At 42.4% G+C, this 144,179-nt stretch overlaps 1 protein-coding gene across 3 annotated transcripts; it reads left to right on the top strand.

Annotated features, from left to right (window-relative positions):
- Nucleotides 1–32,339: 32,339 nt before the first annotated feature.
- On the top strand, nt 32,340–117,514 carry LOC148037466 (thylakoid lumenal 15.0 kDa protein 2, chloroplastic-like). Of its 3 annotated transcripts, none has more exons than XM_087677306.1 (8): nt 32,513–32,651; nt 33,393–33,517; nt 33,753–33,896; nt 46,927–47,033; nt 88,579–88,669; nt 88,747–88,818; nt 116,718–116,827; nt 117,016–117,514. In XM_087677306.1, exons 2-8 carry the CDS (start codon nt 33,463–33,465, stop codon nt 117,106–117,108), a joined length of 672 nt encoding a protein of 223 aa, XP_087533432.1. In that variant the 5' UTR covers nt 32,513–32,651; nt 33,393–33,462; the 3' UTR covers nt 117,109–117,514. The 3 variants fall into 3 exon arrangements, with proteins under 3 accessions (XP_087533430.1, XP_087533432.1, XP_087533431.1); XM_087677305.1 differs by having other exon boundaries at nt 32,517–32,651; nt 33,342–33,517; XM_087677304.1 differs by lacking the exons at nt 33,393–33,517; nt 33,753–33,896 and having other exon boundaries at nt 32,340–32,651; nt 117,016–117,508.
- Nucleotides 117,515–144,179: the final 26,665 nt, after the last annotated feature.

Here is a 144,179-nt window from a genome sequence, read left to right as displayed (position 1 = left end):
AAATCATGACATTTTTTATGTCTGGAGGGAGATAAAGCATTTTAAAATCATCCCCATGCCACCATCCAACAGATAGGTAATCAAAAAGCATTTTTTATAAAGCTTGCTTAGCTCTTGACAAGTAGCCAAAAGAATGAGTCAACTGCATGCTTCCCCTCATGGCTATAAATACACCCCCTCTCCTTCACAAAGAAAGCAAGAAGGAAGACCTCCTGATGATGGAAATTTTTCTCAACTTCTCTTTTCCATTCTAGCTTGAGTCTTGAAGGAGGAAAATACCCCTCTTCTACCTCATTTCCATTTTCTCTAACCCATGTTTACGCCTTCCTCCCATACAGTCATATTGCTAAGCAAAACACCAATGAAATTGTTCTGGATGACCACCAACTCTCCCTGAACTACCACGTTAATTTCGCCTGACACCCATGGCTCCACAAGGTCGCAAAAATTCAAGAAGCCCCTTTGAAACAAGAGAAGCAAGAAACACGGCTGATAGAGAAAATGACACTATAGGAATTGGCAAAACCCCCATTATAACAAACCTGAGAGAGGTAACATCTTGTCAGTTTGAAAAAAAATAATGTTTTATAAGCTTATTGCTATATTTGGCTTTAAATGATTATGAATACATTTTAAAGAAAATGCATATGAACTACCGCTTAGGAAAATAGCTTAAGTAATATAATAATTAACTATTTAGTGAAAATTCTCTTTCACTTGGAAAAGGATTATATGCATGTCGTTAAGAAAATATCTTAATTATGGTTTATTTTGTGATATTTATTGTTACACATGTAATCATGATAACAGAAAAAAAGTAGACGATGTTAGGGAATGGAATATTTTATCATTTTTCCCTAAAAGTGACTATCTCTATTTTATTTTGCTAATAATAAACAAACACATATGAGTTTTATAATAATTTATAGAAAATCATTTAGATAATATCATGAAATAATCAATGCATTAAATCAACAGAAAATTGCGTAGGAAAATATATACTAGATGTGCATAAATTAGGTGTGTGGAAATTTAATTCGATGTATGAAAGATGTAAGAAAAATTGCACTTATGATTTTTGCATTGCTTAGAGTAAAGTTTTTAGAAAAACAATTAGCATTGCACTTAGGACATAGCTAAATGAAAATTGATCTTTCTAGATAACGCTGAAAGTTCAACGAATGGTCAAACATCGTTGATTAAACCATAGAATATGAGTAGAATAAAATAAAAATTATTTTCTTGCTAAAAACTCACGTAATGTTAATATTAATGATTACATTAGTGAGAATGTTAATATCATGAGTTGACCCACATATGAGTCAGCGAGATAACCTAACCTAAAATATCAAGAATGTTGAAGCAAAAACAACTATGAAATACTCAACAACCCTGAAACTATCAGTATGGGGAAATTAAATAAATATTAAAAGTATGTAGGACTTGTTGGACATTAAGAAGAATTTGTCGATACAAATTCTAAAGTCTAAACAAACTTGGAAAAGCATTTGAAATCCTACTAAGCATCGGCTAGGGCAAGGGGCAGTGCATGAATTGCATGCCATAGATATAAATGCCCATATTATCTTTTAGGGTAGAAATACCAATTTTTTCATAAGGATAAAATAGAATTCAAATTCGCAAAATGTCTGATCCCCAAAAAGAGTTGCAAGTAGGAAGCGAAACCCTAATAATAAGGTGGGACCTTAAAAGAGAAACCCTAGATTTGGATGAAGCTGCTTCCTATGCTAAAAACGCTTGTTATTGTTTCTTTTTTTTACTTGTGCATGCATTGATGGTTGCACAAGAAATATTGATTGTGCTTGCAATAGTTAGATCTTATTGTAGATATATAATCATGATAATAAGATGAAAGATCACGTTATGCCTCCCCCACGGCTAAACGCGGAACCCTGCTCCAAGGGGGATTTTTTTGTACCATCACGAGGAGCTTTGGACCGGCCCCGATGGCGAGAGGTCGCTCGATGAGGAATTCGTTAGGCAAGAGGAGGCGGGTGTGCCAAGGGGACTCTGGCCATAAATCTCTTGATTACTCCTAGGAACTACCTGACCCTCACTCGAATCAAGATGGAATCCTGGAGTCCCCAGTACTAATAAAGGGACGAAAATCTTAGAGGGTTTGTTTTCTTCTACACAAATAGAAGGGAATTTCTACTAAACAAAGGTTTATCTTCTGCGTAGGCAGAAGGGAAAAAGCATTGTATATAACTTTGCAAAATATGTTTTGCCAAAAGACTGTTTTCTTTGTCTTTGTGTTATGTCATAAAATTACACAAAGGAACCTGTGATAAGGGGTTAATTAACAAAGTTGCTTTCATATGTCACAACTTAATGTAATAGGTAATTAGAAAACTAAAGAAAACCATTTGTGGGAAGCAGATGGGCGAGGTCCCTAATGGATCCATGGGTGGTCTTGGTAAGCTGGGAGCTTCTCTTAAGAGATTGAATGAAATGTCAATTAGCAAAAATTAGGTAGAGTTGAGAATTGACTTACCTAGGGTCAGGTCTTAAAACCTTGATTGGTAATTATCTTAGGGGAAAGGTGCGGCGACTGTGTCAGAACTCCATTAAGGTTCCCTAAATCCTAACCAGTTGCTAGAAAAAAGTGTTGCACTCCATGAACCAAGGGTAACTATGATCACTCCAATCAGACAAGAAGCCCTTATGGGACACCTTCGATGGAGCTAGTTGATGCATCGAGACCTCAATTGTCAAATTAGGACCTTGAGCTTGTAGGTTGATCCTCGTGGGGATGGCCGGTACCTTCCATTACGGGGTGGACTTTGGGAAAACCTAGACAATAGACATTGTGCATTCTCGCGAGTGCCGAGAGAAGCTGTCTAGGATAGTTCCTCAATGGACCACTAAAACATGCTGCCAATAGATAAGCATGTGACACTTATCTACCACTTAATTCTCTAGTGAGTACCTTGAATGACTAATCAAGGCTTAAGTTATGCCACTCACTGCATGACTTGTAAAGTGCTTCCTAAGGCCATAAGATAAGTCAATCTTCTAGTAGACCATCATTACTTGGTGAAACAGATAATAGCTCTACTATTATTACCTCCAGTTAAGTGTCCATTTTCACATTGTATACTAAAACTCCTTTGATAGCATGTAACGTTCGAGCTACATCAATATTCTTCATGTTTACTTATTATGTGAGTACAAACAATCTCTGCATCATTGTATTTAAAACCATTCTCAAGAGGATTAATACTCATAGTGATATAAAATTTATCGTGTGGCTCTAGTAGTGTAACAAGCAAAAACAAAGACTTTATGTTATCCTCAAACTTGATGCCCTGTGAGATAATCTAGCTAAAAATGGAGTGGAACTCATTCAATGAGTAGACATTGTTGGGGGTAAAGGTGCCTTTACCTAGCCACCCGTATATTACTACACTGTGACAATACCCGCCATTGCACATGGCAAGTGGTGGGGACCTATCACCGTCACTTTATTCTTTATTATTTTAGTGAAGGTTTGAATAAAGGAAGGCCCAGTCACACATTGTGACTATTGGAGTTTCCATTTGGTCTCTCTCTCTTTCTTGTTCTTGCTCTCCTGCCATAGCTCTTCCAAGCAAGCTCTGATACTAGTTGAAAGGTGAGAAGGATCGAAGCTTTCCTTCCTTTATTCAAACTGTCACTAAAAGAATAAAGTGACGATGATGGCCGCCCTCCACCACTTGCCATGTGCAGTGGCGGGTACTATTAGTGTAGTAATACACGGGCAGCTAGGTGGAAGGGCCTTTACCCCCAACAACCTCCCACTTAAAGGCCAATTTGCCTTAGTGAGGAGTAAAAAGAAAAAGAAAAGACTGTACAATGTACACATGTACAATAGGATGAGGAAAACATCATCTCATCCAACACCCGGGACATCCAAGAGATGCACCTTCAGCATAGGTGAATACATAGCCAGAAGTGGACTTCCTACTGTCTACATATCCTACATAATCGGAGTTTGTGTATCCCACAATGCTTGTATCCTAGCTACCATAGCAAATACACATATCTGTTATACCCTTCAAGTATCTCATGATACCCTTCACGGCATTCAAATGTTTCTTGCCAGGTGTAGCCATATAGCATGCCACAACACCAACTGCAAAGGAAATATCTGGACAAGTGGCTATCATGGCATACATCAAACTGCCCACGGCTGATGCATAAGGGATCTTGGCCATCTCGGTCCTCTGCTCATCTGTCTATGGACAATCAGCTTGTGAAACCTTCACATAAGAAGGCAATGAACAGCCAATAGGCTTCATGTCCTACATGCGGAAACGCTCAATGACTTAATGAATGTACTCCCTCTGTGAGAGGTAGAGTAGTCCCTAATGTCAGTCGCGCTTAATGTGCATACCAAGAATGTGAGAGGCCTGTCACAAATCCTTCATCTCAAAGCTCTTCTTTAGCTGAGATTTGAGAGCATCCAACTCATCATGAGCTTTCCCTGCTATCAGTATATTATCCACGTAAAGTACCAAAATAAGCAATGAGCCATCACAGGCTTTCTTTTGTAAAGACACAGATCCATAGCACTCCTGTTGTAGCCTTGTGACTGCATAAAGGCATCAAACTTATGATACCACTCCCTAGGTGTCTGCTTCAAGCTATAAAGACTTTTCTTCAACTTGCACACTAGGTGCTTCCTGTCAGGTTCTGCAAAGCTCCATGTAAATCTCATCATGCAAATCCCCATGTGAGAGTGCAATCGTGACATCTGATACATGTCCAAGTCAAGGTATGCAACTAAGGCCAAAACCAAGCCTAGAGTAGTTATCTTCACCACAGGAGAAAAGAATTCATCAAAGTCAACTCCATGCTCCTGTTTAAAACCCTTAGCAATAAGTCTTGCCTTATAAGCTAGCTTGGGGTGCCCAGGGGTACTTTTCAGCTTGTACCAACTGCTACTGCAAGCTGTACAACTGGCTGTGCAGGCTATACTAGAGCACGGGGCTCCTCCTGGAATATAACCATTCGTATCTCTGCCGCCTTCTCAAGCTGTCAATGCATCTTTTCTTCATGGAAGACTACATCATGGCTGCATATGACTTTCTGCACTTGCGATCCCAGAGGTGGTAACCCATCTCTCCTGCATCTCCATAGCCAAGGAAAATGCATTTGACACTCTTAGGATCCTGCTTAGTATGCTTGTCCTTGGGCACATGGCAGAATGCCTCACATCCAAAGACACGTAGATGTGCATAAGACGGAGGTTTTCCAATCCATATCTCTACAACCTGAAAATCCAAACCACCAGAAGGTGATCTATTTATGATATGTACAATTGTACTAATTGCCTTAGCTCAAAAGCTCTGTGGTAGGCCTATATGGCTAAGCATACTACATACACGCTCCTAGATGGTTCTATTCATTTTCTCAGTCAAACCATTCTAGGGCTTTGCAACCTAGAAATCCAAACCACTAGAAGGTGATCTATTGATGACATGCACAGTTGTACTGACTGCCTCAGCCCAAAAGCTGTGTTGTAGGCTTACATGGCTAAGCAAACTGCGTACACGCTCTTGGATGGTTCTATTCATCCGAGCATTCGAATTCTATGAGTGCTATTGAGCTAGCCAAGAATCTGGCCTTCCATGTGAAGATGAAACACATTGAGGTGAGGTATCACTTCATATGTGGGGTCATGGAGGACAAGTCTGTTGACCCTGTCAAGATCTCCACTGATGAAAATCCTGCAGATCTGCTCACAAAAAGCCTCACTACTGAGCACTTTGCCTTCCTCAGGAGATTGACGGGTGTTGGATGAGATGACGTTTTTCCTCATCCTGTTCTACATGAGATGACGTTTTTCCTCATCCTATTATACATGTGTACATTGTACTATCTTTCTTTTTCTTTTCACTCCTCACTGGGGGGCAGATTCTCCTTTAAGTGGGAGGTTGTTGGGGGTAAAGGCACCTCTGCCTAGCCACCCATATATTACTACACTGATAGTACCCGCCACTGCACATAGCATGTGGCAAGCGCCCGTCACCATCACTTTATTCTTTATTCTTTTAGTGACAATTTGAATAATGAAGGCCCGGTCACACATTGTGACTATTGGAGTTCCCATTTGATCTCTCTCTCTTTCTTGATCTTGCTCTCCCGTCATAGCTCTTCCAAGCAAGCTTAGATCCTTCAGACATAAGGGTGTCCTCCTTCATATTAAAGTCTACAAGTTTCTTCAACTAATACAATTGAGATGTAGGAATTGCTTGTCATAAAGAATGCATCTCTTCTTTCATAATAATATGCACCATCAATAGTAGAGATAACATTGAAATACTTCTACTTAGACAAAGAAAGTATGATAATAGACTTGCATAAGTCATCTATTTCATCCTAATCTTCTCTATTCCAAATTTTTGGCTTTATACGTCTTACTTTCAATAGTCCAATCTACTTCTTCTACACCAATATCTACCATATTTGCATCTTCCAATATTGGAAGTTGTTACTGTCAATCTTTTCAATGTTGAAAATAACATATCATGACTGATGCATTAGGAGTACATGCCATTATGTCTACAAATGATTACACAAAGTACAAGAGTATTTGCTGCTATAAATAGAACAAAATAGCTCCAAAACTAAGCAAAAAGAATAGGCAAGAGGTGGAAAACAAAAGTGTATAGCTATCCATAAACAATAGGCAATAAATGCTCAAATAAGGCATCTGCACTCATAGAAACTACTCATCAACAATATTTAACATTTTTGTCCATAAACTTGTAGCAAATGACCATACATCAATAGACAAATGACCAACAGGGTAGGTTCTCATGCTAGGAATATCTGGGTTAGCAATCCAGGATATATATAGAATTCAACTAGTAGTATAATAACCAAGTACCAAAAACTATCAAAGCATAGGGTGTCATATACATAGATGCATACAACCAATGTGTATTAAGCATGCACCACTAACAGCCCACTGACAATGATAGGTACAACGTATCCAAATTCTCAAAAGCAAATCATCCCACAAGAGTTAATATCTACAAGAACATTGTATGCATATATTAACTGAGCATGTCCATAGGCAAGAGACTCCCACTATCTCTAAAGAACCAAGCTCTACCAAAAAAAATAAAATACAAGTTTCTCCCACTAAAAGTGAATTTGGGATGTCCAAAAGCCAAGCAAAGCTCATACATAATATTCATAACATCTAGGCAACCAAGATACATGATACATACATTTGAGAGTACATATATCCAATATATCTTCAACCCACAAGTGAGAAATCACTCAAGCAAATGTCCAAGGCCCAAATACATCCAAAAAAGCTTAGATGTGAAGCTCAAAGTGCATTATAATCATATCTAGGTGCATACATTAATGCCAAGCATCCATATACGCACATAGAATACCTAAAGCACTTATAGGCATTCAAAGCATAAAGCTTCACTATTGTATGCTTCCTATCCAAACTATTATCACATCAATAAACCCTTCTAAATTTGATCTAAATGAGCCAATTCAATCAAAATACCATCTCAAATCATCACCATAACATTTGGGCATCAAAATAGCATTATTGAAGAATTATATAAGCCGTATGGAACTCACTGTTTGTAGTTCACGTTGTATATAATAGGACTGTACCAAACTATGAGTGTGTTACTAATTAGGAACTCCTTAAAGAGTGCTCATTGGGCAAGCCAAGCAATGAGAACATGAATGGAAAGTGGTAGGGGAAGCACCAAAAGCTAAGAGTGATTGAAATACGAGCTACAAATTAGGGAACATGGATTGGAAAAATTAGCACAAATTGCATTGTTTGCTCTTGTGCCCTTTACTAATGATTCTCATCTCAATGACCAATGAACAATGTTTAGTGGGTCCCTTTGAAGCCCTAGAAAATTTTTTGAAAGACCTGGAGCAAGCTGATGTTGGGAAATAACAAATGATGTATGCTCTAGGAAGAGATGTCCTAAATCCCATATGCACAATGAGGGGAGTGGAGAAACTGAAAAGCTATAAAAGCATGTACTTGGTTCATTTTTCAATACAATATATTATGATGCTTGTACTTTCACTTAGTATCTTTTCTGTGTCAATTCATTACACAAGATTGTCTTTATGAGTCCAAGTTAATCTACCTTGGAACCTAATTCACTTATGTAACAGCCGGTCTCACTTGGTCTATGACAACATGAATATAGCCTTCATTTTCCAACCTCCATAGCTGCCATGCTCTAGATCTGTGGTCTTTAACATGGTATAAGCCCAGTCGGGCATGGCTTAGCTCATCTCCATCTCCTCTCAGCTCAGGTTGAGTTTTGGATCTCATCTCCAACTTCATTTACATTTCTATCTTCATTAAAGCTTCCATGGCAACCATAACCAATAGTGCCTCTTAGCTTGAAGCTTCTATATCTATCTCCATAGGCCAAATTCCTCTAGACTTCCTTTTGGAGAAGTGTTTATTTGCTTCTAGAGCTCCTCTCTTGCACCTCAATTAGTGACATTGGGTAGTTATACTGAAGGGAGCTACAAGCTCAACCCCCAAGACCTACGGACCGCTTATTGGTCAAGCATTTCAAGCCGAGCGGCCATGGCTACCTCTCACATAGCCGACGCGCCCTCCCTGCCTATGGGGTGTAGTGAGCTTACCTTGATGCCCGATCGAGTACCTCCTCTCCTGTGCACGCCGGTAGCTCCAGATCCTTGAGGCAAGCTTAAGCAACCTCAATCTCTCTCCAACAAGCTCCATCCTCCATAGCCGCGCGAGACAAGAGAAGAGTAGAGAAGAGAAGAAGATGAAGAGAGGAGATGAGGAGCTTCTTCTCCTCAATCCCTCGCTCTCACACACTCACTCCCCCACACTCACTCATTCCCTCTCTCAAGCACAAGCAAGAAGACAAGAAGAAGAGAAGAAAAAGAAGAAGAAGCTTTTTTCCACACACAAGAATGAGCTTCTCATTCACTTTTCAAGTTTATATACATGTCATACTTCCCACAGGCAGTCATCCTCAATTTTTGCATGGCCGGCCATGGCCTAGGCCCTTTTTCTCCATTCTTTCACTTCCTAGCTAGTCCTACCGCCCTTCTAAGTTTACAATTTGCACAGGAGGGAGCGTGGTGCTCTTTTACAAGGATTTGAGAGTGCCTTTGCATTTAAAGGTGTGCTTTCTTGCTTTTAACTCCTCCAAACTTTGGCGGCTGCGTCTTGGACTTTTGGCGGTTGTTCCCATGCTTTTGGATTTTTTTTGACTTATTATTCTTATGGACGCCTTCTCCATGCCTGCCCTATGCCTTTTCCTACTTCTCAGATTTTTCTATTTTCTCACTTTTTTCCTGTTGTTGGTGTTGCAGTAAACATATACCCTCAGCATTGCATGTTTTCAAAGTTGCTGCCATATCTGTATCTGTGGACAGCAACACCTATCTTACCTGGAGGAGGTGGATCTCCACATATAGGCTAGATCTTCCCAAGCTCCCTTCTAAACAAACATCCCTCAACTCCCTACACTCCTACCTGGTATATCAAAGTGTGACATTGGTACCTATGGAGCCTGGCATTTCGAAAAATTGATGTCGCTGCCCGGAACTACACCATTTTCAGATCATACAGAGATTCGACTCCTACGCTGCGCGATGTACTCTGCAAACATAGGGCAATTGAAGCTTACTATGTGGGCCATTTCTCCATCAAATCTTTCGTCATTTGATTGCATGTGTGTGCTGCTACAAATGAAAAACCAATCAAGTTGAGGACCCTAATCATAGTCCACCATAGCCGAAAAGAGACTAAGCTGCATTTCTCACCTTATTTGGACCCGTTGCAATGCTCATCTACTCAATACAACTTATTAATCAACAAGGAGGACAAGTACTTGAGGATTTTTGAAGATTTGGAAGAATTAAATCAACAATCAAGCTCATCATAACTAGTAACTATTGATAATCAAATAGTGCTTCTTGGCACTTAAAGTTTTTCTTTGGCTTACTCAAGAGTAATTCATCTTCAACTGCTTCAAAGCTTACTCTCAGTTGTAATGTTTTGAAATTTTTATTGATCCAATTCCTTGTAAGTCTCAATCTCATTGTTAAAGGACAAACACTGCCCGAGTGTTCTCATGGCAAGTCCTCCTTCTAAGATGACTGAAGTGGAATAGATAGCAAAGTTTAATGGTGAAGGCTTTCACACCTGGAAGGAGAAAACTATGTACCATCTCATGAGGAAAGACCAGCCTAAAGAGGAAGATGATGCAGATGACAATGCTAAAGAGGAAGATGTTGCAGAAGACCAGCCTAAAACAAAGACATGGAAGAATATGAATAACAAAGCTCTAGGTAGTATTGCTTGGGGTCTATCCGATGATGTATTACATCATATTTTCGGCATCAGCGATGCAAAGAAGGCATGGGAAGAACTTGACAAAATCTTTGGTAGACAAGTAAAGAACTCAAAGGTAAAATTACTTATGCAGTTTTATAAGTTGGATGTAAAAGATAGTTCACATCTATGACTATACACATCAATAAGTTCAAGAGCCTTAAAACTCAGCTAGCAACTCTTAAAATGAACATTGATGAGGATGAGGCAATAGCAGCCCTGCTTGCCAATGTTAATCATGAACCATATGAGAACCTTGTTTCAACACTAAGTAATGTTCCTAGTCTCTCACTCAAAGACATTGAGCACTCACTGCTTGATGGAGAAAGCAAATTTAAAAGCAAAGTTGTAAAAGAGACTAGCTCAAGGGAAAATCTTTTATACACCAAAGGAGCTGTTGGACCCAAAGGAAGAGTTCGAGGATTCAACACCGAAAACAAAAGTTGGATGACATGTCATTATTGTGGTAAGACTTGCCATATAGCCAGTGAATGTTTTCACAAGAAAAGAGCAAATCAGATGTAGAATGACCACCACCATAACCAATTCATGAATGAAGAAGAAGAAGAAGCAGATGCTTCTACTACCATCAACACCTCTAACAAATTGTTCTAAGGAATTTGTTTCCATTAGTGAAGTTTTTTTGTAAAGACTCCTGTCAAAGATGTAAAGTTTCAAGCTTTAACTTAAGTAGGCTGCCCATGAGCTTGTCTCCCAAGCCATGTCATCATGTAGGGGGGAAAAGCCAGCAAGTGTAAAAATTCATCATTTGAGGGGGGATGTTGAGAAATAAAAAATGGTGTATGCTCTAGGAAGAGATATCCTGAATCCCATATGCATAGTGAGGGGAGTGGAGAAACCAAAAAACTATAAAAGCATGTACTTGGTTCATCTTTCAATACAATATATTATGGTGCTTTGTACTTTCACTTAGTATCTTATATGTGTCAATTCATTACACAAGATTGTCTTTATGAGTCCAAGTTAATCTATCTTGGAATTTAATTCACTTGTGTAACAGCCAGTCTCTCTTGGTCTATGACAACATGAACATAGTCTTCATTTTCGAACCTCCATAGCTGCCATGCTCTAGATTTGTGGTCTTTAACAGCTAAGGCTCAATGCATACCTTGGATGTGGGCAATCATGTGAAAGCTCAAAGTGAAGCCTTTTTTCTCAGGCTAAAATAAGTGATGATGACAAGGCTCCTTGAATATTTACTTTGATACCAGTTGAAAGGTGGAGCAAAAGTGGAAGTAGAAGCAAGAATGTAGCAAGATCTATTAAGATTTAAGCAAGAAGAGAGAGACTTGTGTGTGGAAACTCCAACAATCACGATGTATGACCTACCTTCCCTTACTCTATTGCCATTAAAAAATAAAGAATAAAGAATAAAGTGACAATGATAAGCACCCACCACATGTAGTGTACATGTATGTAAGTACTATATACAAGTAAAATATAGGTGGCTAGGCACATGCAACCTCTAACCCCCAACAAAACTTTCTACCAAGTATGGGAGGGGGGTCAAGGTTGATTCATGAGACTAGGAGTGATGAGCCGGAGAATCAATAATATGATCTTAAATCTAATTAGAGAAGTTAAGCTACTCAAACTAGCATGCTAGAAGCCTTTGTCTCTGGTCTTGGAGATTAGCTTATTGGCAAGACAAACCTGATCATGCAATTTCCCATTCTTCCCTTATATTGCTACCAAATACTACTACCACACCATGTCGAGGACTTGCAACATTGTAGCTTGGTGTCCAAGGCCTTGGAGATATAAGATAAGCATTACTAAGCATATTGTAGGTTAGACTCCTCCAAAAAGGTAACATACATGCTAGGAGTAGAAGCCAATCAAACAACAAAGATATTGTTGCACCAAAGAAAGTGTTGCCACAATAGGGACTTCAGAAGTGGATGGGGACCCATCCATACTGTGTTTGATACCCCAGTTGGAGCTCTTCGATAGGGTTGGATGGTCCTTAAAATCCATTTTGTAGGTATCAAAACTAGTTGGAGAGCTAGATATGTAGGGTTGGTCTTCTTAGTGGATTGCCAAGTTAAAAGAGCAGGATCCTGGTCCAAAAGTTGCTCTTCAACTCCAAAAGCATCCTGAGCTAGAATAACAATCTCTATCTAGGCCATCATTTGTACCCTACTTGCACTATTGTGATGGTCAAAATGTTGGAGACATCTTAAATTTGTTGCTTTCTAGCAGTAGTTGGCCTTGGCGTTGGAACCTAGTGGTTCACCGCAAAAGAAGTTCCCTAACCATTAGGAATAGGTGTTGCCAAAGCATTCTACGACTCTTTTGCATCAAGAGAAGGAAACAAAAAAATCATATACTGACTAAACTTATTGTGCACATTTGTGGTTAAAGGGAGTGAGCCCTAAGTGGAAGCCTACGAGCAAAAGCAAAAGCTATGGTGGAAGGAGTAAGAGAGCAAGAGCAAGAGATACAAGATATGGGAACTCCAATAGTCACCATGCATGATCAGCCTTCCCTTATTCAAATATCACTGGAAGAATAAAGAATGAGGTGACAGTGATGAGCGCTTGCCACTTGCAGTACTGTATAGGTGTGTGAATACTGTCAATGTAACTAATACATGAGTGGCTAGACATAAGTGCCTTTACCCCTAACAACCTCCCACTTAAAGGCTAATGTGTCCATGATGAGGAGAGAACAAGAAAAAGGTGACAAAGTAGAAATGTACATAAAGTACAATAGGATGAGGAAAAGATGCAATCTCATCCTATGCCCATCATCTTCCTAAGGCAAAATGCTCCATTGAGATACTTTTAGTGAGCAAATCTACACGATTCTCATCATCCTGACAAGATGAACAAACTTGTCCTCTACCACCTCCGTGATGAAGTGATAGCCCATTTCAATGTGCTTTGCCTTTGTATGGAAGACCGCATTCTTGGCCAATTGAATAGCTCTCATAGAATCTGAATGCATGTAGAGATCACATCAATCACACCAAGGTCTCTAATGGCCTAACCATAGAGCCTCCTTACAAGCCTCAAAGGCTACAACATACTCAATCTCAATAGCAAGGAGAATCATGCATTTATGTACCCTAGACATCCAAGAAATAGTATCTTCAACAAAGGTGAATACATAGCCAATGGTGGATTTCTATTGTATACATGTCCTATATAATCAAAGTCCGTGTACTCCATGACTCCTATATCTTGGCCACCATAATATATGCACATATCGGATGTGCCCTTTAGGTACCTCATGATATCCTTCACATCATCCTAATGCCTCCTACCATGTGTAGCCATATAGCGTGCCACAACTTCCACTACAAATGCTATGTCATGATGAGTGGCTATCATGACATACATCAATTTTCCCACTATGGATGTATAAGGGATCTTAGCCATCTCGACCATCTTCTCATCTGACTACGGACAATCAACTTGACTAACCTTCACATGAGAAGGCAGAGGATAGCCAATTGGCTTACCATCCTACATATGAAACCGCTCAAGTACTTTTTGGATAAACTCCTTCTATGATAGATAAAGGAGCCCCTTAGAGTGATCACATGCAATGCACATCCCAAGAATATACGAGGCCTATCCCATGTCCTTCATTGCAAAGCTCTTCTTGAGCTAAGTTTTCAAGGCATCCAACTCATCATGAACTCTCCCAATAATAAGCATATCATCCACATAGAGTACCAAAATCATAAGGTTGCCATCACGAGCTTTCTTCATGTATAAACACAAATCCATAGCACTATAGTTATATTCTTATGAATGCATAAAAGCATCAAACTTGTGGTATTATTTCCTAGGTACCTGCTTAAGTCCATAAAGGCTCTTTCTTAACTTGCACACTAGGTGTTCTTGCCTTGTTCCTCAAAGTCCTTAGGCTGCTGCATATAAATCTCATCATGCAAGTCCCCATGTAGAAAAGCTATCTTTACATCTATCTAATAAAGGTCTAGATCTAGCTAAGCAACCAATGCTAGTACCAAGCATAAGGTCATCATCTTGACTATAAGAGAAAAGACTTCATCGAAGTCAACACCATGTTCTTGCTTCAAACCCTTAGCTACCAATCTAGCCTTTTAAGCAAGCTTGGGGCATACATGGAGACTTTTTAACTTGTACATTCACTTGCATGGCAATGCCCTCTTGCCACTAGGTAAAGAAACCAAATCCTACATATGGTTTTTATTTATGAAGAGTCAAACTCTGACTTCATAGCCCTATCCCATGAGCGACTATCATCTCTATATATGGCCTCATCATAAGAGAGAGGCTCACGTACATATGTCACCATGATATAATCCATGGAGAGTGTAAAGCACTCATTCTAGCTCTAGTAGAGCATCTCAAAGCAAGATGATCCTACACGATTGGTGGATCCTGGGCCACCAGAACATCAACTATTGCACACTATCTAGCTGGCAGTATGGGAGCATGAGGCTCCTCCTAAAAGATCACCCTACATACCTCAACTATGTACTCAGGCTATTGATGCATCTTTTTCTCATGGAAAACTACATCATGGCTACAGATAATGTTGCAAGCTTATGGATCCCATAGGCAATATCCCGTCTCACTTGTATCCCCATAACCAAGAAAGATGCATTTCATGGACTTAGGATCTAACTCATTACGCTTGTCCTTGGAAACATGGCAGAATGCCTCACAACCAAAGATGCACAAATGAGCATATAATGGAGGTTTCTCAATCCATATCTCCTCTGCAACCTAGCAATCAATAGCAGTGCAAGGGTACGTGTTAATCAAGTGTACAAAAGTAGTAAGTGCCTCATCCCAATAGTGATGCAATAATCCTACTTGGTTAAGCATACTGCAAACTCTCTCCTGAATCTTCTAGTTCATGTGTTCTCGGCAATACCATTCTAAGGAAGGGTGTAAGGGGTGGTCAAATAACATTTAATACCTTGATCATCGCAAAATTGCCCAAAATATTTTGAGACATACTCACCCCCATTAGCTGACCTTAGGCATTTCAGCTTATACCCAAACTAGTTCTCAGCAAGAGCAGACCAATGTTGAAAGGTAGACAAGACATTCGATTTCTGCTTAATAGAGTAAGCTTAGAACCTACGCAAGTAATCATAAAGAAAGGTGATAAAGTACTTCACACAACCTTGCAATTAAAAAGGCATGGAACCACATACATCCAAATGAACAAGAGTCAAAGGCTCATCTATACACTTTATGCCAAACTTCATATGCATACTACATATCTGCTTGCCGTATAAACAATAATCACAAGACTCAAAACAATTATATCTAGGGACAGAAGATATTGTAATGTGGTAAGCATTTTCATTCCTTTCAAAGACATGTGTCCAAGGAGACAATGCCAAAGAGATACATGTGGAATTGAAATCCACTACCAAAACATGGTCAATTGACCCAGATATAAGCAAGGGATAGAGGGTACTAGACTTTGTACCACATGTGATAACAAGATTTCCATAGGTAATCTTTCATGAGAAATCACCAAAAGAGACAAAATAATCTGCATCATCCAAGATGCTAGCAAAGATAAGGCTCTTTATGAGAGCCAATACATGATGTACATCATGAAGAGTGAGCATGTTGCCTGAACCAAACTACAACTAGACATCACCCATACCAACTATCTCCAATGCCATGTCATTACCCAAATAGACATATCTAGTCATAATGCAATATGAGTGAAATGACTCTCTATGAGGGGTCACATGAAAGAAAGCCTCTGAATCTATCAACCAACACTAAGTATATCTTGACAAAGCATCACTTAGCTCTGAAGCATCCAAGAAAGAGGCCGCTAATATGAGATCATCAAACACATCAGGCTACACCACATTAGTCTCCTCAATCTTAATGCTAGACTTGCTAGACACAATACAACGTCATGATTCTTCTCCTGCACTTTCTCTTTACCCTTTTCCTTGTGCTTGTCTTAATGCATTTTATGGCATTGTGGCCAAATATGACCTGCTTTTCCACAATAATGACAAGTAAGACTGGACTTATGACCAAGGGACTTACCGCGAGATTGTCCACGTATCCTAAACTGAACCTTTTAAGAGTCTCTACCATAGCCATTTCTGTATTGTTAGTCTCTCACAATTAATGCATGTGACATACATAAAGCATCCACATTCTTTCTATTCACCTCTTATGTCTCAATAGAGGGCACTCTCAACACCTTGCAATTTTGGCCTATCGTTTGAGGTGTTAGCACATAGAGCCATATGGAAAGCGTCCTATGACTCAGGTAGAGTACCAAGCAAAAATAAAGAATACAAAGTATCCTTGAACTCAATCTCTTGTGAAGCTAGATGGCTAAAGATGGAGTGAAACCCATTCAAATGTGCAGACATAGAAGTCCCTTCCTTCATGCGAAGGTCCATCAACTGTTTCAGCTAATACATTTAAGATGTAGGACTCTACTTGTCATAAAGATTATTAATCTGTGTCCAAAGCTAAAAGATATTCTGATTTCCATTCATCACAACATTGTAGTGAACGTGCTTAGAGAGTGATAAAATGATTGTGGACCTACATAGCTCATCCAGCTCACCAATTCTTAGCATCAATGTTTCTAGGTTTAGCACTCTCATTTTTTAGTAGTCTAACCTATAATTTATCCACTAAAACTTGGCATATCTATGGCTTCCCATAGTTGTAGTTGGTACCATCCAATTTTTCAATATTGAAGATAACGCTATCATGAGAACAACTAGCTATAATGAGACCAAGCAAGTGCATAGAAGGGAAAAATAGGCTACTATAATTTTTTGCAAATCAACCCCAAAACCACTACCAAATCAAGTTGTAAACAAAAAATACTACCAAGCTAATGAATTGTCCACAAGTTGCAATCAAGAAACTATCAAGTATGAGTGATTGCCCTCTTAAAAATGCATAGATCATAAATGACAAGCTTTTGTAATAAATTGTAGCAATAGGTCAATAACCCATTGTGAGCAATCAAGATGAAAATCCTAGAACAATCGATATTGAATATTGTCACAACTGTAGTGTGTCAATAACTATACATGTCATTGGCATAGACATCATGTACAAGGTAGATCTCAAGGGTAAATGAAGAGAACTGCCGGATGCATAACCCAACAAAGGTCAATATATAACCCAGAAGCATATAAATACTAGTGACAACACCCTAACAGACATAAGTACCAAGTCCAAGCCAAGAGATCGAATCAGCCCACAATAGAGTAACTCTATCCAATACATATCAAGAGAGCATGTACATGGTGCAATGAGTCCCATTGTCTCACAATAAGACACTCAAGCTCAATTGCAAATATCAAGTGCTCTATGTAACATCCAGGTGTCAAGTAGCAACTCCCACTAGAACAAAAGGCGAATGCCAAATGAGCAATGCAAGCTCAATACATTAAGTACATGACATCTGAGTATCCAAGGTACATGAAGCATAACCCGAAGGTATTAAACCCAATGTATTCTTAAAACCTATATAAACCACTAAAGTAGTAAATGCATGTATCCACAGCCAAGATAAATGTCACCAAGCTCAAAATCGAAGCTCAAAATCTTTCAATAGTATATTCAAGGGAGTAGACCAATGTTGAGCATCAATGCATTGATATGAAGCACCTGAATGACATCCAAGAATAGGCATGTAGTGTTCCCTAATAAAAGCTTGGTATTCACTATTTTTTAGTGGTAAAATATTTGCTAAAAATGAGCCAATGCAAGATCAAATACAACCATTTGCATCTCAAGACATTTTCCAAACATCCCATCATCAAGGCATATGCATATATGCATCAATAGGCACATATACAAGCTCCAAGCACTAAACCAAACCCTCTCAAACTTGTATGACAGTAGGTCTTCTGTTATATACAATGAGTATACAACAAATAGCAGAGTTTTTATGGCTATATTGCTAGGCTACGATGACTCAATTTTATTTTGTCTTCAATGGTCAAGCCTTTTAGCTATCTCTTCTTCATTAGGCATTAACTATGGATGTTAGCAATTGTTCTTGCTTAGTTGCCAAATCTGGGCTTTATCTTGTCCGATTGTGTGGCTTATTCATGGGAATCTCAATCAACATTACATGCCTTAGTTGTTCCTTTTCAAGCTTTGTTCTATGTTCGGGTTTGTTTTTCTTCCATTGAGGAGGCACTTGTTGAAAGGTGAGAAGGATCAAAGCTTGCTTGGAAGAGCTATGGTGGGAAAGCAATAGCAAGAAAGAGAGAGACACCAAATGGGAACTCCAACAGTCACAATGTGCGATCGAACCTTCCTTTATTCAAACTGTCACTAAAAGAATAAAGAATAAAGTGACAGTGATGGCACCTGCCACTTGCAATGTGCAATGGTAGATATTGTCAGTGTAGTAATACACAAGCGGCTAGGCAGAGGCACCTTTACCCCCAACAACCTCCCACTTAAAGGCGAATCTACCCCAGTGAAGAGTGAAAAGAAAAAGAAAAGACAGTACAATGTGCACATATACAACAGGATGAGGAAAACATCATCTCATCCAACACCCATCAATCTCCTAAGGAAGGCAAAGCACTCAGTAGTGAGGCTTTTCATGAGCAAATCTGCAGGATTTTAGTTAGTGGAGATCTTGACAAGGTCAACAGACTTGTCCTCCATGACCCCATGTATGAAGTGATACCTCATCTCAATGTGTTTTTTCTTCATATGGAAGACTGGATTCTTGGCTAGCTGAATAGCACTCATAGAATCTGAATGCAGCATAGGTATAGAATCAATCCCAAGGTCATGAACCAAACAACCCAACCATATGGCCTCCTTGCAAGCCTCGGTGGCCGCAATATACTCGGTCTCAGTGTGGTAGAGAGAGTCATATACTTTTGAGCGCTTGACATCCAAGAGACAACACCTCCAACATAGGTGAATACATAGCTAGAAGCAGACTTCCTACTATTTGCATGTCCTGCATAATCGGAAGTCTGTGTACCCCACAACTCTTGTATCCTAGCTGCCATAGCAAATACACAGATCTAATGTGCCTTTCAGGTATCTCATGATACCCTTCACAGCATCCCAAAGTTTCTTGCCAGGTGTAGCCATATAGCATGCCACAACACCAACTGCAAAGGCAATATCTGGACGAGTGGCTATCATGGCATACATCAAACTGTGATGCATAAGGGATCTTGGCCATCTTAGCCTTCTGCTCATCTATCTATGGACAATCAGCCTGTGAAACCTTCACATAAGAAGATAATGGACAACCAATAGGCTTCACGTCTTGCATGCAAAAATGCTCAAGGACTTTATAAATGTACTCCCTCTATGAGAGGTAGAGTAGTCCCCGATGCCTGTCACTCTTAATGCGCACACCAAGAATGTGAGAGGCCTGTCCCAAATCCTTCATCTCAAAGCTCTTTTTCAACTGAGATTTAAGGGCATCCAACTCATCATGAGCTTTCCCTGCTAGCAACATATCATCCACATAAAGTACCAAAATAAGTAATAAGCCATCACGGGCGGCAGTCTTCGTGTAAAGACATGAATCCATAGCACTCATGCTATAGCCTTGTGACTGTATAAAGGCATCAAACTTATGATATCACTCCCTAGGTGCCTGCTTCAAGCCATAAATACTTTTCTTCAACTTGCACACTAGGTGCTCCCTGCCAGGTTCTACAAAGCCCTTGGGCTACTCCATGTAAATCTCATCATGCAAATCCCCATGCAAGAATGCAGTCTTGACATCCATCTGATCCATGTTTAAGTCAAGCTGCGCAACTAAGGCCAAAACCAAGTATAGGATGGTCATCTTGACCACTGGAGAAAAGACTTCATTAAAGTCAACTCCATGCTCTTATTTAAAACCCTTAGCAACAAGTCTTGCCTTATAAGTCGGCTTGGGTTTTTCACGGGCACTTTTCAGCTTGTACACCTATTTGCACGGCAAAGCCTTCTTACCCTAAGGCAATGCAACCAAATCCCAAGTCATATTCTTATGTAGGGAGTCCATCTCAGACTGCATAGCCCTCTTCCAGGAGTGACTATCACCCATGCGCATAGCCTCATCATAGGGGAGAGACTATCACCCATGCGCATAGCATCATCATAGGGGAGAGACTCTCCTGCATCTGTAACCAAGACATAATGCATCAAGGGCTCAAATCGATCAGGTGGACGTCTAGATCTAGTAGACCATCTCACTGGAGGCTCTTCTACATGTCTAGCATCCTGTCCAACACCCTGGCCATGTGCACCAACTGCTGCTGCAGGCTGTCCAACTAGTTGTGCAGGGGCACGTGGCTCCTCCTGGAATATAACCTTGCATATCTCTACCACCTTCTCAGGCTGCCTATGCTTTTGTCTTCATGGAAGACTTCATCATGGCTGCAGATGACATTCCACGCCTGCTGATCCTAGAGGCAATAACCCATCTCGCCTACATCTCCAAAGCCAAGGAAAATGCATTTGACACTCTTAGAATCTAGCTTACTAGGCTTGTCCTTGGGCACATGGCTGTATGCATCACATCCAAAGACACATAGATGCACATAAGACGCAGGTTTCCCAGTCCATACCTCCTCTGCAACCTAGGAATCCAAACCACTAGAAGGTGATCTATTTATGATATGCATAGGTGTACTGACTGCCTCAGCCCAAAAGCTCTGTGGTAGGCCTACATGACTAAGCATATTGCATACATGCTCCTGGATGGTTATATTCATCCACTCAACCAAACCATTCTGGGGTGGGGTATAGGGGGCGGTCATCTAACACTTAATACCCCTTTTGTCACATAGCTGCTCAAAGGCACGTGACACATATTCTACCCCATTGTCAATCCTAAGGCATTTCAGTCTATGCCCAGTCTAGTTTTCAACCAATGCAAGCCATCTCTGAAACACAGCCAAGACATTTGACTTAAGCTCTGACTTAAGCTTAATGGGGTAAGCTCAGACTTTATGCAAAAAATTGTCAATGAATGTCACAAAATACTTTGCACCACCCATAGACTCATAGGGCATGGGCCCACAGAAATTTGACCATACGAATGCTAGGGGCTTACTCATGCGTGTCCTACCAGACTTCTTATGCATATTCCTAGTCTATTTGCCATAAAGACAATGCTCACATAAATCAAAACATGCATAGTCAAGGGAGGTAAGTACTGCAAACCAAAAAGCATTTTCATTCCCTTCAAGGACATATGGCCCAAATGGGCATGCCAAAGAGATACATGTGGGATGGAACAGACTTGACAAAACATGGTCAACATAGGACCCATCAACTACAAGAGGATAGAGGCTACCAGTCTTGGCACCTCTAGCAAGCACAAGTCTATCACGGGTGATCTTCCAAGCAGAATCCCCAAATGAAACATGAAATCCAACATTATCAAGTTGCCCTACAAACATAAGACTGTGTGTAAGCATAGGTACATGACGTACATCTTGTAACAAAAAAGTGCTGCTAGTAGAGAGCTGCAGTCGTACATGCCCAATGCCAACAATAGCAAGTGACCTGCCATCACCCAAGCGAATTGAACCAAAGACAATGCAGTAGGAGTGAAACCATTCACGTCATGGTGTAACATGAAATGAAGCACGAGAATCCAAAAGCCAACACTGCACATACATAGAGTGAACCTTGGTCAACGGTGTAGCATCACAAGAACTAGCTACAAGTATGTACTCCCCATCAAAGTCATCAGTCTACATGACATTGATTTCCTCTATTTTCACACTGGATTTTGCAGGTACCATGCTGCAATCAGAGGACTTTTCTTGTACTTTGTCTTTCCCCTTCTCTTTGCGCTTCTCATTGCGCAACTCATGACACTGTGGGTATATGTGACCCTTCTTACCACAATGATGACATGTCACATTAGCATTTCTTCCACAAGACTTGTTGTGCAACTTACCATGTGACTTAGACTTAGACTTATGCGAGTGTCTACCACAGCCATTCCCACGGGCATTCTTGACATTACCATCTCTGCCCCTAATAGTCAAAGCATGCGACACACGAGGGGCATCCAAGTTCTTACGGTTGATCTCTTCCTGTAGAAGAGCACTCTCTACATCAGGCAAGTTCAAAATAATAGCAAGAGCACATAAGGCAATGCAGAATACATCTCATGACTTACTCAGAGTCCCAAGCAAAAACAATGGAGTAAAACTCATAATTAAAGGTAATGCCCTACGAAGTCAAGTTCTTGAGAATAGCATGCGGCTGGCTCAAATGAGCAAACATCGTCATATTCTCCTTCGTGCACATGTCCATAAGTTGCTTCAGCCAATACATCTGATTTGCCAAACTTTTCTTGTCATAGAGGTTCTTGATCTTATCCCAAAGCTACCAAGCACTCTATGCTTCCTCAACCACATTGTAATGTACATGTTCAATGAGAAACAAGATGAGGGTGGACTTGCATAACTCATCAAGCTCATCCCATTCATCTTTCAAGCTACTCGCCATGCATCCTTAGTGGCTTTATCTGCAGTTTCTGCACCAATACCTACCAAACTTGGCTCTTCCACTAGTTTTAATTCGTACCATCAAGCTTAGTGATATTGAAGATAGCACTATCAGTGGAAGAAGATGCCATACTGCAATCCAAGACGATGTAGACAGTTCAAAAACTACTTGTTGTTTTCTGTAGTAAACAACCAAAATACCACCAAAACCAAGGCAAAATGACCACAAACTAATAGCTAATGATGCCCACCAAGTACCATTAAAAGTACATAAAATTCGGATGATTCAGCATGAAAATTCCACATCAGTCGATGCATAACTGCTTGCTAAATTATAGCCAGGTACAATGAGAGCAAACTATAGGCAAAATGAATGCACCAAGTCAACCACTAATTGTCAAAGCATAACCGGCATCAAGCGGGCATAAATCAGCATGTGACAGTCATACAAACATTAACAAACACCCAAGCATGTCAAATGAATCCGTTAGGTAAGCCAGCACACCCCATGTGTAATAGGGCAAAGTGTACACAACATTGACAAGACCTGACACAAAGAGGTGTATGCTCAGGGAGTGCAAAGCCCAAATCAGCCCGACTACATTTGTGAGGACCACGGCATATCAATCATGCAACATCCAAGTGAAGATCCCAGTCTCAAGTATCTGAATGCTCAAGTAGCATAAACTGCCTACTCAATGTCTATCAAGCATATAATCTTTAGCATAAATTGCTTGCTCAATGTCTATCAAGCATATCAAGATGCTCCCACTGGCACAAAAGCCATAAATATCAAGCAAAGAAGCTCAACAAGGGCATATGATAGCACCAGTGCCAGATCAAGCATTAATAAGACCTCATGAGCATATAGGCCGTGTAGCATCTGTACATAGCATCCATATACATCAAGTACATCCAAATTGTAACTCTAACAAGCCGAGAAATAGCCAAAGTAAGCTCTGGGCAATCAAATGTCAAGCCAAAGCAAGGCTTAGTAGCATCCAACTCCAAACAATGTAACGGGCATGTAGTAGTGGCATAGGCCAAGCATGTCAAGACCAGTCAAACATAAGCAAAGTACATGCCATAAGTATAGCAGAGATGAAGATCCAAATGCTATGCAAAGCAAGCTCAAGCTCAACCAATGATTTGAGAGAAAATCCAAGCTCTATGTCGATCCGTAAGAGTCACTACATTGATGTATACATCCAAGACATAGCCCAAAATGCAATAGGCATATCCAAACATAAGCAAAAGAGCTTCAGCCCTGAATATTCCAATAGCAAATAAATGTCCAAAACTAAGCAAACAGTGGCTTGATCCAGGATCAAAACCATAGACAAACCATAGGCATACTTTCCCATATGTATAGGCACCAACTAGGCATAATCGGGCATCAAATGACCATATCACATGTACATGTAAAGATCAATGATAGGGAAAATGAGCTTTAGCCCTGAATATTATAGTAGCAAATAACCTCTATAAACCAAGAAAATTAGTGCTCAAACCAAGCTCAAATCGGTAGGCAAACCATAGGCATACATTCCCTGACATATAGGCATCATCCCGAGATAATCGAGCATCAAATGACCGTCACATGTACTTGTAATGATCAATGACACAGTGCTGCCCTATTTATGACACTCCTGGGATTGTTCAAACAATCCATGGCTGAGCTAAATCAGCTCCAAGCTCAATGCCAACCATAAATATCAATGCCCAAACTCAAAGCCAAGTGTTAGGAGGCTTCAACAAGCCATAACCAAGTGCTAGATAAATTAAATGAGCTGGGGATTGATGTAAATATTTGGGACAGGTTGAAATCAGGCTTGTTGTTGTTTATACAATTAAGAGGAGCTCAAGATCAAAGCCTCAAGTCATGTGGAAGTGCCCAAGCTCAATACCAACTGCCAAGGGGTCTCAATAGACCATAAACAAATGCCAAGTGGGTGAGGAGCTGTTGTAGATCTCTATCATGCTGGAAAAAACGTTTGTCAACATGGCATGATTGTGCCAGTTATAGATATGGGGTTGGGGGTTTCTATAAAGGTTGCAAGTGGTGGGGGGATCCCCAAGGGGCCAAGGAAGGCCACAAATCAAGCTAAGTAAGCAACCAAGCTCTCCAATGGCTACCACAAGCTTAAACCCTGCTGTGAACTTGTGAGCTAAAAACTGAGTGAGAGAAGAACTCCCATACCTCATGTTGATGCTGGGAAGCACTCGCGAAGGACTAGCTCTGATACCAATTGGAAGGTGAGAAGGATCAAAGCTTGCTTGGAAGAGCTATGGGAGGAGAGCAAGAGCAAGAAAGAGAGACACACCAAATGGGAACTCCAATAGTCACAATGTGTGACTAGGCCTTCCTTTATTCAAACTGTCACTAAAAGAATAAAGAATAAAGTGACAATGGGGGGTGCCCGCCACCTGTAGTGTGTAGTGGTGGCGGGTACTATCAGTATAGTAATACACGGGCGGCTAGGCAGAGGCACCTTTACCCCAACACTTGTGTGTGGTGTAATGGAGAACAAACATGAGGGATTATGGAACCCATTGTGATGTGCTAGCACTCCATCAATGTCTTTTCTTATGCGATTTGGGTCTTTTTTGTGGGCTTCTATGATTTTTGTAAGTCTATCTTGTATCCTTGGCATCACTCCTCAAATTTTTCGTTTGAAGATGGTCATGTTGACAAGTTTCTTTTCTTCTTTGTGAAGTCAAAGTAAATCCTCAAGCATTTTTTTGCTTCTCTCACTAGTTAGTAACTCTTGAGTTTGAGATTTGCTCCTTGCCTTTTCCTTGAAGATTGGCTAGATTACCCTTGCTAAAAGTTTTAATTATCCTCACATTCAAGAGCGTTAGATATATCCATTGCATTATATAATTAATCTTGTATTTTGTTGCTCATTTGAAAGCTCCACTAAGAAGTATATCCTTTCCCACGTCCTCACGACTTGAAAGCACATGGAATAAGATGAGCTGGCTTTTGATCTCAAGAATTGTGAGGATTCTACATTTTCCTAGGAGAGAATATGGTTTTCCCCCATAGAAATTGAGGATTGCATTGGCTAGTATAAGATCTAGTTGGCCTATTTCACTTTATGCTTCATAGGTGAGAATATTGAAGTCTGCTCCTTCATCCATAAGAGTAAGGATATTGAAGTCCACTCCTTCATCCATAAGAGCATCAACATTATACGCAAAATGGTGTTGCCTATACGTGCTCTAAGGCCAATACATTTGTGCACGTACAAGTGATTAATTCTTATCTTGCTATTTGGGTATGCTTCAAGCTAAGTTTCTCCTTATTGGGCCTTATAGTCCATTACATCTTGAAGTAATTTTCTTTTAATGCCTTAGGTTTGAGCCTCAAATTTGTGGATTTTGGATATACAATTAGGATTTATTGGTCAAGACTTCAAGATCCAATACACAAGGAAAGGTACAATCATCTAAAAATTTTGTGAGTCTTGCAAAGATCAATTAGGCTTTTATGAAGAACTAAGCTTAAACCTCTCAACTCTCAATACCTAGACCCTATATTTTGAGTGTAATATTTGTGCAAGAGCCTAGAAGGTCACTATAGTCAACTACCATCAACACCATGTGTGCCTATCCGCACTACCTTGTGAGTTAGAGTGCTGGCTCTAGCACATTGTGAGTATTCATTATTCGATTGTTTTGACTCTATGAGATCTTGCTCTCAATTGTATAATCTACACCCATATCAATCTAGATCCATAGCTGCAATCCTCTTTGTATACCATTACATTCTTTGAGTTGGATCTCTTACTTACCTTTCCTTGAGGCCTAAACCAAGAAAGCATAGACCATTGCCTTGTAGAGCCTAAAGGACTTTCCTTAGTACTAGAGTACCTTTGACTGAGTACATTGAGACATGGAAACTACTAAGGAACAACCAAGTACACCAACCCAAAGAATTTCTAATCATGTCAAGGGAACATCAAGATTAGGATCCCAAGTTGAATAGGTCACATGTGACCCTTCAAGGCATACACTTAGGGTTTTGACTATAGTAGTAATGATAAGGAGGGCTTGGTATCCTAGCATTAGACCCATCCTCCTTAACTTGATATGGACCCTACAAGTAGTGTACAATGAATCAAATGACCATTAGCAAGACATTAGAAAGTGAGCTTGACACTAGGAAAGTAGAAGGGATACTTCAGACCTTGCAAGTTTCCAATGAGTTAACTACAAACCTAAAGACCTTAGTGACATTGAGTACATGACTAGTAGTCTTGACCAAGAGGACTAGTAGCCACTCAATCCAATAAGCTAGGGAGAAGCTTCAACCCTATATTACCAAGCTTAAGAGGCATTATAGACCAAGCAAACCTAATTGACCAAATAGTTGACTTATAACATGGAGTCCAAGCCCCAATATTATGTCTCCTCTTTGGAATCAACCACCACCTATAACTAACTTTGGAGAAAATAGCTGTTAGGAACTTGAACTTTTGGAAAGAACATAAAAGGCATGTTAAGTTAATTAGGGCTAAAAGGCACGTGTTCTAACATTGAAGAATCATCTTGACCTCGACACACTAAGGACTAACCAAGGAGAGTTTGCGACAATTGTGGGTGGTATGACCATGATGTAGTTGAATGTCGAGCCTTGAGAAGACTATCCTATCTGAACCCTTATGTGAAAAGTCCTTATCTAGCCAATTAAGGGCTATCATACAGAAGAGGAGTCCTTTTGCCCTGTAGATACTTAATGATCATTGACATCTCTCACTTAGGGGTGATATAAATCCATAAAAAATACCAAGACTACCTGACATGATCATCATGCATCTTCCAAGAGATGTTCCAACCCACTATGTGGAGGAAACATCAGTAACAAGACTTATACAAACCCTTACATTGCTTGTGATGGGAAGGGAGAAATGCAATCCTGATGGACTACTCATTTTAGTGATGGTATTTGGGTGAGGGAAAAATTGTAAATTAATCCAACCAAGAGTGTCACACCCGGAAAGGGAAAGTGGTCTTATCAAATCTCTACTTAAGGAAAAACCATCAAAAGCTATCATTCCCTTGAGAACATGTCTTAGCATCAACCGAAAACCATCTAAGGCCATTAAACCCTTGACAACACAAGAGAGAACTATTTACAACCACCACTCTCCTAGAATAATAATGCCTCCTAGTAACACATGTATATGCCTACATGAGTGCATATTCACATGCACGCACACGCGCGCACACACACACACACAGTGTGCATGTGTAGAGAGAGAGAGAGAGAGAGAGAGAGAGAGAGAGAGAGAGAGAGAGAGAGAGAGAGAGAGAGAGAGAGAGAGAGAACATGTTTCTAGGGTGGAATTCAATACTTGGATATTTTCCCACATGCCTAGTAGAATAATCACTTGGAATTGTGTGCATATAGCATATATCTTATTTGAGTTATGGTTAAGTCTTTCATCAACATGATCTCATGCTTAAAGTCTCCATTTGAAAACCATCAGGGTGTGTGTGTGTGCATGTGCGCACCTATGCACAAGCATGTGTATGTGAGCGAGTGAAATTAAAAATAAAGAAACACAACTCTAAACATTGGTAATCAATTAACACAATACCAAATCAAATGGCACCTACAATCAAAACTTCTATGGACAGAGACTAAATCTTTGAAATGGAGACATTTGTATGTGTGTCTATCTTACTCAAGTTCGGTACAACATGAATGACCTTTTGGCCCATTTGAATGATTCTAATACAAATTTTAAGGGTACATTAAAGTCTAATGTCATTGAAATTAGCATTTAAAGACCAAAATTTACAAAGAGTAAGGGTCATTGGACCATTTCACTTCCTTTGCCATGGGCATGTACAATTTGTTTTGTACTCTTTCACCAATGGTCTACATAGTTCCAGTAGATGGTAGTTTGGGTGAGCTAATGCACTACAAATGTTCACAGCACTTACACTTTCCAAATTTGATGAAAGACCACCTCTAAAATGAACACCATAGAATAGATTACATTTAGAATGTAAAGGATGCCCTACACTTTGAGGAGCTTAGCATGCAATTCACTATCATAATTGCCAAGACAAAGGAAAGATGGTGAGACCTTAGTGGAGAAGGCACTTAAATGGAATTTTAGTATATTTTCTTTCTTCTTTCCTTCATTCTTTCTTCACATTAATTCTAGAACACATTAAAGGAGCTCTAAAATGCCATTGTACATACATTAGTGTATAAACTTGCCCTACTCATGATGCATTTAAAGGTTTTCAATTATAGGCTTTACTTTTGCACATTTGCATATGGTTCACACGATATATATAAAGGGTACTAAATAAATGCCTTACATGCTTATATCTAGCATGATAATGTTACGTGCAATATGGTTTCTTATGTGTGCATGTGTATCATGATACCTAAATTAAAAAAATTAATTGCATCTTATGATCCTCAAGTTTGTGACCTCAAACTTGATGATGTGACCTACATTTACATCACATGTAGTGCATTAACATTCATATGCATGCAAAACTATGCCTCTCTCCACTCACCTACATAATTGACAAATATAGAGAATTACATATGATTCTTAAGATCATACATTGCTATATAACACCACCATTTTCTTTAATGTAGAGGAATGGTTTGAATATCTTATTTGCCCTACATATGTATCATGTATACTATGCATCTCCCCCCCCCCCCCCCCCTTTCCATGCCCTCACTTGCTCATATTAGTAATCACATAAACCATGATAATAGATGTAAAAGGCCCAACTAGCCAAATCAATGATCTACTCTTACATATCTATCTCATAAACCAAAAACTCTAAAAAATATTAAAACGTGATTATTAGATGTTAAAAGAATTGAATGCTAGATCAATGATCTATTCCTCCATATTTATCACTAATACATGATAATATAGGTTTGAAAATTTGAGTGGCCAATCAAAGGTCTAGATAGAAGACATCGTGGAGCCTTTGCATATCAAAAGGCATGCACTAATCTTGCCCACAAATTCTTAGTTTTCTATTGGGTTATTGGCATATAATATGCTCTCAAGTAGCCAATAAATGTGACCACAATTGGCCACATGTTTGACACATGTTCTCCAACCTTGATCATTGGAAGCAATGCAACACTTCCTTGCAAAACATGTTTAACACATAGCTGAAAATCAGTGCATTCTAGGAGACTACATCTCAAATAGAGTTGGCAAAATACATGTAAATCAATATATTGTAGAAGACTACATTCTAGGTAGAGTTCTCGTTAAGATATTGCTAAGCTCCTTGATTGAATCACGAATATAGTCTTAGTCAACCTCTTTTAATGTCTCTCATGTAGACGTGAGCATTCAAGTTGGAGTAATTGTATCATTAGTAGAGATTCATGCACCATCTAGTCCCAACCACTGGAAATAGGGTAAAGCCTCTTGAGCAAGCCAATGTTTAGCATAATTTGCAATTAATGCATTTTGGTATAGGTGATAAAAAGTCATGTAGGTGGCATAGATGGGTGGGCATGGGCAGGCAGGTACAAACTAGGATTCAATGGCTAGTATTGGCTACAAAAATGAAGAAGAAGAAGAAGAAGAAGAAGAAGAAGAAGAAGAAGAAGAAGAAGAAGAAGAAGAAGAAGAAGAAGAAGCAGAGTTTACAAAAACTTCTAATGTATAATCCCCATGCAATAATGGGAAGAAACAATCCTTCAAAGCTACTAAAATCTCTTAAACGATTCAATGTAAGGAGGGGAGGTATATCTTAGGAGTGAAACATGTTTTTTTAAAGCAAGTCCACACTAGGGTGCATTGTGCGTGCGTGCATGCACGTGCGCGCGCGTGTGTGTGTGCCTTGAAGCTTGAAAAATGTTGCCCATGGGTGGCATGAGAATGCTCCAACATTGTGTTTTTTTTCCATAATTTGTTCAATTCTATAAATGCACCCAACTCCACGAAAGCTTTGTACAATACATGTTTCATCTCTACTCTAGCTAGCCACAACTTTAAAGAACAAAAAGTGAAAAAAAATTTGAGTGTGGACTTTTGTCATGAGTGTTCAAAAGTAAAAGAATGTACATACATGAGCCCATGCGATTGCATTCCAAGTTTTCATGTATAGCTTGGAGTTTATTTAGTTCAATGTAAGTTCACTTTTTTACTAAACTTTCTCTTTCTTTGTAAGAATGGAAAGCTATGAATATGTGTGGACTTTCGAAAGTTGAACTCCAAGACCAAGAAGGATAATTTCCCTATTTCTTTCATAGACCAATTGTTGGACATAGTGGTGGCATTCCATTAGCTCTATTCTCTCTTGGATGGATTTAACAGATATAATCAAGTCCAGATTGCAGAACAAGATCGATCCAAAACAACCTTCACAATAGAATGGGGAACTTATGCTTATAGAGTGCTACCGTTCGGGCTTTGTAATGCTCCTGCTGCATTCCAACGAGTGATGATGGTCGCATTCCAGAACCATCTGCATGACTTCATTGAGGTGTACCTAGATGAGTTTTTTGTCTATATAAATCTTCTTTGATTTTGGAGTGTCTTTCTCCAATCTTATTGGTGTTGTGACATTGTTGTGAACATTTATTACTTTTTTGCCAACACTCCAATTGTTCACTTGTTTGAAGACTTGATCAAGTATAGACATTATATCTTCAAGTTCTTTGAAGCACTTAGTCAAAGGTAGGTTTTGCTTTTGAGCCATCTCTTTTGACATTTTCATAAGAGATTGCTTTATCATCTTAGGCTTCAAGCTTACAAGAGATGATGTGTCATGGACTTTTGGAGTCAATGCATTGGTTGTGCTCTTTATCTTGGAGTTCGCTTCCAATTTTGTTGAAGTGCTAAAGGCTTGTTCCTTAGCTAAGTGGGTGGATGTAATAGTGGGTCACTTAACTCAAGTTAACTAGGGGCAAGTTTTAAAAGAAGAATCAACTTGTCAATGTACTAGTGTAATAGCATATGGCATTACAAAGCAATGCTAGTAAAAATAATGTGATGTGTTGAGGCGCCCCTTATGTGTAAGGCAAATTAAGCTTGGCCCATACTTGGGATTAAACTTAGGAGTTTAACACCTTTTGCATTGGGCAAAGCAAAGCATAATGCAAAGAGCGTGACACAAGTAAATTTGTGCATGTACACCTTCTAGGCTATCATGGCCAAGAAGCTGAATTGGAGATAATGGGTGTGGGCACTTGGAGTTCAAACCTCAAGTATACCTCGGAGGCATCTTTCAAATTTAAAAGCCCTCAAACCAAACAAAAAATGAAAAAACAACAACTAATGTTCACCAATGAGAAAATAACATATTTGGCAATAAATTCAAAAACCTTCAATTTAAAATGTAAAAGTCTTAAATAAAGAAATAACATGTATTTATCGTTTACGTAACTAAAATTTTTGTAAAGTTTAAGGATTCAAACCTTCTTCTTTAAAATTGAATTCTTTTTCTTCTTGCAATTTATTCTACATTAAACCGCTGTTCTTGGTGAACAACAGCAATCGACAATGGCGCTGTCTTCGTCATCACCATTCAGCGTCGTTCACGCGGGCCACTCGATCGAAATCCCAGCATGCCGACTTGGCGCTGCTCGCCGAGTCCCTTCTCAATCAAGGGGATTATGGACCACCATTGCTCAAGCTACAGCAGAAGGACAAGGAAGAGGAGGAGGACGAGGAGCAGGAGCTGAATCAGGACTACATGCTGGCTCATCAAACGTCCAACCGTTCGTCAATGCGGCCTTGGTTGCAGCTCTCGGCTTCACTCTCGCCTTCACCGGTAAATCCTTTTCAACTTGTTTTGTCCTTCTTTAAGTCTATTATTTGATGCAAGTTGCTCGGTATGGCATTCGGGTGATGCTTACGGATAGGCTTCTTCGGTGATGCTGACGATTGGGGTTTGGGGAGCTGCCACTCTGAGGCTGTGGCAGACCATCGTTGGAAGCCGGGAAGATATTGCCCGGATAAGCATCATTTATTTGTCCTCTTTAATCTAGATGTTAGCATTATCATCAAGTCTTCTCCATTAGAGGCACATTGCTTAGCTGTCTACAATCACCAGGCGGCCAGTTTCAGCACCCATAGCTGCTGTGTTCTCATTATCAGACTTGCTGTCAGCTGTCCAGGACCACTCAGTAGCTCGTCACCATCAGAGAGCTGTGTTTGCTGTTGTTCTAGAGTCTAGACCGTGCAGCACTTGGTGACATTCCTATAGCAGTCGCCTATCAGCTGTGACCTGCATTTTGCTTCCGGAGGTTGATTTCCACCATCTGCACTCTTCATTTTGATTAGTCATTCATTCATTCATTCATTGCATCGAGTTCTCTTCGTCTTGAACTCTGTTACTTTCAATGTGTTTGCTGTATGCTTTGAGTTCTTTATCTCTTTTAAAGGTTTTCTTTTTATGGTATCAAAGTTGGGTACACTCAGAGATGCCTCAACTTTGATATAAAAGCTTGACATTGAATAGATGTGAGAATGCAAAGGAGGGAAGATGACTCATCCACCCTCACTAAAGCAGTCTCCCAAAGTGTCGGCGCCGATGATGCCTCAACCTTGATGTGGAAGCTTGACATTGAAGAGATACAAGAATGCAAAAGAGGGAAGATGTCTCATTCAACATCATCAAAGCAGTCTCCTCAAGAGGTACCTTCTTCAGTATTGACACCTATCTTGATGGAGGTTGTGAGAGACTGGCAACCAGCTTTTCAAACCAAAGTTCCTCCATGCTCTATTTCTTATTCAACTACAAAGATGTATTCAATCACTCTTGATGAATACATTGAAGTCTTATAGGGGAGGCAAGAGAGACACCATCAAGACACGAACATGCCTCAAAGCTCATTTATTCCTACTTCTTATCCTTTGGTTTACCATCCAGATGATCTTATCTTCAACTTCGAGGGAGATGCACAACAGCTTGAGTATGATATTGATGAGGATCTAAAACTTCCAACCCAAGGAGGACACACTAACATGGGATGCATACTGTATTTCAATTTGAACCCATCACAATCGGTGAAAGGTAAGCAAGTTGTATTTTCTAGTCCTCCTTACTTTAGTTGATGTGCAAGCTATGGGAACAAGTATTCATGATAACCTTGACATATACTAGTATGTGGACAATGGAAATTAATAGAGGTTGCTCCAGAAGTAAAAGATTATGTAAAATCTCTTGTTTATTTGCCCTAGGAGATGTTGCTTTTGGCTCATCATAGTATACTCAAATCCCACAATTTTCCACCCACTTCATACACTCACATTACATTCATACTATCCTCTTATTCCATTATGCACACATCTATGTATCTATCTTTGACACAATTCACTACATTGGGGGAAACATGGTCCTTAGACACACATTCCTTAGGAGCTTATGCCTATCCACAACTAGGTGGTGGAGATATACTCTCCAAATACCCACTTCAGGGATTTATTTGTAAGGGTTATCGATCCATGTATATCAATCCTAATTTGCCCAAATGGTACCACAATTTGCACTTATGTCATTATCTAGTGGGCCCTTAGACTATCCTCATGTACCATAGTCGGGCAAGGGCTATGAGTCACCATGCCTATTCCTACCGTGACATGTAGTGCCAGACTCTATTCTTGTCTTCCCAATTCGCCCTAAATATGTGACACCTCCAACTTTTCATCACACTGCTATATTTATCAAGAATGCATTCGTTGATAAGACCGATTTTAATGGATCTAACTACACCACTTGGTCTAACTTGGTGTTGTATGTATTATACTCTTTGAACTTTTGGGACCTTGTTTAGGTAGTTAGAACTCTAGTTAGAGACTGTATTCGCTCTGAGAAAAGCTGTAATGCCTCATACATAGTTGGGTTGATTCAAGGTCTAGCTCTTGAATTCCACTTTGAATTACAACACTTAGGCCTAGCATCTGATTAGTGGGACTATTGGATCTATTGTTATGTGGCTCGAGATAAGATCCATTGTATCAACCTTGACTATGAGCACCAAGAGTTCAAAATAGCTGATTGGGATTACCTTAAGGCCAAGCTAGCTGAGTATCGGCGGTTACTCGTTGAGTTTACCACTATTGGACCTCCCAAGGACCAAGTTCAATGATGACCGGGTCACCTTGTTTCTTACCAAGTTGCTTCCCATATATTTCAATTTTGTGCAACAAGTGATCTCACAATCCACCTTGTCCACTTTCTATGAGTTTATAAGTGCAAGTTGTTGCGTTACATACAATTGCTTGATCAAGTTGTCCTAGTTTCCACTTCTCATAAGGGGAAACAAGGAAAAGGCAGAAACAAGACCAAGGACAAAAATCAAGATAAAAAAACTAGTTAGGACTTGGAATAAAAATTGGGATGGTAGAATGTACCGAAGAAAAATACGCTTTGCTAACATTGGCCATTTTGATGAGGAGTGTCGCTCAAAGGCCACATATACAAAAACAAATACACCTCCACATAGATCCTAGCCCCATTGCAAAGGGTAATCCCCCTTAGTGGAGGCAAGGTGGAGGCCATTCAAATACACATGGTTAGTGGAGACCTCAAGGTCATGACACTACTAGTTAGTGCCAACCTCTAATAGTCCTTCTCTCACTTGCATGGGCAAGTTTTGCAAAGTGGCAGCCTTTTAAATGCATTTTTAGCAAATTTCAGCCCAATTAAATGAATTTTTAAAATATTATATCTAAAAATTAATTTAAATATTAATTCTTGCACAACAAATTGATTGTACCAACCAACAATAAAATTGGCTAGGCCAATTGTGACTCCCAAGTGGTCTCGTGCATGAATTGACCCTTGAACTAGTAGTAATTTATTAATTAATAACTAGTTCCTAGTGTCACCATTGACACTTATCGGTAAAAAAAATGCCCTAGGCCAAAACTAACACTAGGCACCACCTATAACATGTGTAGTTTAACTTATTACAACTTTTGCCTTTGACACCAATGGAAATCGGGGTCCTTGGTCCATCTTTGTGAATTAATTGTCTTGTACAACACGTGCACCTGACATTTGCACATTTGATTAAGAACTAAATCAAATGCTAAGCTAAGCATAAAAAAATTCACATCCTTGTGACACACAATTTTGTTCGAACTCTAAGATGACCAATCCTGGTCACTTGTGTTAAGCTAAATAAGGTGCACTAGACATTAAACCTTAATTAGCTCATTTAACCAACCCCAAAATTCAAACTTTATGCTAAACATATTTGTGTCTCCCATAAACCATCTTCCCAAACTTTGGTTGGTTACTCATCTATGAATAGTTGGTGTGCATAGTCATTTGCATTCTTTTCCATCCTGCCCCACTAAGTCTACCTCATCATGCAGCTACCAGCACTATCGGGTGCTGCTGTCGCCCCTTTCCAGCTCCTGTCTTGGTGATCTACAGCTGCTGCCCAGCCCTTCTAGAGGCTTCTACTGGCCGTGTTTCATCCCAGCTGTTGGCCACTGCTTCTTCCACTTCTTCCACTGTTCCCCAACTTTCTAGGCTGCTGCATTTCCTGGTTTTAGACCTTGCCTATGTGTTAGTCACCGTATTCTGCATGATGAACAGCTTCCTTGATTGCCACAAACACTTGACAGACCGATCCCAGCTGCCACCCTGTTCAGCTCCAATTGGTGGTTTTAGCACTCGAGATCCATCTCCGATGGATGCCACACTTTGACAGCTTTTCAGTCCGCTCCCATGAGAATGATTGGCTGTTGGACAGCTATGCCTTTGAGCAATATGTACATACATTCATTTATGTTCAATATTCATTCAATGTCATTAGATTATCTTCTACTATATTTTGCATTTTGGCGTTCTTGTCCAAGTCGTGTTTTAGTTGTGTTCATACATTTTGTGTTTTCTCAACATATCTTCACATGGTATTAGAGTCGATGCTCTATTGAAGAGTATCTTGTGGCTATGATGGAGGCTTGGTTTGTGCAAGATATACGAGTGACACGTAATCAACTCACAATGATTGAGATACCTTACTCTTGGGAAGCTTTGGTGTCTTCTTAGGTTTCTCCTTCACTGGAGGTGTTGAGATGGCATTATGGTCTCAACTAGGAGGACAAAGCACCCAAATTGAGGTTGTTGACCTCACATACTTGTTCAAGTTGCTTGACGAAGTTGTGGGATCATCCCTCACTCTATACTTTTCTAATTGCTTGGCTATTAAGGGAATATTTGCTTGCTCCTTGGTTCCATGTGTGATGCCATGCTTCATAAGCAACATGTTGGCCACATTAGCCTCTACCTCTACAAGTTATCGGATTTGTGTTGAGTAACTTCCTTTGGATAAGGTCAATAGCCAAGTCGTTCGTATTAAACGTTCTTATGCGATTCATTTCTTATCGCATAATTTCCCTCTCTTACTAGACTACACCCCTCTATCTTCGATTCGCTCTTAGTAAGAAGATACTTATGAATCGGAGTTGATAAGGCGAGGTTGGCTACATCTCCACTTAGGGAGGACATACCACATTTGATGATTGGTAAACCTTTGTCTTTATCACAACAAGGTTTGGTGTCTTCTTTGGTTCTCCTTTTGTTGTGTAGGATTTGGATGTAAGTCCCTTTGGAGACTAAAACTAGCATCAATATCTTAATGTCCATAGAGGAGGCTCTAGAGGCAAATATACGACTTTAGGTACCTATTACAGTACCTTTTTTCATTTGAGCATGTTGTTGATGCTAATCTATCACAATTCCCTCGCATCCCTCCCCTTCTCATGATAATTTATTCTCTTTCTTTTGCTTTTAATAGCTTAGGATTAGATTATACATATGTATCATCCACATTAGGTTCACTTCATTCAATGCCAAGCACAATAGCATTAGGATCTTCAGGTTTTGTTCCTAGTACATTTTCATGGGCCTTTAGATATTCCATGGCTCAAAACACATGGATTTCTCTCCTTTGCTTATCATGCGCCTATCCACCCTTGTGCTACCCATACAGTTACTTCACCTATCCTAGTCAGTGTGTGCGCACGCACACACACATGGATTCATTATGCACACACCTTTGATGCATGGTGGCCATTTTGGGGTAAATCCCAAGTGTACTTTAATCCCCCACCCTACCCACCCTACCTAGGGTCTTTGGGACTTAGTAGTTTCTCTAGAGGCTATGCTTGACCTTGGACGCGATCATATTGTGTTACTTCCTGAGTTTCACTTACAATTACCCCAATTTTCCTTGGCATTTGATCGTTGGAGTCATCTCATTGATTGCTATGCAGTGAGATGTCAAACTCCACATATCAATCTTGATCATGAGTTGTAGGAGATTTCCATTAAGGAGGGGTATTGTTGTGTTGACCACCAATCTTTTATAAGTTTGAATGCCAGCTCTTGCATTATGCAAGGATGCTGACCAAGTCCACAAAAAGACCTCCCCTGCATTGTCCACTTTAGAGGGGGTTCTAGTATCCTTGATGGGGAAATTTAGAGGTGGCAAGCACTCTCAAGATAGAAATGCAACTCCTAACAAGGGTGATAGCCATTCTTCCAACAAAAACAAAGAATCTAGGCCTATTTGGATTTTGGCAGCACCCCCCTAAAAATAATAGGTTTTGGATTCACTCCAAGCACTCGGGTAATGTAGACAAGGAGTGTTGTAACAAGGCCCAAGGTCTTCTACCTAAATCCACTCCACAAGAGACTGCAATTGCATCCATAAGTGGTATTGCCCTTGTAGAGATACACTAGGGTTTGCAAAAGAAAACACAGTTTACAGGCACAATTGAAACACAATGAACTCAAACACTAATGCAAAAATGTGAAAAAGGAAAAATGGAGATAATTAATAATGAATGAATAAATGAATGAAAAAGCACAAAATGCTGAAGGAGAGAGTTGTTGAACAATTGATGGCTCTTGTGGGAGCGGGCTGAGGAAGGTATGAACGTGTGTTGTCCATTGGAGACGGATCTTGAGTGCAGTCGGAGTAGAGGACGATGAAGTTAAGTGTTGAAAACGCAAAAACCACTTTGTAGATGCAAATGCAAATCAGACCAATGCTGAAAATGCTCTAGACGACGAACGACAGTACGACAGTCTATAGGGATGAAAACACAATGGTCCACCAAGTTTTAATGATTAAGATAGTAGCTGGGAACACTTGAACATGGGTGGTAGCAGTCGAATAGAGGGGTGGAGTGATGGTGACAGTAGTTGGAACCAAACATAGGGTTGGGCAGCCTTTTAATGATCATGGAAAGAATTGGAGATGATAAGGGATGAGTGGGTAGCAGTAGAAGCAGGAGTTGGCAGCCACACAATGATGAGTTGGGGTTAACCTACAAAACAAGGGATGGAGCAAGTGGCTATTCATCCTCCTATTTATATACACATCCTCCCAAAGTTTGGGCATTTACTTACGGGTCACAAAAACTTTTTGAATTTTGGGGCTGTTTTAATAAGCCAATTAAGGTTTAATGGCAAATGCTCTTTTTTAAGCTCAATATCCCTTCTTAACCCCTATATGGAACTAGAAAGGGATACCAAGCATAGCTATTCCCACCCCAAAGTAGCAAGGGCATCAGTTAATGGGTGAACGTCAACTGCTAAAGCCCTACTAAACAAGAGGTGATGGTTAGCTTATTTTGGGAGTCGGAAGGGCCACCCTAGAGAGGCCAAGGCATTGGACAAAGGGTGCTTGCAAGCTCCCTAGTGGCCTATCTAGACTTGCAAAGGTGATGTTAAACCGCTTTTTTTTTTTTTTTTTGGGTGGAGTTATTGTGCCCATGGGGGGAATAAAAGGAATAACCAAATCCAACAACACAAAAAAGAAGATTGTTCCAACTACCCATCAAACGTGTTGTTGAGGAAGGAATGAAAAAGGAAGGATATGGAGATATGGTGGTAACAAAACCGTTCGTGGAAACAACTCAGAATCTGATGTGAACAAGGTGCTTAAGGATGCTTTGCCAAATGAGATGTAAAGAGTAATGCTACGTGATCAGAACACACATGGAGCAGCAAGGTGCCACCTGGACAATGTCTCTTATGGGGGGAATTGGTCACTTGCCCAAGCACCCTTTTACAAGGATGATAATTATGCAATGCAAAGGGTAGATATAACAGGGAAGGGAGGTGGATGTCGAAGACAATGTTGAAACTTGTAAATACCAATGAAGGGTAGAACCCCCCTCTCAACCATGGATATTGATGCTAGAGGAGGAAGAGGATGAAGGTAGTCTAATATGAAGGTGGACATGACATCCCTTACCTAAAAGAGCCAAAGACAGTCTTTGTGTGGTGCTGAGAACTAAGACTAGGTAGTTTGATGATGAAGGTGGACATGACATTCCTTACCTAAAAGAGCCAAAGGAGAATCAACCATTTGGTATATGGGACATGTCCATTCTTGATCTTGGGAGAGGGCTTTAGTGCTAAGTGTTCGGTGCTAACCAAGTGGGGTAGACAAGCTCGAAACTCAATTTCAGGAGAGGGCTCCAATGCTAGTTGAGAATCTCCAAGATAGCAGCCCACCATGCAAATGGATTTAATGGATGTAGAAGGAAGACTTAGGCACTCTCCAATTGGAAGAGTGGGGGAAGAGTCAATTGCCAAGGTAGTGAGGATGGGCCTATACACAATCTGGGGGGATGGTTCCAATGTTGACCAAGTATCATAGGCACAACTACCAAAGTAGCAGTTCATCTAACATGAAAAATAAATAATTAGTGGAGTGATTTAATGATAAAAGCGCCTCATTTGAAAGGAAAGAAAGACAGATGACAAGAAATGAAAAAAAAAAATGCACAAGTTCCAATTTCGGGAAAGAAGATACTATCTCCATCTTCATGTTGATAGAGGCAATACTTACCAAAGCAAGAACCAAAAAAACAAAATTTCAGCCCAATTAGGATCGGCAAATACTTGCAATGTTAGTCCTAAATTGAAATGCAAACCCATCATGAAAGGATCAGAAATGAAACCTGCATATTTGATGTCAAATGAATCATGATGCTTTGGAGACTTTGCTGAAGGGAAAAATAAAGTTAAGTGAGTGTAGATGTAGTGTAAAAGTATGTAGTCTAAAGAAAATAAAGTTCTTAGGACTCCTAAGAAACTAGCCTAATGGAAGATAATGACTGAACTAGTTAGAGATGCCATGATGCATTGATTAAGTGGGAGAGCCATGATCCACTACACTAGTAGTGGCCAACCACTGAGAAGCACGAATACCAAGGGTGGAGAAATTGCGCTACCTCCTTGGGGAAGACCCTCTGTCAACCACCTTGGAGTGGCAACTAGGGAAGGTGGTATAGTGTGTAGGAGGGGGATTCCCCACACAACAGAGGAATCAGAGGATAGAGAGTGATGCACTTGCAAATATGGGGAGGGTGCATAGTGTGTGGGTGGCATTCCCAGCAACAAAGCACTAGGGTTTAAAGTGGTATACCTTTGAGTGTTTAATGATGGCCTAAGACCTAAATGCGCATCAAAGACAATGTGAGCTAAGATTTGATAACCTATGTTAGGTCTAAAGTAGAGTTCTAGATGGAATGTAGAGGATTCTAAATGTGAAGTGATAGTGGGAAGGGCGGGAAATGCAAAGGTGAATGCACCAAACTCATAGTCAAATGAAATAGAACAAAAAGGATTACCTTGCAAAACATCTCTAATCATAGGGTTTTCTTCTAATTCGTATTGATACCAATCTAGATCTCCATGGTGATTTATAGTCGGTTTGTGCATAGCTGAAGGAGCCATTTAGACATAATGAATTTTCGATTGCACCTTGAGTGTATAGTCTTTCCTCAACTGAGAGGTGATTAGTCTTGTCAACTAAGTGCTCCAACTAAGATGCACCTTGTGAAGGAATACAAGACAAAGAAGAGATGGGCCTTCATGAATGATTCCTAGAAGAAAGGCTAGTAGATGAAGCATTGTCCTCCAAATCAAGACCATAATGTCTCAATAGAGTCTCCATTGAAGGAATGACCTGAGAGAATATAAAAGCATTCCAAGATGGAGTGGTCCGAGCCATCGTGAATCAATACATGATGTATAGTGCAATCAAGAAAGCACAAACCAAGCAATCCATGATAGCCCAAGGTAACTCTTGCACTCGCCTTGATACATGTAGAGATATGCTAGGATTTGCAAAGAAAACACAAGTGTGTATGACTTTGATTGAAACACAATGAACTCAAACACTAATGCAAATAGGCAAAAGTGCAAAAATGCAAAATGAAGATAACTAAATAATGAATGAATAAGTGAATGAAAATGTACAGAATGCTCAAGGCGAGAGCTATCCAACAACTAATGGCTCTGATGGGAGTGGATTTAGGGAGGTCATGTGTCGTCCAATGGAGATGGATCTTGAGTATAGTAACCACTAGTAGGAGTGAAGGATGATGAAGAAAGAGCTGAAAATGCAAAAACCACATGTGGCAGATGCAAATGTAGATCAAGTCGATGCTAAAAAGTGCTCCAAACGATGAAGAACAGCAAGGCAGTCTATAGGGATGAAGATGGAGTAGTCTACTAGGTCCTAATGATCAGGGCAGCAGCTAGGAACACTCGAACAAGAGCTACAATAGTTGAATAAAGGACTAGAGTGATGGTGATAGCAATTGGAACCAAATGTAAACGTGGGCAGCCTTCGAATGATAACAATAGTTGGAGGTGATGAGGAATGAGTGGGAAGTAGCAGCAGGAGCTGGCAACCATGTGTTGATGAATTGGGGTTAACTTGCAAAACAAGGGATAGAGCAAGTGGTTGGGCGGCCTCCTATTTATAGATGTGGATCCTCCCAAAGTTTGGGTATTTGCTTATGGACCTAGAGACTTGTAATTTTTGAGTTTTGGGGCTGTTTTAATGAGCTAATTAAGGTTTAATGAGAAATGATTTTTAAAAGCTTAATACCCCTAGACAAATGAGAGGCCTCAAGCAATTGCACCTACTACTCTTGTTTCTCTTGAAACCCCCTCTACTTGTCCCCTTTAGGACCCCTAAAGATTTGGGTGATTGATCTACCACACCTGCCCCATTAGACTTCACACCATATGTTCTTCTAGCTATTTTTTTGAGGGCTAATGATGCAGCCCTACTTAGATCCATTTCTTCCCCCTCACCATGAGTTCCCTTGGCAAAAACTTGTTGATGGACGTGCATGATGGTGGTGACACCCTTGGGCTAGAAACTTCTAGGTCCCTTAAAGTACACTAGGTTAGTACATCCTTAGACTAGTCTAGTATTCGCTTTTCCTCTTAGTTCATTAGGCTAAGGAGTCAAGTCCATAGGCTAATCCATCCTTTAGGCTACTTAGTTTCCATTGCACACATTCAATTAGTATATTGCTCATTGATTTTTACTCTTATTGTTCCATTTGCTTTGCATTACTTTTTCTTTGCTTAGCACTGTAGCATCTCAATATGAAGCACTGGTATGTAGGTTCTAATCTTTCTTGATTTATATGGTGGTTTTTGTATTTTAGTTAAGGACTAACATTGTAGATTTTGCATTGGTTCTTATTGGGCTGAAGACATGGGTTGCTAGTTGTTCCTTTGTGGTTTCATCTTCCTTTGAGTCTCGTTTTTCTATTGGCATGGAGGCTTCATCTCTCGAGGTGGATCTATAGGTATCTCTTAATGCTATCACGATGGCTACTTCTCCCTAGCTATTTTGGTTGGGATGCTTCTTCATTCTTCTTCATATGGTTCTTGGCATCACACAAAGACTGACATCGGCTCCTTCTCCTTCGGCATCAACATCCTGTTGAGAAACCACTTCTCCAATTCACACATTTCATTTTAGGGTTTCACAATGATAGCCCCAAAAGGGTTGGTGTTCACATTTTGGCCACTTTTTCAATGGGCACCCACACAGTGGTGCACCACCCTAGACAACTTATGCGCATACATAGGCAGTCACTTCATTCATTCTTTACCACTCTCTCTTTAGTCATTCTTCTTCACCTTCTTCGGTCACCACCACCACTTCCCTTCTCTCACGAGTCCCTTCCACTGCCTTCACACCCCTTTAGGAGGACATTGTGGTTCGTGGCTCATGGTTGCCTTCACCCTTTCTCTTCGGCTTCAGGCGCCTTGTTTCATAATCAAGCCTTGCGTTTGGAGCATCTTCCACCTAGCATCACCATCCTTTGCTTGGCATCAACACCCTTCTGAGTTCTTCAAGCTCCACCTTCACCTGCATTTTGTAGTCTGGAGGCCTTCTTCTTGCGTGGCGTCATCATCTCCAGCTTGGTGTCATCATCCTAGCCTCTGGCAATAGTCTCCATTATTGAGCGTTAGTGATTTCATCACTCATCCATCACAGGGGTTGTTAGAACTTCGTTTTTGCAACGTGGCTTCTTCTCCATCAGCTGGTGTCACTTGTTTGTTAAAGAGGCTGCTGGGACTTGCGTTTTTGCAGCCCAACTCATCTTTTGACAACTCCGACACTCTGGGATTTGCATTTTTCTGCCCAAGTCACTCCTTGGCATTAGAGGGCTGCGGTTCGCTCCCTCAACAACCATCTTTCCCCTTCTAGTGATTACTTCGATATCCCATTGCTTGGAGGATTGCATTTTGCTCTCTTCATTGTGGAGATTTTCCACAGGTGTTGCCACCTGATTCAAATAGGACAGTGTAGTTATCGTTTGAGCTTCGACTTCATTGCATCAACTTTTCTTCTAATAGCACAATTCACTGCATCATCATTGTGTTCTTGTGTTTTTGAGTTTCTCCTCTCTCTCAGTTCATTTCAAGAGGATACCCTAGACAGCTTATGTCTATAAATAGGCAGTCACTTCATTCATTCTTTACTACTCTCTCTTCAGTCATTCTTCACCACCTTCTTTGGTCACCACCACTGCATTCCTTTTTTCACTAGCCCTTTCCACTATCCTCACACCCCTTCAAAAGGACATTATGGTTTGTGGCTCGTGGTTGCCTTCACCCTTCCTCTTTTGCTTCAGGTGCCTTGTTTCAGCATCAGGCCTTTTGTTTGGAGTATCTTCCACCTAGCGTCACCATCCTTTGCTTGGTGTCAGCACCCTTCTCCTTCAGGCTCCACCTTCACTCGTGTTTTTTTAGTCTAGAGGCCTTCTCCTTGCATGATGTCATCATCTCCAGCTTGCTGTCAGCATTCTAGCCTTTGGTAATAGTCTTCATCACCGAGCGTTAGTGATTTCATCACTCATCCATCACAAGGGCTGCTGGGACCTACACGTTTTTGCAGCTTGGCTTCTTCTCCATCACCTGGCATCACTCGTTTGTCACAAAGGCTGTTGGGACCTGCGTTTTTGCAGCCCAGCTCATCTTCCATCATCTGACGTCATCATTATCCACTTGGCATTAGCATTTGGGCTGCTCTCTTTATGTTTGACAGGTTCGACATTCTTTGCTTGTTGTACTTACCCTTTGTATTGCATGATCATTGTCTTTGTAAAAGGGCGCTTGGGCAATTGAAGAATTTCCCCACGAGGGACATTGTCCAAGTGGCACCTTGCAGCATGAGCATTCTCATTTGCATTGTATAGCATTCTTTTATGCATCTCATTGTATAGAGCATCCATGAGGATCTTTCTCACTTTGAGCAGTCTCGGGTGGCTATTCATTGTTATTTGTTTCGTGATGTGTGAGCCAACCGTCCCTTTCCCCTGAGGGGCATAGTTTTATCAAAACAAAAAGGAAAAAGAAAAAAGAAAAAAGAGAAGAATAAGTTCAAAGTGGTTTTACATTGCCTTTGTAGGTCTTGGTAGGCCACTGGGTAGTTGATGAGCACCCTTTGTTCGATGCCTCGGTCTCTTTGGAGTGGCCCTTTGGGCTCCCAAGGGAAGATAACTATTGCCTTTGTAGTCGTGGTAGGTTCTTAGGCAGCCAATGTGCATCCATTGATTGATGCCCTAGCTGCTTTGGGATGGGACCTCTTGGGGTAAATAGGGGTGAGCTATTTTTGGTAGTTCCTCTTGGTTCTAGTCTTGGACCAAAGATGGGGTGTTAAGCTAAAAAAGGTGCATTACACATTAAACCTTAATTAGCATACTTAAACCAGCCCCAAAACCCAATCTTGTAAGGCATCTCCAAACTTTGGTTGGTTCCTTGTATATAAATGGATGGTGTGCGTAGTCACTTGCATTTTGTTCCATCATACCCAACTAGTCTACCTCATTATGTGACTACTAGCTCCATCCACTCCTTGTGAGCTCCTGCCACGATGTTCTACAGCCACTGCCCATCACTTCTGGAGGCTTCTACAGGTTGCATTTCATCCCAGCTGCTTGGGACTGCTTCTTCCATTGCTCCATAACCTTCCAGCAGCTGCATTTCCTGTTTTCTGACCTCGCCTATCAGCTGGTCACCATCTTCTACTTGACAGTCAGCTTCTTTGGCTCTCCCAGCTGCTGATAGACTGATCCTAGCTGCCGTGCTGTTCATCCAGCCATTCTGGACAGCTACGTTTTCAGTCTGATCAGCTGTCCTGCTGCTGTACAGCTGCAAGAGGTCACACATTGCTCTGGCACTCTTCACAGGCTGCATTTTTACTACCTGCCCACTTCTCCATCATCTCTGAGCATTGACTGGTGGCATCAGAACTCGGGATCCATCTTTGGTTGATGCCACGCTCTGAAACCTCTGGCGTGCTGGCAGATATGCCTGAACTGATGACTGTCGTCTCCACAATTCTTATTTTACAAAACGAAACCAGATGTTGATAGATAATGGAGATTGGTGTATTATTTGTGTACGTTTTTAGTCTTCTTTTTGCTTGTATCTATTGATGTATTGTTGCTGCAAGCTTTTAGATGACTCGATGAATGGTCCAAGGTGGTCAAGGGATATGGTTCCTCTCCAAATAGAGTACCTAAGAAGACCTTAGATTATCTGGATATAAATTTTGCTGGATTTTTTTTGCTTGAAATGATAACCTGAATTTGCAAGTAATTGGAAATTATAAATATTTCCTCAAATCATCTGGATCCATATGTGATCTTTTTGTTTTGGAGTATGAGTGCATGGAAAACACTTCACAGACAATTGTTGCTCTTATTTAGCTGTTTCTGAAATTTTAGAAGCATTTTGTTGTAAGCAGGTACTGGCACTGCACAAGCAAGGCCTGAGGGAGTGAATCGGCCAGATTTACTACCAGAAGTTTTCACCCCAGTTATTGATGCTGCAGGGTTTCTTTCACCAGGTCAGGTAACTGCCTTTCAGCTTTCTTATTTCCATCAGAAATTTATAACTAAATATGTAGTGCAAGGTTTTTTCACTGTATTGTAAGTTTCAAGTTTATACTGGTTCCAAGGTCAGGTCGGACAACCTTTTAGATTATCTTTGAATCACCTTTTAGTTGTGGTAAACTCAAGTTTTAAATTTTTGTAAACGTTTGGAGTTAGAGCAGATACATCACACTTTCCAAAAGTAAGGTTTATTAAACTATACCAGAAAGGGTGTTGTTGTTAACTTGCAGCAAATGAATATATACATGATTGTTGGATAAGTGCTTGTAAAATATAATGGTCATTACAGAATGCTGGTCGTCAATTTCCGAATTCAGACTCTATAGGTGGTGTGGATCTTATGCTTGTCCTTTTCATCCAAAACCAAGCACATGTCACATGAAATAGTAAGTAAACTGAAAATTGTAAATGCTGACCACCTGTGCATTGCTATGAGTCATAGAATATTTAGTGATCACAAGGGCAATTGTATATGCATTCTCACTGTGATCATGTTCCAAAAATGATAGGCAAAATCTGTAAGCAACACAGAACATGCAAATAATTAAGAGAAGAGCAACCCTCTCAATATCTTGTATTTACAAAGATGTGTTGAAGTAATAAAAAATGCATGAGACAATGCATATAGAGGTAGAAATGCCTTTAGTAGTTCAAATATGTCAAACCCCATGCATAATGGAGTCAGAAAAAGAGATCATGTGACAGCTGTCACATTATACATTATGATGTAATGTAATGAAGTAATAGTGATTTGAATAAGAGGCCAAATGAAGAAGATATTTGGTTGTGGTTAGAGTGGAAGTCTCAGAGTACTCCCAAAGAGAATTTATCATGACATTAACAGCTGTGAGTTGGGGAAAAAGTTGAGAGGCAAGAAATAAGAATGCATTATACTTGGTTGACACATACATTTTACATAGTTTTATCATTGTGGTGTAGGCTCATAAGTTGGGTATTACATCCAATCAATGGGAGCTAAAAGTCAGTTTTGATACTGCTTTTGAGGGGGTACAAATTGATGCAATGTCATTGTTAGTAGACAAGTTGAAGATCATATTCAAGGGCACATGATAATTGGTCATACCTTTGAAGACATGTACATGGTGCTGGCAATGCCTTGGCAGTATGATTTTGCACTCTCACTTTGATTATCAGTGTAAAAAAATAACTACCCTAAGCCTTTATAATCAAAGCGAATGTCCAAGGGGAGACTTATCCCACTCATATCTCATATTCAGGTCGAGAAGGAAATAACAAGTGCTACTTTTGCATATGTTGTCTATGTAAATGATAAAGCTGATAATGTGAATTTTGCTGAGTTGCCATGTGTGGTAAGACTTGTCATTGTAGAAAAGATCACCCTGTTAAGGATAAGGATACGAAGGAGAAGAAGAAGACTACAAATGGCTTAGAAGCAATGGCTGCTTCTTCATCAGCAGCCTTTCTACATTTGGAGGTTATTGAGCCTTCTACATAGGCTCCATCTAATGCAATGTTGATAACCCAACAATCTCAAGAGTGGATTGTGGACAGTGGTGCTTCTTGCCACACAACCCCTTCTCCACATGGTATTGCCCATATGCATTTGATGCATGGGTAGACTCAAAAGATACGCTTAATGCCCCACCCTCGTAAGGTGCCACCAATGATCCATGGCCTGATGGTAAAGGGAATATTGTGTGGAATATTCCTTGGTCGACTAGGGAAGATTCATAATATGGTCAGATAGGCTTACTAGACTATCTTCACGGGCTATAAAAGGAAGACCCCTCCAAAGCCATCGTCAATCTATCTTTCACCCAATCAGAGTTTTTTCAGCTAGCCTTAAGCTTTTTGCCTATCATCTGTTTGGATCGCCATCTAAGCTTCACAGTGGAAGCACACGGTGTTAGAGTGAAGCAATGTAGAAGCGATTGACCAAGACAAAGAGTGAACATAGAGAGAGAGAGAGAGAGAGAGAGAGAGAGAGAGAGAGAGAGAGAGTAAAACGTAGAAAATTTGCAGTGAAGAATGTTGTATAAGGATGTAGAAATATACACAGGTGCAGAGAGAATATCTGCGTATGTCTCCACCTCGAAGATCTCAGTCTCCATCAGCCCTGAGAGTAGTCTCTACGATTTACAGCTTGAAATTTGTGAAAACCAATTGAGGAAGACTGCTGAAATCAAGACTTATAAATAGGCCAGGAACAATGCGAAAAATAATGCAGGTCAGCTGCAATAAATGCAGTTGATTGGACAACAAGTCTGTCTGACCAGCTGTCTGACTACACTTTGCTCTTGCCTAACACGTGGCAGCTGCCACGTGGCACTCCACCAATTGTCGCCCGGGAAAAGTGTGCCTCCCACGGATGTAGGATACACAAGGCTATTGGCTCACCACAATATCCGACAAACCTCAAACAAGCTGTCCCTTGGATGCCTTCCAAAGGTAATCATAATTGAGGTAGCCAAACCGAGCATACCAAAGCTCGAGTTTGTGAGGTAAGAAGAAGAGAAGTCAAGGCAGAAGAAGACCGCAACTTGTAGACTCCATTCTCCTCATAACCTAAAGAAAGAACCTGTCTCGATCCACGATCAAGAATGTGATAAGAATCCTCATAAACTTGCAGAAGGAGTCATGTGTTGGGAGGCGCCAGTGTCAACAATCCACTCCCGAGTGTATGGGGTCCCATCAACGCAACATCTGAAGCCATCAAGGTCAAATTTTTAACCATCTCTAAGTGGAGAAACGCAGTTGATGAAGGAGTAGCCACTGCTCTGGAATCCTTTGAAGATTTCTCCTTCTTCTCCTTGTCGGGGCAATCCTTCTTTCAGTGACTAGTTTTGCTACGGATGTGACAAGTAGACTCCTTTTCTTTGTCCTTCTTAGATTTGTTCTCATTCTTCTTTTGGTCCTTCCCCTTCTTTTGAGAGGACTGACCAACCAAGGTCTTAGATATAGAAGCATTGGTTCCTTTCAATGGCTCCTCTTGGTCCAAGACCATAGGAACCAACTCTTTCCACAGAAGAGTCTTAGACCGCTTGGAAGCAATCAAGGCAGAATAAAAACCACTGAAGCGGGGCGGTAGCTGTGAAGGAAGAGTTATCGCCATGGCTCATAAGTGATCACCTTTCCTGTGTTTTGAACTTGCATCTGAAGCTACCTTAGCTTATTGATATGCTCCCGTATAGAAGATGACTTGTTGGCACTCATGGTTCACATCTGCACTTCCAAAGAAACTCACTTTATGACAATCATCCAATTGTACATCTGATTAAGCTCCAACCATATCTCCTAAGACATCGTCAAATGCTCAATATGAGAGAGAACAATTGTAGTACATGAGAGAAATAAAAATGAGCGAATGCGAGCATTGAGTTTATCCCAATGTGCCTGAGCCTTTGCTGCCAACCCCACCTCATCACATTGGAAGAGAGTATGGACTCGTCTTGCAAAGAAGGATGATGAATAGCCTCCGTAACAAGCTTTGCCAAATCATACGACTCTAGAATGGGAAGCATCATGACCCACCAGATGTGGTAATTCTCGCAATCGAGCTTTTGATTTGATGGAAGAGCCGGTAAGACAGGCACCTTCCGGTCCATGATTGCCTGAAACTCTGTCTCGGCCTCAGTAGACATCTTCATCTACAATGCCTATACAAAACACAAAAAGTGACTATAAAAATATAGCCTGCTAGGGCTTTTGGCCGGTTGTCCTTCTTTACCCACCGAAGGCGATAAAAAGGTAAAATCTAGACTTGAAGGCCCAAAACGCAGCCTTTTTCCTTCTCTAACGGCAAAAATCAGTAGCAACTTTAGCAAATCTTCTCCTTTCTCGCACGCCCACGCTCGCCTTAGCCTTGTTCTAATGCGCAACCCTCTTGCTCACACTTGAATGTTGAAAACGCAGCCTTGTGTCGCGTTGAAATCTCCTCTTCAAATTGGTCCTTCGATGCTGTGATATCATGTCAGAGTGAAGCAATGCGTGTTGGGAATAAAGGGCCATCGTGCCTTTTATATGTGCACGGGTGTGAACACACCCTTAGCACATTGTACTTTCATACATATATCTATCTAAAAACCTAAAGTAGTATACTCGTCATTGTACCGAAAAACGTGTTCACTCTCTACTTTGCTCACTTGCACTCTCTCTGTCTCTCTCACTGCACGTAATGACTGTCTGCCTCGATCTCCGTGCCTAATCGATTCCTACAAATTGGTACCAGAGCGTAAGGTGCTGCAGACGATCGTCAGGCTGAGGCAGAAGACCAGTGTGGTGACGAGAGCTCAAAGGCGAGCAGGAGAGTCACAGGTGTAAGCTGCAGGCAGTGACAGTCGTCTGTAGTAGGCGATTGCAGTAGGCGCGGACCAAGCGTGCGACGAGATGTGGCATTGACGAACGAGGAGGCTGCTGCTGCATAACCAGTCGAGTTGCGTGACAAGCGACAGCTACATGGTGACAGGCGACGGCTGCACGCGACGGGCAACAGCTGCACGTGACGGGCGACAGCTGCACGGCGACAACGGGCGTTGACGAGCGTGACCTGCCGGTGGGGTTCCAGGCTCACGGCGACGCTTGGTGGGTCAACGGACCCGTCAGAATTTAAAAAAATTTCAATCCTTTTTTGAAAATTCCTTATACCCATTGACGAGGTTTCGTGTGTGTAAGCACAAAATCTCAAATTTGTGCAATTTTGGCCCAAAAAGTTGGGGCTTTGCTAGACTGAGCATTGTTTGTGAAACATTGAGGCATCTGCATTGGAATTGCAGACATTGTGCGCATTTGAATTGGGGATTTTGCCAAAATTGTTAAAATTTGGCTCATTTGAGTGAAATTTCTCAACATTTGACCCACAAAATTTGGGGCTTTTCCCAAATTTGGAGAATGTGATGCAAGACAAGCAAATTTGTCTCAGAAATTGCAGGAATTTGTGAAATCTTGCCTCCGACATTTGGGGCTTTTAATGTACATGCACAAATTGGGCTGAAATTTACCCAATTTCTTGACATTAAGGCACATTGGACCCTGTGCAATTTGGGGCTTTTGCAGTTTGGGCAAAATTTGTGCAGCATTTGGTCATTTTATGTACATGCAGGTTGAATTCCGTGCAATTTGGACATCAACACTTGGTAAAATTTGGGGGTTTTGCTGAAATTGCTTTATTTTGGCAAAATTGGATAGTCCTATGCATGACAGAGGAAATGCAGATGTGTGTTTGATGCTTTGAGCACAAAATTTTGGGGCTTTTGATTGTTCGTGTCGAATTTTATGCCCATGGGTACATGTACAACAGAAATTGCAGCTGAAATTTTGGGATTTCTCATGTAATGTGATGCACATGTGCTTTGGAACAGGTGTAATCAGTTGGATAATGCTGTAGCACTTGGTTTGGTGCTTCTGAAAACTTAATTACAGATCTGAAATTTGTACTTTTGCATGGTCATTTATTGCTGATCGGTACTTGTTTGTACCTTGGTCACTTGGGTGACAGTTTGGGCCTGCATTTGCTGGTTTTTTGGTCACATTTGGGCTGAAAACCATGGCTGGTAGCAAGCAGTAATTTGATGCATATAAAAAAGCTTGAAGGCGCACATAATTTTGCAGTGTGACAAAAACAGTGCTACAATATCCTGTTACAAAAGAAGTAGGCAAAGCCTGCGGACATGGATCAGGATGATTGGGATGAGTTGAATGAGCTTGCACGCTCAACCATAGAGCTATCGATTTCTGATGACTTGCTCTTCAACACTGAAGATTTGGATTCTGCATATGCTATATGGACTAGACTGGAAGAACTGTATGCACAGAAGAGTGCTGCAAGCAAAGTGTATTGGCTGAAAAAGCTTATGGATTTGTGTATAAAAGAAGGTACAGCAATGTCTACTCACTTGAGTGAGTTTAACTCCATTTTCAGCCAGCTGGTTGTCTTGAAGTTCATGATTGATGATGAGTTTAAGGCTACTTTCTTGCTTTGCACTCTACCAGAGAGTTGGGATACATTCAGGACTGCTATGAGCAATTCTAATGTGATCCTTTTGTATGCTGATGTAGAGAGTGCTCTACTTATGGAAGAGATGAATCGGTAGAACAATGCATCCAGTAAGTCTTCCAGTGCTTTGCATACTAGGGGCAGATCACAATAAAAGGGCAAATATGATGGCAAGGGACGCAATAAATCACGTGGCAAAGATGTTGAATGCCATCATTGTGGCAAGAAGGGTCACTTTAAACGTGACTGCTATAAATGGAAGAAAGAGAAAGGAAAAGGCAAGAAGACATATGACTGTAAGGAAGAGAAGAAGGACAGTCAGCCTAAGAAAAGCAGTGTAAAAATTGAAGAGGTGAATGTAGTGACTCATGACAGTGACAGTGGGAGTGATGTACTCTTTGTCTCTTCACATTTTGGTACACATGCTCTACTTGTAGATACAGATGATGACATGTATACTTGGATTCTTGATTCAGGTGCTTCCTTTCATGTCACCCCTCATTGTGAGTGGTTTTCCGCATATACAGGGGATTGACATGGTGTTGTCCATCTTGGGGACAACTATGCATGTGAGATTGCAGGTATTGGCAGTGTGTAGTTACAGTTTCAGCATGGCTCTGTCTTTACACTTCAACATTTACGGCATGTACCTCAGTTGTAGAAGAGCTTGATTAGCACAGGGTAGCTAGATGATGATGGTTTTCATATCACCTTTGGTGATGGAAAATGGAAGATCTGTAAGGGATCTAGGGTTATTGCCAAAGGTTGCAAGAGTGATACGTTGTATCCACTTCATGTATCTAGTGTGTGTGACCATGTTGTTGCCGTGATCGAGCAGCCAAGTATTTCTTTGTGGCATGGCTGCTTGGGACACATGAGTCGAAAAGGAATGAAAGTGCTTTCTCGTTTGGGTTACTTGCCTTGTCTTCGTTATGCTGATTTTGAGCATTGTGATCATTGTATTTATGGCAAACATGTACAGACTTCTCACAAAAAGTCTCTTTCTTTGAAATCTTCTTCTCTAGAGTTAGTACATTCGGATGTATGTTAAATGCCAGGATTATCTTTAGGGGGAAAGAAGTATTTTGTCACATTTGTCGATGATGCTACACGGAAAGTATGGGTTTACTCTATTCGTAGCAAGGATGAAGTGCTTGACAAGTTTAAAAAACTCTTAGCATTGGCTGAAAATCAGATAGATAAGACACTTAAGTGTCTTCGCTTTGGCAATGGTGGGGAATATATGTCCAAAGCCTTTCAAGCATTTTGTGACAGCAAAGGGATAAAGAGGGAGCTCACTGCCCCTCATAATCCACCCCAAAATGGAGTTGCAAAGCGTATGAATCGGACCATACAGGATAAGGTCCGTACGATGCTGTCTCATGCTGCATTAGCCCATGGTTTTTGGGCAGAGGCTGTTATGACAGCCATTCACTTGATTAATCGGTCTCCAAACAGGTCTTTGGGGGGAGGGTGGAGTTCCCCAAGAAGCGTGGTCGGGCAAGCCACCTTCATATGCTCTTCTGAAAGTGTTTGGCTGCGAGGCTTTTGTGCACATTCGTAAAGAAAAACGCAGCAAACTTGAGCCAAAGTTTTGTAAATGCATTTTCCTAGGATATGGTGATGAGGGTGAAATGGGGCATAAATTGTGGGATCCCGGGAAAAGGAAAGTAGTACGTAGCAATGATATTATCTTCCGGGAAGATCGCATGCACAAACAACCCGAAAAGACTGAGGAGGTTCGTAGGGTTGTATTCCGAGAAGAAATACCCTTTGGATAGCAAAATGTGCCCACTGTACAGCAGTAAATACCTGCTGTAAATGAATGTGTAAATGCAAGAAATGTTGCTGGAAATGATCAGCTAGCTATTGCCCATGAAAATGAGCCATTACATGTGCAAGAACAGCCAAGACAGCAAGCTGTTAATGTTGATTTGCATGCTGAAATGCTAGGATAGCATGCTGAAAATGGAAATTTATAGGAATAGCTAGCAAACAATGACCATTGGGTTAGGAGATCGTCTAGGGCTACTAGACAACTTGACAGGTTTGTTCCTGGTGCAATTAATGTGGCTGATTATGTCATGTTGACAGATTGTGGTGAATCGTCTTGCTTCAAGGAAGCAATGGACAGACAGGACAGCAAGAAATGGTATAAAGCCATGCTGTCAAAGATGGAATCTCTTGAAAAAAATGGCACTTGGGACTTGGTGCAGTTGCCTAAAGGGCAGAAAACCCTTCCATGCAAATGGGTTTACAAGATGGTCACTTCTGGTTCCTTACCCAAGTATAAAGCAAGATTGGTTGCAAAGGGGTACAAGCAAGAGCATGGAATTGATTTTGATGAGATTTTCTCTCCTGTAGTCAAGATGACTACATTGAGAACCATTTTGAGCTTGGTTGCAGTTGAAGATATGGAACTTATACAAATGGATGTAAAGACTGCGTTTTTTACATGGTGATTTGCATGAAGACATATATATGTAGCAGCCTGAAGGGTTTGTTGAACAAGGGAAAGAAAAAAGGGTATGTAAACTCAAAAGGAGTTTGTATGTGCTGAAATAAGCACCAAGAGAATGGTATCATAAGTTTGATACATTCATGCAGTCCCAAGGCTTTTATAGAAGTCAAGTGGATCACTGCTTGTACACCAAGAAGGCAGCAGATGGCAGCCTGATTATCTTGGTTTTGTATGTAGATGACATGCTGATTGTTGGTAGGGATACTCATGCCTTGGATTCACTGAAGCAAAGTCTTCATGGCAGCTTTGACATGAAGAATCTTGGTGATGCAAATCATATTCTTGGTATGCGAATACTCAGAGATAGATCTAAAGGCTTACTCTATCTATCTCAGCAGGAGTATATCTCCAAAGTTTTGCAGTGTTTGAATATGGAGGGGGGAAAACAATTGGGGTTCCTCTGCCTCTATATGTGAAACTCAGTGCAGAGGACAGCCCTACATCTGATGATGAGAAGGCTGAAATGGCCAAGATACCATGTGCTTCAGCTGTTGGCAGTTTGATGTATGCTATGGTTGCTACATGTCTTCACATTGCTTTTGCAGTGGGAGTGGTTAGCAGATACATGGCAACCCCTGTCAAAAAGCATTGGGATGGAGTGAAAGGTATTATGAGATACCTCAAAGGCACAAAGGAGTTGTGTATCTGCTTTGGAAAGTAGAAGGCATCTGTTGTTGGCTTTACGGATGCAGACTATGCTGGTCATGCGGACTGGAGGAAGTCCACTTTTGGGTATGTGTTTCCTTTCACAGGAGGAGCAGTCTCTTGGATCTCTAGGCTACAAAAGTGTGTTGCATTGTCTACTATAGAGGCGGAGTATGTAGTTGCCACTGAGGCATGCAAGGAGGCTTTATGGCTTTCACGTCTGGTGGGAGAGCTTGATATCACAGAGTTACCTGTTCTCCATTGTGATAGTCAGAGTGCTATCATGCTAGCATGGAATCCTGTCTTTCATGCAAAGACAAAGCACATACAGGTGAAGTGCCACTTCATTAGAGATGTACTTGACAGCAAGAGCATTGAGCTTGTCAAAGTGCATACAGATGATAACTCTGCAGACCTTGTCATGAAAGGTCTTCCAGCAGAGCAGTTTTCTCATTGCCGACAGATGATGGGAGTTGGATAGATATATTTATTTCAGCTCTGTACGTACTTAGACTTAGCTGATTCTTTTCTCCTCTTAAGGTACATTGCCTTTAGGTGGGAGGTTGTTGGGAATAAGGGGCCATCGTGCCTTTTAAACGTGCACGGGTGTGAACACACCCTTAGCACATTGTACTTTCATACATATATCTATCTAAAAACCTAAAGTAGTACACTTGTCATTGTACTGAAAAACTTGTTTACTCTCTACTCTGCTCACTTGCACTCTCTTTGTCTCTGTCACTGCGCGTAATGACTGTCTGCCTCGATCTCCGTGTCTAATCGATTCCTACAATGCGGAAGCGAGTGACCAAGACAGAGTGAATAGAGAGAGAGAGAGAGACAGTGAAACGTAGAAAATCTGCAGTGAAGATTGTTGTATAAGGATGTAGAAATATACAGGTGCAGAGAAAATATTTGTTTATGTCTCCACCTTGAAGATCTCAATCTCCGTCAGCCTTGAGAGCAGTCTCCACGGTCTGCAACCTGAAATTTGTGAAAACCAATTGAGGAAGACTACTAAAATCAAGGCCTATAAATAGTCTAGGAAAAATGTGAAAAATAATGCAGGGCGACTGCATTAAATGCAGGAATGCAGCCGATTGGACAGCAAATCTATCCGACCAGCTGTCCGATTGCACTCTTGTGTCGCCTAACACGTGGCAGCTGCCACGTGGCACTCCTGCACCAATTGCTGCTTGGGAAGTCTTGTTGTACCTATTACCTATTCGGGGAATGACCAACCAACTAGCTCTAATACACGGGTGGACAAAGCCATCTTTGTATCAGTTCGTTTGAAATCAAAGCAGGTTTTGTTCTTCTCATACTTGCTCTGTATTCTCTACTTCTCACTTAGATTCTATCCACTGCATTGTGTAATTTCTACAGTGATAATTCTTCATTTTTGATACAAGGCAAGGGTGATATGCAGCTAATTTTAGATGGACACAGCAATGCCCACACATTGGGGGTTCTTTATGTTTTAGGCTTGAGCTATCATCTACTTTTGGTGAGCAAGATTTGTGGACCTGGCCTCACAGTTGAGATTGACAAGGATTCCTTTCAGGTTCTTGATGGAAAGACTAGACAAGTGCATTGCTAGGGGTATGAGGAAAATGGTGTCTACAAGATGCGGAGTTCTTCATCCCTCACTTCTCTTCTTCTCTCTTCCTAGTCTCAAATTGAGTTGTGGCATGCTCAATTCAGCCACCTCAACTACGAGTATCTTCAGAAGGTAGTGTGTGATAAACTAGTGTGTGGTTTGCCAGATGTTGGGTGATCTTAAGACATTGAGACTTGACAAGGGTGGAGAGTTTGTCTTCAATGAATTGGCTCAGTTTTGTGCGACCGAGGGATTCATTAAGAGTTTGCCAACACCGACACTTCTTAGGAGAATGGCATATTGGAGTGGAAGAACAAGTGTGATTGAGATGGCTGAGCATCGGCAGATACCTTAGTGTCTATGGGCAGATGTAGTGGCCACCACAATTCATATCCTAAATGGGTCACCCACATCCACCGTTGTTGGTATGACTCCTTTTGAGGCGTATTTTGGACTACAATCGGATGTTTCTTATTTTAGGGTATTTGGGTGTGCTTATGTTTACATCCCAAAGAAACAAGGAGATAAGTTCAAGCTGACTTCCAAAAGACAGGTGTTCGTTGGCTATAGATCTTAGTCATAAGGCATAGGATTTATGATCCCATCTCATGAGATGCCTATACGAGTTGAGATGTATTGTTCCTTGAGTTTCCAACTGCAGAGGGGGGTAAGGAGCACCCTATTCTTGGAGATCTAGATGATAGTTGGGCACCAGAGCCAGTGCCTATGGAGCCTATGGCTCTTGTGGCTCCACCTACTACAAATGAGGAGATTGCATCTTCATTGGATTCCCCATTGGTGGATGTTCTAGAGACTTCGGCAAAGGCAGAGTGGCAAGGGGAGTATTAGCCTTCCCCTTGTTGGGCTCGTGAAATACTCTGTGATGCAAGGATTGAGGGGCTTCTCAAGAAGTGGTAGCTATAGGATGGTCCATTGCGATCTCAGAAAAACCAAGCATACTTCATTGAGCTTATTGTATTAACTATAGTTTTATGACTCCTGCCATGCAGGATAGGGAGCTAACATTGGTAATAGAGGCATTATAGTGTGATCATTGGTGGAAGGCCATGGAGTAGGAGTTGTGAGTCCATTGAGTGGAATGGTGCTTGGTATCTTGTGCCTTAGCCCCCTCATTAAAAGGTGTTTGGAGTCAAGTGGGTCTTCAAGACGAAGTATCTAATTGTTGGTAGAAGGCATGGCTAGTTCGTTGCCAAAGGCTTTGCATAGCAGTCAGGTGTTGACTTTCATAATACTTTTGTCCCCACGGCTCGTATAGCCACTATTTGGACAGTACTTGCTCTTGTGAGCCACAAGAGATAGCCGATTTAGTAGTTGGATGTCAAGTCCATGTTCTTGAACGGTGACTTGGCTTTTCTACCTTAGATGGTAAGGCATACAGGTTAAAGAAGGCCCTCTATGGCCTCAAACAACTCTTCGTGCATGGAATGAGAAGATAGATTCATTCCTTGGAGATTGATTGGGGTATTGGAGCGATACCTCCGATCCAAATTTGTATGTCCACATCAGCTGAAGGGCATACAATCTTTGTGCTTTATGTGGATGATCTCATTTTGACAGGTGACCATGCCTAGATGACCAAGCAGACTAAGAAAGCACTTCATGCGAAGTTTGACATAATAGATATGGGGCTTCTTCATTTCTTTTTAGGTCATGAAATATGGTAGATTGAGATGGGGATCTTTCTCTCCCAACAATTGTATGTGCAAGAGCTCTTGGCCACCTTTGATGTGCAAGAGTGTCGACTTACATGGATCCGAATTGGGAGGCTACTGGTCATATAGATTCATTGGCCTTGGATGCTTCTTGCTATAGGCAGTTGATTGGGTTGTTGACTTGGATTCTAAAAACATGGAGTGATTTGTGTTTTCCATTTGGTTTTCTTGCAGGTTTTATGAGTGAACCTAAGCAGACTCATTGGCAGCCTGCTTTATGGACATTGCAGTTCCTGAGGGGGATTCTTGGCTTTATATCCCTTTTTCTCAAGGAAATATCCCATAAATATACATTTTTTCTGCTTTGGATCCAATTTACTATACAATTCATTAGAAATATGAATATGAGCGATACATTCAAATACTTTCAGATGGGACAAATTTGGCTTTTTACTAGTATACATATCCTCAAATGTCATGCCATGTGCAACAGCCATGGGTGTCCTATTCATAATATATACAATAGTAGCAAACACCTCAACATAATAGTAATGATGAAAGTCTCTTTTAGACATCAATGCCTATTTTTTTGCTTAGAAGGTCCATTTTATTGTAGAGTATACCTATATATAAACTACCTTTGAATATTATTTTTGTATAAAAAATCAAAAAACTCATTGGAGTTTTATTGCGTCCCTCCCTTTGACCTTAGGCATTAGGTACAATTGCAATTTCGTGGAGCAGGAAGAAGCAGCCTACAATTGCCCTTTCATCTATAGAGATTGAATACCGATTGGATTGTTCTACCACTTCTGAGACCATGTGGCTTTGGAGGTTGTTGCAGGAAACTTGGTTGTTCACAAAAGGAGCTGCTACACTTCCATCTGACAATGAGTTGCATAGCCTTGGCACGGAATCCCATATGTCATGCTCGAATGAAGCACATGGAGATTGAGTATCACTTTATCCATGAGAAGATCTTGGATGGGAGCACTGATGTGGAGTATTGCAAGATAGAGGACAAACTAGCAGATTTGTTCACTAAGGCACTTCCTTAGGCCATTTCTTCGTCAGCATTCCAGATCCCTTAGCCCTATGCCATGTCTAGGATTTGAGAGGGGGTTTTAGAGATTTGGTCACCGAGCATAGGCATGCATAGGGCAGATTAGGGAAGTTGTGTAGCATCGCATTGTATTGGAGCAGGTTTTACAGCAGTTTTGTGCAGTCGCTAGGTTTGGGCAGGTGGATCAGAGGCAGGCAGGTTGGGCAGATTTGCTAATAGGCATATATATATATATATATATATATAGTTGCCCTGTTTATTGCAGCAGTCAGTTAGTTTTGACTGGCAGACCTGATTAGATTATTGTATTATTTGTAGCCTATTTAGGCTAGCCTGCCCCCGAGTCACAATTACTTCAGTTTGCGTATAGATTGAGAGAGATCTCTGACTGGTTATACTCTCACAGCCCTTATACATATCTGCCTTTAGTATTCAGCATTCATTCTTTGCAGTCTTCAGCCTTCTACTCTCTCTCTCTCTCTCACACACACACACACACCACCCCCTTTCTTTTGATCCAGACATATGCTTCTGCATTCATTGCACTTTGGCAACATGAACATTGACACACTTAACAATAAGGAATGAACACAAGAACTCAAAGAGTGAATGATGAAAGGGCAATGGAATCCATAAATGAAAGCATGAGATGTACAATATAATACCAAATCAATAGCAGCACGTGTGAATGACCAGTGGAGTATATAGGCCTTTGGGGCGAGACGTGAGACAACAAGTCAACCATTAATGAGTCGCCCAATTGCCCACTTAAGCACCTTAGAACATGCAGATTATACATGCCTAAGGCTAATGGAATGCACACTACCAACAATAACGCCCTTGGGTCATGACCTAGTAATGTGAAAAATAGGCTATGATAATCCTAGGTGCGAAGGGTGAAGCTACCATGTCAAAAATAATAGGTATGCTCTGATACCATGCCAAAATAAGCGATAGTGCAGAGAGATGGTAGGGTTTGCGGGGAGTAACATAGAGTGTGTACAGTAAAAACACTGAGAGAGAAGAGAAACTTAGAAACACAAGAACAACATGGTGATGATGCACTGAACATGCTATGAGAAGAAAAACTGATATAGTAGAGCCGAAGCCCAAAGGATGACTGAACTGTCCTGTTTGAATCAGGCGGTGGCACCTACCGAAAATTTGCACAATGAAGGGAGCAAAACATAGTCCTCTAGGTTGTGGGCTATTGAAGCAATCATTGGAAGGTGAAAGACAACTGTTGAGGGAGCGAACCGCAGTTCTCTGATGCTGTCGGAGATGTGGAAGATGATCACCAGGTGTCGAAGGAGCGAATTGCAATCCTTTGATGCCGGGGAGTAACTTGGGCAGCAAAACACAAAACTTAGAGTGTTGGAATTGTCAAATGCAAGGAGAGCAGCATAGATGCTGACGCCATGTGGATAATGACGACGCTAGATGATAGAGGATGAGTCAGGTTGCAAAAACACAAGTCCCAACAACCTGTGTGACAGATAAGTGACGCCAGGTGTGTGATGGAGGAGAAGCCAGGCTACAAAAACGCAGGTCCTAGCAGCCCTTGTGATAGACGAGTGATGCCAGGTGATGGAGGAGAGCCGAGCTACAAAAACACATGTCCCAACAGCCCTTGTGATAGATGAGTGATGCCAAGTGATGGAGGAGAAGCTAGGTCGAAAAAATGCAAGTCCCAGCAACCCCTGTGATAGACAAGTGATGAAATCACTAACGCTCGGTGATGTAGACTATCGCCAGAGGCTAGGATGTTGACGCCAAGCTGGAGATGATGACGCTAGGCAAGGAGGTCTCCAAACTGAAAAATGCAGGTGAAGGTGGAGGATGAAGGAGAATGGTACTGATGCCAAGCAGATGATGGTGATTTGAGGTGGAAGATGCACCAAATGCAAGGCTTGATGTTGGAATAGGGTGCTTGAAGCAGAAGAGGAAGGGTGAAGGCAACCACAAGCGATGAACTACAATATCCTCCTAAAGGGGTGTGAGGGTAGTGGAAGGAGTTGGGGAGAGAAGTGAAGGGTGTCTGATAACGAAGAAAGAGGGGTGAAGAATGATTGAAGAGTGGTGGGGTGGTAAAGAATGAATGAAGTGTCTGCCTATTTATAGGCATAAGTTGTCTAGGGTGGGGCAACATTGTATGGGCGTCTACTGAAAAAGTGGCCAAAATGTGGATACCAGTCCTTTTTGTGGCTGTCAGTGTGAAACCCTTAATGAAGTGTGTGAACTGAAGGTGTGGTTTCTCAACACACCCTCTCAGGCCCAAAAAGGGATGAAGAAAGAGGAGCAAAGAGAGATATGATGAAGAAGAAGAGGATCCCGGAGATCCAAGATTTCCACATGAAAGGTAACTTGTAGTAAATAATAGTAGATGGGATGAACTGTAAACCCTAACTCTGCCTTGAGAGAGAAGCCACTAGCTCCATAACTCCATGTTGGAAGCAAGTCAAAGGCCTTATCACCGAGTCGTAGCTGAATGTCCAAGGTCCCGATCTAGGCGGTCTCTAAAGATCTTGGGTATTAGAAGGAGAAATGATTGCGCGAAGATAGCCATCCCAAAAAATAAACGGTAGGTGATGAACTTTCATGATGAGTAGATACCCCCGGTGGAGTTGCAAGGGCCCCTTCTAAAGTCGAAGAAGTAGAAGCTCCCCCTAAGGGCAAAGAGAGTACATCCCCCTTTGTGAGAGATAGGAATCTAAACACTCATGGATCACGGACTCCAAATCATTTGATGACGAAGGAAATGCTACCGATCGTGCCAAAGAAGATATCTGGGGTATTGAAGATATTGATGAACTCCTAGAGGTGGCCTCTTGAACTTGAGTAGTCGAGGGTGGGAAAAAGGAAGACTCAGATTGAGCCAAGGGTGGGCAACAATCATTGTCTCTTAGTGGAGTGGACTACGGAGCCAAAGTAATAGAAGGGGTTGAATAGCCACTGTCTTGCGAAGTAGCATACTATCAAGGGAACGATATCCAACCACCACTGTCTCTCGGTCCTCGGGGGAGCGAACTGTAAAATTGTGGGTTGTTGAGATGGCATTCTTTAAACCCTAGAAGAAGTAGAAGCAACCTCCATAGCACATTGCGGTGGTCGCGAGAGGGGGCTGTGGTACTAGTGAGTTCTCTTGTGGCTCGAAAGTGCTTAGTGCGCATTGGATGTGTGTCATTGCCTTGGGTATAAAAATCTGAAAGTTGGTGCAAAATAGACTCTTTGGCCTAGAAGGGAGAGGTGGCACAGCGAGTGCTTAGGGGTAGACGCATATATTCCAACGGGGTAGGGAGCAAAGGTCTATGTTGGTAAGCATTGGTGGGGGTTTCGGTGATGTTGGAAGAGGAGCACCCAGTAGTGTGTCCATCTGCCTGTGGAGAAGTCATAGCATTGGAGTGTCAACTGGTTAAAGTGTGGGTGGGTGGGAGAGGAAGAGAAGGGTATCTTTGTCTCTTGGTGATGCATCGGAAATGAAGGGGAAAATTAGTAGATGATGCCGAACCCACAATGTCTTTGCCTTCTCTGATGAACAGGGTCTTTAGCTCTCTGAGCTCCTGTGCTCTGATACCATGTCAAAAATAATAGGTATACTCCAATACCATGTCAAAATAGGCGACAATGTAGAAAGATAGTAGGGTTTGCGCCCATAAGCAAATACCCAAACTATGGGAGGATCCACATCTATATATAGGAGGCTGCCTAGCCACTCAGTTCATTCCTTGTTTTGCAAGGTACCCTTGTTCCTCCTAGCTCCATTCATCAAGTGTCTCATTTACCTTGTTGTTATGGTTATCTCTAGCTATTGCCCTTTGACGTGATGACTTCTACAGGTTGTGTTTTGCCTTAGCTTGCTAACGCCACCATCATCTACAACAAGTCGTTTTTGTGTTTTCAGTAGTTTTCTTCATCATCCTCTGCTCTGACTGGTGGATAGAACACTTGGGATCCACCTATGATGGACTACAACATCGACACCTCCCTCAGCCCGTTCTCAGGAGAGCCATTGGTTGTTGGAAAACTCTCCCCTTGAGCATTTGGTACACTCTTTCCTCCATTTACAACATTCATTCATTCACTTTCTCCTTCTTTATTTGTGTTTTTTGTGTCTTGCGTTGTGTTTTTGTATTTATGTTTGAGTTCTCTTTGTTTTAGGCATGGTCATACACTTCATGTTTCCTTTTGCAAACCCTAGTATATTTCCATATGGTATTAGAGCCATTGCTATTTTAGAGAGTTACCTGAGGCTATTGTGGATTGCACTATACTTCACGTGCTGATTCAGGATGGTTCAGATGACTCCATCTTTGATTTCTCTAATATTCTCTTAGGTTACTCCTTCAATGGAGTCGTTGTTGAGGCATTATCATCTTGATTTGGAGGGCAACGATCCATCTACTAACCTTTCTTTTAGGGATAATTCGCTAAGACCTAGCTCTTCTTTGTCTCATATTCCTTCACAAGGTGTATCTCAGTTGGAGCACTTTGTTGGCGAGATTGATCACCTCTTAGTTGAGGAAAGACTATCCACTCGCGACACAATTGAAAGTTCAAACTCTTCACAATCAAACCTAGTGGCAAGTTTGCACAATCCATTTTTGCGCTAGTTTGTTTGAGTCTGCAAGAAGATTATTTTGTTCCTTATGAGCAGAGGCTCATGTGCGGGAAGCCAAAGGAAGAGGGTCCTTGTGTCCTAAAGAGTATCTAGTAGTCAACAAGAGACTCTTTTAGGTTGCTTAATTTCTGCTTGTCTGCTTCAAGTGATCATGAATACGGGGCTGCTCATTGGATAAGTTATCATGATGTTGTTGTGGCTGTAAATCAGGCTGAATAGAATGCTATAATGTATTTGAAGGTGGTGGAAATGAAGGCTGAGAAGAAGGATCAGCCATGGAACCATTATGGAAAAGTGGTAGTAAGCTGTCAAAGATGTCTAAAGCATCAATAATAGGCTGTTTTTGACAGTCCAGCAAGGGGTGGTAAGCATTTTCAGCCAAGATAATATCTCGGTTGACAATAACCCTGCTTGTAGAGGCTTGATAAAGATGGTACCCTTTACTTTCAGCAGTATATCTAATAAATACACAACAAGCAGCCTTATCATCTACTTTATGCCTTTTTTGAGAAGGCACATGAGCATACACCAATGATCCAAAGATCCATACATGGGAGAGAGAAGGCTTGGAGCCAGTCCATGCCTCATAAGGAGTAATGTTGTGTAAAGCTCTTGTGGGACACTTGTTCAAAATATAAGTGGCACATAGATTAGCATTAAACAAAAAAGAATTAGGTAAATTCTCTCTCTTCAACATGCATCTTGCCATCTCCATGAGTGACCTATTCTTCCGTTCTGCTACTTCATTTTGTTGTGGGAAGTAAGGAATGGTGCATTGATGATGAATACCTCAAGATGCAAGATACTGTGAAAATTGTTTGGAAAGATATTCACTCCCCCATTGGTGTGAAGGGTCCGAATGTCAAAGCTACTTTGGTTTTCCACTATGGAAATAAAAGTCTTCAAGCAAGAGAAGACTTTTGACTTAGATTTCAGCCCATATACCCAAGTGAATTGAGAGTTGTCATCAATGAATGTGACAAAATATAGGAATCCACCAATGGATTTGGTCCGCATAGGACCACAAACATCACTATGAAGGAGATGCTAAATAGATGGTGAATGAACATGAGAATCCTTAGCTAAAGAGAAGTGATACATCTTACCAAGTAAACAACCTTCACAAATGTGATTCAATGGCAAGTGAAGTTTTGGATGATCTTTGACCATATCCTCAAAATGGAGCTTCATCAATGCTTGAAAGTTAATGTTTCCAAGTCTCTAATGCCATAAATGTGTACCATTAAAAGATTTCCTTGTTAATAAGGCATTGTCAATAGGATTTTGAGCAAGTTGCTACTCATAAGTATCAAGACGATAGAGACCTTTAGTGAGGGTACTTGTCAAGACAATGGAAGAAGAAACTTGATCATCATATACCACCCTTCGGGGACCATAAAAAATGACGCGAAACCTTGAAATTGCAATGGTTGAAATGGAAATAAAATTTTTCTTGATGTTGGGCAGATAGAGAACATCATGCAATGTCAAAGGATTGTCCAAGATGGAGACAACTTGCACATGTCCAATGCCTTCAATTGCACAAGAGGCATTGTTAGCACACATAACTATACCCCCCCTTAGGTACATTAGAGAGATAAAAATAATGCTCGACAAAAGGTGATGTGCTTAGATGCACCACTATTGAAATACCAAGTAGAAGCCACATTAGTAGTAGAAAACAAGCATCATGAATGGAAGGATTATATTGACACCAAGTGAAAAAAGTACAATCCTTAAATCGAGAATAGTTCGTGGTCTCGTGTGAAAGAAAGATTGGACTCCTTCTCCAATGCAATGTGCTTATGATATTCATTGATGTTTTGCTCAATCTTTCGGCAATAATTACCACCTCTTAGGTTTGTTTATAGTACCCTTGGAAGGATTGGAAGAGCATGGACTAGCATGGAAGGCTGCCTTCGATGGAAAAGGGGTGGAAGTAGAAGGATAATTAGCATGAAAGTTTGGTGATTTTTGAGTAGCAGTCTTGTTTTTTACCTTTGGTTTGGGTTTTCCATGATGATGGGTGGAAAAGGCTTGTTTGGTGGCCATGGTAGCATCACGGTTGTGTTGGCTTTATTCCTCCTATAACAAAGGAGATACAAGCTGATCGAAACTATAGGTAACTTGATTAGCCCATAGTTACCAATGGCAAGGTGGTATTAAAACATTGACATGACTCTAGTAGACCATTAAGAGTGATAGAAACAAGTTGATTATTTGGGACCTCTTATGATTATTTAATAGTTGTTCTTTAAGATCTTTGATGCCGGTGAGAAAGACATTCATATTACCTCCTCCTTCCATGTGAATATATTCTGGTTGCTTATGTAGGTAAGGAACATGCGCTTCATTGCCCACTTGATATAATGATACAAGCTTTTGCCATGCATCCTTGGTTGTCTTGCATGATCAGATGTATGCAATGATACTCTCTTCATGGATCAAGCAATTAGGGTATGCGCTTGGGCGTCATGGCTATGTGAAGAAATACCCTAACACAGAAACACAAATAACACTGTACGACAAAGCACAGACTGATAGAAGAACACAGTTAGGGTTAGGGTAACTCAGCAACAATGAACATAGAGAATGAATGAAATGATATAACTATTGAATATACAATGCTCATGCAGCAAACACACTGTAGTGAATGAACATTGTATCTCAAAACTCTTGTATCTCAAGGATTAGGGTAGGGGTAATGAGTTGGAGAGTGTACCGTACTCTGAACGGATCTCGAATTGCAGCAAGGCAGCCTCCGGATGTTGAATACCGGTAAACGCAGCCAAGGAAGGTTGGATCCGATGTAGACGGTAGTGTAGGAGAGAGAAATATTAAAAAACGTAGGTGAGGAGAGAGAAAGGCTAAAAATGCAGGCTGCGGGAGAGAGAAAGACTAAAAACGTAGGAAAAACCAGCAATAACAGTAAGCATGCTGAAATCAGCTCCGAATAGTGCGTGGTAGGCTGGAAACAAGCACCAGAGTGTTGTGAACAGCAATGGCCAGCTTGGATCGCGATGTCCTCCGTGTCTAGGGTGTGGGCAGTAAGCTGAAATACCTGAAATTTGTAAAAACGAGATTGAGGTTGCATGGGGGATAGCATACCTATTTATAGAAAGTTTGGACCCTTCTAAGTGGGTTTGTGCTTATGGGATACAGACACTCCCTAGGAACACATTTCCTTTTAAATAAACGAGGTTTCTGTGTTAATTAAGCATGTTTTGGGGGTGTTTAGTGAAGCTAATGCATTTTTAGCTCAACAAGCCATCCCATTGAATCTGATCTTGAGTGGGAGGCGTTGTGGAAGAGAAAGATGATTTGGAATCATGAGAGCCACCTTGCGATGTGGAAGTGGGAGGTTGTGCTGGTGTTGGAGAAGCTGGCCTTTGCTCGGTGTGCCTTTCGCAATATGCCATAGATTCTTCGCAACAAGAACATGTCACATCATGTAAGCCCACATTGTGTAATTGGTGCCGTCAAGCTTTTTGTTGGTGCCTAGCATGCCTAACAAATCATTATTATTATTATTGGCCATGAGTCGAAATCAGCAACAAAATACTATTTTCCAAGTGAAGAGAGAGAAAGTAGATGCCTTAAGGACATGCAGTCTCCCGTTTTTCCAGCCCCTCTTCCGCTTTGTTACTGCACTTGGTCGGCTCTTGGAAAGTGGTGCTCCAAAAGGCCCGTTGACACCCGGTAGGGGACCGCTTGCAGACTAACTCCTTTCAGCTGGAATTGTTGGCAGTATCGCAACTACTTTCATGGGAAGATAAACATCAGCTCAGACTGAGATTTAACCGCATGGCCCGTTTAGGTGTGACGTCGGTTGCGGATGCTACCCTTGCCACTCGCAATGTCCTTGTATCGTTTCGGACTGCTAGATGACTTTTCAAGATTCCGCGCGGATACCGTGATTTATGGGGAAAGCTTTCGTCGGAACTTCAGGGTAGGCAACCCTTTCCTGCCCTGGCCGTGGATCGCCCTTGGCAGGACTGGGACCTTGCAGGCCGGTTGTGTCTGGAAAAGGCCTCTACTAATCAGGTGTATCATCTTCTCATTCAGGATCACCAATGGCTGGGTGACAAAGCTAATACTGTTTGGGGACTGCGGAAATCGCTGACATGGTGGCAGACAACACTGATGGAGGGCTGGCTGAATAAGGCACCTTTCAAATGCAAGGTCTTTCTTTGGCGGGTAATGATTGGTGGTCTTCCTCTTGCCTCGGCCCTTGCCAAGCGTCGCATCTCGAATGGCACTTGTTTCTTCTGTACCACAACGGCGGAATCGGCCCGACATCGTTTTCTTTCTTGCCTGCTCGCCAAGAATATCTGGTCACTCTTGTCGCACATTTGGCGCACTGTGGTGGGGTCCTCACTAACTCCTTTCGACTGGGTTTTTGTGCGCCCGAAGTATCCCACACCGCCACAGTTGCATATGAAGATCTTATTTCACTTTTTCAGATTCTGGGGATGCTGGCACATTTGGACCACGCGCAATGCTTTTCTCTTTGATTCGGCCTCTAATGTACCGCGTCATATTGCCAGGCTTAAAGGCCTCTTGCATTGGCAGCTAGATCTCATCCGCCACTCAGACTTGCTCCCTTGGGAGGATTTGCTTCCTTGGCATATGGCAATTGCCTTTGGGTCGTTGCCATGATTGGTGTAACTTTTTAGTGCATTACTACGGGGATTTCCCACACGTTGGCCTAGGGCCCTCGTGCCTCTTGTAATCAGAAAGAGAGAGAGAGAGAGAGCGAGAGAACTTCTTCACCTGATGGCTTAGTGTCATCAACTATCTTGTAATCAAGTAATCTTGTATTTTTTCGTAATTAATACAATTACCTTTTACGAAAAAGAAAGAAAGAAAAAGAAAGTAGATGCCTAAATAATAATAAGCCGTCAATAGAAGAGATGCTGCCCGCCTCAATGAAGTTGAATAATATGAAGAATAATAATTTCTTCTTGTTGTTTTCTTGTAGAGGGGAGGAAAAATATGCAGAAGGTAAATATTTTCAGAAATAAAAGATTACCCGATCAAGGTGGTAATCAGCAATATGCTGAAATTAGAGAATAATGGCCGGAAGTGCTCCAATAATGAGAACAACAGCAGAATTTATGAGAATTTGCCCAATAAATGTGTCAAAATAATAAAATTTGTCTTCAATGTCGGGAAAAAACAGTGCCAACAGCCAAATAAGTTGATCTTTGAGCACCTTGAGGCCAAGGCATCTTGAAGGTGGAATTGGGCAAAAGCCCCAAATTTGACCCATAAATTATAGAGAAATTGGAAATTTGACCCAATTAATGTCGATTGCTGCACTTGAAGGTGGATCCAGTCTTGATATTGATGAAATTTGAGAAATTTTAGAGAATCCCCAAAGTTTTTGAAGAAATTAGGATGAAATTGAGCTCAAATGATAAAAAGGCCTTAATTTTATTAGAAAATTGAAGAGAAATTTGATGATTTTTGAGAAATTACTACTTGAATGATGCCAAATGTCATGCTTCTTGTTAAATTGAGCCTCAATGTCGATGAATAATGCCAAACTCTTGAAAAGGCCCAAAATTTTTGGCAAAATCTAGGCAAAATTTGGTCAACTTTTGTGAAAATCCCCAAATTTGTTGATGATCGATGACAAATTTCTTCAATTTAGTGAAAGATTTGGGAAAATTGACGGGAAGCCCCAAATTTTAGTAAAGATTGGGCACATATTGAGTGAAATTTGAGAAAGCCCCAAATTTGTGCTTAGGAGTGGGCTTGTGTAGAAATAGAGGCTTGTTGAGGGTTGAGAATTAAAAAAAGGTTAATAGATTCTTGTTTATATAAGATTTTTGAAGCCTTCAAATAGGACTTGATGTGTCGGGTTGAAAGGAGATAGGCGTGTTGATGTGGCAGTGGGATAGGCGGTGTTTGTTAGCTACAAGGCGAAAAGGCCATGTTAGGTCAGTAACTTCGAGGATTGTGCAGGTCACCATGTTTGTGTGGGCGAACAAGAAGAGGCAAGGCGGATTGGTGTGGCGATTGGTTGGCAGTGTGGCTTCAAGTGGCGTGAGGCTACTAGCTGGTTAGGTTGGTGACCTGACGACGGGCAACAGGTTTGGTCAAGGGACAAGAGTGCAGTTAAGTTAGTTGGGACAGGCGACAATGATGTGGCTGACCAATAGCTCTTGTTGGATGAAGGTGGTGACCAAATTGTAAGCTAACATAGGAGCTGTAGGGCAGAGCCTTGAGCAACGATTGACAAAGAGCATGTGAAGATGGTGGCACAGAGGGTAATTGCCAATGATAGAATTAGAGCCTATGTGAGGGCAATGGCTCAAGGGTAGCGAGTTGAGCGAGAAGAGCTCAATGGCAATGGCTGGTGGCGATGTGATCGTGAGCGATGGTGAGGGTGAAGAAGATAAGTGGCTCTGATACCATTGTTGGCCTAGGCATGGAGCAATTGTGCGATTAATTTAACAAAAAATAAATGGTAACAAAAGAATTAATTGATGTGCAACGATACTCGATCACAAATGAGAAGTAGTGCATTAATGAGTGAGAGATAGTACAATGCTCAATGCAATTATAATGAATAATGCCACACTTGTGTGCTAATGAGGCACAAAGTGTCTTCTTATAGTAAGAAGCGAAACACTTACGGCTTAACCGTCATAGGAAACCCTAAAATAAACACTAACCATAGTGTCACTTAGTGCCTCGGACACTAGGGGAAACAACTTCATGTAATGACAAAAAATGCCTAGGGAGCCTAGAACATTGATCAAAGGGCATTAATGTGTAGCCCATGAGATGGCCTACAGGAAAGTGAAAGAAGAAACAATCGGGCATGAATGTTGCTAAAAATTCTGCAAATGCGAAGGATGCAACCATACATTTGGCAAGCTTGGACGTTGGTTAGTCTTATGCGTTTGGTGTGCGTTGTTCGTATGATCCTCCTTCACATGAGCATGGTCTTTTAGTTGCTGAAAATTGCATTGCATGGTATGTGACATGGTGCTTCCAAGCATATAATGTCCTTTTATGACTTGTTTGTATCATATGCAAATGTACAAAAGGGGGGATCCATTGTATGTGCAAACAATGCTTCATATGCAAATGTAAGGCATTGGTCAGATTTCCATTATTGCAGTGGATGGGAAAACTAGCATGCTTGAAAGGATCTTGTATGTACCAGGCGTAAAGAAAAAATTGATTTCAATTTCAACCATTACATATGCTAGTTTTGTGGTTAAGTTCTACATGGATTGATATAGTGTCTATGACTATAGTGATGGGGATGCTCTCATTGTCGCCGATACATTGTACAATGGACTCTATTAGCTTGATTTATATGAGAGTAGAGCATCAAAGGATGCATTACATGTTGATGCCACCATTCTGGATGACACGGAGTTATGGCATGCTTGGTTTGGTCATCATAATTATGGTAGTTTGCTTCACCTAAAATGCAAAAAATATGGTGCTTGATCTCCCTTCGTTAAAAGCACCCACTCACAGTGTAAGTGAAAATTGTGTACTTCGCAAAATGCATCGTGCTTCATTTCCCAAAGGTGGATCTATGCGTGTTGATCAGACATTACAGCTTGTGCATAGTGATGTTTGTGGGTCCATGTGTGTCAAATCCATTGAAGGATACTTGTTCTTTGTTACCTTCATTGATGACATGACTCGTCATTGTTGGACATATGCTTTGAGGTGCAAATCGGAAGTGTTTGCATGCTTTAAAACCTTCTTGGCCTTTGCTGAAAATGGTAGTGGATGCAAGTTGATTACATTGTGTATTGATGGATGGCAGTTATGCAATTAGATATGAAATCTATTCATAGAAATGGCACATGTGAGTTATGTGACTTGCTTGTTGGTAAGCGTACTATAGGCACAAAGTGGGTTTGCAAATTAAAAAGCAAATCTAATGGTAGCATTGATTGCTACCACACACGTGTTGTTGCCTAAGGGTATGCCCAACATCATGGGATTGATTATGATGAGACATTTGCACCCACTTCATGTATGACCACCATTCACACTGTCATCTCTTTGGCTGCTCATTATGATTGGCATGTGTATGAGTTGGATGTGAAGACAACATTTTTGAATGGTGATCTTCATGAGGAGGTTCATGTCACTCAACCTCTTGGGCTTTGTTCAAAAAGGGTTAGAAAGCGAAGTGTGCCGTTTGCATAAGGCCCTCTATAGTGTAAAGTAGGCACCTAGGGCATGGTATGAAAAGATACATGTATACTTGATTGCTCTTGGCTTTAGTAATTCACACATTGAAAGCACACTTTATGTCCACAAAGATGGGGATAGCCTTTTGATTCTCATTCTTTATGTTTTTGATGCTTCTCTTTATCAGCAAGTTGTTAGTTGTTTATTGTACTTGTATAATACATGGTTGGATATTCAGTTTGGGATCTCTTAGTTGTCATGCTTTATGCACAATTGTTGTACTATACATTGGCAAGTAGTTAGATGTGTCTCCCGTTATCTTAAAGGCAGTCAGACATTGGACCTTTTTTATCCTAAAGGCACTACTCTTTACTTGCATGCATTCACAAATAGTGATTGGGCTGGTTGTTTTGACACAAGGGTGTCCACTAGTGGTAATTGTTTCATGCTTGGTGATTCATGCATTTCTTGGCTGAGCAAGTGGTCTATAATGGCCACATCTAGTTGTGAAGCCGAATATAGGGTAGCATTTACAGCTACATTGGAATGTGTATGACTCAGACGCCTTTTGGCCAATCTTAGTGTGGGATAATAGTCACCCACTTCTATCTATATTGATAGTCAAACTGCCATGGTAGTTGCAAGAAATCCAATTTTTCATGGTTGCGCTAAGCACGTTGAGATGCATTATCATTGTTAGAGAGAGGCTCCATGCAGGGGAGATTGACTTGGGTTATGTCCCTACATAGGACAACTTGATAGATGTGTTTCCAAAAACTCTCTCTAGAGAGAAGTTTGAAGCCTTTTGCAAGGCTGTAGGCTTGATACCATTTGGAGATTGATTTGCCTATTCCTTGTATATGCTCACATCATTGACTCGAGCGGGGTTTGTTACAATTATCGTGTTTCTCCTAAGTTTTAGTGTGAACTCTCCCTTATCCACAAGCACTTTTTACCTTCTAGTTGGAGAAGGGTTTTTCCCCCATGTGAACACTCGTTAGTGGATGTGGTACTCAGTATCTTAGGGATTGTACTTTCATATCATTCTTACATAGTGGATGTGACCTTCCAACACTCTCCTCTCTCTTGCTGCTCACTTGTTTAGTGCGAGTGTGCACATGTTGCTGAACCCTAACCTAACATATTTTTCATTTAGGACAATGTCCAAAGCATCTCAATCTAAAACATATGGTATGCATGTTTCTTTCTCGATCCTTTCATGTCAACTTTTATATTTTAGTTCAGGAGTAACATTGCAAGTATTTTATTGGTCTTAACTAGGCCAAAGGTCTTAGTTTTTCTGTTCTTGCTTGGTGATCATTGCCTCATCAGCACGGAGACAAAGATATTATCTTGGGTATTCATCTTCCTTTCTTTTAGCAAAGACCCAAACTTTGGGAGGATCCACATCTCTAAATAGGAGGTTGCCTAGCCACTCAGTTCATCCCTTGTTTTGTAGGTTACCCTAATTCTTCCTAGCCCCTACTCATCGGGCGCCTCATTAAGTTTACTGTCGTGTTCATCTCCAACTATTGCCCTTTGGCCTAACGACTTTTTCATGCTGCGTTTTTCCTAGCTTGTTGATGCCATCATCATCTACAATAGGCCATTTTTGCAGTTTCAGCACATTTCTTTATCAGCCTTTGCTTTGAGTAATGGTTAAAAGACTCAAGATGTGTCTTCGATGGATTTGACACATTGACGCCTCCCTTAGCCTGCTCCCATGAGAGCCATTGGCTATTGGACAGCTCTTCCCTTGAGCATCTTGTGCACTCTTTCCTTCATTTATAACATTAATTGATACATTTACTTTAGAGTTCTCCTTCTTCTCTATTTGTGTTTTTCACATTTTGCACTTTGTGTTTTGCAGTTTGTGCCTTTTTACTTTTGTATTTGAGCTCTCTATGTGTCACTCATGGTCGTACACTCAAGTCTTTCCTTTTGCAAACTCTAGCATATCTCCACAGACCCTCTTTAATTGAAATCAGCCTTCCTTGATGGAGAGAGTGGTTACTTACTTGATTATCCAATAGTTTACAACAAACAATAATTTAACATAAAATAAAATTAACGCTTTACCACTTTAAGAGAGATAATTGACACTCATTGACCCCAAAAATAGGCCCCTTGCGGTATTTCTCTAAGTTGTATTCCAAGATCTTGTTGTACAACTAGAAATAGGATTGAATCCCTATGACAGCAACTCCCCTTCATGCATAGCTGAGATTTGTTGGTGTGCAGTCCAAGTCAGTTGAGAAATCATAATTTGCTCTGCTCTTTTATCTAAGAAATTTCTTCAAATTTGCTGAGATAGAAGAGGAGGTTGCCTGCTGCAAATGGGGGAAAACATGTTGTAACCTTTAGGTAGACGAGCCAGAAAAGTGGTTGCCAGCTGCAAATGGTTTTTTCCTTGCTGTCCAAAACCGTAGAATAGCTTCAATGGTCCTTAAAACCTTAATTTTTTGGGGCACCCTTCAACATCTATAAATAGATGGGTCGCCCACCATTCAGCCTTATCCTTTGGTGCAAGTTTCTCACTCTACCATATAGATTTCAGCCGCCAGCCACCTACCATCTGTTGTCTAGCCATCAGCGATTGCAGCCCATCACTATTTATCCCTAGACTATGTGTTTTCACCCATGGCCCTGTTGTTTGGAGGTTTCCATTTGCTACGTCATCACAACACATGATCAACTTGCGTTTTCAGCATCTGGTACTAGGCAACCAATTGCTGCCATTTCTTCCACCGGGCAACTGTTGCAATACTTGTGTTTTTGCTATCTAGTAGGCCGTCTACATCAGCAAACACCTCTCCTGTCGTCACTTGATAGTTCTCTGCCTTGGCACTCTCTCATCTTTGACTCGTGGTTATTGCACTTGGGATCCATCTCTGGTGGACGTCAAGTTGACATTGCATTGCTATGCCCTTGGGCATTCTGTACACTCTTACATTCATTTACATCATTCATTCACTTCAGAGTTTCTTCCCTTTGTGTTTGTCTCTATATTGTTGGGATATAAAGGCCCTATAACCTCTGTGTATAGTACACGCACATTGTACATGTGAACGTTGTTGGGATATAAAGGCCCGGTAACCTTTGTGTATAGTACACGCACATTGTGCATGTGAATGCATCCTTTACGTGCCCTAAGTATAAATACATTTTATTCTTTGTGTACCAACACATTGTTGGTACACTTTGATTGATTCGACTTTTCACTCTGCTCATACTCTCTCCACTCTTCACACTCACTTGTTCACTCCAGCTCGACCTCCATCTCTCTTAGCTGTGCCCCTCTTGCTTCAAAAACTGGTATCAGAGCACAGATTGTGTGCGCTTCCCGAGACCACTGGCTGACAGGCGACAGTCAGCTCGCGAACAGGTTGAGCTCACGAGGGGCCATAAGTAGACGTACAGCAGCAAGTGTGGCGTGCAGGTGATGAGGCAGTGGCAGGCGTGACGTGACTGGGCTGCAGTGGGTGACGGGACAGTGGTAGGCGCCAACACAACCAGCAGTTGTGACTTGCAGGGCACGCGGGCATCAGAGACGACATGCCAGAGACCAGTACGGGAGCAGCGCGAGTCGAAATTTTACATTTTTGGGGTAAAATTTTGTGACATTGGATCTTAGAAATTTGGGGCTTTTTATGTATTGGCAAAGCTTTAGTCAGCCGGGTCAGATTGATTGATATTCATGCAAGTTTGGACTTGAAATTTTGGGGGTTTGCGTAGAATTTGGTAAATTTCTGCATCTTTTGCTCGTGCAATGGCCGGTTAATGTACAAACATCAGAGATTTATTTCTGGTTGAGGAAAAACAGCAGGGTATTTTGCTGGTTCAGCTTGTGCTTTCGCAGATTAGTACATTTACTCTTGTGTTTGCGATAAAATGGTTGCAACTTCTAGTTTAGACATCAAGAGTTTGATGGAGATTAAACGGTTTGATGGTCATGGAATTGACCTTTGGAAAGACCGTATGCAGGGCATTTTGTTCCTAAAGGATTGTGAGGATGCTTTGTAGGAAGATAAACCCGTACTAATGTCTGATGCAGATTGGGCCAGAGTGAATAAAAAGACTGTGGCCTACATAAAGATAGGTGTCACTGATGACATTTTGACAGACATTAAGGATTTAGACATAGGTTATGCAATATGGGAGAAGCTGAAAACTACTTATGAGATCACCACACCTGTTAATCAGGTGCATTTAATGTGCAAGTTGGTGAATATGCCTCATATGACCATTTACGCATATTTGGTTGTGATGCTTTTGTGCATGTTAGGGATGAGCTGAGGAATAAACTTGACTCAAAATCCACCAAAGGCATTTTCATGGGCTATGGTGATGAGGGTGAATTTGGCTAGAGTGTGGTTACCTCAGTCCAAGAAAATTATTCGCAGTTGTAATGTTGTGTTTAACAAAGCAAAATTGCTGAAAGGCTCTTTAGTCTCTAATGAAGATCTGGAAAACGTGAAATTTCAGAGTTTGCAGCCACCCATTACTTCAGAAAATGAGCCTCAAGGTGCTGTACCTTAGGCTGAAACTGATGATCAACCGGTTATTTTTGAGCCAGATGATGATGGACAGCAAATAGAAGCACAAGGAGGTCATGGACAGCAAGATAGGCTTGCTGATTATGAAAATGCAGGTGCTGGAAATGAAAATGAAGGTGCTGTATAGCATGAACAGCATGTTGAAAATGGTTTACAGTAGGAAATGAATGCTGAAAATAATATACCCCCAGATGTAGACCCAATTCTTGAAAATGCTGATCATTAGGTATGCAGGTCTACGCGCGTAAGAAGGCAACCACATAGGTTTGACCCCTCCTTGCATTATGTGATGCTTACAGATGAGGGTGAGCCTCTTACATACAAAGAGACCAAGTCATATGAGTTCAGTAGTAAGTGGGAGCTAGCTATGCAGGAAGAGATTAAATCTCTATATGCAAATGATACTTGGGATCTTGTGTCATTGCCAAAGGGAAGGAAGCCACTTCCAAACAAATGGGTGTACAAAGTCAAGACCGTTGATGGGAAACCCAAGTACAAGGCAAGGCTAGTTGCCAAAGGTTATGCACAAAAGGAAGGGATTGACTTCCAAGAGGTCTTCTCACCTGTTGTGAAGATGACCATGTTATGTGTGCTTTTTGCTCTTACTGTTGTTTTGGATTTAGAGCTGTATCAAATGGATGTAAAAACAACTTTCTTGCATGGTGACATTGATGAGAAAATTTACATGAAATAGCCCGAGGGCTTTGTAGTTCCTGGAAAAGAGCAAATGGTGTGTAAGCTTAAACGCAGCCTGTATGGGCTGAAACAAGCACCACGGCAGTGGTACAAAAAGTTTGACACTTTTATGCTATCTCATGAGTTTACACGCAGCCATGTAGATCATTGCTTGTACACGAAAAAGGATACAAATGGCAACCCCATCATACTTGTTTTGTATGTGGATGATATGTTACTAGTTGGGAAAAGAAAGACTAGCTTGGATGCTCTCAAAAATCAGTTGAAATCAGCTTTCTCCATGAAAGATTTGGGGAATGCAGAGCATATTTTGGGCATGAGGATTCGTAGAGATAGAATGCAGAAATTGCTGTTTTTATCTCAAGAAAAGTACATTGGAAAGGTATTGGATAGATTTAACATGGCTGAAGCTAAGGCTTTTGGGGTACCGTTACCTCCTTATCTCAAGCTTAGCAAAGCCAACAGCCCGAAAGATGATGTGGAAGCAAATGCTATGAAGGGGGTTCCTTATGCATCGGCTTGTGGCTCTCTTATGTATGCTATGGTTGCTACTTGTCCAGACATTGCTCATGCAGTGGGAGTTGCTAGCAGGTTTATGTCAAATCCTGGCAAAGCACATTGGGAGGCTGTCAAGTGTATTCTTCGATACCTTAAGCGTACACAAAGAAAAAGTATTTGCTACGGGCAGGGTGCACTTAGTTTGCAAGGTTATTGTGATGCAAGCATGGTAGGTGACTTGGACACTCGTAGGTCCACCAATAGGTATGTATTTACAGTTGCTGGTGGGGCTGTTTCTTGGTGTTCCAGGTTGCAGAATATTGTTGCACTGAGTATCACTGAAGCTGAATACATATCAGCTACTGAAGCTTCTAAGGAAACTATATGGTTGAGCAGGCTTGCAGATGATCTCGGCATGTCTATGGGTACTGTTATTTTGGGATGTGATAGCCAAAGTGCTGTGTATCTGGCTAAGAATGCCCTGTATCATTCACGCACGAAGCGTATAGATGTGTGATATCACTTTATCAGATAGATTCTGGAAGATGGCCAAATCACATTGACCAAAATTAAAACACAAGATAACCCTGCAGATGTTCTCACTAAAAGTCTAAGCAAAGCTCAACACGAGCATTGCATTCGACTAGTGGGAGTTGGTTATCTAGAGGTTCATATCGGACCTTTAAGTGGAGGTTGTTGGGATATAAAGGCCCGGTAACCTCCATGTATAGTACATGCACATTGTACATGTGAACATTGTTGGGATATAAAGATTCGGTAACCTCCGTGTATAGTATACATACATTGTATATGTGAGCTCACCCTTTACGTGCCCTAAGTATAAATACATTTTATTCTTTGTGTACCAACACATTGTTGGTATACTCTGATCGATTTGACTTTTTACTCTACTCACACTCTCCAGCCGTCACACTCACTCGTTCACTCCGGCTCGATCTCCATCTCTCTTAGCTGTGTCCCTCTTGCTCCAACGTGTATTTGAGTTTTTGAGCTTTTGTGTTTTGCGTTTTACATTTAGGGTTTGTGTTTTGCTTGTCTCTGTTTGAGTCTTTGTGTTTCAATCTTGGTTGTATATGCTGTGTTTCCTCAATGCAAACCCTAGTATATCTTCACATGGTATCAAAGTTGGTGCTTTGCTAAAGAGTATTATGTGGTGTTTGTGGAGGCTAGTCTTTGTGCAAGACTCACGTGCTACTCGATTGTGGCTCATAATGTCTCAAACACGTTTTTCTTCGGATCCTATGATGTCCTATTAGGCTTCTCCATCATTGGAGGCTCTAAGAAGGCATTATGGTCTCGAGAAGAAGGTAGACACACCTTCCACCTTTACCATCTTTTTCTTCTTGTTTTGGTCATCTTACAGATGAAGAGTTTGAGGAGTACTTGCGTAAGACGTACAGTTCGGTTTACATTCCTCCAATGAATGCTACTATTCCATTTGGATTGATTGGTGAGACTAACCATCTCTCTAATCTTGGAGGGACTATGACATTTGGTGCGTTTGGTAGTCCTTCTCCTTTATGTCTGATAGGCCTTGTGTCATGTTCGTATAACCCTTTCGTCTTCCTTTTTAGGCTTAGTTTTGAGCTTGAGAGGGGGTGTTAAGCTAAAACATGCTTTACAGTTGATTAGCATCTTTAATAGCCCCAAAACATGCTTAATCAATGAAAACACAAATTTGGTGCACGGCTCAAGAGAGTTTCAGTGGTCTCCCAAAATCCTAAATTTTTGGGACACCCTTCAACATCTATGAATAGATTGCCTACCGTTTAGCCTTATCTTTAGATACATGTTTTTCACTCTACCGTGCAGATTTCAGCCATTAGCCATCTACCATGTGCTGTCTAGCCATCATCGATTGCAGCCCATCACGATCCAGTCCTAGACTACTTGATTTCAGCCATTTTCCTACTGTTTGGTAGTCTCCATCTGCTGTGTCATTGTAGTACCTGATCAGATTGCATTTTGAATATTTGGTGTCAGGCAATAGGCTGTTGCCATCTCTCCCACCGGGCGACTGCTACCTGCGTTTTTGTTGTCTAGTAGGCCATCTACATCAGCAAACACCTCTCTTGTTACTTGACAATTCTTTGCCTCAATACTCTCTCATCTTTGACTGGTGGTTACTGCACTTGGGATCAGTCTCCGGTGGATGTTACTCTTCAACATTGCATTGCTTTGCCCTTGGGTATTGTATACATTTTTACATTCATTCACTTCAAATTTTCTTCTCTTTGTGTTTGAGTTTTGAGTTTTTGTGTTTTGCATTTTGCGTTTAGGGTTTGAGTTCTACTTGTCTCTGTCTGAGTCATTGTGTTTTAGTCTTGGTTGTATATATTGTGTTTCCTCGCTGCAAACCCTAGGATATCTTCACACCACGTTTAAAATCCCAAGCCCTTTGGACTTGAAAGGGTTCAAACTTTCATTAACCTTAGTCCTTGGCATTAAATATTTTATTTCTCTAACTCTCATGACACCAAACGTTTCCAAGGGCACATTTAATGGCTAGAGCCAGGATTTGATAGCAAGCATCCAATTAGCACTTGCCGATCACAACTTCTACCAATGTCCACCACTACCCAAACTAGGGTTTGCTTATTGTGCCCACAATTTAATGTACATTCACATGTGCACAATTTAATTGCTTCAAAGAAATAAGTTAAACATCTATGTCCTTGTGACACAATTGCCAGCTATCCCATAGGTGTTTCTAGAAAGTGGGTCTTAAGGGGCTTGTGATGTTGTGGTTTGCTCAGTGTTGGATGTGGGTGGGGTCCTAGTCCATATCATCTTGCAACAAAATATGTGCGTCAATCCATGTTGTGTAGGCAAAGAAGTTCAGTGCCTTTGTGAACCTAAATAAGTAGGCCAGCTCCACTCTCTTGGCTCCCAGTTTAGCTCATGCAAGGCTCAATGCTCCTAGATCCAGAACTATCACTCTTGGATCTTTGACCAAGCAAAGTGTTGGTCAAGCTTCCATGAGTTTTCTCCTATGACTCCAATCCTCTTGGAGGAAAGCTACGTCCTATTGCCCTCTATCTAGAGCTAACTTGCCAATATCCTATACATTGAAAATGTTAGCAATCATGTGTGTCTTGCACAATCATCTGTTGTGCCTATGAGCCTTAGTCTGAGTCAAATGGGGACATTAGGAGCTTTGACATTCTTTTTGTTAGTCTTATCATATTTTTTGATGAAGTAGGCAGCTCTGTTTAGAGCATGCATTTCTTTTTCAGTCAGGTTTTTAGTGTGTTCACACTGCCCGAAAGGTTTACAGCTCAGTGCGTTTCTCTTTCAGTGGATTGGGACTGCATCCACACCGAATAGATTGGGTGATCAGCTTCAGCAGATTGTAATCACCGTTTCCTGGTGTTTTTGACCAAGTCAGCCAGCATTTATTGCATGCCCTGATGCAGATCAACACGTTTTCAGCTCCTCTGGCTATAAATAGCTAGTCTTTAGTGCCTGTCATTCATTCTTCATTGCAGATTCAGCACACTTTGCCATCCGTGGCTCTCCTTGGTCTTTCAGTGCTGCCATTTGTCATCAGCATGATTTGGTGCCCTCACTGGTGCTTTGGGCTGCATGGAAGGATTGCTTAGTCCACATGGTATTCAACATTCTTTTTGAGTTTACTATAGATTTTTCACTTTTGTTCTCTTCTTTCATTGCAGCGTTTCTCTTTCCTTCTCTCTCCGTGTTCGTGTTTTTCTTTTATTGTGCACTCTCATAGAAGAAAGTGTTTGGGAGGTGAATATATTTATACTGATTATTTGCACAGGGATGCCCAACAATGAAAATTGGGCTACTCAGCTTAGGCACAACTATATAGGCTCTATATTTTTTGATGAGCTGAAAGGGGCATGATACTTTATTGAGATTGATATGAGATCTGGCTATCAAATATGCATGCAAGAGAGTGATGAGGTAAAAATAGCATTCGGGATTGATCGTGGTCTTAATCATTTCTTAGTGATGCCTTTTGGATTGATGAACACCCCAACCACATTGTAGAGCTTCATGAATAACATCTTACACCCCTTCCTTTTCAAGTTTGTGCTTGTATTTTTTAATGACATTCTTATCTACAAAAAGTCACTAGAAGAGCACTTGGCACATATCAGAAGGGTGTTTGATGTCTTGAGAGAGCATAGGTTATCTGCTAGAGAGAGCAAGTGTTGATTTATACAAATATGAGTAGAGTACTTGGGGCACATTGTGAGTGAAAATGGCATACAGGCTAATCCTAAAAAGATGCAATGTGTAAAGTATTGGCCAACACCCTCCAATACCACTTACTTATGTGGGTTTTTTGGTCCATCCTCATTTTTAAGGAGATTCATCAAGCATTATGCCACAATTGCAGCACCCTTGATAGATTGGTTGAAGAAAGCATCATTTTTTCGGGATGCTATAGTTGATCATAGCTTCAATCAATTGAAGGAAATGCTTACTTCAGTCCCTATCCTCGTATGCCTTGACTTCTCAAAATAGTTCACCATTCAGTGTGATGCTAGTGGCAGAGGTATAGGCACTGTTTTGTTGCAAGAACATGGTGTGGTTGCTTTTGAGAGTTGCAAGCTTGATGAAAAGAAAATGCAGATGAGTGTTTATCACCATGAGATGTCGGCCACCTTTCATATTGTTAAGAAATGACACCATTACCAATGGTAGTCGGTTTAGAGTGAAGAGTGACCATCAAGTCCTCCAATACTTCTTGAATTAGTTTACTTTGACTTCTAAGTAGAGGAGATAGGTGTCAACTTTGTAGAATTATAATTCTGATATCTCTCCCACTAGGGACAAAGATAATGTAGTAGTTGATTCATTGTCATGGATGTGGGCATACAAAGTGTCATCCATATTGGAGTTGCATAGTGATTGGATTGAGGAGCTTGAGGAACCCTACTTGTTGAATGAAGAATTTAACAACATATTTTAGAAATTAGAGCATGGGGTAATGGAAGGAAACTTCTAATATCAACTTAAGAATGGACTTATACAGTCCCATGGCAAGATTGTTATCTTCCACAAATTTTCCTTCTCTTAGAAGATCATGAAAGAGATGCATTCTTGCCCCATTGCTGGTTACTTGGGTGTCTTTAAGACATATGATAGGATTGCCTAAAGCTTTCACTGGAAGGGTTTATGGAGGAATGTCAAGGATTTTGTGTCTAGATGTATTCCATGCCAACAGAACGAGGATAACACTCTTAGACCAGCTGGTTTATTGTAGCCCTTGTCTATCCTTGAGGGAAAATGGATTCATATTACCATGGACTTTATTACAAGCCTATTCATAACCAAAAAAGGATGGAACAATACATATGTGGTAGTAGACAGGCTCACCAAAGTTGTCTACTTTATCCCCACAAAGACTCAGTATATTGTGTCTTAGGTGGCCACTCAGTTTATGGAGTATGTATTTAAATTACATGGGTTATCTCATGTCATAGTGCATGATAGAGATGCTGAGGTTATGAGCAAGTTTTGGTAGGTGGTTTTCACATCTATGGGTCCCAAGCTTGCCCCATCCATAGCATACCGCCCCTAGATTGATGGCCAGACTGAGAGGGTTAATCAATGAGACTTATTTGAGGCACTTTTGTCATGATGTATAACATAGTTGGGATATGTGGCTCTATTTGGCTGAGCTTGCATACAACAACTCCACTTACTCTAGTATTGGGGTTTCTTCTTTTGAGGCACTATATGGGTATAAGGTTTTCTCCCTATGGTCCTGTTTAATGACAAGATGAACCCTTAGAGCAAAGAGGAGTTAAGAGTGCATATATGCCCTTGCTTCAGCAATGTAAGGTGAAACTTCGGAAAGCACAAGATCATACAAAGCTTTATGTTGATGAGAGGAGAAGGCACATGGAGTTTCAAGAGGGAGAGTTGGTCCTTTTGAAAGTGCCGAAGTCCCATTACTCCACTCTCAAGGATGGCAGTAGTAACAACCTGGCCCATAGGTTCTATGGCCCATATTGGATCATAAAGAGAGTTGATGACTTTGCTTATTGCTTAGAATTCCCCTTCTCAACCAAGATTCACAAGGTGTTTCATGTCAGCCAGTTGAATCCCTTTATTGGCACCTCACTGGACCATGTGGAGGAGTTATCCCCTATAGACGATAAAGTCATCATTCAATATATTCCTTAGGCAATTTTTGCATAGTGAGATAAGAATTCGATGTCTCGATCAATCAAGGAATACCTCATCAAATGGCAAGGCCTACCCTCATAAGAAGCCTCTTAGCGACTAGCAACTATTTGAGGAGTTTTCCCACTTAAGAGAGGCTCAATGGTCTGAAGACTAATGAGACATGCCTTGTTTTGACCCTAGACTGCATGCAAACAGTACTTTTGTTTAGAACAAATTTGTACCTGCATTAATTACAGCCAAGAGCTTCATACATGGTCTAAAAGCACTCGTCATAAGCTCTGTTTTTGACATGTGGCACACCCCGTTTGGAGCAGCCTATCAAAAGTTATGGGAGATTTACCCCTAGTAGACCTATGGTGGGCAGCATGTTGCCCTTAGTCTTGAAGACCCCATTTATTTTGAATTGGTGGTCTAGTTCCCATGTGCAAATGCCCATTTCATGTATATCATCTATATATATCCATACACCCAAATTCCTCTTGGATATGAGCTCCTCATCCAAAAAATTCTCTCATTGTAATGCTGATTAGAGTAGTACTCTGTAGCCCTACTCCTTAGCCACTACAATAAGTCCTCCTCATTTGGTTTTTGTTTCTAAGGACAAAAACTTTTGGGGTCAAGATGGAGTGTAAAGAGTGAATGGGAACCATGGATAAATACCCAGTCGCACTGACCGGGGTATAAAAGGTATAAGTGACCCACTTTAGGGCATCAAAGAATTAACAAAGAACTATCTCTTCACCTTCATTGAGCTTCCATGGCTTCCTCTCCTTCTTTCTCTCTCTTCTTGCCCTTCTCTCTCTCTTTCTCGGCTTTCTCTCTTCTTTTCTCTTTCTCTCTCATCGCTTTAGCCTGTCTATGCTAGATAGACCCATGGGAGACATCCATGGATGAGTGCCTCTTGAGCAGCTTCACATTGTATCTGTCTTAGACATTATTTTGTATTCATTAGCTATGTATTGTTCCATGTTTTTTCTCCATTTAGTTAGTCACAACATTAGATGACAACTTTCTTGGGACATGTGAAATGCCGAGACTTCTCAGATGTAACATTTTGGTTTCATAGGCCAATTTGGCCTTTTGTAGACGTTAATGTAACTTTTTTTCTTTTTCCTCCCTACAGTCTTCTTTCCCTTCTCTTCTCTTTCTCTTGTCCTCTTCTTTACATCTTTGTGTGCTGGAAAGCTTTCTGGTATAGTGTGATACATGTGGGAACAACATTAGTGCAATTCTCAAGTAACATGGCTATGTGGTGGCCTATGCGAGTAGAGTTTTGTAGGGTGAGGATTTGCAGGTTTACAAGAAAGAGCTTTTAGTTATCATTCATGCTCTTAATGTATGGAAGCACTATCTGTTTACGTGCTCGTTTTGTTGTTCAGCTTGATCACGACTTTGAGATGTTTTCTCACTCAGACAAAGTTGTTTGAGAAGCATATGAGCTGAGCCAACTTCTTGTCCATGTTCCACTTCTAGATTGTTTATGTGGATGGAAGAAGAATGTTGTGGTTGATGCTTTATCCAAGATACCATATGTTTTAGCCATATCTATTATTTAGAATTAGGAATTAGGAATTGGATAAGATGAAGACAAGTTAGACAAAAGATGAAAATTTCAAAAGGATTTATGATCAGTTGATTGATAGTCAGCATCATGAGCATTATGGTCTTCGGGATGGTTGTCTTATGATGCACGGTTGCTTATGTGTAATGAAGCTGTTGAGGTCGAAAGTAATATTGAAAGTCATGCTCCATTGTAAACAAGGCATCGAGGTATTGATGCAACGGTGAAAGTAGTGGAGTCTTTCTTTTATTTGCCAGCTTTGAGGCGTGATGTTGATGCCTTTGTGTGAACATGCATTATATGTTAGAAGGTTAAGTATGACTGATATAAGGTATCGGGACTTTTACATCCGTTGCCAATTCTAGATACACCTTGGGAGAGCATAGGCACATTTTGTTCTGGTGTGGAAGAGGGTAAAAGCATATCATTTGGCAAGGTTGTTTATGTATAACATTTTCAAGTATCATGGTATGCCTTAGTATATCATCAGTGATAGAGATCCAAGAAATGACCATCTTGTTTTGCAGAGGAATTTTTGACTATATAGATGCTTCTTTGAAGTTCTTGTCTTTGTTTCATCCATAGATGGATAGATAGTTAAAAGAGACAATTTCTACAAAAGAGGCAATGTCTACCTTCTTGGATCTTCTGAAGTGTTTTCTCAGAGCATAAGACCACATGGGAACAATTTCTTACATTGGAGTTTGCTTAACAACACTGTTCATAGTTCCACTGACAAGGCCATGTTTGAGATAGTTGAAGGTGGTAAGAAGGTTCCTCCTATTTTCCCTAAAAGGATAAAATCTTTGAGGTAGATAGGTATGTTGATAATATGGATTTAGTGTACAGGAAAGTAAATCAAGCTCTTCAAAAGTCACAAGAAAATTATAAGAGGACAGCAGATTATGATTGTAGACATGTAGACTCTACTGAGGGTGATCGAGTTCTTTTGTGATTGAAAATGATTAAAGAAGATGAAGCAGAAAAAACGTGTACTCCCTCAACTAATCATTGGGTATTATGGGCCTTTGTGGTTGACAGAAAAAATCACTGTATCTTTGGAACTGTCTTTGGTGGGTCTAGGTCATTGCATGAGTTCTACTAGACAGGGGGCAGGTCAATCAGTAAAAAAATGAAATGAATTAGTGCATAAGCTTATGCACATGTTACTTTTAAAAAAAAAAAAAAAGTGCAAGTTTGTGCAGACATAAATTAATTTAATCTAATCAGTAGTTAAGGTCTTGTAATTAAGTTTATGGATTTTACTTGAGCTTGCTTTCCAGCTTATTTCTGATCGTATGAGGATCTTGGTCAAATCAGTAATTAGGGTTCTTGGTCTTGGTCTTGGTCGAATAAAATCCACAAAAGAATTGTTTTTGGATTTTATTTAAGCTTGCTCTTGGTCTGATCAGAATCACAGTTTTATAATAAAGTTTATGGATTTTATTTTGAGCTTGCTTTCTAGCTTGTTTCTATATGTTCGTGGATTTTATTTGAGCTTGCTTTCTAGTTCTAAGATGGATATACAGGCAGTATTGATGCCTTTTGGATAGGTTTTTTGGGCTCTAAGATACCACTGTTTGAGAGAAAAATTGCATTCCCCATGCTCTTTCTTAGGTCACAACTCTCTGAGCCTGGTAGTAGATTATTCTGGAGCAAGTTAGGATTTCAAATTTCAGTCTCTAACAAATGTCAACCAAGTCCTTGATTTTCTTAGCGGGTTTTGGGAATGATGCAGGAGATACGAATTGTAAAGGAAGTGACGGATCTTGAGGAAGAAACGGGATTTAAAGTTAGGGTTTTGGCACAGAATTATCCCAACACCCCAGGTTTAAACTGTGATAATATCCTGCCAGGTTTTTATGCACTTTCAAATATCATGTGACCTTTAGTGATTTTTCCACAGGACTTGCGATTAGGGATTTCTGGAAAGTGGATGAGAATACTATAGTTTTTGTTGCAGACCCATCTCTGGGTGGTAAGTGACATAGATTATGATAATGTTCCCTCGATTATTAAGTCTGGTCCTCTATATGCTTTTTTCATAACCCTCTATTCTCTTTTTACAAAAACATCAAGGTCTTTAATCTGGCAAAAAATTCATATGTGACTAACATTGACAGGCTTTACCAGGCCTCAGCCCTAGATTTGCATGTTATGCCTTCTTAATTTAACCTCCTACCATCCATCTACTTCCTGGATTTATCAGGACTCAGCTCAGACATACTTGTGACAAGTATTGCATTTGTTGCATTGATTCTATACCTCATGGTGGTTACTTTCCTTTGTTTTATCTTCTTGTTTTTTGAAGTGCAAAGTTATATACAACAGCAAAAGTTCGCTGGTCAAAGTAGCTTGTTCCAGTCTGTAGCATCTATCTTTACTTCTCTCTGTCTATTTAGACATGCATTAGAAGGGTTCTGGCTTGATCTATTTGTTGGTTTCATTTTCCCAAAGCCGTAAGTGCACTGCCTGATTTTGTGATTGTAATGGGGCTCTATTGTGGATTGGACAGTGGCAACTGTGTTTTTGATAACATGCACAGTTCAGATTATTCTACACATTTGCATGGTTTGTGTGCGGGTGGTTTCCAGACAGGAAATATGTGTTGGAAACATAGCATAGTTAAGTCACATTCAGGTGCATTAGTGTGAGTTATAGACCTCAGGTTGAAGTAATGTTCATCGAGGTATGCATATGTTTGAATGTCCTTATGTAAAAGTTCATATCATACATAAGGCAGGAAGCAAGGAGGGCTTCAATAGCTATTCCACCCTGTTGTAGTTCCTCCCATCTCCCAATCCACTCTTCTCCAATTTCATGGATGGATCTGAAAAATCTGTGCTTGATAGGGCTATCTGGAGATGGAGACCTTACAACCGGGGCTGAATGGTCCTCACAACTGGGGATGAACAGAAGAGACCTCATGACCAGGGCTGAACAGTCCTCATGACCAGGGCTGATAGATAGTGGAAGTGCCCCTGGGTCTCCTAGTACAGTGAGCACTGATAGATGTGGTGCTCCTTTGCCTCCGCTACTTGCTCGCAAATCCAACATGTATGCTTCTGTGGGGGTTTGGATGTATATCTACCAGTCTCAATTTCTAGCTAGTGTAAAGAGGTATGTATCCCATATGATAGATGAGTATCCATGTATCTAGGGCATATAATAAAGCCATCCTTAAGTGGCGTGGAGAAAATTGCCTTAGTAGAAAGCCATTGTCATCCCCTTCTCAAGTACTACTGCCAGCCATGTGCTGTTGATCCCCAGCTGAATAAGATCCTGTTTAATGGTCGTGCTGGTGTTTCAGTGGCTCAAAGTAAGAGACAGTGCATGAAGGGAGTTTTGAAAGGGTGGTAGCCTCTCCATGCTAACACCATGTAACTTGAACCAAGATGTCATCTGGCCATTACCAACATGAAGTATCACCCTTTGCAGCAAGCTGTCTTGAGGGCTTAAGAGCTAGTTGTGCATCTCTGTCTGGGGAGCTCCCATAAGCCATGTTGAGCAACCAAAGTCATTAAGGGCATCAACATGTAGTTGTATTACATTAATTCATAAATTTGGTCTGCATTTATACCCCTAAAAAGGTTTTATTTGTATTATTTGGCATTTTTGGTGCATGATATGTCAAATGCCCATTTTTTTGCCTATATATAAGTCTGGGCATCGTTGTCACCATTCATCTGATTCATTCTTCATCAGGTTCTTCACCTCTCCGCACTTTCCACTGCTGCCCCCACCCCAAGACAGAGGACATCTCAGTTCATGCCATGGAGTTCTTCCCAAGTGCTGTCCTTCTTTGGGAGGTTTCCCAGCCAGCCATGACCATTTTTGGAGGCGACACCAGAGTCTGATGCGTTTTGCTGTGCAGACTGCTGCCCTGGTGCTGCTGGTCATTGACACTACTCCCAAAGTTGCATTTTGTGGGCCAGGCTTTCGTTGCATCAGTTTTTCTCTCTCCTCCAGCAGTCAACTACAGCAACTGACCTGCATTTTTCAATTTCAGGCCCCAATTCCATCTGCTACTACTACATTTCAGTATTTAGCAGCCTGTCCTGTTGGTCTTCTGCCCCTGGAGCACTCTGTACTGCTGGTCATCATCATTGACTTTGCGTTTTCCTCTCTTGAAGGGATGCCCAAATGTTGCCTGTTTGCAGCCAGTTTTTTGGAGAGATCTTCACTCACACTTTTGCTTGTTCTCCTCTGGTTGGCTGCCCAGCAGTTGCTTTTACAGCAGCCATCATCTTGCAGAGGTCTGAGCATGTTTTTCATCTCAAACAGATCCTGAGGATTGCGCTTTGCTTCCTCTACTGCTGTCCATCATTTTCTAGTGTCTTCTTTGACATCCCATTGCTTGGAGGATTGTGTTTTGCTCCCTCCACAAAGCTTCTTCATTCATAGGTGTTGCCACTAGATCAGCCAGCCTCCAGGACAGAGCACAGTTACCTCCAAGCTCTGCTCACCATGATGCTGGTTCTAGAGACAAGGCCACTCTGAGGCTCACTCCACTGTATCAACATTCAGCATGACTACAAATAGGCATGCAGCCCACCACTCTCTCTCTATATTTTTTTTGCAAGTTTCAAGAGCCCTATCTTTGCTGCCCACACCCCGTTCGCAGAGGACATTGTAGTCAGCAGGTCTTCCCCTTGCTATATGCTATCATTTGGCGCATGATTCTAGTCCCTAACTCCACCTATGAGCTATTGCATGGTATCTTGGAGCTTCGCCTGCACTTTGAACCTTGCATTTATTGCTGATGTCATTAGTTGGAGCTGTTGCCATTAGTCACATACTGTTGCTGCCTGTAAGACATTTGCGTTTGCTGAGTCTCTCTTCTCCAGTTGTTGCCTACATCTCCTGCACAGTTGTCTACAGTCTTTAGTTGTCGCCCAATTTTTCTTTCTCCTCAGGTACTTGCGTTTTTAGTCTTCTATCTTCTCACTACATGTTTGCATTAGATCAAACCTCCTTGGCTACGTTTATTGGTGCTTGACACAAGGAGATTGGCTTGCTGTGTTTTTGGATCCATTTTGGAGTACGACACACTCTCGAGCTTATAACCTCTGCCTTGATCCCAAAGATATAAGAGTTCGACGTTCAATATTCAATGCATAGTGTGTTTGTTGCATGAGCATCATATATTCTGTAGTCATTTATTTCATTATTCATTGTGTTCATTGTCTTTGAGTTACCCAAACCCTAACTATGTTTTGTGTTATCAGTTTGTGCTTTATCATATGATTGGTTTCTTGAGAGTACTATGAATTTTTGGGCTAAATATGAAGTTCAAATATTAAAACAAGATTATATAGAAAGTAAAATCAATTTATAAGATCATTATAGTAGCTAAGATGGGTTAAAATAAGTCAAGTTTATGGAATAAATAACTCGTAAAAGTAGTACATTTAAAAGTATTTTCTTGATTATTATTGATGTTATATATTGCCTATAACTTTTGTAACATTTGCTTGAGAATAGCAATTGTAAATGATTGGAACAAACAAAAGAAGTTCAAATAGAGGTTAAAAAATAATTTTGAAAACAGACAAGAGGGGAAAGAGGTGAAGAAATTAAGAGCACATGCCCAAAAGCAATGGAGACTTGAGCACATAGAGAGATAGGGCTGAATTCTTTCTTTTCTTCTCTTTTCTTCTTCTTAGTGTGGTCACTAGCATCCGGATGAACCTCATAAGGTTTATTTGAATCAATGATCCATAACATTGGTGTAGGCATGACCATGAATTTTAATGTTTGAAAACATTGATTAAGCAAACTAGTCTAGGCAATGGGTGGACTAATGTACTTCTTCTTCTTTGATACCCTTCAGCACGTGGATCAAGCCTAGTTCTAAATGGACTTTTAAACATATTGAATGCAACCTTAAAAAGCTCACTTGCCCAATTGCTTGAAGATAAGGCTAATCAAGCACTACTCTTACCTTTTTAGGGTCAATCCTAATGTGAACCAATATGACATATCCAAGGCATAAATGCTCGTGTGAAAAAAACATGTTCCTTCAATGACTTTATTGAGATCATTGTTCTTGATGATCACTTTGTTGAGATCATTGTTGTCCACACAAAAGTGTATCATGACATTCTTGTTAGTGAGAAGAATGGGCACGCTCCATAGAGACTTATTCGGCTCAATAAAGCTTGTAGTAAGATAGTCATACACCTTCCTAGCTATCTCATTCTCCTCTTTCTAGTTGAACGTGTAAGGTTGCCTAGAGATAAGATGACTATTGGGCGTCATTTCTATTCTATAATCTAATATACTATGGTATGACGAAATTTCATTGGGTAGTTGGGATGGAAAAACATGTGCAAATTCATGCAATAAGAGATCTAGATAAGTATTGCTAGTGAAATGATCGTAATTAAAATTATTAAGTGAAAGAGAATTCCATTGCTAAGAAAAAGATGAAATTTATCAGTAAAAGAGGCTTATGTTCCATCATTTGGTTCAAACATACATTTGTAAAAATTTATATTTGATTTTGTGGTCTTAGAGAGTGGATTACTCTCCACCACATAGAAATGACCAACATGTTGAAAAGACTACATGATCTTTATACTTAGGGGATGAACAAGCATAAAACCACAGCATGCCAAGGATGAGATCAATGCTTTCTTTTTTTTTTGCAAGTAAAATGTGGTTGGTTATATTACTCAAAAAAATTGATTACAACAGAGTGCTCATGCTCAATAGACTAGCTGGAGTTGATGCAAAGTCACAAATACATCATGTATACAAGCCTCTCAAGGCGGTATGGGGGGGATGGGGGCAAGAAGCCATGGAGGGGGGGTGTATCATCATTTGGGGCTGCTTGCTTCCATCACGAAAAACAGGTCCTAGCCGCCCCAACTGCGCATGAAATGACAACGGAGCTTCTAACAAGCCCTGGACTCGCCGTGCACCTGATCCCATTGGTCGCGGAGGGAGTGGATGATGGAGGACCAAAGCTCTGCTAAGGTCGCCTGTACTGAAAGTCTCTCTCTGCCGAAAGCCTCCTGACACCGCACCTTCTAGATATGCCATCCAGTAAGACTCCCTATGATCTCCCATACCTCCGAGTGGTCTGCTGTGGGCTCCAATACTTGGCGGATGGGTAGAGCCTCTAAACCGATCACTGCGCACGACCTTGCTCGATAATGAATATCGTGTCCTGCATTCTAGCCTCATATAGAAGGTGATGGCCTTGGTTGACTGCTTGCCAATAGAAAGCTCCCCATGAGATACATCCAAGGCTGGGTGCTATACAGCAAAGGATGCGGCATGCTCCTCTCCACACGAATTGCACCTCCTCACATAACCAAAGGTAGCGCTTTGGGGTTTCCAGAGGTTGCTGTGTGCAGCACTTACAACCTCTCTCCTTTTGTATCTAGGCAAGCTAACTTCCCACCGCCAAGCCTTCATGTGCCACTAGCCATAAGAAATACGACACTCTCCTCGGTCTCCAGCTATCCCATAGGCGGCGCGAGAAGGTCCGTTGGAAAGCGCCCAATCCATATCCTCTTGCATTAGTATGTGTCTGCCAATCTTGGTAGTGTACTCAAGGAACCTGGGTGGTTTTTTGGTGACCGCAGTGGTTGGCCATAGCCACTCTCCTAGATCCCACTCCAACTCATCAAGTGGTCTGCCCTCCCAGATCCAAAGGGGTCCTTCCAGAAAACATAGGGGTCCAGTCGCCATGTCTTCCCTTGAAGGCCCACCACCCGAATCCTTCTCCACAAAAGAGCGGCTATCCCCTCATCCTACTGCCCTCTGTCAAGGACCAGACGCTCCCCCTCTTGAACGGCGAAGAAAGTCCCCTGTGGAGTGCCGCACACTCTACCTACCACTTGTAGGGGGATGCCTGTTGGTGAAAACCTAGCTGCCCATACCTCCCTGGGCTCTATCGGCTCTCGTATTGGGGAAGTAAGCCACTCCAGAGGTACTGCTGCGTCTATCTCCCTTCTTCTCAACTCAACCCCTCTCTAGCAACCTGATACTCGTTGCAACACCTCCTCGTCCGCCATCTTGTACACCTCCCGCCATGTCCTGATGGTATGAGCTGGGCCGGCCTCCCAACCAGCCCATTGGATGTGGGGGCGCTCGCTGATCTGTGCCCCTTTCTGATCTTTGACTTGGGAGTTTCAGATCACCGGCTGACGGTCTATCTCCTCCTGGCAGCTTGGGGGGCCCTAGATTAGGGCCTTACGGAGGCCCTGCCACACGTGGAGTAAGTTGCGTAAGAAAGGTGATCTTGGGGGGGGGGGGGTGATCTGGGTTGATGTGAAGATCCATCTTAGGGACGGCCTCCACTCATCACCAAGCCTCGGTCTACAGTCCTGAGACCCTCATGCAATAAGACCTTCCAGGTCTGCTCGCTTGGTATGAGGCCGTGGACAACTAGCTTGCCCAAGAGGGCCATACTCTGATACTCTGGGTCTATGATCCGAAGCCCTCCCTCTGACCGATGCTGTATGATGGTCACCCACGCCACCTTGGCCCTGGAATCCCTGGAGCCATTTGACCCTGACCAAAGGAAGTTCCGCACTAGGCGGCGAAGCTGCACTATGCAAGATGAGGAGAAGCACCAACATGAGGCGACGTACCAGGCCGTCGCTAGGAGGACTTGGTTAACCACCAGGGCTTGGTTGGCTAGTGAGAGGTAAGCCGTGCTCCAGTAGGTCAGTTTTCTCTGAATAGAATCAAGGACATGAAGAAATTGCTAGGCAGGAGTGATGTCGAGTCCCACCTAGTACCCTAGGTACCGGACGGTCTGCCCTTTGCTGACCGACTTTTGCTAGTTAATTTTCGCTCCCGCTGCAGAATAGAATACATCAAGAGCCAGCCTTACTCTCTCTAGCATCAACTCATCGTCCTCTATGTAGAGTGTTGTATCATCTGTATACTCTGAGTCTAACAACTCAGTCTCCTCTCTCACTAGAAGTCGGAAGCCGCGTAATCTGCTCACACTTGACCTGAGGAAGTGAGACATCGCCTTTGCAAAGAGTAGAAATAGGTATGTGGCCAAGGGGCAGCCCTATCGAATCAATCTCTCTAGCCGAAACTCCTCCCCTCGCCTTCTGCCTATGAGAATCCTGTTGGTGGCCGATTTGTAAAGGGCAGAAACCTCGCGAATCCAAACCTGGGGGAAACCCAACCTCACCATGGTGCTCTCTAGGAAATCCCAGTCCACCTTGTCATAAGCTTTCTCAAAATCCAAGAGTAGTACGGCGAGTCTCTACCCATTGTGCTGAGCCCACTGTGTCGCCTCAAAGAAGATAAATACATTGTCTCGGATGCTCCTAGCCTGGACAAAGCCTGTTTGTGTGTCATGGATGATGTTTGGAAGCATGGGGCGTAGTCGCCTATCAATCATCTTTGCCAGTGCCTTATAGGCCATTGACAATAAGGTGATCGGTCTCCATTGGGAGAGCTCCAACCGGTCTCCCCCTTTGGGGAGAAGATTGATAAGGCCTATTGAAAGACTCCCTTGCATCTGTGGTCCTGAAGTGAAAATCTCTTGGAAGGCCATTAGTAGGGGGTCCTTCACCAAGTAGTGAAGGAGGCCTTAGAGAGGCCATCCTCTGTCGGGCATTTTTGCCCATCCTGTGTATGGAAAGCCTCCTCTCGTTCCTTCTCTATGAAGGGGGCTAGGAGGAAGCGTCCCCTATCCTGTGTGACGAGGGACAGGATGTGATCCCAGACCTACTGTCTACATCTTTCTCCTCTAGCTGAGGCTGTCTCCTACTAGAAAAGGTGCGTGTAATAGTTGGTGGCAATCTCCATCACTTTGTTTGGGCTAGAACGAGTCCTTTCATATTGATCCCAAAGTCTGCGTATCTGCTCTCCTGCGGTGCGAAGCTAGTGTACTTGGAAGAACTCCCTGCACACATCGCGTCCCCCTTCCACGCCCAAAAGGCTGCTGAGGTGCAGAAAGAGAACTCTGAGCGCTTGTCCTCTCGGCTAGCAATGATTGCTCGTACACGTACCTCCTGTGCGTGGAGGGTGGGATCCCGTGGTGCCTCCTGTAATAATCTCTTCGTGGTTGCAAGGTCCCATCGAAGTGCTCTCTCCTCCTTCCATCTCTACTGCCTAGCCTGTAAGGTTGCCTCTTGGTAGATTCTACTTGACTTGGCTAGGACCTCTACAACCTCCTCTGCTATTGGGTCCCTCCTACCGCACTCTCTGGTCCAAATCTGCTCTGTCTCGTCACCTTCTCCCTCCTATAGATCAAGTCAAGGATCCGACAGGATTGTGTGGCTAGGGCGGATGCTGGGGGATCAAGTGTCAGGAGAACCGGGCAATGATGGACAACGTGGTGCCTGCCAATTGCTCAATCTGGCCTCGACGAGAGCCTCCCCACTCTCCCACATAAAACCTGTCCAACCACTTCAGCAACGCCTGTATCCCCAAGAGAAGTCCGATGACCTTTCCCTCCTGTGGAAGGCTGGGTCTCTCCAGGCATTGTATGCTCCTACTGCCAGCAGAAAGACCTCCCATGCCTCTTGCTCCTCCCCAGCCATGCCCTGGTAGTTTCTGCCTTTGCCCTATTGTTCCTCCAAAGCCTCCAAGTTGTTGAAGTCTTCTCCAATGATCTAGGATTCCACCTTTGTAGGGCAAGGTTAGGCACGAAGATAGAGGTAGACAGACCTTACGCTCAGTGAGGGAGACAGAGAGAGTGCGAGTGAGCACAGTAGAGAGTGAACACGTTTTTTGGTACAATAACAAGAGTACCACTTTAGGTTTTAGATAGATATATGTATGAAAGTACAATGTGCTAAGGGTGTGTTCACACCCGTGCACATATAAAAGGCATGATGGCCCTTTATTCCCAACAACCTCCCACCTAAAGGCAATGTGCCTTAAGAGGAGAAAAGAATCAGCTAAGTTTAAGTATGTACAAAGCTGAAATAAATATATCTATCCAACTCCCATCATCTGTCGGCAATGAGCAAACCGCTCTGTTGGAAGATCCTTCGTGAGAAGGTCTGCAGGATTATCATGTGTATGCACTTTGACAAGTTCAATGCTCTTGCTGTCAAGTACATCTCTAATGAAGTGATACTTCACCTGTATATACTTTGTCTTTGCATGAAAGACAGGATTCCGTGCTAGCATGATAGCACTTTGACTATCACAATGGAGAATAGGTAACTCTGTGATGCCAAGCTCTCCCACCAGACGTGAAAGCCATAAAGCCTCCTTGCATGCCTCAGTGCCAGCTACATACTCTACTTCTGTAGTAGACAATGCAACACACTTTTGTAGCCTGGAGATCCAAGAGACCGCTCCTCCTGTGAAAGTAAACACATACCCAGAAGTGGACTTCCTGCAGTCCGCATGACCAGCATAGTCTACATCTGTAAAGCCAACAACAGATGCTTGCTGCTTTCCAAAGCAGATACACAACTCCTTTGTGCCTTTGAGGTATCTCATAATACCTTTCATTGCATCCCGATGCTTCTTGCCAGGGATCGCCATGTATCTGCTAACCATTCCCACTGCAAAATCAATGTCAGGACGTGTAGAAACCATAGCATACATCAAACTGCCAACAGCTGAAGCATATGGTATCTTGGCCATTTCAGCCTTCTCATAATCAGATGTAGGGCTGTCCTCTGCACTGAGTTTCACATATGGAGGCAATGGAACCCCAATTGGTTTCCCTCCCTCCATATTGAAACGCTGCAAAACTTTGGAGATATACTTCTACTGAGATAGATAGAGTAAGCCTTTAGATCTATCTCTAAGTATTCGCATGCCAAGAATGTGATTTGTATCACCAAGATCCTTCATGTCAAAGCTGCCATGAAGACTTTGCTTCAATGAATCCAAGGCATGAGTATCTTTGCTAGCAATCAGCATGTCATCAACATACAAAACCAAGATAATCACGCTGCCATCTGCTGCCTTCTTGGTGTACAAGTAATGATCCACTTGACTTCTATGAAAGCCTTGGGACTGCATGAATGTATCAAACTTATGATACCATTCTCTTGGTGCTTGTTTTAGCCCATACAAACTCCTTTTGAGTTTACATACAATTTTTTCTTTCCCTTGTTCAACAAACCCTTTAGGCTGTTGCATACATATGTCTTCATGCAAATCACCATGTAAAAACACAGTCTTTACATCCATCTGTATGAGCTCCATATCTTTAATTGCAACCAAGCCCAAAATGGTTCTCAATGTGGTCATCTTGACTATAGGAGAGAAAATCTCATCAAAGTCAATTCCATGCTCCTGCTTGTACCCTTTTGCAACCAATCTTGCTTTGTACTTGGGTGAGGAACTAGAAGTGACCTTCATTTTGTAAACCCATTTGGATGGAAGGGTTTTTTGCCCTTTAGGCAATTGCACAAAGTCCCAAGTGCCATTTTTTTCAAGAGATTCCATCTCTGACAACATGGCTTTATACCATTTCTTGTTGTCCTGTCTGTCCATTGCTTCCTTGAAGCAAGACAGTTCACCACAATTTGTCAACATGACATACTCAGCCACATCAATTGCACTAGGAACAAATTTGTCAGGTTGTCTAGTAGCCCTAGACGATCTCCTAACCTGATGGTTATTGTTTGCTGGCTATTCCTGCAAATTTCCATTTTCAGCATGCTGTCCTGGCATTTCAGCATGCAAATCAGCATTAACAGCTTGCTGTCCTGGTTGTTCCTGCATATGTAATGGCTCATTTTCATGGGTAATAGCTGGCTGACCATTTCCAGCGTCATTCCTAGCATTTACAGGTTCATTTATAGCAGGTATTTACTGCTATACAGCGGGCACATTTTGCTGTCCAAAAGGTATTTCTTCCCGGAATACAATCCTATGGACCTCCTCAGTCTTTTCGGGCTGTTTGTGCATGTGATCTTCCCGGAAGATAATGTCATTGCTGCGTACTTTCCTTTTCTCGGGATCCCACAATTTATACCCCATTTCACTCTCCTCACTATATTCTAGGAAAATACATTTACAAGACTTTGGCTCAAGTTTGCTGCGTTTTTCTTTACGAATGTGCACAAAAGCCTCGCAGCCAAACACTTTCAGATGAGCATATGAAGGTGGCTTGCCCGACCACGTTTCTTGGGGAACTCCCCCCCCCCTTTGGTGATAGATTAATCAAGTGAATGGCTGTCATAACAGCCTCTGCCCAAAAACCATGGGCTAATGCAGCATGAGACAGCATCGTGCGGACCTTATCCTGTATGGTCCGATTCATACGCTCTGCAACTTCATTTTGGGGTGGATTATGAGGGGCTGTGAGCTCCCTCTTTATCCCTTTGTTGTCACAAAATGCCTGAAAGGCTTTGGACACATATTTCCCACCATTGTCAGAGCGAAGACACTTAAGTGTCTTATTTGTCTGATTTTCAGCCAATACCAAGAATTTTTTAAACTTGTCAAGCACTTCATCCTTGCCATGAATAGAGTAAACCTATACTTTCCGTGTAGCATCATCGACAAAGGTGACAAAATACTTCTTTCCCCCTAAAGATAATCCTGGCATTTGATATACATCCGAATGTACTAACTCTAGAGAAGAAGATTTCAAAGAAAGAGACTTTTTGTGAGAAGTCTGTGCATGTTTGGCATAAATACAATGATCACAGTGCTCAAAATCAGCATAACGAAGACAAGGTAAGTAACCCAAACGAGAAAGCACTTTCATTCCTTTTTGACTCATGTGTCCCAAGCGGCCATGCTACAAAGAAACACTTGGCTGCTCGGTCACGGCAACAACATGGTCACGCACACTAGATACATGAAGTGGATACAACGTATCACTCTTGCAACCTCTAGTAATAACCTTGGATCCCTTACAGATCTTCCATTTTCCATCACCAAAGGTGGTATGAAAACCATCATCATCTAGCTGCTATGTGCTAATCAAGCTCTTCTTGAGCTGAGGTACATGCCGTAAATGTTGAAGTGTAAAGACAGAGCCATGCTGAAACTGTAACTGCACACTGCCAATACCTGCAATCTCACATGCATAGTTGTCCCCGAGATGGACAACACCATGTCGGCCCCCTGTATATGCGGAAAACCACTCATGATGAGGGGTGACATGAAAGGAATCACCTGAATCAAAAATCGAGGTATGCATGTCATCATCTGTATCTGCAAGTAGAGCATGTGCACCAAAATGTGAAGAGACAAAGAGTACATCACTCCCACTGTCACTGTCATGAGTGACTACATTCACTGCTTCAATTTTTACACTGCTTTTCTTAGGCTGACTGTCCTTCTTCTCTTCGTTGCAGTCATCTGTCTTCTTGCCTTTTCCTTTCTCTTTCTTCCATTTGTAGTAGTCACGTTTAAAGTGACCCTTCTTGCCACAATGATGGCATTCAACATCTTTTCCATGTGATTTACTGCGTCCCTTGCCATCATATTTGCCCTTTTGCTGTGATCTGTCCCTGGTATGCAAAGCACTGAAAGACTTACTGGATGCATTGTTCTGCCGATTCATCTCTTTCATAAGTAGAGCACTCTCTACATCAGCATACAAAAGGATCACATTAGAATTGCTCATAGCAGTTCTGAATGTATCCCAACTCTCTGGTAGAGTGCAAAGCAAGAAAGTAGCCTTAAATTCCTCACCAATCATGAACTTCAAGGCAACGAGCTAGCTGAAAATGGAGTTAAACTCACTCAAGTGAGTAGACATTGCTGTACCTTCTTTCATACGCAAATCCTTAAGCTTTTTCAGCCAATACACTTTACTTGCAGCGCTCTTTTGTGCATACAATTCTTCCAGTTTAGTCCATATAGCATATGCAGAATCCAAACCTTCAATGTTGAAGAGCAAGGCATCAGAAATCAATAGCTCTATGGTTGAGCGTGCAAGCTCATTGAACTCATCCCAATCATCCTAATCCATGTCCGTAGGCTTTGCCCCTTAATTTTGATCGGATTTGCATGCTTCTTTTGTAACAGGATATTGTAGCATTGTTTTTGCCACACTGCAAAATTATGTGCGCCTTCAAGCTTCTTTATATGCATCAAATTACTGCTGTCATTGCTGCCAGCCATGGTTTTCAGCTCAAATGTGACAAAAAAAAAAAGTAAATGCAGGCCCAAATTGTCACCCAAGTGACCAAGGTACAAACAAGTACCAATCAGCAATAAATGACCGCGCAGAAGTACAGATTTCAGATCTGTAATTCAGTTTTCAGAAGCACCAAACCAAGTGCTACAGCATTATCCAACTGATTACAGCTGTTCCAAAGGGCATGTGCATCTCATTACATGAGAAATCCTAAAATTTCAGCTGCAATTTCTGTTGTACGTGTAGCTACGGGCATAAAATTTGACATGAATGGTCAAAAGCTCCAAAATTTTGTGCTCAAAAGTGTCAAACACACATCTGCATTTCCTCTGTCATGCATAGGACTGTTCAATTTTGCCAAAATAAAGCAATTTCAGCAAAGGCCCCAAATTTTACCCAGTGTTGATGTCGAAATTGCGCAGAATTTAACCTGCATGTATATAAAGTGACCAAATGCTGCAGAAATTTTGCCCAAATCACAAAAGCCCCAAATTTCACGGGGTCCAATGTGCCTCAATGTCAAGAAATTGGATTAATTTCAGTCCAATTTGTGCATGTCCATTAAAAACCCCGAATGTTGGAGGCAAGATTTCATAAATTCCTGCAATTTCTGACACAAATGTGCTTGTCCTGCATCACATTCTCCAAATCTAAGAAAAGCCCCAAATTTTATGGGTCCAATGTTGATAAATTTCACTCAGATGAGCAAAATTTAAATAATTTTGGTGAGATTCCCAATTCAAATGCGCACAATGTCTGCAATTTCTGACGTAGATGCCTCAATTTTACATGAACAGTACTCAGTCTGAAGAATCCCCAATTTTCTGGGCCAAAATTGCACAAGTCTGGCCTTTTGTGCCTGGCGCGCGAAACCCTGTCGGTGGATGAAGCAAATATCAAGAAAAAAAAGGTTGATTTTTTAAATCTGACGGGTCAATGCCGTCAGCCGTGCGCTTTGACGCCCTCTGGACACGGTGCCTATTCGCCTATCCCTTGCGTTGAATCAACTGGATGCCCCCATCGCCCGTCGTGCAGATGTCGCGTCCGTCACCAGTTTGCAATTGCGCTCGTGAGCGCCTGCTGCAGTTCGTCACGCGCTGGTCATTCCTGTCGCCCGTCACGTAGTTGAGCAGCCATCGTGCCCACCATGCAGTTGTGTTTCATGCAGACGTCGCATCCTCTGGTCCACGCCTACCACGCTGTCGCCTGTCGTCGTGCTGCGACTGACCTATCGCTCCTCCTGCTGCAGTCGATTGTCATTGCCTGTTGCTCCAGTCGACTGCCTCTTGCCAGCTCTGATACCAGTTTGTAGGGCAAGGTTAGGTACGGAGATAGAGGTAGACAGACCTTACGCTCAGTGAGGGAGACAGAGAGTGCGAGTGAGCACAGGAGAGAGTGAGCATGTTTTTTGGTAGGATAACAAGAGTACCACTTTAGGTTTTAGATAGATATATGTATGAAAGTACAATGTGCTAAGGGTGTGTTCACATCCGTGCACATATAAAAGGCACGATGGCCCTTTATTCCCAACAACCTTTGGGAGTCCATCCGCGATTTCCACCCAGAACCTGGTGTGTGCCCTAACCTGCGTAGGGGCATAGACATTGAGGACTCCAAGGCACGAGTCCCCAATATCCAATCTGATTCATAGAACCCTCCCTGCCCCTATCGTCCCGTGGTCTTGTATATAGGCAGTGAGACTCTGGCCAATAGTGGTGCATATGCCTCCACTCTTGCCGTGGGCACCTACGGCGTGCTTCTAGTAAGTGTGCGAGCTGCTCGGGAGTACCTTCCCCACCCGCTGGGCCTGGGTGGGGGTGAGCTTGTACTCCAGTAGAAGTAAGATGTTGATTCGTCCAGCAAGGGCAAGCTACAACTCTTGCCGAACAATCAACTTCTTGGAACCATGTGCCCCACTATAGTGGAGACTATTCACATTCCAGGATGCAAGGTGTAAGCTCATGGGGAAACCTTTGATTGATCGAACAAGCATCTGTTTGGTGTGGAGGCTGCTGATGAGGAGGAAAAACTATGAGGTATGCAAGTACGCTTTGTGGCCAGTCTGGACGGTGAACTCCAGTCCCCCATGGCCCTTGGCCGGACCATAGGGGTGATAGATGCTCTAGGTGGTACTATCAATGCATCTATCAGCCATGCAGAGAGTCGTGACTTAGTACACTGGTAGAAATGGGCCGCTTGTGCTAGGGGCCACTCGATCACATCCCTCGGATCTCTCCATTGTGGAGGGGCTTTAAAGATAATGCTCAAGTGTGGGACCTCGGCACCAGTCCACTAGTTAATGTCCATCATGCAACTAGGCCACTGCTGTGCAAACAGTGCTAGTCCTTCTTTTCCCATCCACTGGGAGATGTGGTCCGCCACCTGACTCTTCAACTCCTCCTCTATTTGTGTAGTCGTCCAATCCCCTGAATGAGAGGATTGAAGAAAAAAGGTGTAGTTTGGTCCATTCGGTGGTACTAGTAGATGGACCTTGCCCCTCCTTGACTTACGAATCACAAAGATCCCCACCTCTAGAGGTATTGGAAACTCTCCGTGCTTCGCAACTCTTAGGTAGGACCATGGGCCGTTGCAGAAGAGCTCCTGTGGCAATAACTGTGCTTGTCTTGGGAAAGTGTGATGGGCGGTAGGGGTAGATGAGGTGGTGGCTGTGTGGGAGGGGGAAGACGGTTGGTGCGAGGAGGATGTAGGCGTGTGTGGCTCATCACCTCCTGTGGGAGGAGGGGGGGGGGGTGGGTCTGGGGGGGATCACCTGAATCGGGTGCAGATTAGGGGGGGTGATTGGTAGGGGTGGTGGTGGGGGGAAAGAGGATCGAGGGATGGTGGGATGGACGGAGGTGCGTGGCTGGTGTGGAGGGGGGACTAGTGGCCCTAGAAAGGGGGGGTTGTGGGCGAGTGTCAGTGGGCCGCATGGGATGTGGGGTGGGGGGGTGGGTATGGGGGTTGTGGAATCTCAGGTGAGATAGTCTATGGCACGGGTGGTGGATGTTGTTGGGAATAAAGGGCCATCGTGCCTTTTATATGTGCACGGGTGTGAATACACCCTTAGCACATTGTACTTTCACATATATATCTATCTAAAAACCTAAAGTGGTACACTCGTCATTGTACCAAAAATGTGCTCACACTCTACATTGCTTGCTCTTGCTCTCTCTATCTGTCTCTCATTGCATGTAGGATAGTCTGCCTCGATTATTGTGCTCTATCGGCCTCTACAAATTGGTATGAGAGCTTCGGCTAAGGTGTTCGCTCTCCTCAAAGTCCGTGCTGGACATCTCTAGTGTTTTGCTCGTGTGAAATCTTCAGGCCGCCATTGATTTTAGGCACGTGTGTGTGCTGCACTGTCAGTCGACAGTCTGCAAACCCAAAGTCTGCACAGGCGACCAAGTCTGAGACCATGTTGTAGACCAGTGTCGACAAGGCAGCTAGGCGGCTGATGATCGTGATTGGCCGACTGCAGGTCGACGTTTTCATCAGGTCACGGGCGTGACAATTATGTGACTGGTGACGGGCCACAGCTGCGTGACAGGTGACGGGCACGACAACTGCGTGACTAGTGACGGGCGATAGGTGCGTGACAGGCGAACAGGCTGTGTTAGCATCACGGCGCACGACTGACGGGCCAACAGACCCGTCATAAATTTTTTTTTTCTTCAAAATCCTTTGAAATTCCCCCCCACTAACCAAGGTGTTTGCGCACGCACGCACAGTGTGCAAATCTGTGTAGATTTAGGCCCAGAAATTTAGGGCTTTTCCTAGATTTGGGAAATTTGATGCAGGACAAGCAAATCTGTTTCGGAATTTGCTGGAATTTGTGACACTCTGTCCCTGAGATTTGAGGCTTTTCATGTACGTGCACAAATTGGGCTGAAAGTAACCCAATTTCTTGACATTGAGGCACATTGGATCCCGTGCAATTTGGGGCTTTTGTAGTTTGGGCAAAATTTGTGCAGCATTTGGTCATTTTATGTACATGCAGGTTGAATTCCGCGCAATTTCGACATCAACACTTGGTAAAATTTGGGGGTTTTGCTGAAATTGCTTTAGTTTGGCAAAATTGGACAGTCCTATGCATGATAGAGGAAATGCAGATGTGTGTTTGACGCTTTGAGCACAAAATTTTGGGGCTTTTGACCGTTCGTGTCAAATTTTATGCCCGTGGGTACATGTACAACAGAAATTGCAGCTGAAATTTTGGGATTTCTCATGTAATGTGATGCACATGCCCTTGGAACAGCTGTCATCAAACAATTGGATAATGCTGTAGCACTTGGTTTGGTGCTTCTGAAAACTGAATTACAGATCTGAAATCTGTACTTCTGCACGGTCATTTATTTTTGATTGGTACTTGTTTGTACCTTGGTCACTCGGGTGACAGTTTGGGCCTGCATTTACTGGTTTTTTGGTCACATTTGGGCTGAAAATCATGGCTGGCAACAATGACAGCAGTAATTTGATGCACATAAAGAAGCTTGAAGGTGCACATAATTTTGCAGTGTGGCAAAAACAATGCTACAATATCCTATTACAAAAGAAGCAAGCAAAGCCGATCAAAACCAAAGGGGTGAAGCCTATGGACATGGATCAGGACGATTGGGATGAGTTGAACGAGCTTGCATGCTCAACCATAGAGCTATCGATTTCTGATGCCTTGCTCTTCAACATTGAAGATTTTGATTCTGCATATGCTATATGGACTAGACTGGAAGAACTGTATACACAGAAGATTGCTGTAAATAAAGTGTATTGGCTGAAAAAGCTTATGGATTTGCGTATGAAAGAAAGTATAGCAATGTCTACTCACTTGAGTGAGTTTAACTCCATTTTCAGCAAGCTGGTTACCTTGAAGTTCATGATTGATGAGGAATTTAAGGCTACTTTCTTGCTTTGCACTCCACCAAAGAGTTGGGATACATTCAGGACTGCTATGAGCAATTCTAATGTGATCCTTTTGTATGCTGATGTAGAGAGTGCTCTACTTATGGAAGAGATGAATCGGTAGAACAATGCATCTAGTAAGTCTTCTAGTGCTTTGCATACTAGGGGCAGATCACAACAAAAGGGCAAATATGATGGCAAGGGACGCAGTAAATCTCGTGGCAAAGATGTTGAATGCCATCATTGTGGCAAGAAGGGTCACTTTAAATGTGACTACTACAAATGGAAGAAAGAGAAAGGAAAAGGCAAGAAGACAGATGATAGCAAGGAAGACAAGGACAGTTAGCCTAAGAAGAGCAGTGTAAAAATCGAAGAGGTGAATGTAGTGACTCATGATAGCGACAACGGGAGTGATGTACTCTTTGTCTCTTCACACTTTGGTACACATGCTGTACTTGCAGATACAGATGATGACATGGATACCTGGATTCTTGATTCAGGTGATTCCTTTCATGTCACCTCTTATCGTAAGTGGTTTTCCACCTATACAAGGGGTCGACATGGTATTGTCCATCTTGGGGACAACTATGCATGTGAGATTGCAGGTATTGGCAGTGTGCAGTTACAGTTTCAGCATGGCTCTGTCTTTACACTTCTGCATGTACGGCATGTATCTTAGCTCAAGAAGAGCTTGATTAGCACAGGGCAGCTAGATGATGATGGTTTTCATACCATCTTTGGTGATGGAAAATGGAAGATCTATAAGGGATCTAGGGTTATTGCCAGAGGTTGCAAGAGTGATACTTTGTATCCACTTCATGTATCTAGTGTGCGTGACCATGTTGTTGCCGTGACCGACTAGCCAAGCGTTTCTTTGTGGCATGGCTGGTTGGGACACATGAGTCAAACATGAATGAAAGTGCTTTCTCGTTTGGGTTACTTGCCTTGTCTTCGTTATGCTGATTTTGAGCAGTGTGATCATTGCATTTATGGCAAACATGTACAAACGTCACATAACAAGTCTCTTTCTTTGAAATCTTCTCCTCTAGAGTTAGTACATTCGGATGTATGTCAAATGCCAGGATTATCTTTAGGGGGAAATAAATATTTTGTCACCTTTGTCGATGATGCTACACGGAAAGTATGGGTTTACCCTATTCGTAGCAAGGATGAAGTGCTTGATAATTCTTGGCATTGGCTGAAAATCAGACAGATAAGACACTTAAGTGTCTTCGCTCTGACAATTGTGGGAAATATATATCCAAGGCCTTTTAGGCATTTTGTGACAGTAAAGGGATAAAGAGAGAGCTCATTGCCCCTCATAATCCACCCCAAAATGGAGTTGCAGAGCGTATAAATCGGACCATACAAGATGAGGTCCGTACGATGCTGTCTCATGTTGTATTACCCTATGGTTTTTGGGCAGAGGCTGTTATGACAGCCGTTCACTTGATTAATCGGTCACCAAATAGGTCTTTGGAGGGGAGGGGAGTTTCCCAAGAAGTGTGGTTGGGCAAGCTACCTTCATATGCTAATTTGAAAGTGTTTGGCTGTGAGGCTTTTGTGCACATTCGTAAAGAAAAACATAGCAAACTTGAGCCAAAGTCCTATAAATGCATTTTCCTAGGATATGGTGATGAGGGTGAAATGGGGTATAAATTGTAGGATCCCGAGAAAAGAAAAGTAGTACGCAGCAATGATGTTATCTTCCGGGAAGATCGCATGCACAAACAACCCGAAAAGACTGAGGAGGTTCTTAGGATTGTATTCTGGGAAGAAATACCTTTTGGACAGCAAATTGTGCCCACTGTACAGCAACAAATACCTGCTGTAAATGAACCTGTAAATGCAGGAAATGATTCTGGAAATGATCAGCTAGCTTTTGCCCATGAAAATGAGCCATTACATGTGCAGAAACAGCCAGGCACAGCCAGGACAGCAAGCACTTGGGACTTGGTTTCAGTTGCCTAAAGGGTAGAAAATCCTTCCACACAAATGGGTTTACAAGATGAAGGTCACTTTTGGTTGCTCACCAAAGTAGAAAGCAAGATTGGTTGCAAAAGGGTACAAGCAAGAGCATGGAATCGACTTTGATGAGATTTTCTCTCCTGTAGTTAAGATGACTACATTGAGAACCATTTTGGGCTTAGTTGCAGTTGAGGATATGGAGCTCATACAGATGGATGTAAAGATTGCGTTTTTACATGGTGATCTGTATGAAGGCATATATATGTAGCAACCTGAAGGGTTTGTTGAACAAGGGAATGAAAAAATGGTATGTAAACTCAAAAGGAGTTTGTATGGGCTGAAACAAGCACCAAGAGAATGGTATCATAAGTTTGATACATTCATGCAGTCCCAAGGCTTTCATAGAAGTCAAGTGGATCACTGCTTGTACACCAAGAAGGCAGCAGATGGCAGACTGATTATCTTGGTTTTGTATGTTGATGACATGGTGATTACTGGCAGGGATACTCATGCCTTGGATTCATTGAAGCAAAGTCTTCATAGCAGCTTTAACATGAAGGATCTTGGTGATGCAAATCACATTCTTGGCATGCGAATACTTGGAGATAGATCGAAAGGCTTACTCTATCTCAGTAGGAGTATATCTCCAAAGTTTTGCAGCGTTTCAATATGGAGTGGGGGAAAACAATTGGGGTTTCATTGCCTCCATATGTGAAACTTAGTGTAGAGGACAGCCCTACATCTTATGATGAGAAGGCTGAAATGGCTAAGATACCATATGCTTCAGCTGTTGTTGGCAGTTTGATGTACGCTATGGTTGCTACATGTCCTGACATTGCCTTTGTAGTGGGAGTGGTTAGTACATACATGGCAATCCCTGGCAAGAAGCATTGGGATGCAGTGAAATGTATTATGAGATACCTCAAAGGTACAAAGGAGTTGTGCATATGCTTTGGAAAGTAGAAGGCATCTGTTGTTGGCTTTACGGATGCAAACTATGCTGGTCATGCGGACTGCAGGAAGTCCACTTCTGGGTATGTGTTTACTTTCAGAGGAGGAGCAGTCTCTTGGATCTCCATGCTACAAAAGTGTGTTGCATTGTCTACTACAGAGGTATAGTATGTGGCTGCCACTAAGGCATGCAAGAGGCTTTATGGCTTTCACGTCTGGTGGGAGAGCTTGGCATCATAGAGTTACTTGTTCTCCATTGTGATAGTCAGAGTGCTCTCATGCTAGCGCGGTATCTTGTCTTTCATGCAAAGACAAAGCACATACAGGTGAAGTACCACTTTATTAGAGATGCACTTCATAGCAAGAGCATTGAGCTTGTCAAAGTGCATATAGATGATAATCTTGCAGACCTTCTCACGAAGGGTCTTTCAACAGAGCGGTTTGCTCATTGCCGATAGATGATGGGAGTTGGATAGATATATTTATTTCAGCTTTGTACATACCTAGACTTAGTTGATTCTTTTCTCCTCTTAAGGCACATTGCCTTTAGGTGGGAGGTTGTTGGAAATAAAGGACCATCGTGCGTTTGATATGTGTACGGGTGTGAACACACCCTTAGCACATTGTACTTTCATATATATATATATCTATCTAAAAACCAGTGGTACACTCGTCATTGTACCAAAAACGTGCTCACACTCTACATTGCTTGCTCTCGCTCTCTCTATCTCTCTCTCTCATTGTATAGGACAGTCTGCCTCGATTGTCGTGCTATATCAGCCTCTACAGATTTGGGGGGCTGTGGTCCTGCCGGGTGGGGCGGACAGGGGCAGCTATGGAGTGCTTTGGCGAGGGGGCATCACTCGCCCATCTGCTCCTTGCTACCGAGGCTGGGTCTGAGGAGCTAGCTGCGTCCCTCCTTGCCGTCTCTCTCTTTGTTGTGTCTGGACCCATGTGAAGTTGTCGGCGTTGACCTGTTGCGGGCTTGTCGGCGGAGCCGTCTTGGCTACGAAACGCGTACAAACTGCTACCTGATGCCCAAAGTCGTGGCAATGCAGGCATTGCCCTGGTTATCGAGTCACAATGACTTGCTACCTAAAGGAGTGACCTCGTGCCTCAATCTCCAAGAACTTTGGTATCCTCTTTTTGTCTTTCACGGCCGCTCATACCCTTGGGACTCCTACAGCTGTCACTATATCCGCGAAGGAGGCAGGAAGAACTGTGCCAAAAAGCTGTCCAAAGTCCTCCACTAACTGGCAGTACTCTACTGCCAGCCTGAGGAAAAGTAAGGTGACTGGATGTCTGAGAAATTTGTTATGGAGCACAAATGTCTCCAGTGTGAAGCTGCTATACAAGGGAATCATGTAAATGAACCCCTTCGTGGAGGCATAGGGTGCGCTCTCCACTAGCTCACGAGTTGCATCCGTAGAGGTGAGTCGAACCATGAAGATCCCTTGGCCCATGAGGACTGCCTCCGCAATCTGTGCTATGTCAATGCGCAGCATGGAGGGGAGCCAGTCTTGCAGTTGGGCCCTCGATAGGGAGTGTCCAACGACCTGACCAAAGATCGCAATTTCTTTCAACTCTAGGTTTGTGGCACGGACGGCTAAGAGTTGTTCCTCAGAGAGGATGATGCGCAAGGTGTTTGCTTGGGGGCACTCGTAGAATGCGCCGGCGTTTGAACAAAGGTTTCCATTGTGTTTCCCTGTTGAGAACCTACCTATCATGCTGCAATGCTACCGGAGGGGGGGGGGGGGGGGGGGGGGAGTTGCTATAGGGGGAGGGAGCAACTGAGAGGGGGGGGGGGTTTTGCTGTTTTAAAAAAAAAAAGGTGGAGGCAACGGGCGGGGGGGACGGCGGGTACAAGCGGGGATGATGGCCAGGGGGCGGGGGTGCGCACTGGTGGGGGATGATGGCCAGGGGGTGGGGGCACAGGCAGATGCGGATTAGGTGGCGGGGGTGGAGGTCATAGGCGGGATAATGGCCAGGGGGGAGGGTGACAGGCAGGGCGGGGCGGGACGATGGGTAGGGCAGGTGATGGGCGGGGCGATGGGCCACAGGTGGGGAAGGGGGGGGGGGGACCAGCGAAGGTGACGAGCAGGGCGGAGGCGGGCGTGAGGGAGTAGTCGGGAGGCGGGGTTAGTAGGGGACGCGACAGCAGGGAGTTGGAATTTAGATTGACATTAATGCATTGAGATTCATAAGGCAGGAGGTCAAGGCTTCATGGTACTACTGAATCGTAAGTTCTAGTTGTGGCACCAAATGATCCCAATAGTCCATACTCAGGTTCACTGCATATCAGACTCGATAAGTGTGATCATTAGGTGCCATGTGGAGCGGAAGTCTTTACACCAAACAAGAAGAATAAAAACTGAGTAGAGCCATTGTTTAAAAAAACTATAGCAGGTTGATTGCTAATCAAAGCAGTAACCTTAAGAAGGTCTTGTGGGTCCATAGGCTTGTGCTTTTTCGTTGTGTTCCAAAGTTGCAATCATGGTAATTTTTGGTTTTCAAAACAATGAGTGATACCACAAGCAAGTGTGCTTGTTAATTGACAACCTTGGCATCTGCTTGCATTAACAAAGCGATTCTTTGCTGAAAACTTAAGAAATTTACCTGAAATTTTCACATTGTTTATTGAAGCTTTGAAGTTCATAATCTTTGGCTTCTTATTCAGCAGACCCTCTATCTCCATGGTGTTTGATGACATGCAAAACAAAAATTATTGGTATGATTGTTGCTATGAGTTGTTTTGCACTTTCAACCTTTTTACTTTGTGAATCAAAAGTGGATTGATTAGGAGTTGCTTTTGTGAGCGCTTTCTTTGGCTTTGAACTCATGGAGACCTTGATGGGAATCATGCGTTGATTGGCTGCCTTTGGTCGCTGCCAAAGTATTTCTAGAGTTTTTGGCATACTTATAGACATTTTGTAAGGAGTGGAGAGGATTGTACAGCACCTCATTTTGGTACATTAGTAGCAACCCGAAGAGGTAACGCATAGAGAGGAGTGCTTGTGGACAAGGCCTTTGTCTTATGAAGAAGGTCCTTGAACTCTTGTGAGTATGCATCCAATGACTTCTTGGCTATGTCATGGTGAAACGAGTTGTGGCAGTTCTCAGTCAGATCATTAGTAATGAGATATTTCCAAAAAAATAGGTTGAAACTTAGGCCATAATTTGGGCTTGGGGCATAACCTTGCCCACCAAGTGTATGCCTTCCCTTGGAACATGATTTATATTTTCCCAATGTGTCTTGCATCATTAGATTGATACAAATCAAAATAGGTTGTTGCCTAGGCCAATGATGATTTGATGCTAGTCTTGTCACATTCCTTCTTCTACCTTAGATCCAATGTGTGCATAGTGCACAACACGAGCAATATCCACAACATATAAACCACAAGGGAATGTACATCATACTCACCTCTGAGCCTTGGAGTCCAACAAGCTCACGCACGATCCTGGGACCAGCAGCATACAATGGCACACTCCTATCACAAGAGCTAGCACCCCATACTACAAACCCACACCATCCCACTGTATGGGCCTAGAGTCCAAGCATAGTGATTACACAATGAATGTGCAAAAATGTGCCTTGAATCCTCTATACCGAACTCATGTGCCCTAATCTTAAAGTGCCATTAATGCATTTCTGCAAGTCACTTATGATCCAAGGTTGTGATTAATGCTGTGGGTGCTCATACTAGATATCCATGGATGTAACAAGAGCCTAGCCATGAGTGTGTCACTTGGGGTGTTTTCTGCTGGCAATAAGTCAATTATGGATGTCACTAGGTTACCAAGTAGAGTTGCATGACATGATCTTCATCATCAAGGCTAGCTGACATGCAATTGTGGGCCTGGAGGCTCTGCATAGATGATAGGTGCTGGAGCCTATTGCATCACGATCAAAGGTGTGGAAGATTATCGGTAGTCTCAGAAGGTTGCACATTTGAGAGTCATGCTGGCAGTTGATCTTTAGCAGTGAAAGCCGTTCAGTATATTCCACCTTGGCAAAGCTCCGTATCCATCATTCAGTCCTTAGAGGCTACTGGGAGCAGCTTCAAGGGGACTTTTTACTTCAACGTAAGCTTAGGCAGCTATTCCTTCTCTTCATGCTTGGAGTTGCTGTAGCCTGTTTTTCACCAGGCAGGATGACAAACCTGGGTGCTGTTTCATTCCTTTGCCATGGCTTCTTGCTCCCATCCCACCTAGACTTACATGGGAGGCCTTGTTGCTCTCTGCTTCAAGTAGACTGTTGAGCACTTTTACTTCAAGTAAATGGTAATATTTTGCGGAAGATATGAATGAAGTGTTAAAAATGTTACAAACCAACACCAGAAAGGCTTAGGATAGAGATAGAGCCTATGGTGACCCATGTCGAAGGCCTCTTGTTTTTGAGGAAGGAGAGCAAGTTTATCGTAGGGTGCCTGAGCAATCTGAAACCATGAAAACAAGACAATGTCCAAATTATCACCTATATTGTGTCCATTGACAAGACTTATGATGTAGAAGGATTGAACATGTACATATGTGAGACATACATGTGAACAGAAGCTAAGGCCAATCAAGTTACAAGCTCAGGCCACTTAATGTGTGTGGATAGGGGCCAAAGCCAAGTAAGTTGATGATGTGGCAGACATGCATTAACTTACTTGAGGATTATCAAGTAAATCATGAAAGTGTTGTGTCAAGGTGGGGTGTAGAATAAGACAATTTGATCTCATGTTTTCACTCTTTTCTCCGAGGATGTATCATTGTTTGGGTTTTTTTTGAGTTGCTCATGGTTTTAATAGGAGTTGGTTTAGTAGCCAAACTATACCACTTTTGCTGCTGGTTTATTCTTTGTTCATTGTTTTGTATGTTAATGATTTGATCATTATTGGCTCTCATACAGCCAAGATGGCTGCCATATGCAACAGTACTAAGTTCTGACTACTTTTCAGGTGATTAATTTAGATCCTTTCCACTTTTCTGGGCATGGATATTATTTATCAATGCACATGGTGTCTTTTTATCACATAAGAATTATTGTTTGGATTATCCTCCTGGCATGTCTAATTGCAAGTCCTTGTCTACTCCCATGGATCTCAATAGCATGTTATGCGGTGATGATGGTTCTGAGTTAGTGGATATTAGTCTGTATATGGGTAATCACAAGGTCAACTTCAGATGACACATACTTCTGAGGTTATGGCTGTACTTGACTTGGGATTGGCATAACTAGAAGAGCAGGGAATGTGACAGTTCGCTATATTCCTGTCTCTTTCTTCTCTGTTCTTCCTCTTGTTCTCTTCTACTTCTGCTGATTTCTTCCTTCTCCTTTACTGCCACTAATTTCTTCTATCAGGACATGTGAGCTAATGGATCCATGAATAGGCCTAATGTCATTGTGAAAACGTTTTTGAGAAGGAAAGGTGTTTGCATCATTCTGGATTCTTTTGTGCTGAGAGACCTTACCATATTCGCAGTCGTCTATGCAGATGCACTGCCCTGATAGCTTTACAGGGTGGCTCTCAGATGGACTTGGAGTACAGTTACTGTTTCCTATCAACAAATCCATTATCTTGTATTTATGCATCACAGCATGTGATTTGGGCAGAAGTAACTTTGGGTGGTATCTTGTCCATGCACAATTTTTGAGAGAATCCTTTCAGTGTTTCCTCTCAACAAGACCCATTATCTTGTATTCATTATCCTGGCATGTGGTTTGGGCAGAAGTAACTTTGCTAGTGCCATGTCCATGCATGATGCTTTGATGGCACCCCTTATTGTCAGAACATGAATGGAAGCAATGGGGAGATATCTCCAGACATGAGACATAGAAAATTTAAGCAAGGAACAAAACATTACAGATAGGAAGAACTGAAATGCCAGCAGACAGCCCTTAAGCGTGGTGCATGACCAGCTAGAGAGAAGGAATAGGCCTATCATGTGGTGCCAGGGTCCACAGGAATTGCTATCTTTTATTTTTCTGATGCATGATTTCAGCTTGGCATGATGGGCCAGTTCCCTTTGTGAGACTTGAGGATGAAGTCTTGAGCAGGTCAGCAGTCCAGACTTCAGGGTCTGTGCTTGGTCAAGATGAAGCTGCTAGATGTGGGACTTGCAGATGGAAGATATATGCTCATGAGGGTACTTTGAAGATATTTAAGGCATTCTAAGGTGGCCATGCAGATGTGGGACTTGCAGATGACAGATATATGCTCATGAGGGGACTTTGAAAATCTTTGAGGCATTCTAAGGTGGCCATGCAGATTTCTAATGATGTTTTAGATGCCCTTATTGAATGACTCAAATCCAGTAATGTTTGGGCATCTTCCTTTTCCTTGCCAGCTTGGCAGCCATCTGCTGGATTAGATATGTGCCTCCAGACAATAAGCAACATCTTGGATGCCATATAGGCATCGCTGAACAATGGGGCCCCTTCAATACCTCTATCCATCAGTCAAAAGGTCTTGTACTAGAGTACCATGTAGCTTACTTGCAAGCTCAGTGCTTATCATAAGCCATTTCTTTTTTGCTGTTATGTGGTACATCACATCATATTATACCTTTGCACACTTTTTTTTACATTGTTCTGGCTGTCTCGCGAAAGCCGAACTGAAGCTAATTCATGCTTGTGTTGTCATGGTTACTTGGCCTTTGTTGGAAGTTTTCATCTTTGTTGCCATACTTTAAAGTGAGGGTGTCAAAGAGAGGGAATAGTGGGAAAGATGAGAGGGAGGGAGTAGCGAGAAAGAGTGATAGAGAGAATGTAGTAAGCAAGAGAATGTAATAGAGGCGTAGTTTGATGTTTCCTGCCACTTTGCAACTACATTTTATTAACTTGGGAGGAAGGTTTTGGTGGGCTGTAAATATGTGATAACTGAGTCATAAGAAAGGATCTTTTAATAAGTTCCAGAATGCTTGACAGGGTTGAAGTGCATTTCTTCATAGATACTTGTGAAAAAGGGGAGCCATACAATGATGCTCTCTGTAAATTCAAATTATTTCACATATTTTGCATGCAGGAAACATCCTAAATTTCAATGTAGGAGCAGCCGTTGATTTGAATGTTCCTCGCAGCTTCTGGACACGATTAGCTGGCAAGTATGGGAACATTTTTTATTGGCAAGAGAAGGTATGTTTGAGAGCCAGAGGTGCTCACTAACAAGTAATATATGTTACCATTTTCTGCTATGACTGCCGTGTCTGTCTATGTGTCACCTTTGCTCTGTGTCTCTAGAGAGAGTGATTCGCATTTCAACAGATTGGATTGTTATCTTTGTTTGCATCCCCTGAGGTCTTGTTTCCTTTGTATAACATCAGGGTGAAGATGCATCTATAGAGGCAGCTGTGTCTGCAATTGGCACTTGCTTGAGGGAGCCCCCAGGTCCTCGTGCTTGCTCAAATATTGAGTGAACCCCTCTTAACTGAGGTCCAAATGGTTGCATGGTAACCTTGTTGGGTCCTTGGTCTCCTAGTCAAGTTGTATTCAGCTGTATATACTTTTTGTAGTTGGGAGGCCTTCTTGGAGTTCGTAAAATTTCCTTGCAATTGCCATTAAGTGCTCCTTGTAACCAAAAAATAACAGAAAGCCCAAGAGTTTTGTATAGTTATTATTGCTTTATAGCAAAAGGAAAGAATGTACAAGTCAAGGTGAGTGTCTTTACAAGATGTTAAGAAACCAATGCAAGACTGTAAGAATAGGAGAATGATTGTAAATGGACTGATTAGGTAGTGTGCAAAGCTATAGTGATGTAGTAAGTGACATGACCTGTGTGTTTGCTGATCTTGAAGAGTGAAACATCTAAGGTAGGTATTCTCTAAAGCAATGGTATCTTAAGACTTTAACCAAGAGATTTAAGTATACTAGAGCTAAGAACTTACAAAGCTTTTAGAATTCTCAAAATATATATGACAGACTAGACCTTTTATTGTAATCCTCATCTTAAAGTAGCCTCTCTTACAAAATCCCAAAACTTAAAACCTCTGGTTTATAACTGAATCACAAAAGACAATCCATGGCACACAAGGAGAATCCAATACAGTTTTATTATGAAGTCCATAATAGAATTGAATTACAATGACCAGGGGAGTCTAAAGTAGCTGGCCCCAGTCTAGGAATAAAATAATTGGTTTCCACCACTCTGGAGGTCGTTTTTTCACTTCAAGAACAGTTTACCTTATCCCCATGAGACAATCAATGTTCAAGGGGCATATGCCCCATGGGGCCGAAGTACAATTTGCTTAGGGGCTATAATTCTTGTGAATTGTGAATCCATTTCTCTAGCTAGCTTCATCTTGGTGATTCTAGTAAGTTGTGCTTTTAAGTTGCATTGGTGTGAACTTATGTGTGAGCCCTTATTTTGGCTTTCTTGAAGCATATTGCATGTCGTAATCCTTTGGACCTCTCTTATTGTTTTGAACTCCAAGGTTGTTTGATTTAGATGTTTCTTCTCCAATACATGTCTTACCTTGCTCTTTACCTTGTGCAACTATGACCAGTGGTGTTTACTTCGTTTGGTATGCTTTTCCTTAAACTCTTCAAATAATATTTTTAGTCATGCCTTGACTGTCTACCTCATTGGCTTAGTTTCCTTTCGCATCTCTTGCATTTTGTTAGCCTTTTGAGCATGCTATTGTAATGGTTGTGTACTAGTTAAATTTTGCCAATACACGTGGTAGCTCTTTTCACCTCTTCCTTTATCACTCTCTCCTCTTTGTATGTATTTTACAATCATAGTTGTGTGTACTTGGCAGCGAGTGAAATGAAAAACAACCATTCCTGGTTCTTTTTGATTTTAAACTTCAGGTTCAATATTTGTTACACTTCATCATCGTCTGTTTCTTACCCCTAGCAGGGTGTGCTGAAAGTGTCTAATTCCATATCAAGGCATACAGTATGTAGGAGTGTTGTCCTAAATGCTTTGCCCTGTGCAAGCAAACCTATTTTAGGTTGGACTACATTGATGCATTTAGGTTGGCCAGATTTAGCACTCCTAGAAGCTAGTTAGGTTTTCTCATCTTTGCCAATTCAAAGGTTTGCAATAAACGTAGACTAACTACATATTCAATATGTTCAACGTTTCAACCTATGTCTGGAAGCGTTTTTCCCAACACCTTGCAGATCTACCCTTAAGCACTTCGTGTTATGTCCCTATATCTTGGACTCGTAGATTGTACCCTACCCTTAGGAACCACTCCCACCCTTCATGATGCATCGAACTAATTGGCCACATCTCATCCAACACTCCGTGTTTTAGCTTTTGGGGTTTGGTATGTGGGAGAGGGGAGACAACAAACATTCCAGTGCTTATCCAACGTTTGATTCCGAGGCCTTTTGAGGATCATCCCAATGAGCTCATCGATAAAAGGTGAGGATTGTTGCATTCAGTGTGGTACTAGTAGCTGAGATTATCGTTTTACCTATGTTTGGTGTAGTTCGCTTATCTCTTCCAGCCCTTTGCCATGTGTTCCTGTCTGTTTCTTTCCCTATCCTAGCCCAACAGTTGCATTCCATGTAGTAGCCGCCCTCGGCTTTCCATGCATTTTATTTAGCCCCCATCATTCTTGTTCTGCCATATATTGAGATGGAGTGATGGGAGTACGTGTTGAGGACATTACTTCATACAGACAATCTCACAATCTCACAATATGCAATTCTGGTCATAGTAAATACAAATACTAGGTTCTCATGTTAAGCCGTAAGTTGCAAATACAAAGATTTCATAGCAATGAAAGGTCTCCTACCTACCTGGTTATTTAGTTATTTACAAAATTTTTGGAAACACTTTCATATGGTGACCTGCTTGCTTGCTTGTGTACAATGGTATCTACTTGGCATTGGGGAATGTATTTTCACAATGGCATGTACTTGCTCATTGTCCTCTATGTAAACCCATTGTGCTCTCTTAACATAAAACATAGTAAGCTTATGCCATCACTTACAAACCCAACATGTCATGCTGTTAAGCTCCTAGCATGTGGAGGATGAAAGTTAGCCTCAAGGTTTGAAGTGAAACCCTTTGTGCTCCTATTGACTCCAAGCAGAAGGAAGGCTTAATTACACATATGGAATGTGATCTAGTATGTTGGATCATCATGTGTTCTTCCACTACTATATGCAAGACTTGACGAACAATATGGATATTAGAGCTTGTGGACCTATGGTATATTGACTTTTGGCACATAAGATATGTATTCAATCCATACTTGACATTCATTTCATGTGCCATTAGTGTTGGTACAATGCTACTAGTCAAGACTCAAAGTCCATGTTGGCTTAAAGATCAATAGTGCTTCATGCTAGATCCACACAAGGCATGTGTAGGAGGGTGCATATCAAGCATCTCTCTCTCTCTCTCCCTCTCTCATAATTTTTAATGTTGTCACAAAAATCGGAGATGAATTATGACCCATGGGACCTTTTGAGAGAGAGAGAGAGAGAGTGGAGTGGAGTGGGGTAGTTTATTATTGTCCATGAAAGGCCAAATTATGACCCATGGGACCTTTTTAGATATACAATGATTCTCCTTTCCCATGGTAGGAAAGGGTAGCTACGGTGAAATAACGATTTATGCAGCGTGGTTCTCTTGAAAGTGTAACATGCAGGTGATGAGAGCTCTTAACTTCGATATATGAGTAGTGGTCAAAAACTGGTGAAGTGGCCCTTGTAGAGGGATATCAAAGCCAACCCATATGTGTGTATATACTGGGCATATCATAATCATGTGCTCCTCTGATTCTACACTTTGTAGTCCACACAGCTTGCATAACCTCGTCTCTCTTGCCTATCCACTTCATGCACATGTCTTGATCAATAAAGTGTATGATCGAGTTTGAAGTTGTGTAATACTTCGTCTAAATACCACTGAGAGCGGGTTGGCTATGTATGGCTGCGTGTGTGCCTCTGCCTACATGTAGGATTACCAACATGAAGGATAGATATGCATACTGTAATAAGCAACTTTGCCATGTGCTCCTTTGCTTTGATGTTTTGCTTGATATTCTTGTAAGAGGTCTAATTGAAATGTGTCCATGTATATATCTTCGGATGCCATATTTGGATATCTATCAATTTCCCATCTTTTAAACCATTTTTGCATATCGAGCACCCATCTTGTTGAAAGCACTTTACTTTTCCATGTTTTCTGTAGGTGAGAGAGAGAGAGAGAGAGAGAGAGAGAGAGAGAGAGAGTGTGTGTGTGTGTGCGCACGTGCGCGCGCTTTCAAATCCTAGATTGGGAGGTGCCTAGAGAAGTTTGCATTTGGTCTAAATTCAAGCACAGAGAGAGAGAGAGAGAGAGAGAGAGAGAGAGAGAGAGAGAGAGAGAGAGAGAGAGGACACGTGGGTGCATGCATGTGTGTATGCATATGTAGGGATGCGTGCATACATGTGTGTGTGTGTGTGTGTGTGTGTGTTGTGTTGATTTGTATTGAAAATATAATGCCACTTGGGTCACATACTTCTTCAATTGTGTTGATAAGCTTATCTAATACTACAATCATGCAAATAGATGATAAGCTTATCTAATACTACAATCATGCCACTTGGGTCACATACTTCTTCAATCGTGTTGATAAGCTTATCTAATACTACAATCATGCAGACATCCTTTGTGTTAGCAAACATGTCTTTACCTATCTCTCTATGTTGACCTCCTTGTTGGAATTCTTAGCTAGAGTATGATGAGGACGTTTGGAGCTCTACTGCAATATTTGTTTGTCAATCCTCTGTGTGTGATCAATTGTTCACCCTATACACATCTACCCAAAGGCTTTGTTTACTTGCTCACTGTTTATATGACAATGTACATAGCCCTATCTCAACATGCACAATTATTTAGTGCATTTCATGCCACTATTCTAGTCAGGTAGACCTTTCTTTGGGCAAGGTGGTAATTTGCCATTTCTCAATCATTAACACTGGTTTGTAGCATGTCTGACTTGCATATTAGTAGATCATGCAATTTCAACCATTACCCCTATGTATAGTTAGCATTTCTCAATAAGATGGAGAAGATTCAAGATGAGTTAGCATCTCTTAAGAAGCTCATCCAGTTATAGGACATGCTTGTGACACTCATGTTACATTCCTTTCATATACAAGTATGATATTTTCTACACCAGCTTGTCATATATAATCACTTGGGTGGATTTAGTGCCATGAATGTAGATCATGATGCTTGTTACAAGAGACAAGTTTAGATGGAGCATGCATTGCTAGCTATGCTTTTATGGTAGCAGATCCAAGGAGGGACAAAAGAAGAAGAAGAAGAAGGAGGAGGAGGAGGAGGAGGAGGAGGAGGAGGAGGAGGAGGAGGAGGAGGAGGAGGAGGAGGAGGAGGAGGAGGAGGAGGAGGAGGAGGAGGAGGAGGAGGAGGAGGAGGAGGAGGAGCAGAAGCAGAAGGAGAAGGAGCAGGAGCAGGAGAAGGAGAAGGAGAAGGAGGGGGGGGGAAGGGGAAGGGGAGGAGGAGGAGGAGGAGGAGCAGGAGCAGGAGAAGGAGAAGGAGAAGCAGAAGGAGGAGGAGGAGGAGGAGGAGGAGGAGGAGGAGGAGGAGGAGGAGGAGGAGGAGGAGGAGGAGGAGGAGGAGGAGGAGGAGGAGGAGGGGGGGGGGGAAAGGAGGAGGAGGAGGAGGAGGAGGAGGAGGAGGAGCAGAAGGAGAAGGAGAAGGAGAAGGAGAAGTAGAAGCAGAAGGGGAAGCAGGAGAAGCAGAAGCAGAAGCAGAAGCAGAAGAAGAAGCAGAAGCAGAAGGAGAAGGAGAAGCAGAAGCAGAAGCAGAAGCAGAAGGAGAAGGAGAAGCAGGAGGAGGAGAAGCAGGAGGAGGAGAAGCAGAAGCAGAAGGAGAAGCAGAAGGAGAAGGAGAAGCAGGAGAAGGAGAAGCAGAAGGAGGAGGAGAAGCAGAAGAAGGAGGAGAAGGAGAAGCAGAAGCAGAAGGAGAAGGAGAAGGAGAAGGAGAAGGAGAAGCAGAAGAGGAGAAGGAGAAGGAGAAGGAGAAGCAGAAGCAGAAGGAGAAGAAGGAGAAGGAGAAGCAGAAGCAGAAGCAGAAGCAGAAGGAGAAGGAGAAGGAGAAGCAGAAGCAGAAGTAGAAGCAGAAGAAGAAGGAGAAGCAGAAGTAGAAGGAGAAGGAGAAGGAGAAGGAGAAGCAGAAGCAGAAGTAGAAGGAGAAGGAGAAGCAGAAGAAGAAGCAAAAGAAGAAGGAGAAGCAGAAGGAGAAGGAGAAGCAGAAGAAGAAGGAGAAGCAGAAGAAGAAGGAGAAGGAGAAGGAGAAGGAGAAGCAGAAGCAGAAGCAGAAGGAGAAGGAGAAGTAGAAGGAGAAGGAGAAGGAGAAGCAGAAGGAGAAGGAGCAGGAGAAGGAGAAGGAGAAGCAGAAGCAGAAGCAGAAGGAGAAGAAGCAGAAGCAGAAGCAGAAGCAGAAGAAGCAGAAGCAGAAGAAGAAGCAGAAGAAGCAGAAGCAAAAGCAATAGAAGCAGAAGAAGCAGAAGCAAAAGCAGCAGAAGCAGAAGCAGAAGAAGCAGAAGGAGAAGGAGAAGGAGAAGGAGAAGCAGAAGAAGGAGAAGGAGAAGCAGAAGCAGAAGAAGCAGAAGGAGAAGGAGAAGCAGAAGGAGAAGGAGAAGCAGAAGAAGCAGAAGAAGAAGCAGAAGCAGTAGAAGAAGAAGCAGAAGAAGGAGAAGGAGAAGGAGAAGGAGAAGGAAGGAGAAGGAGAAGGAGAAGGAGAAGCAGAAGAAGCAGAAGAAGAAGAAGCAGAAGGAGAAGGAGAAGCAGAAGAAGCAGAAGAAGTAGAAGAAGAAGCAGAAGAAGCAGAAGCAGAAGGAGAAGGAGAAGGAGGAGCAGAAGAAGGAGAAGGAGAAGGAGAAGGAGAAGCAGAAGCAGAAGGAGAAGGAGCAGAAGAAGCAGAAGCAGAAGCAGAAGGAGAAGGAGAAGGAGAAGGAGAAGCAGAAGGAGAAGGAGAAGCAGAAGAAGCAGAAGAAGCAGAAGAAGTAGAAGAAGAAGCAGAAGAAGCAGAAGCAGAAGGAGAAGGAGAAGGAGGAGCAGAAGAAGGAGAAGGAGAAGGAGAAGGAGAAGCAGAAGCAGAAGGAGAAGGAGCAGAAGAAGCAGAAGCAGAAGGAGAAGGAGAAGGAGAAGGAGAAGCAGAAGGAGAAGGAGAAGGAGAAGCAGAAGCAGAAGGAGAAGGAGAAGGAGAAGCACAAGGAGAAGGAGAAGGGGAAGCAGAAGCAGAAGGAGGAGGAGGAGCAAAAGCAGAAGCAGAAGGAGAAGGAGAAGCAGAAGCAGAAGGAGAAGCAGAAGCAGAAGAAGCAGAAGAATCAGAAGAAGTAGAAGAAGAAGAAGTAGAAGAAGCAGAAGCAGAAGGAGAAGGAGAAGGAGAAGGAGAAGGAGAAGGAACAGAAGAAGGAGAAGGAGAAGGAGAAGCAGAAGCAGAAGGAGAAGGAGCAGAAGAAGGAGAAGGAGAAGGAGAAGTAGAAGCAGAAGGAGAAGGAGAAGGAGAAGCAGAAGGAGAAGGGGAAGGGGAAGGAGAAGGAGAAGGAGAAGGAGAAGCAGAAGGAGAAGGAGAAGGAGAAGGAGAAGGAGAAGGAGAAGCACAAGGAGGAGGAGGAGGAGAAGGAGAAGGGGAAGCAGAAGCAGAAGGAGAAGCAGAAGCAGAAGCAGAAGCAGGAGGAGGAGGAGCAGAAGCAGAAGCAGAAGCAGAAGGAGAAGTAGAAGTAGAAGCAGGAGGAGGAGGAGCAGAAGCAGAAGCAGAAGGAGAAGGAGAAGCAGAAGCAGAAGGAGAAGGAGGAGCGGAAGCAGAAGGAGAAGGAGAAGCAGAAGGAGAAGCAGAAGCAGAAGCAGAAGCAGAAGCAGAAGCAGAAGCAGAAGCAGAAGCAGAAGGAGAAGGAGGAGAAGGAGAAGCAGAAGCAGAAGCAGAAGGAGAAGGAGAAGCAGAAGCAGAAGCAGAAGCAGAAGAAGAAGAAGAAGGAGAAGGAGAAGCAGAAGCAGAAGAAGAAGCAAAAGTAGAAGGAGAAGGGGAGAAGGAGAAGGAGAAGCAGAAGCAGAAGGAGAAGGAGAAGCAGAAGCAGAAGCAGAAGGAGAAGGAGAAGGAGAAGGAGAAGGAGAAGGAGAAGGAGAATGAGAAGGAGAAGAAGGAGAAGGAGAAGGAGAAGCAGAAGCAGAAGGAGAAGCAGAAGCAGAAGCAGAAGAAGAAGGAGAAGAAGAAGAAGCAGGAGAAGGAGAAGGAGAAGCAGAAGCAGAAGGAGAAGCAGAAGAAGAAGGAGAAGGAGAAGGAGAAGGAGAAGCAGAAGCAGTAGAAGAAGAAGCAGAAGCAGAAGCAGAAGAAGCAGAAGAAGCAGAAGAAGGAGAAGAAGAAGAAGAAGAAGAAGCAGAAGCAGAAGAAGGAGAAGAAGAAGAAGAAGGAGAAGGAGAAGAAGAAGAAGAAGAAGAAGAAGAAGCAGAAGAAGGAGAAGAAGGAGAAGAAGCAGAAGAAGGAGAAGGAGAAGAAGCAGAAGGAGAAGAAGGAGAAGGAGGAGAAGGAGGAGGAGGAGGAGAAGAAGGAGAAGGAGAAGGAGAAGGAGAAGAAGAAGCAGAAGAAGGAGAAGGAGAAGGAGAAGAAGGAGAAGGAGAAGGAGAAGGAGAAGAAGGAGAAGGAGAAGGAGAAGAAGCAGAAGGAGAAGAAGGAGAAGAAGGAGAAGGAGGAGAAGGAGAAGAAGGAGAAGAAGAACAAGCAGAAGGAGAAGAAGGAGAAGAAGGAGAAGAAGAAGAAGAAGAAGAAGAAGAAGAAGAAGAAGGAGAAGGAGAAGGAGGAGAAGGAGGAGAAGGAGGAGCAGGAGGAGAAGGAGGAGGAGAAGGAGGAGGAGGGAAAAATATAAGTTTGACAAAGAGATCAAATCTAAGGGTTTGCCCAAGTGTCATGACTATGGGAATTACTCACATCCTAAGGAGAAGTGCTGAAAGAAATACCCTCACCTTTACCCAAGTGGAAAGGATGGAGTGAAGGAGCCTATCTCTCTAATCTTGTTATTACAATCGAGTTTGTCTTCCTTCACAGTCATTAGGAGGGAAATTCTTTTGTGCCTTGCTCCATCTTCTAAAGCCTTGGCCTATGGATAGTGGCATGTCTATTCGTATGACATTTAGGTATGATTGGCTTTAGGATCTCCATCATTAGGAGGGCCAAGGAATTGTAACTAACATTTCATGTATTCTTGTTTGTTGTGCGAGCTATACTTGCCAATCATCCTAACTTGAGGTCCATAGCAAAAGACCTACATGTTTTAGATTGGGCCTTTCATCTCCTCTCAATTTATAGCCTTATTTGGCTCGGTATCTGACTTATGTTTACTAAGCATGTGGTCTTTATAGAAGTATTGTACTTCAAGAGCCATTATTTGGACATGTTTTCAAGAGCGTGGGATTTATTAGCTCCGTTCCCTTGTTTCTACTTCTCTTGAGGAATGTTCTCCTTGAGATCTCCCTTTTGTCTCACCCATTCCATTCCCATCCCTCACTATCTCCTTTGAAAAAGAGGCATGGAGGATTGGGAATGTCATGAGAATTCCTACTCTCATGAGTACTCACAATGGGGCATTCCTAAGTAAGAACAAGAACTCTACAAAAGTGGTTGCCAATTAAGCCTTTACACATTGCATATTTTAATGCATCATTCAAGTAAAGTATTGGACGTGTGCATGTGTGCACGTGCACACACACACACACACACACGTGTGTATGAGAGAGAGAGAGAGAGAGAGAGAGAGAGAGAGAGAGAGAGAGAGAGAGAGAGAGAGAGAGAGAGAGAATGTGAAATTTAGTTGTATATATAGCCAATTGCATTTAAGTATGGATTCGTACATGTGGGAGATTTGGGAGAGACATATATGAAGTGACAAGATGTGATATGAGGTGGTGGTTGGTAAGACTAGTATATGCATAATTGTATATGGCTAGACTCCAAAAGTCAAAACTATTCCATTAGCCAAGAGGAGGAGAGCACGAGTATAATCATTCATGCCAAATCAATTGCATAATGTTGATCCCTCTTGCATGTCCTCTTATTGAGCCAACATCATGCCACAAGAGCTTCTTGATGCCATTTGGGATGCACTATTCTTTGTCTTTTAGACAATAATATAGTGTGATATGAGCCATTTTAGCACCACTAAGCATGGTTGAATAGGATTGTGTTCCTTTAGGACCAACATAATATGATTAAGGTCCTCACATTGTTGAGGAGCCCTACTTATATAAGCATGATTTTGTATAGGTTCCACAATTGCCAAACATTCATATGATGATTTGATATTATGTAGAGGCGAGACTATAGAGAACCCTATTATTGCAAGTAGAAAAATCATTTTGTACCACAATATTTTGTGGCTCCATTGCCACCACGATGATCCAAACTTGCACTAAGGCATTATCTTGCATCAACACCATCTAACTTAATGTACCCACATTTTTACTTAAATCATTGTGTCATGGTACAAGTTTTCTTCACATGAGTAGGCTTCTAGATATGATATTCAAGGATTTTAAAAACCCTATTTTCATTGGGTTTTAATAGAAATTTATGATGGCAAAGGACATTGAGATTACATGTTGCGATTTTTAAGAATCACTAGCAATTGATATAAGGAGATGTGATTGTAGACCTTGTCTCTATGATTATAACATTTTGATTCATTCTAAATTTCAATTTTCAGATCAAAATTAATTATTGTTTGAAGATTTTCCCTGAGTGTGGGAATTTTCATATATCAGATACATGTGACCTTGGATGAGTATATTTAATTATTTTTTGGGGTTCCTAATATAGATATACACAACCCTTATTTTTATTATACCTCCCGATAGCATTGAACGCTAACTCACTTTAAGCCCAAGGCCGAGCTACCTCCCCCTAGCTTATATAACTAGCAAATGGAAAGCCTCAAAGGTGCACCATTATTTTGAGAGAAATAACTCTATAGAAGAGAAGCTAGAGGAAACATTTCTATCTTTCTTGCTCTCCTCTTTTCACCTATCTACCCCATTTGACTTATTGGAAATTATATAGGAATGATTGATTAAAACAATAACGACAAAGAGCCATTTGTCTTAATTCCATTGCAAATCTCCTTATTTTCCTTCAACAATGCTTTTATCATTTAAAAGAATGACAAGAAAAGCACACACAATTGTTCTAATAGATTTAAGTATGTTGGAAAATTGGATATTAGAGGGACTAGGCTTGTTAATAAATAAGTTTACTTCCTTGTGACCATTGGTAAGAGGACATTCTCTTATGCTATTGTTTTCCAAACCTTTTGTTCCTCTTTCCAACCTAAACCTAATATTCATGTTATTACAATTTTGATTAACATTATATAAAACATTAACCTACATGCACATTCAAATAGTGAGAATCATAAGAACTACTTGTCTTTCTATCTTTTCTATAATTCTGTGGAAGCTCTACTAAAATCAAGCCATCTTATCCTCTCTTTCCTACAATTGCATGGAAGCCTTGTCACAATATACCTAGCTCTTCCTCTCTTTCCTATAATTGCATAGAAGCACTACTAAAATCTGCTCTCTTTTCCAACAATCACATGTAAACTTCATTAACTACCCATCTTTACCAAAATCTATTATCTTTTCCACAATCACATGGAAACTTCATCAACTGCACGTGTTTTTCTTTGTTTTTAATAGTCACGCAAAAACTTTGCCAAAATTCCATTCGATTTTTCCTCTCTTTTTCGTAACCTCATGGAAGCTTTGCCAAGTTTACTCTTGACTAATGATTATGGTTGTGATTACTAAGAAGAACCAAGTGATGATTTGGCAATTGGATTTATGGAACCAATGTTTTAACCATAGGTAGTTGTACTAGCCCCAATGTTTCAACCATAGGTAGTTGGATTTATGGAACCAATGTTTCAACCATACGTAGTTGTACTAGCCCCAATGTTTCTGCTTAAACCCGATGGAGGGAGGGGGTTCCCTCTAGTTTTTCCTTCCACCATCTAGTGATTCGACGAGACCTCTTCTTCTCTTGGTGTTTATTTATAATCGGTATCATTATTTATAATGATTATGATTGTAAATGGGCACTTGGGTAAGTGAATAATTTCCATGTGAGGACATTGTCCAAGTGTGGCACTGTTGCATAGCATTTTGCATGAGCATGAAATCTTACATTGCTCTTTGCATTATCCCATGCATTGACATTTTGTTCTTGTAAACATGAATCTATGTGCATTTATCCCTTTTCGGGTCTAAGAGTGGTCGACTCTAGATTCACCATGCTTGGTTTCCAAGGTTAGGAGTCAAGTAATGGGATGGGCCAAGCATGGTTTTGACTAATCACCTTAGCAAAGAAGGCTAAAGGAGATTTGAGCCAATTAGTCCATTGACAACTTATGATAGGGATGTTAGAACCTCACAATCCCCAATGCTAGTTTTGGATGGAAGATCTCAAATTGTAGACAAGAGATGAGACAATCATGGAAATCAAGAATTCACGGGGATTCTAATAAAGGGATTGAATCCATATAAAAGTAATTACCTTTGTTAGTGTTTGATTCATTTTTTAGGTCTTTTGCCTAAGTGCTTGTGTAATTTTTGTATATGTCAAAATAGTGTGTACCATAAATTACTTATATAACTAAAATTTATTGGGTGCATCATGTGAAAAGTGGATTGATAGAGGCATCAACTACCCCACCCCATGGATGAGTGGATCCAATTAGCTAGGTGGGTTTTATAACTATTGTTTAGGAATAGAGATATGAGTAACCATGATCACTTGCATAATAAGATATACACCAAACCAATATTGTTTTCAAGAAAGGGAGTATGAATATGTTATGACAAAGAGATTTTGTTAACCTTGGGAAGAACAAGATAGAAAAACTTGGAAAATCGGAAGTGGAAGACAATCCCAAGGCAATAGAAAGATGGAGGACAAAGACACTCAGAAAAATCTAAAGACATGAAGTGCAAGTGAAGGGAGAAGCCCAACTGGAAGAATGAGCAAGCGGAAGCAAGAGAGGTGTGAGCTATGGCAGATGAAGCAAGAGAGTAAGAGAGACAAACTCAAGATGTGAGAACTCCAACAATCACAATGTGTGAGTGACTAGCCTTCCATTTATTCAAATGTCATTGAAAGAATAAAGAATAAAGTGAGAGTGATGGGTGCCTGTTGTGCTTGTAGTGCAATGTGCAGGTGTGGGTACTGTTAGTGTAGTAATACACGGGTGGCTAGGGGCATGTGTCTCTACCCCCAAAAACCTCCCACTTAAAGGCGAATGTGTCTCGAGTGAAGAGGAAATTTAAAAAAAAGTGACAAAGTATAATGTGTACATAAAGTACAACCGGATGAGGAATAGATGTTATCTCATCTAATGCCCATCAACTTCCTAAGGAAGACAAAATGCTCTGTTGAGAGACTTTTCGTAAGTAGATTTGCAAGATTTTGGTCACTTGAGATCCTGACAAGGTCAATAGACTTGTCCTCGATGACCTCTTTGATAAAGTGATACCACACCTCAATGTGCTTCATCTTTGCATAGAAGATTGGATTATTGGCTAACTGGATAGCACTCATAGAATTCGAATGCAGTGTGGAAACCACATCAATCATACCAAGGTCTACCACCACATGGCCTAACTAGAGAGCCTTCTTGCAAGCCTTAGTGGCTGCAACATGCTCAACCATTGTAGTAGAGAGGCTGTGCATTTCTGCACCCTGGACATTTAAGAAACAACACCCCCATCAAAGGTAAACACATAGCTAAAGGTGGATTTTCTATTGTCTGCATGTCGTGCATAATCAGAGTTAGTGTACCCCATGACTCCTGTATCCTAGCCATCATAACATATGCACATATCTCTTGTGCCCTTCAGGTACCTCATGGTATCCTTGAGATGGCATCCCAATGGCACATTCCTGATGTGGCCATATAGCGTACCACAACTCCCACTGCAAAAGCTATATCAGGGACGAGTGGCTATCATGGCGTATATCAAATTTCCCATTACGGATGCATACGGAATCTTGGCCATCTTGGCCTTCTGCTCATCAAACTGTGGAAAATTGGCCTAGCTCACCTCCACATGAGAAGGCAAAGGATAGCCAATAGGCTTAAGAACTTGTATATGAAACCACTCAAGGATCTTTGGATATACTTCTTTTGTGATAAGTAAAGAAGCCCCTGAGAGTGGTCATGCATAATGCACATCCCAAGAATATGTGAGGCATGTCCCATGTCTTTCATCTCAAAGATTTTCTTGAGTTGACTTTTTAAAGCATCTAGCTCATCAGGAGCTCTCCTAGCAATCAACATATAATCCACATAGAGTGCCAAAATCAAAAGGCTGCCATCACAACCCTCCTTTGTGTATAAACACGGATCCATACACCTGTATGTATAGACTCGTGAATGCATAAAAACATCAATCTTGTGGTACCATTCCCTAGGTGCCTGCTTAAGGCCATAAATGCTCTTTCTCAAACTACACACTAGGTGTTCCTGCCTTTTTCCTCAACAGAGAATGCGGCTTTGATACTAGTTGAAGGGAGAAGCCCAAGTGGAAGCACGAGCATACAGAAGTAAGAGAGGTGTGAGCTATGGCGGATTGAGCAAGAGAGCAAGAGAGAGAGACTCAAGATGTGGGAACTCCAACAGTCACAATATGTGACTGGACTTCCCTTTATTCAAATGTCACTGAAAGAATAAAGAATGAAGTGACAGTGATGGATGCTTGCCACCTACAGTGTGTAGGGTGTGGGTAATGTTAGTGTGGTAACACAGACGACTAGACACATGTGCGTTTATCCCCAACAATATGAAAAATTCCAAAATGTAGAAGGAAGTGCACAAGAATAAACACATCTTAATACTTTACTGAGAAGAGCACTAGGCATATTGTAATTCATTTTGTAAAAGAGCACGGAGATCTCTCCCATGCAATTTGTAAAGAATGAGAGGCACAGGGTAAGGCCTATGCTACTAGGAAGGATGAGGAAAGAAAGTAGAGGAATGAACAAATGCCTAAAAAGGGGATAGCCACCCAAGGAGAGGATATGGCATATACAAAATTTAAAAAGTGAATGAAGAAGCTCATTCTTGTGTGTGGCTAAACTTATTCTCTTCTTGCTTCTTGCTCTTGCTTCCTTCTTGTACATGAGAGAGGGAGAGTATGTGTGTGTGTGTGTGTGTGAGTGAGGGACCATGGAGAAGCTCTTCTTCTCCTCTCATCATCATCATCTTTCTCTCTTCTCCTTTCTCACGCATATGGCTATGGAGATCAAAGCTTGGAACTTAGAGATGGAGCTTACTTGAGACCACGTCTTGGATCATGGAGCTACCAATGGATTTGTGGGAGGAGACAACTCAATTGGATTTAAAGGTAAGTTTACTACATTTGTGTATGGAAGAGTGTGCACAGCTATGTGAGAGGTAGCCATAGCTCTTGGCTTAAAAAATTTGAAGCAATAAGCGGTCCATGGGTCTTGGTGGTTTGCTTGTAAGAGCAGAAACATTTTGGTTCTGTTGCTAGGACCAATGGATTCAAGCTTGAGTGCTTGCACACTCTAAATCAAGTGACCAAGTACAAGTTTGTTGTAATGGGAGCTCACACTCAACCGCCAAGACCCACAAACCACTAATTCTTTTAAGTGTTTCAAGTGAGCACAAATGGCTATCTCTCATCTAGCCGACACGCCTTTGATCCTACGGGGGTGTATTGAGCGTATCTTGATGCCTGAATGAGTAGCCTCCTCCCTCAAGCAACCTGGTAGCTCCACGATTCTAGATGCGAGCTCAAGCAACCTCAAGTCTCCACCTTCAAGCTCCATTCTCCATAGCCGTGCACAAGAGAAGAGAAGAGAAGAGAAGAGAAGAAGAGAGGAGACGATGGAGAGCTTCTTCTCCTTGATTCCTCACCCTCACACACTCACTCTCTCACACTCTCAAACTCCCTCTCTCAAGCACACACAAGCAAACAAGGAGAAGAGAAGAAGAGATCACGTTTGTCATACACCAAAGAATGAGCTTCTTATTCACTTTTTGAGTTTATATACAAAACCCTAATCCCTTTTGGGCAGTCATCTCCTTTTTTACATGGCTAGCCATGACCTAGGTCCTCTTTCATATTGTCCTTCAATATTCTTAGCTTCCTTTCTACTGTCCATCTACCCTTACAATTTTCACAGGACAAAGCTTGGAGCTCTTTTACAAAAGTTTTAGGGGCACCTTGCATTTAAAAATGTGCTATTGCCTTTGACTTAGATTTTGAGGGCACTGTTAACCCCAAGTCGAGATGGCGAAAAAAGGAAGGAAAAAATAGAAAAAACATGGAAAAAGAGCAAAGACACGCATGCGACCTCCAAAGTTAAGACGGGGCAAAAAGCGCAATTTTAAATGAAGGGCGCCTCAAAAAACTTGGAAAACTCTTGTAAAAGAGCGCCAAGCTCTCGCCTATGCCAATTGTAAAATACTAGACGGGTGTAGGCTAGAGGCATAAGGCTAGAAGAGGGAAATGAAAAAAAGACCTTGCCACAAGGGCCGGTCATGTAAAAAAGAGATGGATGTCCATGGGATTTTAGGGTTTGTATATATAAAGTTCAAAAAGTAAATGAGAGCTCATTCTTTGGTGTGTGGCCAACAAGAGCTCTCTTCTTCTTCTCTTCTCCCCATCTTCTTGCTTGTGTGTGCTCTTGAGAGAGGGAGTGTGAGAGTGTGAGGGAGTGAGTGTATGAGAGTGAGGGATCAAGAGGGTAAAGCTCTCCATCTTCTCCTCTCTCCTTCTCTTCTCTTCTCTTCTCTTCTCTTCTCGCACGCGTGGCTATGGAGGATGGAGCTTGGAGATGGATGAGGCTTGAGGATGCTTGAGCTCGCATCTAGGATCGTGGAGCTACCGGGGTGTGCGAGAGAGGAGGCAACTCGTATCGGCATCAAGGTAAGCTCACTACACTCATAGGATCGACGACACGTCGGCTAGGTGAGAGATAGCCATTAGAGCTTGCTTGAAACGCTTGAAGCAATAAGCGGTCCGTGGGTCTTGGCAGTTGAGCGAAGGCTCCCACATTTTGGTTCTGTCTCGGGACCAACGGATTCAAGCTTGAGCACTTGCGCGCCTCATATCGAGCATCGAAGTAAGGGATTCATCCCCAAAACGGAGCTTGAGATAGGTAGGAAGTTTGGGTATTTTTGATCTTCAAAACAAATAAGTATTTTGGGATATTTTGCTTGTTTGATGATTGGGAAACATGGAGAAATTATTTCAGTTTTTTGCTTTCGATTCTTGTTGCATTTATAGTAGGTTAGGATTAGAAAATCGCACCGGAGAAGGGTAGGGTTTACTGTTGCAAAGCAAGGCAAAACATGGCAAAAATCGTGCAAAAAATGGTAAAAAGCTCGCTTGTGATGCCTAAGATCGGCAAGTGAGTGATTAGGGGCATCAACACCATACCCGAAAAGGGGCATAAGAGCCAAGAGGCCAAGGTGGAGCTCATTTGTGACCATTTTAGAGAGAGAGAGAGAGAGAGAGAGAGAGAGAGAGAGAGAGAGAGAGAGAGAGAGAGAGAGAGAGAGAGAGAGAGAGAGAGAGAGAGAGAGACATCGTACGATTCGATCCGATCGCACCATCGACGAGCCTACCACTCTATTCAGGTATACAAATCCCTTCCCATATCCCCCTAGATAGGATCTGGAGGTTTATGCTTGCTACGATTGATTAAATCGTAGGAATCGAGCGAAATCAAACTCTCGCTGTCGACGTCGAACCACGTTCGGCCCGTCCAAGCGGTCGCTTCGGGGCCGAGTCCCAGAATCGGCCCTCGGTCCTTTTTCATTCGGCCCACTCGGCCCAGACCTACTCGGCTCGTCCGAGTTGACCATTCGGACCATTCGGCCCTCGGCCCCGTCCGAGCCAAACCGTTCGAGCCATAGGATTCGACCCTCGGCCAGGTGTCATATTCGGCCCTCGACCCAAGTGCTTCGGCTCGTCCAAGTGACCTCGTCTGAGTTGACCACTCGGCCTGTCTGAGCCAACCTGTCCGAGCGACTTCGTCTGAGTCTGTGCCTCGGCCCGTCCGAGTGACCCACTCGGACCCTGCAATTCGAACTAGCTGGGCTTTATCAAATTCTCAGAAATTTGACCTAACCCAACTAGAGCTCAGCAGTACAATCTGTGGAAAGCCCTTCCGATGCTCAGAATTTGATTCTGGCTCACACGGAATAGATGAAATCATAGGGAGTAGCCACTTGGCAGCTTGAAGTAGGCAGCAACGAGACCTAGAGACCTAGACACAAAGCGCTAAGCAGTTAAAACCTGATTGGCCAAGAACAAACGAGGCAACATACTAGAAAGACCCTGAACCCTGTCAAGGCGGCAAAAAAATCGACCAACAAGCCTATCAGGCCCGAAACAAAGCGAGAGTGCATAAGACGCTTCGAGATTGTTTGCTGCACTTACCTTGAATTTCCGCACTTGAATGCACTTAAAGAAATTGAAAGCTTGATTGAGCACAAGTGTACGAGGAGCGATACGCACACTGAGTGACCATAAATTGAGGATTGTATTCAATAACTGAAGGAACTCACTCAGATAAACCACTCAAGGAACCCACCAGTAGGAGATGGCCCAAGACGTAGACAAACCATCAATGCGCGAAGTAGGACCAAACATGTGGCATCAACGACGTGGATTTGACAAATCTACTCAACCTGATCGACAGCTTGGCGGAGCACGACAACACAACTATGGTAGAAGAAGGCTTAGACCATAGGTCTAATGAGGAACTCGACTTGAATGTCTTCCCGGAGGCTATTCAGCAGAGCTGGTCAGCAACGACGATGCACATGCCCAATACGAGCACCGCGGTAGGACGGCAAACGCTATCATTGCAGACCTAGAAGAAGAGAGGAAACTAGACTCCAAGGCTTTGCAAAGCATAGTCGAATACAATAGGGACCAATAGGCTAGGAGCCAAAGGCAAAGCACGGAGTTGCGTGTGGTACAACGAGTATTGAACTTAGTAGGAAGAAACCGAACAGATCACGAGAGAGCCCTAGAAGGAGACTTGACGTTGAGTGAGCTTCTCATGAAGTGGCTGCTAGATAATATGGTAGTAGAGCAAAGTGCTGCGACACTAGCGACAACGCTGCTCGCAGGATTAGGAGCAAACCAAGGCTCAAAGAGCCAGTCTAAAATCCCTATCATTGCCAAGAAACTCGACAAATACCAACCCCACGACGATCCATACAGCTTTGTAGAGCAGTTTGAGCAAGTTTGCGAAGCCAATGGCCTCAATGACCCGACTCAACGCTCTCAAGCGTTCGGGATCTGCTTAGGTAACAAGGGAAGGACTTGGTATACAAGCCTAGATGCCGCAGAACGAGCCAACTTTAGTGGCCTCAAGGATCTCTTCATTAAGAGATTTGCCGAGCCTGGATACTTCGATAATTTGCTAGTACGCTTGATGAACGTCAAGCAGAAAGAGAAGGAGGACATTTACGACTACGTAACCCACGTGAGGAGTCTCTTCAAGAGAATCCCTATGGGCGAGCGATCGACTGAAAGAGCAGTTTTCCGACTGTATTCATCAGCAGAATTTGAGACGAGGAGTTATATAAGGCTTTGGCAGGCAATTCGAGCTTGCAGAGAGATGCGCTAGCTAGAGTGTTTGAGAAAGCCATTAGAGTCGATGATCAACTGAAGGAGCGAAGCTCCAGGAGCTCGAACCTAGAAGAGACCAACTCGCGAAGCTCAGAGAGAGCGTCAGTCTCTAGTGAGCGATCAATCCCATCATCCCAAGATAAGAGGAAGGCCATCGAGACGAACCAAGACTTGGCTGATGTAAAGATGGAGTTAGCTAGGTTGCAAGACATGTTGAGATGACCAACGCGCCCACACGTCCAATGCGTGTACTGTGGCGGAAACCACTTGCTAGCCAAGTGTCAAGATCCTAGGTCAAGACCTTATGCTAACTATAGTAGGTTCGGTCATGACGTTGCGCATTGTGGATAACCAAGAAGACTTCCGTACTCGCAACCCTACGGCCAGCCTTACCTAGCGAACAGGCCGCAGCCATTCTTCGGAAGGGGAACCCCATTGGCCCTCCCTGCGTCTAATGACATTAAGCTAGCTGTTCCTAGGATGGACATAAACCCTACTGGCATACCCAGACCACCTGGTCCTTACGTGACCCATCCACCGAGCGATGCTCCAATCCACTACATGGAAGAACCAAATGAGGAAGAAACTTACATATGCCCTTACGTCTCGCATGACGATGAGGGCAACGCTATCCTCATGGATTATCGCTCCGTGCCGGTGATGGCGTTAGGAAGAGGACAAGGTAGAGGCCTAGGAGGGCAGACGCATGATCCAACCACCTATTGGACTTGTGGTCACCCAGGTCATGTCTCATCATGCTGCCCTGAAAGGGAGCAGCAAAACAGAGACAAGGCTGACCAAAGGTGTGCTGAGTGCGGAATCACTCATCTCTTCGTCGATTGCCCAAAGCGAAAGCCGTCTTCTAGCTCAGCCAACATACCATCTGTCCCATTTGGGCTGTTTGGAGTCGAGAACCTTGATGGGGAGGCGATACCTATTCCATTACGGGTCATGACCCGTGCCCAGACAAAGTAGGCCGGCATATCACTGCCAGAACCTAGCAACCTTGATGCAGCTTCGATAGGGTAGAAAAGTCGCAGGCAGAAGAAGAAGAGGTCGGAAGCTAAAATCACACTAAAAATAGAGAGTGCTACAACTCTGCCTGCTGAAAAGAAGGTCTCTGACGCAGAGGTAGAGACTTCAGCCCCTAAGACGGCCGAAAAGGGAAGCGTTAAGGTAGGGGAATACCCGCATCTGAAGCGATAGTTAGAGGCCATAGAAAAAGTGAAGGAATGGGTGAAGGAGGCTCAAGAGCATCTAAAAGACGCTGACCCATCATAGAGGATGAGATCGATGATCTCTCCAGCATAAGCATGCCAATCTCACCTTCCCAACCAAAGTCGGAAGAAGCAACTACACCAGAAGCAGTGCCGCTAAGGCCAAGCCTTGGTGCTATAGGGCCACGGATCAATCACGGCCATTAGTCAGGACGTTCCAGGTTAGAGAGAGATGGGCACCCAACGATCTCCTGACCACGTTGGTGACTACCCCTGTAATACTTAGCCTGGGAGATATGCTTAGGCAGCATCCCACCCTATGGCAAGATCTTAAGCAGTGGGTTGAAGGGTCACGAGAGCAGGTCACGGCAGACCCTCATGACCATGATGCAGAGACGCAAACATCGAGTTTGACACTACACTCTATGCCTAAATCCTTACATGTCAATGCCTTTTGGGAAGGTTTCGAGATGCATGCGGTCTTACCGGTTCTAGCCCTAGGTGATACAACGAGAAAGGGAGTTGTGGAAACAGGAGCTAGGGTTAGTGTGCTTAGCCACGCATTGCTTCAGACTTGGGGAAACCCACCTATCGAAATTGCTAGGTTTAATCTCACATTAGTAAACGGTATGAGAGTCAGGCCATTCGGGGTGCTTAAGAATTGGCCAGTGAAGATCGCATGTGTCCAATTCTCTGTGGACTTTATAGTCATGAAGGGAGTGGACTACGATATCCTATTAGGCTGACCCTAGATGTGCAATGCTAGAGTCATCGAAGATTGGGGTAACGGCTTGATCTTGCTTGGCAATAGAACGGATGCCGTGAGAATAGAGATGGATACTTGGAAGACCTCACTAGTCGACTTAGATGCCATCTCTGCTATGCTCAAGGGTAACGCCCAGGTCAAGAAGTCCTATGGGCCCTTGACCAAGTATATCCCATGCCTAGAGGACAAGCGGGATTGGATGCACGTTCTTGCTACAATCGACCTACCATTCTCTGATCACGAGGTGTATGAGCAAGCCATCAAAACAATCGGCAAGTCTAAGGACACACCCTTCGCACGAGTCTGCATGATGGCAGGAACCCTTTGTGGGAAACCTAAACCTGTCAACTTCCAAGTCCCAACCAACAAAAGGGAACTCGAGGAGATACTGGAATACTTAACGTATAAGCTAGCTGGCAATCCAGCTGCAAACTTCAAACCACTCTAGGATCTCCTAGATGAATCCAAGTGGCAATGGACCAAAGTGCATGACTTAAACCTCATGTATAATTGGGCCATAGTTCCTGACCAACGATAAGAGATATACCAAGCCCTAGGAGATGACGAGCAGTTTGACAAAGAGGACTCTAACGACGAATACGAAGACTGCCAATCCTTCAGTGACAAAAGTGAGGGTGAGGTAGACACTGTGGAGTACGACACTAAAGGGCAAGAAATAGAGTAAATACGAGCAGACTCCAAGCCGCAGAAAAAGAGTATATTCAGGATAGAGTGAGGAGTCATACGCATGGAATGTGATCGTGCCTAGTTGGAACATGTAGGGGCCATAGATCTTGAGCATGCAGGCCTAGCCTAGCCAGGAATGACATCACTCCTTAGGACAGAATCACCGTCTGAACTGCGCCCACCAGGGGAGACCACCTCTTCTAGCGATGGCGGGGAGTTCAACTCTGAGTCGGAGATTAGTTTGGATAGTGATCCAGAAATCCCTAGGTCCCCCACAGCTAGATGCACCAAGGGGGACCTATCCATCCACCTGAGGCGCAGACGATTAAGGCAGAAAAATGCAAAACAACCCAGGGATACACAAATGGAAGAACAACGAAAATTGCAGGACCTCCCTAAACGATTTATGAAATTCAAAAAAGGGGATAGGGTAGTAGTTTTGTTAGGTGCCAAGCGTCAAGGGCAAACAAGAGAACCGATTGAGGGACCAGCCAAGGTCAAGGAGATGAACCTAGCCCAGGAAGGGGAAACACCCCGACCAGTCTTCATTGCTGATGACTTGACTGAGGAAGAAGAAACAAGTCTTGTCACTCTTTTGTGAGAGTACATAGACGTGCTCGCCTGGTCCTTAGAAGAGCTTAAGGGGGTAGATCCGAGTGTCGTGACTCACAACATACCCATGATGCCAGATGCAACGCCGGTCAAGCAGTGACCATACCCTATGAATCCAAAACACGCTCATGCTGTCAAAGAGGAGATTGATAAGATGATGAGAGCGGGATTCATTTACGAAATTGAACACACAGACTGGGTATCACCCATAGTCATCGTGATGAAGAAGAATGGAAAAATCCGAGTGTGGTCAATTACAAGAAGGTGAACACTACTACTAAGAGGGACAACTATCCATTGCCGTACACCGAGCACATGCTTGAGAGAGTGGCGGGCAAGGAAGCCTATAGTTTTCTGGACAGCTTCTCAGGGTACAGCCAGGTGCAAGTGCATCCTGCGGACAGGCACAAGACTGCCTTCGCCACTGAGTGGGGCGTCTTTGCTTACATAGTCATGCCCTTCGGGTTGACTAATGCCCCTGCCACCTTCCAACGCCTCATGTGCACATTCTTTAAAGACATGCTTCGCAAGGAGTTGGAAGTCTTTGTCGACGACCTCTATGTCCACTCGACCTGGATCAAACACTTAGACAAACTCCGTGCAGTCTTTGAGCGGTGTCGCTTATATTGTCTCTCCTTGAACCCCTTAAAGTGCCAATTTTGGGTAAAGCATGGATGCATCTTAGGGCACGTGGTGTCGCAGAACGGCATTGCCACTGACTTTTTGAAAGTCAGGGTTATTGTTGACCTTCCACCCCCAATCAACTACAAGGGAGTTCAATGCTTCCTAGGCCATACAGGGTACTATCGACGGTTTGTATTGAACTATGCATTGATCGCCAGACCTTTTATACAAGCTGGTGATCGTCTTCGAATGGACCGAGGCATGCCAACGAGCATATGAAGAGTTGAAAAAGGCTCTAACCATAGCACCAATTCTACGAGCCCTAGATTGGACCATTACTTTCCACATGCATATTGATGCTTCTAAGTTTGCCGTGGGGGCAATGTTGTGCCAACTTGGCGAACACAACTTAGACTATCCAATGAGCTTTGCTAGTAGACAACTCACTGCGACGGAAATAAACTACTCGACGACAGAAAGAGAAGGATTAGCCATGGTGTTTGTTGTGAAGAAATTCCGGCACTATCTATTGGCCACACCTTTTACCTTTTTTGTGGACCATCAAGCCCTGCTCTATCTAGTAAACAAACCTTGTGCTACAAGACGCATAGCTCAGTGGCTCCTTCTGCTCTTGGAATTCGACTTCTCCGTGGTTGTACGAAAAGGAAAACAACACTACATGGCTGACCATATGTCGCGCATTTCCACGAGAGAAGCCGCTGGACAAGGCATTGTTAACGAATTACCCGACGCCCATCTCTTTAACCTGTCCAGCGAGAGACATTTATTCAAGGCTAATCTAACGCCATATTGGGCGGATGACATAGTCCAAGTGCTTGAAAAGAGACTGCTTGATCGAGCGATAGAAAGAGCCCGACTTAGGCGATTAATCCTTAAGATCCAGCCCTATCAGCTAATCGCATGCCAACTCTATAGGCTAGGGTAAGATGGATTGCTACGTAGATGCGTATGCGAACATGAGATGCACAGTGTGCTCTCAGAGACGCACAATGGCATTGCTGGAGGGCACTTTAGCGGAGACATGACAGCACGAAAAGTGTTACAATCTCAATTGTGGTGGCCCACGCTTTTTCACGATGCAACGCGATTCGTCAAGCATTGTGACGAGTGCCAACGGACAAAAGTACAGATTTGCAAGGATTAGATGGAGTTGACCCCAGTTATTGCATGACAATCCTTCGAAAAATGGGGAATTGACTTCATAGGACCCATCAGTCCTGCGGCACAGTATTCACAGGACAAGTACATCATTGTGGCCACGGACTACCTCATGAAATGGGTAGAGGCAAGAGCGACACGAAAAAACAACGCTAGAACGACTGCCAAGTTCGGATGGGAGCAGGTGATATCGCGATTCGGCTGTCCCATCGAACTGGTTAGTGATCAAGGCACGCACTTCATCAATGAAGTGATAGCGCATCTCCTGTCCACCTTTCTTATTATCCATCGCAAATCCTCGCCATACTATCCTCAGGCAAACGGTTAGGCAGAATCCAAGAATAAGATTCTTATCAACGTCCTGACCAAGGTGGTCTCAGCCTCACGCAGCGACTGGGACAACAAGCTGATGGCAGCTCTGTGGGCTTACCACACAGCTTATAAAACGGCTGTCGGTCAAATCCCCTTCAAGATGACCTATGGAATTGAAGCAGTTCTACGATTAGAATTCTTCGTTCCTAGCCTGAGAATAGCACTTCAAGAATGATGGGAAGGGAAGGAGGCATGGACGCAATGCCTGGTTGAACTCGAGCGCCTCTCAGAGACTTGCCTTCTAGCTACCCATGTGCTTATATGTGAGAAGGCTTGACGCAAGAGTTGGTTTGACAAGCATGTCAAGCAACACGACTTTGAATAGGGTGACTTGGTGCTCCTCTACTCAGTTAAGGGGCATAAGAAGAAAATGAAATTTAGAGGTCTTGGGCCTTTCAAAGTTCATGCGATCAGCTACTCAAGCAATGTTGAGCTCGAGACTTTAGACTGTGAGGGCATAGGCTTCTTCAATGGCAGCCATGTCAAGAAGTACTACCCTCCCATCCATCCTTTGCACAAGCCCCCGATGTTAGAACCGCTTCTCAGGATACGAGTGGCCACAATAACTGAGATTGATGATGAGAATGAGGAAGCCATAGAGCCCGCATATCTCTATATCACGGTCACTGCAAAACAAACATGCACTTTCAACGCTTTGATCGACGAGAGAGCAGACTCCAATGTCTTAACTCACGATCATTGGACACAACTGGGCTGACCGCCACTTCAACCCACTAATGCGAAATTAAGCCCATATGGGGCCCATTCCTATGCACTTCTTAGCAAGTGCAGAGCCGCAGTTTCTATCGAGTCTGAGACTGTCCCAATGGTTTTTTACGTGTTGCCAAATGCTAAAAACACAGGCATGGAGTCACTGCTGGGGCAAACTTTCAAAAAACAGACTCACTGCAATGTTGATTATGAGTCGCAGTGTATCCACCTCGCAATAGGCAACGTTCACATTGTCACAGCCTTCAGTAAGGGCTGTGCGACCTCATCACTGTCCGCAATGCCACCGGTAGAAATATCCCCAACCAACTCCAAGGAGGGGGGTAGTACGCCACCTCCCAGATTTCATGAATCACAGCCCACAACAGCAAAACCTAAGGCCCAATAGCCTAGATTTCAATGGCAGCCTAAGCAGCCACAACCCCCGCCTAGGAATCGACGCTCCTATCCTCATAAAACCAAAAACTCTAAATCTAGGAGGCCAAGACGCAGTCACAGCAAGCGCCGCATGATCAATCAAAGATGGGTCCCTAAAACCCTCTTACATGCGCAAGGCTACTACGTGGGCAACACCTGGCTGTGAATCCCTAAAGCCTACACGGCTAAAGGCACTACTCATATGTCGCCCTCAAGCTTGATCAACCCAAGTCCCATAAACCCTCCAAACCATTCGCCGCAGTGCTTTCCAAAACCATAGCCATCCGATTCATCCATGCCAAAACCCAAGAAAGTCACACAAGCCTATCGGCCCAAACAACAGACTCTGTCACATGAGTCATCACCCAACCAAGTCAACCCGACTCCCCAAATCCACCCTGAATGCAGGAGTTTGTCCGTCGTGGCTGCTCCTAATCCATCCATAATCCAAGCAGCCCAACCGCAGACTCAAGCACACTCCCAACCGCAACTCTTCGTTGTCACCGGCTTTAGTTCTAGCAAACCTCGGCCACTCGTCGGCCTTACGCCCTCCTATGAACGCAAATCCTTTTTAGCGCTGGCCGTCTACGTCGCTGAGGACACCGGGGATGATGTGGTGGAATGCATTAAACGACTAGACACCACCTTCATGTCGCTAGCACTAAGCTACGACCGCTTGGACTTAGGACTATTGGAGGAACCCTTTGCAACTAAAGTTCAAACCATGCCATGCTCCTGGGAGACCTTTGAATTTGCATTCGCAAACGCTTCTTGCTCTGCTGTGTTGAATTTCTCAACAGCGAGATCTCCAAGGAGCAAGCCATCAAACAACGCCTCATCATGTCATATGATGAGCGAACCACTTCTGCTATCACTGATCAAGAAATCACAGTGTTATCAAAGCACACTGATACTGACTCCCCGTTCTTGAGGCATTGGTACACTATTAGGCTGCAATGGGAAGTCAAAGGGTGCCGCATATAATGACCAACGTTGAGCAACGCCGCGCTATTAAAACAGCGGAATACGACCCTACATATGTCGTGCCAACCTCGTATAGAGTGTTAACCACTCTTCGGGGACGATCCATGGAAGAACACATCAAAGGACACCCCTACCTCGACCGCTTGTTGACTGAGGAAGAGTTACACATTGCTAGCCGTGTCAACTTTGGTGACTTCCTAACAGATGTTCTTACATACATCACGAAAGTGGGGATTCAACCCTCTAATCTGGACTGCGAAGCTCA

Source organism: Lygodium microphyllum, chromosome 4 (genome assembly GCF_053477565.2).
Source record: "Lygodium microphyllum isolate KBCC chromosome 4, Lygodium_microphyllum_v1.1.10, whole genome shotgun sequence".
Lineage (NCBI taxonomy): Eukaryota > Viridiplantae > Streptophyta > Polypodiopsida > Schizaeales > Lygodiaceae > Lygodium > Lygodium microphyllum.
The sequence above is the reverse complement of the archived record's forward strand: the minus strand, read 5'-3'. Positions and strand labels throughout refer to the sequence as shown.

Bases quoted from the DNA above. Each gene is read 5' to 3' on its own strand.
- LOC148037466 (XM_087677304.1), top strand. From the start codon at position 32,381: ATGGCGCTGTCTTCGTCATCACCATTCAGCGTCGTTCACGCGGGCCAC. The intron at 47,034-88,578 runs GTAACTGCCTTT...GGAATGATGCAG, and splicing joins GGTTTCTTTCACCAGGTCAG to GAGATACGAATTGTAAAGGA. The intron at 88,819-116,717 runs GTAAGTGACATA...TTTTGCATGCAG, and splicing joins TGCAGACCCATCTCTGGGTG to GAAACATCCTAAATTTCAAT.